Source organism: Pongo pygmaeus, chromosome 12, assembly GCF_028885625.2.
Source record: "Pongo pygmaeus isolate AG05252 chromosome 12, NHGRI_mPonPyg2-v2.0_pri, whole genome shotgun sequence".
Taxonomy (NCBI): domain Eukaryota; kingdom Metazoa; phylum Chordata; class Mammalia; order Primates; family Hominidae; genus Pongo; species Pongo pygmaeus.
Window position 1 is genome coordinate 102499988 of NC_072385.2, and position 144179 is coordinate 102644166.

Here is a 144179-nt window from a genome sequence, read left to right on the forward strand (position 1 = left end):
TCTATTTTTTTGTACCCATTAACCATCTCCACCTCCCCCCACCACACCCCTACCCTTCCCGGCCTCTGGTAACCATCCTTCTACTCTATACATTCATGAATTCAATTGTTTTGATTTTTAGATCCCATGAATAAGTGAGAACATGCGATGTTTGTCTTTCTGTGTCTGGCTTATTTCACTTAATATAATGATCTCGAGTTCCATCCATGTTGTTGCAAATGACAGGTTCTCATTCCTTTTTTATGGCTGAATAGTACTCCATTGTATATGTGTGCCACATTTTATTTATCCATTCATCTGTTGATGGACACTTAGGTTGCTTCCAAATCTTAGCTATCGTAAACAGTGCTGCAACAAACATAGGAGATCAGTATATTTCTTCAATACACTGATTTCCTTTCTTTTGGGTTTATGCCCTGCATGGGATGCTGGATCATATGGTAGCACAATTTTTAGTTTAGAAACCTCCAAACTGTTCTCCATAGTGGTTGTAATAATTTACATTCCAACCAACGGTGTACGAGAGGTCCCTTTTCTTCACTCCTTACCAGCATTTGTTATTGCCTGTCTTTTGGATATCAGGACACTCGCCTCAATCTACCCAGACTCAAAGAGTTCTGGGTGTTTCCTTTTCTCTGCAACCTCACCAACATCTGTTATTTTTTGACTTTTTGACAATAGCCATTCTGACTGGTGTGATAGTGTTGGTGAGAGTTTAGTTCAATCATTGTGGAAAGCAGTATCATGATTCCTCAAAGAGCTAAAAGCAGAACTACCATTTGATCTGGCAATCCCATTAGTAGGAATATAAATCATTCTACCATAGAGACACTTGAAAGTGAATGCTAACTGCAGCACTATTCACAATAACAAAGACATGGAATCAACCTAAATGTTCATCAATGACCAATTGGATAAAGAAAATGTGGTACATATACACCATGGAATACTATGCAGGCATAAAAAAGAATGAGATCATGTCTTTCATGGTAACATGGATGGAGCTGGAGGATATTATCCTTAGCAAACTAATGCAAGAACAGAAAACCAAATACCACATGCTCTCACTTATAAGTGAGAGCTAAATTATGAGAACTCAAAAACACAAAGAAGGGAACAACAGACATTGGGGTATAGTTGTGGGTGGAGGGTGGGAGGAGGAGGGAGACAAGCAGAAAAGAAAACTATTGGGTTCTGGGCTTCATGCATGGGTGATGAAATAACCTGTACAGCAGATCCTGGTGACACGAGTTTGCCTATGTAACACACCTTCATGTGTACCTCCAAACCTAAAATAAAAGTTTAAAAACTAAAAATAAAAAATAAAATAAAATAAAATAAATGAGTAAAGAAGATTTACTTCTTCCAAGAGCTTACATACTACCTTATCGAGGAATGTAGATTGTATAAAACATACTCAAATTCATTAACTCCTTTGTTGCATCCTCAAGGACACTATAAAGTAGATAAGGTAGATTTTAGAGATAGAAGTCTCAGATAAGAAAGACAAAGATTGAATATTTATTAACTAATTCTGTTATTGGATCATATTCCAGGCACCATGAGATATAGTTTGGATATTTGTCCCTGCCCAAATCTCACGTTGAATTGTAATCTCCAATGCAAGAGGTGAGGCTGATGGGAGGTGTTTGGGTTGGGGGGTGGATCCCTCATGACTTGGTGTTGTCTTCACAATAGTGAGTGACTTCCCACAAGATCTGGTCATTTAAAAGTATGTGACAACAACCCTTGCACAATTTCTCTCTCTTGCTCCTGCTTTCACCATATGATACGTCTACTCCCTGTTTACCTTCCACCATGATTGTAAGCTTCCTGAGGCCCCCCAAGAAACTGAGCATATGTTGGCACCATGCTTCCTGTAAAGCCTGCAGGACCATGAGCCAGTTAAACCTCTTTTATTTTAAAAAAAAATACAACTTTTTGTTTTGTTGATCTTTTGTATTCTTTTTTTCATGTTAATTTCATTTATTTATGCTCCAATCTTTATTATTATTGTTCTTTTTCTAATTTTCAGTTTGGTTTGCTCTTGTTTGTCTAGTTTTTTAAGATGCATCATTAGATTATTCATTTGAAGTTTTTCCTCTTTTTTTGATGTAGGCACTTATAGCTATAAACTTCCCTCTTGGTACTGCTTTTGCTATATCTGATAGGCTTTCGTATGTTGTATTTCCATTATCATTTGTTTCGAGAAAATTTTCAATTTCCATCTTAATTTCTCCATTGAACCACTGGTCATTCAGGAGCATATTGTTTAATGTCCATGTGTTTGTATAGTTTCCAAAATTCCTCATTACTAATTTCCGGTTTTATTCCATTGTGGTCAGAGAATGTGCCTGATATTGTTTCAATTTTGTTGAATGTTTTAAGACTTGTTTTTCGACCTAACATGTGTTCTATCCATGTGCTGAGGAAAAGAATGTGTATTCTGCAGCTTTTGGATGAAACGTTCTGTAAATATCTACAGGGCTATTTTATCTGTAGTGCAAATTAAATCTGGTATTTCTTTGTTGATTTTCTGCTTGGAAGCTTTTTCCAATGCTTAAAGTGGGGTGTTGTTGTTTCCAGCTATTATGGTATTAAAAAGGCCTATCTCTCTCTTTAGCTCTAATAATATTTGCTTTATAAATCTGGGTACTCCAGTGTTGGCTGCATATATATTTAAAGTTGTTATATCCTCTTGCTGAATTGACCCTTTTGTTATTATATAGTTGCATACAGTGTTTATATCTCTCATACAGAATACTTTTCTTAACACAGCAACAGTTACGTTGTTCTTTTGCCACACTTTTGTCCCTGGGTTTCTGACAAATTGTTCTTAGAAAAGGAGAAAATTTTAAAAGCTCAGCTATTTCATAAGTGAACAGAACATTAAATGAAACAAAGTGGAATTTCAAAAACACCTATAAGTGGTAACATTCAAAGACAATCAATAAAATAATTGAAGTAGAGTGTAAAACTTCCAGACCAAACATGCCACGAATGGAATATTTTTAAAAATGAGAAAAGAAAAGTCATAGAAAAAAACAAAGTAGAATGATAGAAACAAGCCCAAATATTTTAATAATCAGTAAAATGAAAATGAGTTAAACATGCCAGTTAAAATAGACTTAGACTGGATTTGAAAACAGTAATACAAAATTCTGCCCTGTGCCTTTATAAAAACATGCCTGAAACTTAAAGGCCTGAAAAGGTTAAAAGTAAAAAGGCTAGAAAAAGAGAAAATACCTAAATCCTAAACAAAAAAAGCTGACAACAAGATATTAATCTCAGATAAAATAGACTTTAACACATAAAGCATCTTTAGGTGTAAATAGGTCTCTAAGTAATGCTTACAAAGCTTAAGTACCTAAAAGCTACCTTAACATATTTCAAAAATATAAAGCAAAAATTGATAAGGTACCTAGAATGACCATGAGAAATGAGCAAATTCAGCATCAGAATGGAGGATTTTAATTTTAAAAAGTTAAATTATTGAGAGGTGAAACAGACAAATATTAGGGTGTGGTTAGGATTAACTGACAATGTGTGTCATTTAGCTTTTTAATTTGATAGAATGCCTATTTAGTTCCAGACACTATTCCAGACTTCGGGTCAGAGTGGTGACATACAGATATGGTCCCTGGTCTCATGGGACTGACAGTCCAGGTCCTAGGGCTGATGGAGAAGGATGTTCATGACACCCCCTCACCATGACATGGAATTTGGAGGTATAGCTTAGTGGTTAAGTTTGCACACTTTGAATGGAGATCTTGTTGGGCCTTGTCTCTAGCACACAGGGATTGCATGGTTTGGGATGGTCATTTAATCTCTGTCTACTCATCTATAAAGCGGATGCAATGCCTATCTCCAAGTGCTGGTGAATAATACTATGTAGGGTATTTGAAGCTCTTAGCACAATGCTTGGCATAAACTCTCAGTAATTGGTCACACTTACCATTACCTGTCATTTTGCTAAAAGCTTTGAATCAACAGTTGCTGCTGAACCAGCAACTTTAATAACACCCTGATTGATAAGTAATGGTATTTTGTGGATGAGTATTGAATGAATCAATCTATATTCCCACAAATCCTAATTTTCCAGTTTTTTATTCTTTTTAGCCAACTTCATAGTTTTGCATATTTGGAACTTGTGGTTGGTGAAACTGAATGCTATGGTTGCTTTCTGTTTTTTTGTTTGTTTGTTTGTTTGTTTTTTAGATGGAATCTTACTCTGTTGCCTAGGCTGGAGTGCAATGACACGATCTCGGCTCACTGCAACCTCCGCCTCCCAGGTTCAAGCGATTCCCCTGCCTCAGCCTCCCGAGTAGCTGGGATTACAGGCACCTGCCACCACACCCAGCTAATTGTTTTGTATTTTTAGTAGAGATGGGGTTTCACCATATTGGCCAGGCTGGTTTCGAACTTCAGACCTCAAGTGATCCACACGCCTCGGCCTCCCCAAGTGCTAGGAATACAGGTGTGAGCCACCGCGCCCTGCCTATGGTTGCTTTTGACAGTTCTTTATGTGCTCAAAACCTAAGAATCAGATTATGCATGTGTCTTACTTAGCATCCTGGTCAAAATGGCCACTTCCCACCCCCCTCCACATGACTAGACATTCTAACATTACGTTTGCATAAAACTCAGAATTGGAAACTACTAACTTAAAAAAACATTCTTTTATCAGTGGCTGCCTGGTTATGAGCTCCTACTTCATTTTAAGGGATCAGCACCAAATATGGCCAGGAATCAAAACAGAGACCTTAGTGCATTTCTGCCATGTGTATGTAATTCCTTTAATATACCAATAAATATTTACTAAATGCTTCTGAAATGTCACACTCTATTTTATTTCAGAAATGGTGGAGAATACAACTATGAATAAGTTATGATTCCTGCTCTGGAGAATCTTACTGTTTAGGGGGAGGAAACAGGCAGGTATAAAAAATAATTCTGCTCCCTCTAAGAGCAAGAACAAGGCAAGAATGTCTACTCTCACAACTTCTTCTCAACATTGTTCCAAAAATTCTAACCAGTGTAATATGGTGGACATCACAGAGAAATAGAAGGCATAAATATTGGAAATAAATAGTTAAAACTCTTTATTCTCAGACAAATAAAAACAACTAGGACAAGTGAATTTATCAATGTCATAGGGTATGAGGTCAGTATGCAAAAATCAATTGTATTTCTATATATTAGCAATGAGGCATTGGGAAACAAAATTTTCAAAGCAATACCACTTATAATAACACCAAAAATATAAAGTACTTAGGAATAAATTTAACTGAAGATCTTCAAGTCCTTTACATTGAAGATTACATGGCATTGTGGAGATATTAAAGACCTAAGTAAATGAAGAGATATACCATGTCCATGAATTAGAAGGCTCACTGTTGTTAAGATGTTAGTTCTCCCCAAATTGGTCTATAGAAATATAATATCAAACAAAATCCCAGTTGAAATTTAGAAGCTGATTTTAACACTGACATAAAAATTCAAAAGACCTAGAATATCCAAAACAATCTGGAAAAAGAACAGGGTTGGAGAACCTTTGTTTTCTAACTTCAAGATTTATAAGAAAACAGAATATTTTTGTTATCTTGGAGTAGAAAAAAATTTCTTAAATAGAATAACCATTAACCATAAAATAATTGATAAGTTGTGCTAAAACAAAATTGAAAATTTCTCATCAAGAAACATCATTAAGCAAGTGACTAGGCAAGCAACAGACTGGGAAAATATGCTTTAGATGAATGTATACCTCAAGCAGGTACTTGAATTCAGAATATATACAGAATTATTACAGTTCAATAATGTAAAGACAAAAATCTCAATGTAAAGCAGACACTGTGCAAAAGAAGATATAGAAATGGTTAATAAGCAATGAAAACATGTTCAAAATCAGGGAAGTGATGAAAACCACAAGACACCACTTGACACCTACTCAAATGGTTAAAAGGAGAGATTGATGACAATAAATATTAGACAGGATGTGGAGTAGCTAAAATTCTTATACGTTGCCAGTGAGAGTATAAAATGTTATGTCCACCTTGAAAGACTACCTAGAAGTTTCTTATGAAGTTAAACACACACCTATTCTGTTACCTAGTATAGCAGAAGAGTGAATAAATAAGTTGTGGTGTATTCTTACAATGCAATACTATTCAGCAATAAAAAAAGAATTACTAAATAAATGAATCTCAAAAACATGCTGAGTGAAAGAAGCCAAATACAAAAGAATAAATACTCTATGATTCCATTTATATGAAATTCTATAACAGACAAAAGTAATGCATAGTGATAGAAATAAGAACATAGCTGCTACTGTTGGGGGCAGGGAGTGGGGATTGATTGGAAAAGGGATGAAAGAACTCTCTGGAATGACACAAATTGTGGGGGCAAAATGAATGTACATATTTGCCAAAAATTATTGAACTGTATACTTAAGATTTGTGCATTTAATGGTATATAAATTTAAAAGAAGGAAATAACTCTATTAAAAGGTAGCCATTTATAATTTTACCAATGCTTAAATAGCAAACTCAAATATCCTATTCTCCAATTACATTCTCCTTAGCCTCATGAAGCACTCCACTTCGATGACCTCACACTTTTTCTGTATCTACCACCTTTTTCTGCCTTCACTTCCCTCTTATTCAGGTACGAGTCAATGGACCATTACTATAGGCCGTCCCTTGCAGATACCCTCAATTCTCTCACCTCTTTCCTTCTATTACATGTGCCTGTTACAACTCAATTCTGCATAAACCTATTCACTGCCTTTTCCATGCCTGCCTCCATGCAGTTGAAACTGTGCAAAAGTCCCACAATTGGGTAGATTGATGTGACTTTTCACTTCTGTAATAACAAATACTACTCTAGGCTCATGATTTCCAGCCTCAAATGGGAAACTGGCACTGCCAGTCACCACACAGCTGAGATAAGCCCATTCTTTAACTCTCCTCAAGGAATATTTGTACATTCTCCAGTTTTCCAGCTGTATTCATCTTACCCTGTATTCCTCTCAGCTAACGACCTTGTCTCATATTAATTAAAAACAAAACACACAAACACCACCCCACTCTCACCCCAAATCCCACAGTGTACAATACAGAAACTCTACCTGTTTCTCTCCACTACCAAATTCAAACACCTGGTGGCATCACCACCCAATTTTTCTCCTTCTTTACTGTTTCTGGGAAGAGATTTCATTTCCTCCGCAAAGCCAGACTCCCCATTTGTGCTCTGATCCCTCCCCCTTTTTGCCATATCAGCCGGTTTTGTTCCATCGTTGACATTTCCATCTTTACTCTCTATTGGATTTATTCAATAACTATTCAGACATTTGTACACCACCCTCTTTATCCTAATCATCCCCAGCTATTGCCCCAATGCTCTGTCTCCCTTAACTGCACTTCTTGCAAGAGTTGTCTGCAGTCTCGTCCTCACCTCTCATTTAATCCTCACCGTATTCAATTTTGGTTTCTGCCTCTTCCATTTCACAGAAATGGATTTTGCTAAGGGCACTTTGTGCTGCCAAAGCCAGTGATAGTTTCTCTGTCCTCATTGTACTGGACCTTTCTGCGGTAGTCTAGGCTGTTAAACACTTCTTTCCGGAAACAAGCTTCATCTCTTGGCTTCCGTAACACCAGACCCCCAAGTTTTCTCCCAGCTTTCTGGTCTTCTCAGACTCTTTTGCCAGCAGCGCTCTCTCCCCACTTTCCCATCTGAACTCTAATATTTGAGTTATTTAGGGAGCAAGCAGTCCACAATCCTCTTCTCTTCTTGCTCTAAATTCACATTCCACCCATTCCCATGACTTTGGATTTTACTATATACTGTGATCCTTAAACAAATATTTGTAGCCTGGATCTTTATTCCAGGCCCCAGACTCTCACTTTCAATGACTTATTCTGCATTTCTAACTTAGAGGGCTCACAGAAATCTCAAAATGAACATGTCCCAAGAAAAATTTTGATTCCCTTATTCCCACCCCTTCGTCATTCTTTCTCTTCTGGGTGAATTGGACTTAGGAAGAACCAACTCCATCTTTCTTGCTACCTTTTTCTGACTCATTGCTCCTCCCAACATATTCTAATTCATCGCAAATTGCTATCAATTCTGCCCCTACAACATGTCTTAAAATTATTATGCGCATGTCCATGTCCATCTCCGCAGGTCCGACCCAAGTCACATCATCTTTTGCCTGACTCTTGCCTGAATAACTCCTGCCTCTCTTCAATCCACTCTCCATGCCAGGTAATTAAACAAATGGATATAGGACAATGTCTCATGCTCACACACAAACTCCCCCAGCCACTGAACACTATCAATGTCTTATGTCATGTAAAACACAATCTAAAACTCTTAACATGATCTCAGGCACGCTTTAGCTTTCCTCACCAACTTCCCCTTGAATTGCTTTTCTACTCACTCGCTACAGTAATTTCCCTCCTCTCATTGGTCCCTCAGGTGTACCAAACTCTTTTCATCTCAGCGAGTCTGTACAACCTGTTCGCTCTGCCTGGAACATTCTTTCCACCACTCTTTGCCTGGCTAACTCTGAGTCAGCTCTCAGTTCCAACAATACTTCCTCAAAGTGGCTTCTCTGCTATTCTGTCTCTGAAAGAGTTCTGAGAGCCCAGTCTTTCCTACTGTAACCTGTAGGCCAGTTTGTATTAATAAATATATATTTGTGTGTTGATTACAATAAATATATATTTATTTAATGCTAGCTTTCTCTGGAGATATTTGATCTCCACAAGGCCTGTTTTGTTCACCATTGTATATCAGTGGGTGCACTTCCTGGCCCCTAGTAGATGCTCATAATTATTTGTTGAATGAATATGAGGTAGATAATGATAAGTTCTCCAACCTCAGGCCTGGATCAGTTGTCTGCTTTTCTGTGTAACTGTCCCAAATCCCCTCCAGGCAGGGTGTATGGTTTACTCTGACGAAGTTCTATTCGATAGCCCTCTGTGTTTACATTTACAGTGCTAGGAATGGCAGATGTCACTAATATTCACAAATATCCCATGCCCCTCCACTTTGAGTTACAGATAGGATTATACTTTCTTGCCGTGTTAGATTAAGTTTTGCCCCCAGTATCTGCTGCCTCTGTGTGATAAGATTATTCTACTTCCCTACCTTTGCCATCAGTCTTGGCCACGTGAGAGGTGGTGCCCGTCCACATAGGAGGATTATGCCTGTCTGGTATCAGATATCGACGATGAAACTCATTTTCACAAGTAGAAGTGAAGAATGCCACTCCTGAGCAGAAGCATTAGAGCTATTACATCAGTCCACAGACTTTCTTTTCTATCTATAATGAGAGTGACATTGTCCCACATAGAGGCTGCTCCTTTAGCCTGGAGCCCAGGGCATTAGATGACCACAGGATATATGAGAGAGAAAAAAAAAATCACTATTTCTATAAACGCTTGAGGCTTGGGTGATCATTCCCACAGTTTAACACAATCTAAGCTGACTGATCGACTTACCTCCTTAAAGTTATCTGCAACTGGTTCTGCCAACAAAATAGGAGAAGTCATATGTATCACTTCCAGGCAGGTTTAGTTTGGTTGAATCTCTCCAGGCTTGAGAAGTCGGGGCCTCTGGGCCCAAATGCAGTAAGACAGTAAAGAATCAGGAACCAAACATTAAGGATATTAGATATGTATGTCTTAGTAAAGAGAGAGAATGAGAATAGAGCTGTACTTTGATCCTCTAAACCAAATCCATACTGCTGGCCTTTGGGCCAGTAAGCATTTTTATTGGATAGGACCTGATCTATAAGGGTCCTGAATCCCTGGATATCTCTTTTTTTTTTTTTTTTTTTTTTTGAGATGGAGTCTCGCTCTGTCGCCCAGCCTGGAGTGCAGTGGCGCAATCTCAGCTCACTGCAAGCTCCGACTCCTGGGTTCATGCCATTCTCCTGCCTCAGCCTCCTGAGAAGCTGGGACTACAGGAACCCGCCACCACGCCCAGCTAATTTTTTTGTATTTTTAGTAGAGACTGGGTTTCACTGTGTTAGCCAGGATGGTCTCAATCTCCTGACCTTGTGATCTGCCCGTCTCAGCCTCCCAAAGTGCTGGGATCACAGGCATGAGTCACCGCACCCGGCCAGATCCCTGGATATCTGAGACCACTTAGTCCAATCTCTGAGACCACTTAGTCCACAAGTGATATGAAGGAGTACTTACTTCCACAATTTGACCCAAGACAGGCCTCACAGGAGGAGTTCATGCTCTCTCTCTCTCTCTCTCTGCCTGCTGGTGGTCATTGGTGTATCTCAATGTGGGATTCAGAACCTTTTCCCTAGAAGGTGCTGAAAGAACATCATTACCTAAAGTATAATAATAATAAAATAATAATAATAATAAAAAAAAAGAACATCATTAATTTATTGGTAGGTGCACATGGCCAGGAAGTCTTTGGGAGAGTGGCATAAAATACGTAAATAATACTGCCAAGCTCCAACTTCTGCTTTCAGAAACACTTCTTGATATTTGCTCTAATCCTGGCATTAACAAACATTGTCTTCTTACACCCACCAGGTAAGGAAACTATTACAGTCTCCATTAAATAATGGGGACATAAGGTCAGAGAGTATAAAGATCTTGCCAATGGATGCAGAGCTAGTGAGTTGTGAACCCGAGATCTACAAACATTTGAATTCTTGCTTCTTCTTCTTCTTCTCTCTCTCTCTATCCCTTCCATTCTGTATGTTACTGAAAATGCACAGACCACTATTAATCTCTAATATCGCCTTCTCTAAATCTCATCCCTAGGATCTTTTTCTTTGAAAGTTCTTCCTTCTGGTCTGGTATTGAAGGATAATTTTTAGTCTCCTGAAAATAGTTCCTTTGTGACAAAAATTAGTTCCTACAAGTGTAATGGAAGAGCTCTGAGAGGCAAGATTTTGGAGTCAAAACAGCAGAACCTTCTTTCCCAATTCCTATTGGTTACTCCGGCATAGGTTGTGCCAGCAAAAATAAGCTTCGGCTCACAAAGGAAACCAGGGAGGCATAGGGCTCGATTGGAGCTGCTGGCTCGAGACCTTCCTAGGTGTCACCCAGTGTCCATCTGTGTACCACAGGTGCTGCAGAAGAGAAAAAGCCTGCTGCAGGCCCTTCTCCCCAGAACATGTCCCAGAACTAATTGTAGGTGATGTCTCTTGAGTCAAAGAGCACACCATAATTAGGGGGACACGCTGGGGCGGCCACGGGCACCCACATCTTAGATGGTGCCACCCACTGTGCCTTCTGGCTGCTGCCGTGTCTGTTCTCAAGCTGATCTACTGGCTCTTGACGGTGACTAATTGTCAGCTTGTGGTTCTGCTGGGCATTTCAGGGCCTGTCATAGTTGGGCCTTGAGGAAGCACCTGGTGGAATTTTGAATGGCACATCTGAGTTCTGTTAAGCTTTGGACAGAAGCAGTGTCTTCCCACCCCTTCCTTGCTGTTTCCTCTCTTTTCAGTGGGTGCTGACAGGAAAGGGATGCATCTCCAGGCCCTAATTGAGAGAGAAGGCAGGTTCTGTGCACGTGAAGATGAGTCTTTAATTTAGGTCAGACAAATGACTGATTTTTGCCGTTGATATCTGATTCTCACACCTTATTCTTTAGCTCTGGAAAACTGGCCTTCACAGACACAAGTTGGTATTAATGTAGGTATTCCTTATCTGGTTCTACAAATGCTGATGCAGCGCCACGCTTCCAACACAATGTAAAAGTGAATCACAGCTGCCCCACCACACATCTAAGCAGCAAGGGACTTCAGTGTGAGGCCTTTGCTTCCTGAAGGGGCAAAGAGGAAACCTGGGAAGAGCTTTGAGAGGGGAAAAGCAGCAAGCAGAGGGGCTTCTCCTTTCTCAGCAAGAAGTGAGAGAGAGTGTCTCACTTTCCAGGGCTTTTGGTGGAGTTGGGGAAGACAAGCCCATGGTCTGGCCCATTCTTAGTGACTTCTTGCCAGCACTGACTCACCTGGCTTGTGTAGAATTAAGTTGGCATCACGCCACAGGAAACCACAAGGCCACAGAGGTGGGTGGGAGAGCCTGGCTCACCCTCCGTCTGCTAGAATTGGTTTTTTTGAACTACTTTCTGACTTCCTCCCTCATTTTCACCCAGACCGCTTTTCCCACCTGTCCCTTTCTCAGCCCTTCCTTATAGATTCATTTGTCCATTTCTGGACTGCTTCCTTCCTTTAGCAAGCATTCTTTCCAAATCCCTTCAGAAGTGTTCCTTGTGAGATAGTTTCCAGCAATCATTGCCTAGGACAGAGGTCGAAACCTTGAGTCACTCCCATGTGACCTCCCGTTTTCTGGAAAGTCCTAGTTCACTTAAGCCAGCACATCCAATGATTGGGGTTCATTTAGGTGGAACTCACTTCCCTGTCCCTGGATTTTCATTGTTGATTGTTATGGTTTTGTTTTTTACACATTGGGGATTTCCTTCCTGACTCTTCCTTCTTGGCCCCAATCCACTGCTGATTAAATCTCTGTGTGGGTCCTCCACCAGGCCCTGCATAAGCTGCTCAGTCGTGAGACCCACCTGAGTGCTCAGGTCTGAACCTCAGGGATCTAGTGGAGCAGAAGCAGTGCTGATTCTAGAACTAAAAAGTGGGCTTCAAGTGCAAGTTCTGCTGCTTGGTCACTCTCAGAACCTATTTCTTCAGGAGAAAATGAGATTTACAGTATCACATATATGAAGCTGCCATGAATTGATGTCTATAAATAAACAAGAATACTATATTAAACCATAGTGCATGATCATAACAATGGTGAAGAGGAAGAAAAAGGAGAAGAGTGATGAGGAGAATAAGCACAAGATGACTTTCTCTTCCGAGTGGGAGGGAAGCAACCTTAGGGAGACTGTTTGAGAAGAATCAGTGGCTTTTCTTTATTGAGCAGAAGTCATTGAGCAAGTATTTACTGACCACTACTGCATGTTAGTGTGGATTCAAAAACAAGTAAGATCTGGTTTCTGTGTGATATGGCATAATAGACATAGGTATAAAATAACAATGGACATGAATGAAAGACCAGTGAGTCTCCCTAGGTGTGGTTGGTGGGGAGTCCAAAGTCATAGGCTTTGAAGAGCTGGTTGCATTTAAGCTGAGCGTTACATGATTTTATTAGGGGAAAGGGAGTTCTAGGCTGAGCAAATGACCTGGGCAAAAGCATTGAGGTGTAAAACTGGCAGTAAGTTCATGGAGCAGAGAGTAGTCTATTGTGGCCAAAGATGGTTTGTGTGGGTGAGGTAGTGGGAAAGGAGGCTGGAAGGTGGGCTGGGTCCACATGGGTCCAGATGGCACAAGCTTGTGTGCTGAGGCTGGGGGGGTTGTGCTGGGCTCTGTGAATCCTCAGTGCCCTTGGAGTCCTTCTGTTTGCATTGCTTTGAGTTTTAGGAGGGATTTCCCCCTAAACTGTACATCTTTGCAACTGCTCAACATCTTTCCGTCCTCCTTGATTGTATATATTCAAGCTGTGGGAACACTACCACTTTCCAGGCCCACTCCCACATTTGCAGGGCTCAAGGCAAGGGTACAAATGGAGGCTCATCGGCTAGATGTTTTCATTCTTAACAGTTGTAAACTAACTTTAAAAAATGTTAAATCAGAATTTCTGTGCTCCTCACTTGACAAGTATACTTTCATAATCACCCTGAAGATCAGGTTATAACTGATCGTTTTCAGACTCTCCAGAAAACTGGTTTCCCTGTCCTCACCATACTGTCTCCCCTCCCTAACTTGACTTCTCATCCCTAGCTTTGCCCCATTCTGTGACAATCCTCTCTCAAGCACATGAGTGGATAATACGGTCCACGTATCTAAGCTATGCCCACTGCCCCAGTCGTCACCCCAGGGCGCCTAGAGATATACATCTTGGGATCCAAGTGGTGGACATACCAGGAGCACAGGTCCCCTCTGTGGGGAGAGGCCAAGGAAAATGGCCAGACTGGGCCTTGGGTGTGAGCTGGAGGTCACTGGGCAGGGACCCTGATCCACGGGGCTTGCTGTAAACAGAGGGTGACATAGGCTTTGAATGGTCACATTCCATAGGTGCAATGAACTTCTCACCCAGTGGGGAGAGGCGTAGCCACAGGCGTGCCAGAATAGAGCACTCTAAAGAGCAGACCCAGGGCAGAGCCACCTCTTATCTGGGCCTCCAGGTGGGGCTGTGATGAGCCACTTCTGTCTTTGGTGAGTCCACTTTCAGAGTTACTGGGCTGAGTTGGTGGAAGCATCAGACTTTGTCAGCAGGAAGTGTTCTTATCACCTCCATTTCCCAGTGGATAGAGAATGCACTCTATCCCTTGGTGGACAAGAGTCTTAGGATGACAGTATATTTTGTCATGCTACAAGAATATCAAGAAAATTTCAGAGGCTTATGAAAAGGAGGATTACTCAAGGATATTCTATATTAGGAAATACTGGTTCAAACAGTTACATGAAAACAACAAGCACAGTCTGGGCATGGTGGTCCATGCCTGTAAGCCCAGCGCTTTGGGAGGCTGAGGCATGTGGATCACTTGAGGCCAGGAGTTCGAGACCAGCCTAGCCAACATGGTGAAACCCACGCTCTACCAAAAATACAAAAATTAGCCAGGTGTAGTGATGCATGCCTGTAATCCCAGCTACTCAGGAGGCTGAGGTAGGATAACTGCTTGAACTCAGGAGGTGGAGGTTGCAGTGAGCCAAGATTGCACCGCTGCACCTCAGCCTGGGTGACAGAGCAAGAATCCATCTCAAAAATAAAAAAAAAGAAAAAAGACAAGCACAAAATGGATTGCAGAACTTTCATAATCTGGTATTATACTCTTTTCCTTAGCATTCCAGCTATTCCAATGCTGGACAAGTGGGAATATCCTGTAGCATGGACCCAACTTGCTCAGAAATGGGTGAGGCTCAGATGGTGTGAATAAAAAGGCCACCAGAAAAGAGGATGCAAACACACACACACACACACACACACACACACACACACACACACACACACAGGTATTATATCATAATACCCATAAATGTTAGAGCTGGAAGGGTCCTTGGAGTTTTATAGGTGGGAAAGGGGCTTGCCAAAAGTGACAGAGAGAGAAGCAAATCCTTGGCTTTCACCTGAGTCTCTCTTTTCCTAGACTGGGACTCTTTCCATGGTTTCATCACAGCCTCATGTTTGGTTCCAAAATTCTCTAGACCAGTTAAACGGGGCCTCTGTCTGTTTATAACAAAGGCATGGAGAGGCTGATGAAATTTTTCCTAGGAAAAAGTACTCTCCTTTTCTCATTTGTCCTGAACAAGTTCACAATCTTTGCTCACAGACCCACCATTGAAGCACTCCCACACTCCCATTCAGCCCCGGGCAAGACAATCCGTGTATTTCCTGGGAACTGCTGCTTCACTGGCACCGCAGTCACGGCTATGGGGCCATGGGATGCATTCAAGGGGCAGCCAGCACCCAGATTCTTGTCACCCCAGTTCCTACTTCCACATGGGATTCTCAGAATAATAATGATGATCAGACAGAGATGATGAATAGGGGAAGTTTAATATAGTGACAATACCGATACTGATCAAGACTAGAAAATTATAGTTGCCAGATCACTAGAATTATTGACTATTCTGGTCTGGCCACTTAGCTGCAGATGGAAGACAGCCAAGAATCACAGGGAGCGGAAGCTTGACCAGGAGGCCATGAGCTGATCCCTGAGGTGACTATGGTTGCCATTCTATGTTTACCATTCTTTATGCCCCTCCTCTGCTGCTCCTCCTTTGGGTCTTCTGCCTTCCCTCTCTTCTGCTATCGTGCTAAGTCTATCGATTCCTCTGCTCAGATCCACAGACATGACATATGGAGGGTCAAAACCTTCCCCATCCAGCTCCATGTTCCTTCCACGTTCCAGGGAGCTTCCAAGCCACCAGGGGCCACTGCTTTCCAGAAGTCTCTGGTCCTCCTGAGAGAACGAGGAGCAAATCCAAGCACTAGGCAGACCCTGCAGGAGTGCTGTGCCTTCACCCTTCTCTGCATATCCTGGGCTCAGGGACCCGGGGGGAGTTGGCAGTGGCTAACAAGTTCTGTTCCACCTGCTCCTTCTGGCAGAGTGGACCTGGAACCTGGGGCCCTTCTCTAGGTCCCCCGGAGCCAAACTATCAAATGAATGACAGCTAAGATTCTATCTACTTCCCACCGTCTGGTTCTTTTCTTTCCCTGTGACATTTTTACACTCTACATTTTAGTTTGGGTTTGCAGAATTTCACAAGATTCTTGTTCGATTTCCTTCCTCAAAGCACTTTATTGTGATTGTAACATTAAAAACAGAGAAACAAACCATGTCCGTGTGTTTAAGACAGGCCTGAAAGCCTCGGAGCCTGCTGTGTCACACTACATGCTGTTTCATCTTCTACTCTTCTCACTCTGATTCTTTTAAGGCCAAACTTTCTCACTGCTGCTGCCAACCCTGTGTTAGTGAGACTCAATGAGATGGTTTTTCCTCTGCCCCCCACGCCTATACAGTGTAAAGGGGCCATCCTGGGTGGTGTCCAGCTAGGAAAGCCCAGCCTCTGCTCTCTATTGCTGTCAGAAGATTCTAGAATCACAGGGGCTTGGGTTCGAATCTTGATTATACCTTACCAGCCATGTGACTTTTTGTGACAACTTCTCTGAGTCCAGCCAGCTTCCTTATTTATTAAAAAATGTATCTCTCTCATAGGGATTTTTTGAAAAGTAAATGATATAAATATGGAATGCCTTGCACATATTACACTCTTCATAAACTTTTGTCCTCCTCAAACTGTCTCTTACTATAGAGGTGATTTTGCCTTGGCCAGCAGGCTGGAGGCCTTCTGGGGAAGCATTGAAAGCAAGAACTTGTAGTCTCCTAAAAGAGTTTTAAGCTACTTGCTATATCAATAAAGAGATATGAATGTCTTAATTTACCCAATCCTCATAAAATGCACCAAAATAAAGCTAATGATACAAGAAATCCCCTTAAAATTCTCGACAAGGCTTGCTCAGTGCGCTAAGAGGCAACTGTATTATTGTAGCTCATGAGATAAAATTTATGTTTCAGAAAATGCTGAATATTATGTCATTAACTTTCAGAATTACTCACAAATAGCCAAAATCTCAAATATTAACCCATAAATGCCAAACATCAACTTACTTTCAAAGCTCTGGAGAAAGGGGCAGACATTTTCCAAAAGTGTGAAAAAGGGGTGGAAGGAAAGGTCCCATCAGCAGAAGACAATATTGGCCAGGCATGGATCAAACCACCAGCAAGTGATTCCTGCAGTAGGGAAGACTCTATGAAGAATGTCAGTCCAGTTTCCATTTCCTCTCCTTGAGTGTTGGGAAAACTAAACTTACTCTAGAGAACAGATCTGAGGTTGTCAGCTTGCTCTCTGTCCCTGATTGCTTTGGGGAATAGGCTCCTTTTGGGGGTTATATGCCTAGGGATGCAAACAGTAGTTTAATGAACTTCTTTTTGCAGGAGAAAAGGGGTTCTTTTCTTTTTAAAAGTAAAACAAAGAAAATAACAGCATTAGCAACACTGAGTTCCTGTGCAGAGTTCCAGTACAAGAACAAATTTAGAACAGGAACAGCAGGTGATCTTCCTGTAGCCTTTTGTGCTCTGAATTGACTTCTTAGGGTCCATTGTAATAAAACTAGGAAGTTGGCCCAAGAGATCTGGAGGAAGTGCTCAAGTTTTCATATTATACTTATTTCAAATATATCAATATATCAGCCTGCATTTTGCATCTGTGTTAGGCCATTCTTGCATTGCTGCAAAGAAATACCCGAGACTGGGTAATTGATAAAGAAAAGAGGCTTAATTGTCTCATGTTTCTGCAGGCTGTACAGGAAGCATGGTGACAGCATGTGCTCAGCTTCTAGAGATGCCTCAGGAAGCTTTTAATCATGGCAGAAGGCTAAGGGGAGCAGGCACGACACATGGTGAGAGTGGGGGCAACAGAGAGAGAGGGAGTCTCCACACACTTTTAAAAAGCTGGATCTCATAACTCACTCGCTATCATGAAGACAGCACCAAACTGCGAGAGATCTGCCCCCATGACCTAAACACCTCTCACCAGGCTCCACCTTCAACACCGAAGATTACATTTCAACATGAGATTCGGGTGGGACAATTATCTAAATCATAATAGCATCCTTGCTCTGGGGAGTGGTGAAGTTTAGGAGGGTAAGTAAAGAGCTTGGGTTCAGTTTTTGCAATGTTGGCTCATGGTTAATTTCTAAGATACAGTAAGGATACACTTTAAGCCTCTTTGTCCCTAGAGTTTACTCAATGCCCAGCATAGTGCCTGACATATGACATATGACAGAGCCTTCTTATGGTTGATCAGTAAATGGATGTGTAAATATTGCCTAGTGTAGAAGTTGCTCTGGAATCCATCCTTAAAACATAGTATGGGAATGGGGACACTTAAGATTGAAGACCTGGGGATGAAAAAAGTTCTCCTAAGGACCTAACACCTGTTTGTGGTATGAATGGATGAAAAAGGGAAGTGATCAAATGTATGGTTCCACTCAGGTGTGGATTAGAACCACAAGACAGAAAAGACTCAGATGAACTACCAAATATTTGACGTAGGAAGGACTTTCTAGACAGCATCAAGTTCAACCCTCCAACATCAGGTAGGAGGAAACCCTGAATAGTTAAGTAGCTAGTTCAAAGTCATCCAGCAAGTTAGTGTCAGGATCAAGATTCAAATGAAAGTCTCCAATCTCCTAGTCGGGTGATCTTTCCACTATACTGCCTTTGCAACATGAACAGGATGGCTTGAAAATAAGAAACAGAAATAAAAGAAACACTTTATAAAAAAAAAAAGAAAATAAGTTCTCCTGAGGAGCCTATGAACCCCAGTGATACCATTTGCACACACAGCTTTGCATGAGGGCCAAGCCAGACATTTAAGCTATGCTCCTTTGCCTTTAACTAAAACCTGGTTCTGATAGTTTTCATTCATTCATTTGTTATTCAACAAATACTTCTTGAATATAATAGTATGCCAACCATGTCCAGGCAGAGTTTAGCATTGAATAAAACAGATAATATCTCTGCCTTTGTGGAATTTATTGTATTAGTGAATGTAATACTAGAGGCTATAATAGATAAACCCAGAAATCAAAGTGAGCAAGCACAATAGAAATTTATTTTTTGTTCCTGTAAAGTCAATAAGCAACAAGGGTAGGGGGAAATGTTCAGCTCATTGTATTCATTTAAGCACTTGAGTTCATTGAAAGCTCTGCTGTCTTCAATTTGTGACTTCCAAAGTCACCCTGGTCATTGACATCAGTTGTCAGACAGTAGAAAAGACAGAATGGGAGCCTGGACATTGTACACATCACTTTTACCCATATTACATTCATCAATATTCAATCATGTGGCTTTAGCCATATATAAGGGAGCTGCAAAATGTAGCTCCTAGCTGGATAGTGACTTCCCAGCAGAAACTCTTCATTAGAGAAGGAGAGCATGAATATTTGGTGGGAACATTGACATTCCTGCCACATTCACATTCTGTTGGGTGCAGGAAGACAGAAAATAAACATAGAAGTGAGTGCACTATGTACCATTTCAGATGATAATAGTAAAAATAAATCAGGGGAGGGAATTAAGGGTGCAAATAGTTGTAATAATAATTTTCTCCAATGGCTACTCATTGGTCTATATTGTCTACAGATCACATGTGAGTTGGTCCTTGAATAAGTGAAGAGGTAAGGACTTTCTTTCCTGAATTGTGCAAGAGCAGCTCAGAGTGGAAAGAGAAACTTTACTTTGTGCCCAGCTAGCCACCAAACCCACATGGTTGTTGCCACACACGACTCTGTGGTGACAGACTTTATTGGGTGAAAAATACATTATAAAAAACATAAGGATGATGCAGACAGATTGAAGTGGGTTTACATTTGCTTCTGGGCCTTTTCTATTCCCTGGGCCTTTGTGTATTTGCAGTGAAGACCCAGGCTGAAGTTTACATGCTTTTAGTTTTGACTGTGTCCATTTTTTTTATAATCTCATCTTCCTGATTGTAAGAGGATTCTCCCAGATGTGTATTTGCTTGATTGATTGATTTCCTTGATAGTAATGAAGTGATGTGACCTTTATCTTAAGGAATACTAGCTGGTTAACTAACAAAAGTTTAGTTAGAAAGGAACTGGTAAAGGAAGTTAAATGATGCTAAGAATATATGAAATGATGGAAGGAACTTCTGTGTTTAGTAAAAGGCAGATGCTTAGATATTTGTGAAAGCATAACTCATCCCTTGCATTGTGGACACAATTCAACAAACATTTTTTGATACTTCTATAGATCTGGCTCTATGCTAGGCACCAGTGAAACAGTGGTAAACACTGTTCTGCTCCTAATCTCAGGGGCCCACTATCTAGGCACTAGAGAAAGACACTTTACCAACCAGAAGGCTGGATTTCAGCCAAACTAAGAAGGGCCATAAGTGCTATGCTAACAATCTTGGTTTTACTAGTGAAGAACCATCAAAGAGATAATTTTTCTGCTGGGAAATGGGTGACGGATGTAGAAACTGGCATTTGCTTGTCGCACGACAGTTGGCAAGTCAACCTCTCTGACTCCCACTTGCTTTTGTCTGAAAAAGGAAGATAAAAATAACTTCCTTCCTTACCTCACAGGGCTATTATAAGGATCAAATGAAATCAAGATGTGTGAAAGAAATGTTATTCATAGTCAAGAACTATTATTAGGATTACTTAATAATATGGATGTCTGAGAGAACAAAGGAGTATTGGGTGTTGAGTAGTAATGCTCTGAGAATATGGCAAAAATCTTTCATCCAGAGTGGAGCATATGTAGGAGTGAAACCAGTCTTGGTTAAAAAAATCTGAACAATGGAATATATTGAAAAACATTTTCTTTCTTTTAAAGTAAACTTTGTTGTAAATAAAGAAAATGAACAAGAATGCCCTTAGGTTACAGACAAGAACGTACATCTGGTTGAAAAGAAAAAGGACAGAGCAGACTGGGAAGAAGCTGCTGCAGAGGCAGGATAAAGACCAGCAGTGACTTCTAAAGAGAGCTAGAGACACAGCCAGGACACAGAAGGCCAGGGCATGAATTCAAAAGCACTGAAGTCTCCACAGCTGCTGGTCTAGCTCTGACCAGCCTTTCAGGGAACACTCCATAGTCTTTATTGAATCATCTTCCTCCAGGAAGTACTTGGCCCTGAGGCAGCTCACTCTTCAAAAAATAAGTTATGACTCTTGGCAGCACTTTTACTTTTCTTATCTTTTGTGATTTCCTGAAAGTGTGGCTCCCACTGGGAAGAGGTCTGTGTCCAGAAGTCCTCAGGGCTTATCTGGATTTTCTATGAATCTTAAAACCTCACATGCCAATGCAGTGTATATTAAAAGCCAAGATATCTCTTAGGAGAATAAGGTAAGTTAATGTAATACAATGTACATCACAGTTGGTCTATTACCAGGTGGTAAAATTCCATTACTTCAGCCAAAATTTCAGAATTCATCATAATGTGAAAAGCATATACAGTAGATATTCAGTATGGAAAAAGTTCTGACTTTAGATTTTTTTCCCTTCATTTATACTATTTTGAAAAGTACCAAAGAAGAGACTGATGTCAGCAAGATGGTGGAATAAGATTTTTCAGCATCATCCTTTTGCAGAAACATCAATTTAAACAAATATCTATGCAAAAAAAATGCCTTCACAAGAGCTAAGAATACCAGCTGAGAGATTATAACACCTGGGTACAGCATGGAAATGAGAAAAGATGCATTGAAGAGGGTAGGAAGAATAGTTTTACATTATCTGTGTTACCACTTCCCCAACCCTAGGCAGCACAGTGGAGAGAGATATCCTTTACTTGGATATCTCTCCAAGATCTCCAAGGAGATATCCAGGGACAGGGAAGTGAGCACTAAACTTTGCCTTGGACCCAACACTGGGTCCACTAAAGTAAAACTCAGTGCCAGGCAGGCCCCTGTGGCCCCAGACTCCAATCCACTTGGGGATTAAACCTCCAAGCCCACTCTGGTGCCAAGTGTGATCCCACAGATTCAGGTTCCACTCTAGCACCCTAAGCCAGCCCCTGCACACTCAGGTTCAAAACTTATTCCAGCACCAGGTCAATGCCTACAGACCCAGAAATCAAGCATCAGTGGAAATATACTCCAGGCTTGCCCTCACCGACTCAGGCTCCAGGCCTACTGCCCTTGGATTCAATCAATAGGTCTACCCCAGTGGATCCTGACCCCAGGCCCACTCACCTGCTGACCTAGGCATCAGGCCAGTCTTCCTAAAGACTCCAGCAGAAAGCCCACCTTCAGATTATACCAGACAACCTGCCCCAAATCTCTGGACGGGCTGACTGGTGAAAAACTTTCCCAGACAAAGCCAGTTTGCAAATACTGGAATAAGTCACTACTTCTTTAAATGCTCAGATATCAACAGAAGGCAGAAAGAAACATGAAAAAGCAAGTTGATAGAACACCACCAAAAGAATAATCTCCCAGTAGCTGACCCCAAGGAAATAGAGATATAAAAACTGCTTGACAAGGATTTCAAAATAATTGTTTTAAGGAAGTTCAGCCAACTTCAAGAAAATATAAAGAAATTGAAAGAAATCAGGAAACACAATGGACAACCAAAATGGGAAATTTAACAGTGATATTGAAATTATTTAAAAAGACAGAAATTCTAGAGCTGAAAAATACAATGAATGAAATAAAAATGCAATAGATAGCATCAAAAGCAATATTGATTAAGCAGAAGAAAGAATCTGTGAACTAGAAGACAGGTTATTTGAAAACATACAGCCAAAGGAGAAAAAAAAATGATAAAAAGGAATTTTAAAAAAGCTTATGGGTCTTATGGGACAACCTCCAAAGTACAATTTTGAGTCATAAAAGCTCAAGATGGAGAAGAGAAAGACAATGGGGGTATAAAGCTTATTTAAAGAAATAATAGCAGAAAACTTTACAAATATGGGGAAAGATATAAATACACAGGTAAAGAGAGTCAAATGTCTCCAATAAGTTTCAATTAAACAAAACTACACCAAGACACATTATAATCCAACCATTAAAAACCAAAGAGAGGATCCTGAAAGTAGCAAGAAAAAAGAAGCAAATAACATATCAGAGAGTTCCAATGAGGTTAGCAACAGATTTATCAGCAGAGACTTACAGGCCAGGGATAGTGGGATGATATATTCAGGATGCTGAAGAAAAAACTCTGCCAACCAAAAATATTGGACCTCAAAAGCTGAAATGAAGGAGAAATGAAGGAGTGATGAAGAAGGAGAGATAAAGACTTTTCCAGACAAAAACTGGGAAGGTTGTTTACATCACTAAGCTTGCCTTACAAGAAATGCTAAAGGAAGTTCTTCAAGCTGAAAGACAAGAACACTAATTAGTAATACAAAAACATATGAAAGTGTAAAACTCAGTGGTAAAAGTAAATACACAGTCAAATTCAGAACACTCTAATTCTGTAATGGTGGTGTGTAAATTGCTTATATATTTAGTATGAAGGTTAAGAGAAAAAACTATTAAAAATAATGACTACAATAATTTGTTAAGAGATACACAATATAAAAAGATGTAAATTGCAGCTTCAAAAACATAAAATGTGAGGGAGGATGGAGCAAAAGTTTAGGGTTTTGTATGCAATCAAATTTAGGTTGTTATCAGCTTTAAATGGCCTGTTATAACTGTAAGAGGTTTTATGTAAGCTTCGTGGTAACCATAAGGGAAAAACCTACAGTAGATACACATAAGATAAAAAGTAAGCAATCACAGCATAACACTAGAGAAAATCACTTAATCACAAAGTATGAAAACAAAATAGGCTAACAACAACAAAAGATCTATAAAACAACCAGAAAACAATAAAATGGCAGTAGTAAGTCCTTACCTATCAATAATTACCTTAAAAGTAAATAGATTAAATTTTTTAATCAAAGGACATAGAGTGACTGAATGGAAAAAATAAATAAATAAAAGAAGACTCAACTATAAGCTGCATACAAGAGACTCATCTCTCACGTTTAGGACACACATAGACTGCAAGTGAAGGGATGGGAAAAAATATCCATGAAAATGAAAACCAAAAATGAGCAGGTTGGCTATACGTATATCAGATAAAATAAACTTTAAGTCAAAAACTGTAAAATGAGGCAAAAAATTATTATATAGTGAAAAGGGCCTCAATTTATCAGGAGGATATAACAATTGTAAATATATATGCACCCAACATTGAGACACCTAAATATAGGTGTAATCCCAGCACTTTGGGAGGCCAAGGTGGGCAGATCACCTGAGGTCAGGAGTTCATGACCAACCTGGCCAACATGGTGAAACCCCGTCTCTACTAAAAATACGAAAATTACCTTGGGCTAAATGGGAGTGCTTCAGTGGTGGGTCTGTGAGCAAAGATTGTGAACTTGTTCAGGACAAATGAGAAAAAGAGAGTAATTTTTCTTAGGAAAAATTTCATCAGCCTCTCCATGCCTTTGTTATAAACAGACAGAGGCCCCATTTAACTGGTCTAGAGAATTTTGGAACCAAACTTGAGGGTGGCACATGCCTGTAATCCCAGCTACTCAGGGGGCTGAGGCAGGAGAATTACTTGAACCAGGGAGCTGGAGGTTGCAGTGAGCCGAGATCATGCCACTACATTCTAGCCTGGGCGATAGAGCTAGGCTTGTCAAATAATACAGAATTTCAGCTAGATAGAAGGAATAAATTCAAGAGATCGATTGTACAACATGGTCACTGTAACTTAATAACAATGTATATTTTGAAAATCTCTAAGACAATTTAAGTGTACTCACCAGAAGAAATGATAAATATGTGAGGTAACATGTATGTTAGTCAGCTCAATGGAGCTATTTAACAATGTATACATATTTAAAAACATCATATTATACATGATAAATGTGTATGATTTTAATTTGTAAATTAAAGAAATAAAATAAAGTCACAGAGAAAGAAAGTGGTAGCAAATATTTTGCTAAATAATAATCATACTAATTCAAGTTTTTGTCAAATGTCAGTATTTGGGGTTTCAGCTAGTTACTACAGAGCTGAAAATTCTGCATGACAGCACAAACCCTTATTGAAAATTTATTTCACTTTTATCTTTCAATGCTCCATAGTAATAGAGAAGAATTTCACCTCTAGATAAGAGAGGGTTTGAAGATTTGCTGAGTGGGGAGAAGCACACCAACATTAGTTTCTCCTGTGGACAACAGATTTAATCTATGTTTTATTTCATTCTGCTAAGAGTTGGTCCTTACAAAGCAATTATGGCCACCTCCATTTTGTAAATGAGAATATTGATGCCAAGAGAGAGATTTTTGCCAAAGGCACACAGAAGTGGTGGAGCTAACATTCAAGCCAGCCTATGAAACTCCAAAGCCTGAGATCTTTCCTCAGCCTTCCCTTTAGCTTTTCCTGGAGCATTGGCTGGGGAATGCCTAGGAGGAAGGGGAGGGCTTGTTAAACTGGGTAGATTAGTGCATAGAGGAAAAGTCTCTCAATCAAAGAGGTGTGAGGGTTTGGAAGAATTGACTAATTAAAAAACATGCCCTAGGCTCAGTCCCTCTCTCTCTCCCCAGCTCCTTCCTTCTTTCTTTCAGGGCAGAATTTCTCTAGCTTGGCTCTGCTGACATTCATCGTTGTTCATTTTATTGGGGTGGGACTGTCTTGTGGTTTGTAGGATGTTTAGTGGCATTACTGGCCTCCATCCATTAAATGCCAGTAGCATCTCTGCCCAGTTCTGACAATAAAATATATTGCCAAATGGCTTCTGAGGTAGGGAATCTCTCAGATTTAACAACCGGTTTTGGTTTTGTTTTTGTTTTTGAGATGGAGTCTCACTCTGTCGCCCAGGCTGGAGTGCAGTGGCACCATCTCAGCTCACTGCAACCTCCGCCTCCCAGGTTCAAGTGATTCTCCTGCCTCAGTCTCCAGAGTAGCTGGGATTACAGGTGGCCCACCGCTCCCAGATAATTTTTGTATTTTTAGTAGAGATGGGGTTTCACCATGTTGGCCAGGCTGGTCATGAATTCCTGACCTCAGGTGATCCACCCACCTTGGCCTCTGAAAGTGCTGGGATTATAGGTGTGAGCCGCCATGCCCAGCCAACAACCAGTTTTATAGTGACCAACCATCCCAGTTTGCCCTGGACTGAAGGATTTACTAGGATCTCTGAGGCATTTGTCAGGGATTCAAGGCGAAAACTAGGATAGTCCAGGGCAAACTGGGATATTTGGTCAAGCAACAAGTAAAGTTTCATCTCCTGGTTAAATTAAGGCTGTGGTGGGAGGGGGCATTGTGTTGATTGTGTGGTTGTCCTGGCAGTCTTCAGTTTCTCTAAGCTGTTACTATATCAAGTACATCTGCCTAATACTCCTTTCTTTCCCCTCAGGTAGCCTGCTAGGGTTGTGGGGGAGGTGTCTTACTTAAGGAAGGCTGGCTGAGCCACTGTATGGGTCATTACAGGACAGAAGAAGACCAGAGTGAATGCTGGTCTCTCTCTCTCTCTCTCTCTCTCTCTTTGTGTGTGTGTGTGTGTTGAACTAAAGAACTGGTAGGGGCAGTTGGGAGGGTGCTGGACTGCAGAGAGCCCATTAGTGCTGCTCCAGTGGACGTGCACATCTGTGTTTACACTGAGAGTTAATGGATATCGGATGGGGAAAGGTTTTCAGCTATGTGTTACTGTAGCCTATGACTATGTGGTATGAGCATTTTAATTTCTTTGGTGTTTTGAAATACTTTTATGAGTTACTGTGACAACTTGTCAAGGATATTTTCCTGAGAGAAACAAAAGACAAATCTCAAAAATAGTTTGCTATTAGGATTTTATTTGTTGAGATGTTGAAGATGTCTTTTCAACAGTGATAAATGTTTTAGTTCTTTGCAAATTTACAAGGCACTCCCAAAATGTCATTTGTCCCTCATTCTTCTATTCTTGATATCATTCTATGATCCTGTACAGGATGAAAACAACTGAGTTGTGAAGGTAGTAAGTAACATGCTGAGGTCAAATGCCAGGATTTGAGTCAGGTTCATGGGGCTCCATGTCCTGTGACCTCTCTACTCCACCAGGCTGTGAAAGAATGACTCTTGCATTCATGCAGTCAGTCTGTGTTGCTGTAAACCTGAATGGTAAAATGACAAATGTAGACACAGAGGGTGTGAATCAGCTCTATTAGCAGTGACTCTGACAACGGTCCTTCCCCTCCTCTGTCTTCCCCTTCTCTGTCTTGCAGCAAGTGGGAGGACGAAGCAGGTTTCATGAGAGCAGTGCCCAAGACCCACAGTCACCTAGTGCCAAGTCAACAACCTTGGATGTATTTTCCTGTGCTCTTTGACACAGGTGTGGAGATTGTAATTTGCTGTGTATGACTTTTGCACTTCCTTGATTATGTAAACCAGTGGCTTTTGCCAAGAACTCTTCATGCCCTGAAGCTCTGAGCTGGTTCCATCCCATTGGTGGACCTTATTTCATTTTATTGGGAGGCATAACTTTCAGGTCACAGAGCAGTGATAACTACCTGCCAGTGTCTCTTAGGAGTGAGGTACCTGGAGTTCGGGGACCCCAACCTGTGACAATGACAGCAGACGAATTGGTTTTCTTTGTGAATGGCAGAAAGGTAAGTAGGAGCTGACCTTTGGTTTTGTGTCCCTTCTCCCTGGGAGGGGAAATGTGTCCTCTGGCAGAGTCATATCTTGTTCTCTCTCTTTCGTGTTCCCTCTTACTTGCTCTCCTGTCTTTCTCTCTCTCCCTTTAAAGGTGTTGCTGCATTTTGGTAACATTAGGGAAGAAGACCTTCTCGGGGCTAGAGCACAGACAAGATACTCAGAGGCCAAAGAATGAGGGAGAGAGAGGCAAGCAGAGAGGCATCTGTGAGCGAGCTGCCAACTCTGCAGTAGTGGTGATTGGCACTGAATGAGAAAGGGGAGTTGAGTTCTAGGTGAGATTTGAGGTCATCACCACACTTCTATTTCTGTCTTTAATCAAACATATCCTAAAATTTACGTTGCTCTCTTTACAGAGAGAAGGAACAGGAATATGTTTTCCTGCTTTTATCAGGACATAAGATGTACACAGCCTTTGAATCTAATATATTATATATATAGGTTTAACAGCCAGTCCTTATTCACTGTGTGGTGATGTATACTGACACCTTGTGGCAAACCACAATTTTTTTTTCATAAAGGGCATCTCCCGCATTCCCCCCACTCCCCAACCCCACACACTGAGTTCTACATGTAAGTTGCAAATCTCTTACCTACTTGAATTTACCTTATTGGTACACAGGGACTTAGGGAAGGTGACATGGGTACCAGCCCTTGGACAAGAGTGAGAATCTTTGCAAATTTTAATGTGGTGCAGGGAGAGAGGGGGTAAGCATATTACATGGTCTCTAGCCTCCATTTGCCCTCCTACAACACTGCTGAGATGCTCACACCTGTTCAACTTCCCACTTGGGAATGAAAAGGATAGTAAAAGAGTCCCACAGTTGCACATTGTAACTAACTGTGTGGACTGTGTGTGATGAGCGTGCCCAAAGTGTCCCCCAAAGAAGGGCAATTTTATTTGTCTTTCTATATTGGCACTTTTGCATTGAGTTGAGAAACTTTTGATGTAATTTTGAGTGACTTTTGGTGTAATTTTTAAGAACAATAATGTGCTTCACAGGACTCCTAGGTCTTAAATTTCCAGGATGTGTTTGGGTGACTGTAAAAGAAATTTCATGAACTGTTTCAACATCGGTGCTCCAAAGATTGATGGACTTCTTTTGAGTGGTGCCTTTGGGAAGTGCTGGGGAATGGGGACAGCCACGTTCTTCTGGTTCAGAGTTTCCTCTCTGAGCTGCATCCTTTTCAGGGTTGGCACCTGGTACCAACCCAAGAAGTAGGGCAAAGCTTTCAAGTGTAAGATTTTGCATGCAACATTTCAAACAACTTCTTTCCTTCAGCAATTACATTGTAGAAATCTAGGAAACCATTGTGCAATTGGCTTTCTAGGAGAGCTACTTACACAAAGACATATCTGGAATTTTTATTAGTAATTTTTACATTGGGTAAACAGCTAGATTCAATGACTTCCAAGGTCATGTCTTACTCTAAGGTTTTATTATTTATTAAACCAAACCATGGTTAACGTGTGAAAGTGTAAGTTTCTGCTCTTCTTCAGGGATGGCTTGCTGTTGTGCACTAAATCTAGAAAGAAGAATTTCAAGGTAAATCTGGCTTGGGGAAAATTATTTTCCCTTGCATTTTACTTTCACTTTAGGAGAGTAATTTTAAATTTTTCGATGGTACCATCACACCAAATCCTATTATTTCTAGAAGCTTCTACTACTGCCAGTTTCTGTGATGAATATCCATGTTTGTAATTTATAATGATGTAGCATCTTCAGAAACTGCAAGAAAGGTAGAGGGGCAATGCAGAAAGTAATTATGTGAAAGCAATGCTGTAAAAACAAGACCAAGGAAGGGAATTCCTGGGTAAACAATGGCAGCTGTGAGAAAGTTGTCCTCATTTTTATTCGAAAGATATTCTAGACCTTTTGTTACAGGAATTGTGCAAAGTAGTTAACAAAGAAGCTGTAAGAACTTAGTGACTCTTTTTTTTTTATTATACTTTAAGTTCTAGCGCACTTGTGGACAAGGTGCAGGCTTGTTACATATGTATACATGTGCCATGTTGGTTTGCTGCACCCACTAACTCCTCGTTTACATTAGGTGTATCTCCTAATGCTATCCCTCCCCCCTCCCCCCACCCCATGACAGGCCCTGGTGTGTGATGTTCCCCTTCCTGTGTCCAAGTGTTCTCATTGTTCAATTCCCACCTATGAGTGAGAACATGCGGTGTTTGGTTTTTAAATGTGAGCCTACTCCTCTCCTTGTTTTGTACCACTGTCCAGGACTCTGGCTTCACTAAATGGGGTCCTGCAGAAGGTGTTAGATGCAAAAAGTCAAATACCTCTAGGGCCTTCTGTGGTGGTGATGAGCCTTGATGACTATTGTTTTCATTCACATCTTCTTTTGTTCTAGAGTCAGAGTCAAAGGGAAAGAGCTGTCCAGTATTTTATTTTTATTGTAATGACAGCCTTTTTGCAAGGCAGCATTCTAGCTTTTCTGAGTAGTCACTCTGTCTAGCTGAGACTGTGGCACCTGGAAGAATCTGGGAGGATTTGGCAGGTTGGGTGCAGCCAAAGGTGTCCAGGAGTGATCCCCACAAGAAGTGAGTGTCGGCTACAGAGATCCTCATGGTAACTTTCACTCACTCACTCACTCACTCACTCATCATTCACTTGCTCACTCCCTATATAGTCAACATTTATCAAGCTCCTTCTGAGGCCTCAGACAACAGGATATGCACTGGACGAATAAGATCTCTAAGATCTGGCATTTGCCATTCTGGAGCCCATATACTAGTTAGAGAGATGGATTATAATTAGACAAAGTAATACCTTCTGAAATGTATTTCACAGAAAACTAGCAGCATGAGATGCTCTTCTTGGATATTCTTAAACTGCTTAGCACAATGCATGGTATACAGTAGGTGTCCAACTAGTGTGGATGGAATAAGTGGATGAATTTTTAAAACTTTGAGAAATCCTATAGTAAATAAATTACTTCTCTAACTTTGTATTTTACAATTATTTTATATTTAAAGAAAAATTGCAAGAATACAAGGAAATAATATCCTTTATGTACTTTACCAACTGTTAATGTTTTGCCACATTTGCTTTATTATTCTCTCTTTCTCGCTCTGGACACACACACAGATACACATGTATGTATTATAAGTACACAAATAATTCTATATATTAATGTACATAATTAATATAAATGAATATATAGCATAAGATAGATTTCTGAACCTTTTGACAGTAAGTTTCAGACATCATGTTCCTTTACCTCTTATCCTAAGAATAAATATATATATATATATATTTTTTTGAGACAGTTTCACTCTGTCACCCAGGCTGGAGTGCAGTGGGGCGATCTCGGCTCACTGCAACCTCGCCTCCTGGGTTCAAGAAATTCTTTGCCTCAGGCTCCTGAGTAGCTGGGATTACAGGTGCCCATCACCATGCCTGGCTAAGTTTTTGTATTTTTAGTAGATACAGGGTTTCACCATCTTGGTCAGGCTGATCTTGAACTCCTGACCTTGTGATCCACCCACCTCAGCTTCCCAAAGTGCTGGTATTACAGGCGTGAGCCACCGCGCCTGGCCAGAATAAATATATTCTTACAAAACTGTAGTCCATTTATAGAAATCAAGAAACTTAGCTTTGGTGTAATACTATAAACTTTATGCAAATGTATTCCAATTTTCCCAATACTGGCATTTATAACTCCCCAGCCCCAGCCCGGAATCCAAGATTACGCCTTGCATTTGGTTCCATGTCTTTAGTCTCCTCTAATCTAGAACCGCTCCTCAGCTTTCCTTTCATGACACTGGTGTTTCTGAAAAGAACAGGCTAGTTATTTTTTAGAATGTTCCTTATATTGAATTGTATTATGCTTTCTTATAATTAGATTCAGAGTCTGCATTTGGGGGACAGCAATACCACAGAAGTAATGTGTTTTTCTCACTGCATTCGATCATTAGGTTTGTTTTTTTGACATCAGTTTTTGGGTCTTTTTTGTGATGCGAAATTTGATGACTTGGCTATGGTGTTATGCACCAAGTTTCTTCACTGTAAGATAACTTTTCTTTACCTTTATAATTAATAGAGGCTATGTGAGAAGATACTTTGGAATGATACAAATTCTTGTTCATCAAATTTTCACCCACTAATTTGAGTGCCCACTGATATTCTTTTTTTAAATAATTTTTTATTGTGGTAAAATACATAAAATTTGCCATCTTAAGCATTTTTATGTGTACAGTTCAGTGGTATTGCATACATTCATAATATTGGGCAACCATCATCACCATCCACCTCCATAACTTCTTTCATCTTTTAAGACAAACTCTATAAATTTACTAAATAATAACTCCCTATTCTACCTTTCCCCCAGTCCCTGGAAACCATCATTTTTTCTGTCTGTATGAATTTGACTAAAGTACCTCACTTAAGGGGAATCATACAGTATGTCTTTTTGTGACTGGCTTATTTTATTTAGCATAATGTTCATCTATGTTGTAGCACATGTCAAAAATTCCTTCCTTTCTAAGGTTGAATAATATTCCATGTATGGATGTACCACATTTTGCTTATCCATTCATCTATTGATGGACACTTTGGTTGCTTTCACAGTTTGGCTACTGTGAATAACGTTGTCATGAACTCAGGTGTACAAATAGCTGAGACCCTGATTTCAATTATTTTGGGTATAAATCCAGAAGTGGAATTGCTGGATCATATGCTGGTTCTATTTTTACTTTTTTGTGGAACCATCCTATTATTTTTCCACAGTGGCTGTATCATTTTGCATTCCCACCAACAGTGGACAGGTGTTCCAGTTTCTCCACGTCCTTAAAAACACTTATTTTCTGTTTGTTTGTTTGTTTGTTTGTTGATCATAGCCATCCTAATGGGTATGAGGTGAAATCTCATTACAGTTCTGATTAGTGATGTTCAGCATCTTTTCATTTACTTCTTGGCCATTTGTAGATCTTCTTTGGAGAAATGTCTATTCAAGTCCTTTGCCCATTTTTGAATTGGGTTTTATAGTTGTTGAGTTTTAGGAGTTCTGTATTACACTTTATCTCATAGTCACTGATGGCTCATTGCAACATTTACATAAAAACCAGAAGAAAGGAGAAGAAGGGGAGATGGAAAGACCTTTAATTTTTAATTTTTGGGGGTACATAGTAGATCTACATATTTATGGGGTACATGAGATACTTTGATATAGGCATGCAATGTGTAATAATTACATGATAGAAAATATGGTATTCATCTCCTCAAGCATTTATCCTTTGTGTTACAAATGATCCAATTATACTTTTTTAGTTATTTTTAAATGTACAATTAAATTATTATTGACTGTAGTTACTCTGTTGTGTTATCCAACACTAGGTCTTTTTCATTCTTTCTATTTTTTTGTACCTATTAGCCATCCCTACTTTCCTCCTACCCCCTACTACCCTTCCCAGCCTCTGATACCATCCTTCTACTCTATCTCTGTGGGTTCAATTCTTTTGATTTTTAGCTCCCACAATTAAGTGAGAACATGTGAAGTTTGTCTTTCTGTGCCTGACTTATTTCACTTATCATAATGACCTCCAGCTCCATCCACCCATGTTGTTGCAAATGACAGGATCTCATTCTTTCTTATGGCAAAATAGCACTCCAGTGTGTATATGCACCATATTTTCTTTATCCATTCATCTGTTCATGGACCCTTAGGTTGCTTCCAAATGTTGGCTGTTGTGAATAATGCTGCAAAAAACATAGGAGTGCAGGTATCTGTTTTATATGCTGACTTCCTTTCTTTTGTGTATATACCCAGCAGTGGGATTGCTGGATCATATGGTAGCTCTATTCTTAATTTTTTGGGGAACCTTCAAACTGTTCTCCATAGTGGCTGTACTAATTTCCATTGATGATTCTTAAGTGGATCAATTGTGCTGATTACAAGATGGCCAATCATATTTATTAGATGACATTCTTCTGCCAGGAAGAGCTTTTCCATATCTTCCATTTGTTTGTTTGTTGACTCTATCTATTTGTACTCATAGGTTTTAATTGTATTTAATGTATTATAGCCCATTATGGCTGTTATTTCTTTTGATGCTCGAGTTTTACCAGAGCAATCTGCTTAACCCAACATTTCCTTAACTCACTTCCCTACAAAATGTTTTTCCTTTGGGATACCCATTGGTATCCTGCTGAGAGTGTTCAATGGAGTGCACCGTGGTAATCCTGCTGTCACACCTTGAGAATGGCACAGTCATTCTCTATAGCAATCCACTTGTGGCTGGAGTGATAAGGAAAGCCTTTATGAAGAAATTGTTTGAAGTCTTCTGATAAGTCAAAATGCAGGTGGAAGAGGAATGGCATAGTCAAAGGCACAGGAGTTAGGAGATATAAAATGTATTTTTAGTGCAGTAAGATGACCAGCGTGGCAGGGAAGTAGAAGGGAGAAAGCCTGAAAATGGAGATTGGAAATATAGTGAAAAGGGCCTTAAAAGACAGCCTAAGGAACTTGGATGTTACCTTAAATATGCGGGTGGTCATGAAAGGCATTGAGCAGGGAGCTGATGTGATGTGATAAAAGCAGAACTGCAGTACAGGAGAAATGAACAATGTGGTAGTAAGCTAAGAGGCTCTTACTGTCATCTACAAGAAAGGTGATAAAGATTGCTATTTTGTGCATTTATGATTTCTCCTACGATTTGTAACCAGGATATTGAATAAGCTGGACTCATGGGGTATAATCATATAAGAAAATTAATTTCATCTACTTTCCTTTAAACTTTATTCAAAGGGCAAATTCTGGCAGTTTCATGAACTTTTTATTACTCTTAGTCAATAAAAAATCTTAAGTTGCCAAACAGTCTCAATTCAGGACGGCGTGGTGAGGATAGCAAGAAAGCTCTCCTTTAATTGGTACTGTTGTAAGATGGCTTCCGGCTTTCTGAGCCTTTTCGGTGTTTGGAGCTGACCCTTTCATTCTTCTTGTGGTGGCTTTCAAGGATCTTCAAGGGCCACCACGGGGAATATTTGCATGCATGTCTCATGACACGAGTGATGCACTTTTCTCAGGCCGCTGTTCTCCATCAGCCTCCAGTTTGGGGAAGTCCCCTCCACACAGTCTCTCTTTATTGAAGCCTTTATCCTGTATTTTGGGAAATGATTTAAAGACCTCCAAGCCAGCTCTTTTGATCTCATGAATGGCTTGCATTACATCCATAGGCAACACTCCCACATCCTCTGCTCTACCAAGCTCCGGGAGTGTGTACCAACCCCAGCACAGCCACCTCTCCAACTTAAGTTTAATGAGGAGTTTAAACTTGTCATTGTCGGTATTAATTTCTTGTTAAGCCCGTCTCTTCCCCTATGCTGCAAAGGTGGCATGTTAGATTTTTACGTAGCACAAAGCAAGTCCCCTCACTAAGTTTGAGGTGGGAGGCAAATATTCCTCCCCTTCTCCTTTAGGAAGGTGTGGCTAGTATAGTTCCCTCCAACGAAAACCTTATCATGAATTCTTTCTCTTTATTATCCCAATAATATACACCCTTTTAAGCTTTGGTAATGTGTGAGAAGTACTGAAATGGGTTTTTGTAGATTTCCTTTGACAATTCACAGTGGGAACTGACATCGCACTTTCTAGACCACTTTTTCCACCTTATTGAACCTAGTGATGGATCTTTGGTTTGAGATTTCTCTTTCATTTCTGACATGTATTAGTGTTGACTAATACCCATCACATGCAACACTCTGCTCTGAGCACAGGCCAACAGACTGGCCTTCCAGTCACATGCAGGGTCTGAGAGTGTATACTCAAAGAGGCATAGTCCGAGATCTGCATGCCATGCTCTCAGAGGCCCCTGAAATTCACAGGTGTGATCTAGCAGTTGAAATGAGATGACAGGTTTGATTTGAAGGGGACTTTGCCTTGGTCGAGCCAGTGTGGGAGTTGCAATGCCTGCGTGTTCTGTGGTGGCTCCCAAGGTGAGCACTGAGGTACAATTTTAGAATTTGAGGATTTGAGTATATACATAGTCTGGCTGTAGTTTATAGGTTCATTCTTATGGAACTGCCATAAAAATACCTTAGTTTTCATTATCTATTTAGCACATTGTATTAGGCCATTCATGCATTGCTATAAAGAAACACCTGAGACTGGGTAATTTATAAGAAAAGAGATTTAATTGGCTCACAGTTCTGCAGGCTGTACAAGCATGACACCAGCATGTGCTCGGCTTCTGGGGAGGCCTCCAAGAGTTTTTACTCATGGCAGAAGACAAAGTGGGAGCAGGCACATCACATGGCCAGTGAGAGCAAGAGAGAGAGAGAAGAGGGTGATGCCACACACTTTTAAATATCTTGTGAGAACTAATTCACGACTAAGGGGATGGCACTAAGCCATTCATGAGAAATCTGCCCCCATGATCATATTGCTTCCCACTAGGCCCCACCTTCAACAATGGGGATTATAATTAAACATGAGATTTAGAGGGGCAGAGTCCAAACTATATCAAACTTCCCACTAACTCTACAAATTATTGAGTGAGACACTGAAGGAAGAAATTAATTGCAGAAGGATGACTAAGTATACCTATGATATATTTTTCTTTCATTTCTTTTAATAGGTGGTGGAGAAAAACGCAGATCCAGAGACAACCCTTTTGGCCTACCTGAGAAGAAAGTGTATCCTGACTTTGGAGTGGGAGTGATGGAGAAGGGGGGCAATGGTGACTGATTCTCTAGGCTTTACATTGTTTCCTAGTGACTGGTAGGGTGGCCTTGAGGTGTGGAGGAAAGAGCACTGGATTAGGACTTGGGACACTTGCATTTTAGTTGCACCTGTAATCTGAAATTCTCAGCTACTGAATGAGAGGATTGTTTGTGGTGATCTTCGAGGTGTCTCCCAGCTAAGACTCTAGTAATGCCAAGGTTTAATCCAGGGCCTGTAGGAAGGTCCTCATTAGCCTTGGTGAGCTTCATGGTCATTCCTCTGTGGGAAGAGGGGGGCCTTCCTTAGGTGACATTTGCTTAATACATAAATGGAGTTCCTGGGGAATGTTTCCAGCTCTGCCTAGGTGGAGGGAAGCAAGGGAACATGTGTCTATTGGGAAAAGGATGCGTGAGGTAAGAATCCTATGCAGGTAGCATTCATTGTAGAAACAGCAAACAGGGAGCCCAGGAGGGTGGGGGGACTCCTTAGAGAGACTGGGGTGCTGCTCTTCACTCAGTGTGGGTGGGGCTTCTGGAAAAGCCCCTTTACCTTTAGTTCTGAGTATTGGAAGTATTCTGGGACCCTGGAACTAAAACAATAATAATAATTGGACTTAATATTTAATGAGCACTTCCTATATACAGGCAGGATTCAAAGTGATTTGTGCAGCTCACCTCAATCTCCACAGGAATCCCATGGAAGCGTAACACTCCCTTTTCATAGAGGAGGAACTGAGGCCTTGATATGTGAAGTGACCTGCCTTTTGCTAGTGTGTTCTGGGGAAATAGTGATGGAGAGTGCACCAAAGCCTAGAGCTGTGTTCCCAACCTCTCACCCGCACTGGCAACTCTCCAGGGGGCCTGTGAGCAGGACTGTGTTTATCCTGACCTCTGTCAACAAAACCCTCCTTCTCCCGGGGGGGTGTCTAGTGGGTCTTTCCAGTGACATATTTGGGGACAGCAAGGATTATTTCAACACGCACAGAAGTGAGACTGGAGCCCATGCTTTCACTCTGGTTTGCTCCCCTCCTATCAGACAGTACAGTGGTTGGCTTTGGTGTACTTTGTTCTGGATTTTTTACCATAAGTGGGTGTATCTGGAGGTTCACAGAAGATAAACCTGGTGGTGCTGGGGAGTGAAAGTGTCACTAGATCGGATCAGGTGATTGCATGGAACTCCATTTACAGCCCATCTACGTGGGAGGTCTGGGAAGAGAAGCTCATTCTCAGAGATTATTGAGATCAGTTTTAGCTTTCTAATAATAAAACTAATTTTAATTTTTTAATCATTTCCATTGTAGTTTTGAAGGCCCAGAAGCCTCAGAAATTCCTTATCACAGCAATTGGCTGTGTCACATCTTAAATGAAATGCAAAACTGAAAGTTGGCACATAAGTAGGATGACCTTGCAGCTTATCGCTATCTGTGCTCAGAGTCAATTTATGGGAGTTCCAGATGGGGGAGAAAACTCCAGCCTTGACTTTTACCCTAGCTTCCAGAAAGGTCTCCAGGCTGGAAGAAGACCTTGCTAGACTTTGTACTGCCACCATTCATCTTCAGGTGCCACCATTCATCTTCAGGTGCCCCCAAAGTTGTTTGACCTGCTGATAGCTGCATATATCCTGACTAGGACACAGAAAACCTTCCCAGGTGTGCTGGGAAGGAAGGAGCATGATGAAGGGAGCTCACCCAGTCTGGAGTCCGATGGCTGTGATGGGGCCACACCGGCAGGGCAACGTGAGTTCCTGTGTCATCCTGTGTGGCCCACGTTACCTCTTGGGTCTCAGTTTGTTGTTTTTTTAAATCTGTGAGGAAGTTTCTTTCCTACCTGCTAACCATATCATTCTGGAGGTCAAACAGGTACCTAGGTGAAAGTGCCTTTCAAAAATAAGATGTTATATCGTTGTTTTTACATTTTGTCTTGAAAATGAGAGAAGTGACCAGGCGATAATACCCTCAGTTCCCTCCATCTTCAGTAGGTAGTGGGTGGCTTAGAGGCCTGCAGGTCTGAGGGAGAAGCAACCATGTGACTCAGGGAAAGTGACCTCCACAATAGCTGTTCTCTAGAACAGTTAGGCCTACCAGTTAGGCACTTTTAAAACTCAAAGTAGCAGATGATCTTTCTGCAAGTATATGTAAGAGTGAGGCCCAGTATTGGACCCGGACCTAAAAAAACCACTCTATTTTAATTTCCATTCACGTACCTTTTGGACCAAATATTCAAAAGCCTCTGGTCTAGCCCTAATTTTTATTCTTGGGGATTTATCGGCTCAAAAAGTTCAGAGTGAAAAGCGACGACTCAGAGGTCCCAGAACAGATCAATGTCTCATTCTGGCCCAAGAGGCTTCATGGTGTGCCCAGCTGGGAGTGATGTGAGAACTGCCCCGTATGCTCAGGTGTATGATTTACCTGCTCACACATAGAAGACCTCAACCCAAGAGAAGGCTCTGGGACTGACCAGTCCTAGAACTCATGTCCCAAGAGATGCTACTTGGGTGCTGTCCATGGGGTTCTGATGCCTTTGCTCTTCTGTGCAGTGGAGATGGCCCTGTTCCCTGCCTCCCTGGGGTGCAGTGCAGCCCCTCTGAATAAGGAGGCCAGTGGGCCTGCTGCCTTCCTGGGTTGAGGGGCCTGAGCACGTGTGGGAATGAATGGCTCTGCCCACAGCTCTGCCCAGACATTTCCTAGCAACCCAGCAGACTCCTCTCCCTGAGTTCATTCTCCTTAACTCTTGACCACCCAGTGGGGCTGAGTGGAACCAAGCTCGGCTGTGGAGAGGGTGGCTGCGGGGCTTGCACAGTGATGCTCTCCAAGTATGATCGTCTGCAGAACAAGATCGTGTATCCTTTGCCTGCTGGCTGACTACCCACATGGGGGCTGCGATGCAGGACCAGCTTGTGAGGGAGTGCAGGAGTGTATGTGTGTGCATGTGCACATGTGTGAACCCCTGTTTTTATGGAGAATTTGTGCACAGGAAAACTGTAGAATGATCTCTTAGCAAGTATGTTCTAGGCTTATAATATTGACCAGGCTCCGAACTGCTGATAAAATGACTTTTCTAAAATCCACGTTTATATCACATTCCATAAAACCCGTCAATAGCTCTTCATTGCCCCCAGGACAAAATATCTTTGCTTAGTGGGCAAGGCCCTGCACAGTATGCCCCAGGTTTCTTCTCCAGTTTTCTTTCTCACCATGGGCCCAGCACTCCATTCAAGCAGAGATAATTGTGAAATACCAATGACACAGGCCCACTAATTGCTTGGTCTTTGTTTAAGCTGGGAAGTTCTCTTAGGATTTCTCTATCCGGCTAACTCTTACTAGCTCTTTACAACTGGGCAAAAATATCACCCCCTCCAGGAAGCCATCCTGGATCTCTCAAGACTGGGTTAGGTGCCCCTTGACTGTGTTGGTCCCATAGTGCCCTGTGCACAGCATTCCCAAGGTAAACTGAGGCATGATACAATTTTTACAGTTTATTTGAGAAAACAACAGTTCATGAGTTCAAGCAGCTCCAAATTAGAAGCAGTTCAGGAGCTCCACCAGGGAAATGCAAGCAGGAGGTTTTTGTAGGATGGAGACAGGCAAAAAGCAAAGAAATTATTTGATTGGTTACAATTATACAATTGCCTTACTTGGTCTATCCCATTGGAAAGTCCCTAGTTCTATAGTTATGAGTTTGTTGACTACTTCTGATTGGTTGATCGTCAGGCTTTTTTTTAATATAAAGATATTCATAAGAAGTAGCTCAAGTTAAGACTCTGCTGCAAATTAAGCAGAGTTTAGGTCACTTATGAGGCCTAACTGGTTTTGTCTGCTGAGTCTTCAGGCCTGGTCTCCTTTTTAATTTACTTTAACAAGATTTAAATTGCACCTTCGTATGGGCTTCGGTTTTCTCAGTTGACTGCAGGCTATTGAAGGGCAGAGCTTTCATCTTATTCATCTTTATTTTCCCAGCCCTCAGCAGAGTGCCTGGCTTATGTTTGGCACTCAATAACTGATGCTGAATGTAAGTGAATTAGTGATGAATAACAGAAGAATGCAAGGAAGTTCTAGCTAAGGGCTTGGTGTCTCATGTTGCCTGGGGGTTTCCTCCCCCTTTCCCCACAGAGGAATGAAAGCAATAGAAGTGAGGAAATGCAGGGAAGCAAAGTGATTGGAGGCTAAGGAACAGCCCTGCAGGCAGGAGCATGCTTTAAGGCTGCAGCCTGCCAGAGAAATTTCCTCTTGACTCAGCCTCCTGGGTCAGGCTGAGTAGGAGGCAACTGAAAGTGACCCTGGCGCCCTTGCTCCTGCTCAGAGGCTGAGGATGCTCTGATGCCTGATCCCACAGTACTCTGGAGGGGCTCAGCTTTACCTACAAGGAGAGCTTCCTTTGTTCCTTGCCCAGAGTCTTCAGTGGAGAGGTGAGGACACTGGTAGAAGAGACAAGAACATAAATGGGAGCGGAGAGACGTAACATAAAGCCTCACAAAGTCCTCCAGAGCCCACGGTCAGGCCCATTCTGATGATCTGAGTGGACAATAAATGGAATGACCTTAATCTGGGTTTCTAGCCACTTTTCTGCCAATGCCTGTCTGGCCCCCATCTGCTCCTTGCACCATGTTGCAGTGACAACTGTGGAAGGAATAGGAAGCACCAAGACGAGGCTGCATCCTGTGCAGGTAAACAGAGGAAAGGGAGCTGTGCTCTTGAGATCAGGCTGTTTCCTCTGCAGGAAGGCTCATGCCAAAGTTGCAGACTTGCTTTGGGTTGTTGGGAAGAGTTTCACTGCTTAATCTAAGGAGGCATTGCACCCTGGCCACCTCCCCATCTCCTCTGGGTACCGTGAGGTGAAAAGAAGAAACACCAAAGCCTGAAGCTCCTTCCTGTGGCTGGTTGGTTATAACATTGCATGATCTCAAGGGACCCAAGAGGTCAAATGAATCTGGTGGCTAGGCCAGTCCAGAACTTGGAGGAGGAGATGCAGAGGAGCTTCCTCACTTTGTTCTGGAGTGTGTTTAGGAAACTCCCAGCCTTCCTAGATTTGAATTTTAATTATCTGTGCCACTTGTTTATAAGCCCACCTACTCCCTGCAATGCTGATTTTGCACCTCTTACCTCCCACCCACATATAGTACAAATGTAAACTGCTAGGCCTCCGCCTTCATTAGAATGGAGGTTAGCAAGTGCTAAATAAGATGACAGAGATTTAGTGCCTGAGCAAGGCTTTCTGCTTGATGGTATCAGACCACCTGAAAATGCGTTGAAATCTGAAACACTTCTGGGGTGAGTGGGCAGTAATAATCTGAGATGGGTTTGGAGAGACAATCAGGATGCTCTTAGGCCGAGTGGAAAGAAAGGGGAGTAGGGCCCTGTTGGAAGGAACGGCCATTGTCCCCAAGGCATTTTGTTTGAGGAAACTTGGGGTCTTTGGGAGATCAAGACTATCCTGGCTAACACGGTGAAACCCCATCCTACTAAAAATACAAAAAAATTAGCCGGGCAGAGTGGCGGGCGCCTGTAGTCCCAGATACTCGGGAGGCTGAGAGGCAGAAGAATGGCGTGAACCCGGGAGATGGAGCTTGCAGTGAGCCGAGATCACGCCACTGGACTCCAGCCTGGGCGACAGAGCGAGACTCCATCTCAAAAAAAAAAAAAAAAAAAAAAAAAAAAGTTACCAGAGCTTGGCCCAGGTCTTAATCCTCCTTTGATTATTTGAGGAGACATGTCGTTCAGGCAATGGAGCCAGAGCCTCCTGCGGAGTGGCTGGTTCTGTTCCTTGGAATGGCATCTTGGGCCAGTCATGTGAGGTCAGCCAGGTCGGGATGGTATTGCTTCCCATCTATAGATTTGTTTCTTAGGCAGGAAGAGGGGAAATTACTAAACTTGTCCAACCTGAAGGAGATGTGAGAGGGTTAATTAAGGCTTGTTATTTGCTTTGAAACAAATAGATGAAAGAAAGAATAAACAGTTTAAACATAGGGGTCAAGTATTAGTCTATTCTCACACCGCTAATAAAGACATACCCAAGACTGGGTAATTTATAAAGAAAAAGAGGTTTAATGGATTCAGTTCCACGTGGCTGGGGAGGCCTCACAATCATGGCAGAAGGTGAAAAGCACATCTTACATAGTGGCAGACGAGAGAAATGAGAGCTAAGTGAAAACAGAAACCCATCAGATTTCGTCAGATTTATTCACTACCATGAGAACAGGATGGGGGAACCACTCCCATGATTCAGTTATCTCCCACAGGGTCCCTCTCACAACACATGGGAATTATGGGAGCTACAATTCAAGATGAGATTTGGGTCGGGACATGACAAAACCATATCAGGTTGTATCTGTATAATCAACCTAAAATCCTCCCTATCCAATGGTACAGGTTCTTTTTCCTAATCCACTTATTTTGGCTACAAATAGGCTACAGAGCCAGATTCCACTTCTCGTCCATTTATTTGTTTTCTCTTGGTTTCTGTGACACTGTGATTCTGGCTTTTCCTTCTCTCTCCACACTGGCTTCTCCTCTGCTCAGTCTCTAATTGCTGCAGTGCCCTGAGCCCTGACCTGGTCCCCTCCCCTTCTTCATCCCTACACTCTCCCTACATGAGTTTGATGTTGTCCACATGCTAATGGCACTCTCATTTACAACTTCAGCTTTGACCTCTCCTCAGAAGTTACATTTCCAATTACCTATTTGACATCTCAATATGGATGTCTAATCTCAAACTTAAGAAAACCCTACTCTTCTCCTAATTGCTTCCTTCCCCAGTCTTCTCCCATCTGAGTCAATGGCAAAGCCATCCACCCAATTGCTCAAGACAAAAATCTAGACATCACCTTTGACTGTTTCTGTCATATGCCACACCCAATCCATTCAGAAGCTGCCTTCTGGTTATGATAGTCACTGTTCTTTGAAGGGACCTTCCTAGTCATAGCTAACATTGGCTGACTGCCTGCTATATGCAGGTAGAGTGTTAAGGTTTTACATGAATTATCTCAGTTAATCCTCATCGCAGCTCTAGAGGTAACTACAAGGATGGTCCTCATCAGACAGATGAAGAACCTAGACTCAGAGGGCTCGGAACCTGGCCAAGGTCACAGTTGGTAAATGGTGGCACTGGGGCTTGACTCTGTGCAGTGACTACTACCCCTACTGTCTCTCAACATGGGCTGGCTCCAGTCGAGTCCTTTGGGAAGCCTGGGAGGGTTCTGCCATCCCAGGTGTCTATGTCATCTGTACCTTTTAGGAGAGAATTGCCAAAAGCCACGGCTCCCAGTGTGGGTTCTGCACCCCCGGCATCGTCATGAGTATGTACACACTGCTCCGGAATCAGCCCGAGCCCACCATGGAGGAGATTGAGAATGCCTTCCAAGGTATGGGTCTTCAGGCACAGCCTAGCAGGTGGAATGGCAAACGAGGCCCTGCAGAGGTCAGGGCAAGTGCCAGGGTGAGAAGCATGAGGGACTACCCTTTGGAGGAAGGGCTCAGGCCCCCCAACAAGGTGGTGACTAAGATCTGCTAGAAAGCCAACCCTGTTTTAGTTGGGAGAACTCTTGGTTGGTGTGGAGACCTCCTGGGGTCTCCCGCCTTTGGGTTCATCTTTCTGAGGTGTCTGTCTGCCTTCCACCAGTATTGGAGTGGGGTTGGCAGTCCATGGCTGGTGCAGGAAGACGTCATTTAGAAAACTCCACGGGCACTAGTGATATGGTTTCCTTCCCTCTCAGTTTTCACCAGAACAGGATTCTGCAGGGCCAAGACCACCTATGTGTCTGTTTCTCTGAATTGAATAGAGAAGCCTCCCCATTTCCATCATTTATTCAGTTATTTTGAGTCACATCCTATGCCACAGGGATAAAAGACACAGCCTCTACTCTCAAAAAGTTCATACTCTGAAGAAGAGAGTTTATAATGTAGTCTGATAGGCTAACTGATGAAGCCATGATCAGCCACTGTGGGAGCACTTAGGAGAGGCACCTGACTCAGTCTGGGCATTCTAGGAAGGCTTCCATTCTAGGAAAGACTTCCTGAAGTCATGATAACTGTTCTGAAGTCAGGATAGGAGAAGGCCAAGAGGCCTTCCAGACAGAGGTAACAGAATATGCAGCCTGGTAAAGACAGCACCCAACTTAGCTGCAAGCAAAGTCACAAACTCCTCACCCATCCCAGGGCCCTGTACTGACATTGCAGTTTTTTCCTTGGCCCACAGGAAATCTGTGCCGCTGCACAGGCTACAGACCCATCCTCCAGGGCTTCCGGACCTTCGCCAGGGTAAGTGGGGACCCCAGAACATCAGTGTCTCTGCTCCTAAAATGGCAATGCTCAGAAATCACTGTTGGGAGGGAGACCAAGGGCCTCTGGTCTACAAACAACGATGATAAGATGACCAGTTAGTGAGTCTTCCCTCTGGGGACATCTGGCATGGGGAGTAGAGTCTGCTATTCTTATTCAGGGAAGGGTTCTTATGAATAGCATGGGACTTTCTGCCAGTGATGGTCTGGAGACCGGCTTCCTGGAAGAGGCTCACCGCCTAAGAGCTAGCTTCCTCCAGTGCCTTTGGGCTTGGCAGCTTTCCCTTGGAGATTGGCAGTCTCAGCCCATGGCACAGGTGCTGAATGTAGCATTTAATAACAACGTGGCCTTGCTTAGCACTTGCACCCCTCCTCCTTCCCTCTTCTGGCTGCTTTCTGTGGCTGGCACTCTGTTGGGCTTATGAAACTGGTAATTAGATCTCCAGACAGTTTGTGAACCCCTGCAGTGTTCATATAACTCTGAGTGAGAAGTCACAGCCGGATGCGTGGGCATTGATTATATAAGCACATACACACACCTGCCATCTGGCAAGGAAGGCAGGGAGCTGGCATCTCCTTTCTTGGCTTAATCTCCCCTCAGGTTTTACCTGACTTCTCAATTGGGCCAAGTTAATCCTGACTCCAAATCAAACCATCTCATTTCAATTTGATTCTGGGTCCAGGGGAGTTACAGACTCCTGTGCTTTCCACTCACCTTTAGGGTTGGCGCATCATGAAAAAGAGTGCTGTGTCCGTATAATCCAAGAAGGGGTGGGTAGACATGGAGACAGGACCTTATAAGGATGGAAAACACCACACTCTGATTAATGCTGCTGCTGATGAATTAACAAGTGTGGAATTAAATGGAAATGCCTAAAAGCACAAATTCAGATTCTGCAGACCTGGGTTCAATTTGATGCACTTAATTGATGCACGACCTTGGGCAAGTCTCCTTGTTTCTATTAGGTTGGTGCAAAAGTAACTGTGGTTTTGCCATTAAAAATATGGGAAAAACTGTAATTATTTTTGCACCAACCTAATAAAATGGTGATTTTATTAGGTGATTTCATTAGAATATCTACCTTACTGTGTTTATAAAAATTAAGTACTTCTTGAAAAGCTTTTAGAACAATGCCTGGCACATTTCTGTTATTCAATAAATGGGAACTATAAATTATAATGCTGGTACATTTCTTCCATTAGCCTCTATATAATCTTCCCAAGTTACTCAGTGTTTCCTGAGAACCAGAGATTGTTAATCTTGCCTCTATTTACTTCGTAAGAACCTGCTCAAAGTTATATAATGTAATCAGTCCTCTTAATTTTTCAAAAGAGAAGGATTTTTGAGTATAGCAATTGCCTTCCCTCCTGGAAGTTGAAATGGCTCTTGATTTCACCATGCAGCACTTACCTCCCTCAATTCAGCTACCCTGCAGTGCAGAGCAGAGCAAGGCTGAGAGCTCTGAGCAGCCAAAATGCCAGACACACAAAAGGTGCTCAGTAGCTAATGCATGTTACTCATCGGAGGTCTCCGAGATGTTTCTTCAGAGCCTTTTAATTTTTATTTTACACACAGCTCTAACAAACTCGGTTACTAGTTTTCCTGTCCACAGCACACACTAGAAAGCGTGTGGAGGGTCAGCTAGAGGTGGGCACACTGCTCACGGCAAGAAGTGACCACAGCTATCTGGCGACAAGGAAAGAAATGGAGGAACCATTAAACAGGTACAAGCAAGACTTCCAGTTTCTGGTCTGGCATGTAAGCAGCTTAGGAGCCTTTATTTCATCTAAGCAAGAAGAAAAAAGCTGAACAAACTGAAGAATCAACAATTGTTTTTAGATCCATCAGAGGAATGAGGTCACAGGACAACTCATTGTCCAAAAAATTGGAGAGACAGACAGGCAGACATGGCATATCAGAGCAGAAACCCAGGAGCAGAAACCTCTGCAGGAACCTTTGCCAGGATAGGAAGATTTAAGTACTAACTGATGAATTGCTGGAGTTTATACATGGATATAAACTCCAGGGGGATGCAGTCATGGAGGGGGTGCTCTACACCTTTGTGAGTTTTACCTCCAGGATCTCCACCAGGTCCTCACAGTAAATGTTGGAGAAAAATCTCCTTGTGTTTCTGGTGGGGAGTGGGAAAAATGAACCATTTTGGAATATGCCAGAGCATTCTGTTCTTCTTAAAAAGGCCTGTCCTCAGAAGAAATTATTTTACCACAGCCTAAACTTCTGAGGTTATATTAGATCCTCACCTACCTTGGGGAGGGGAAATACACAACCCCAGGCCCTCTAGTCTTTCACCTGTGGGAAGGGAAATACACAAGCTCAGCCCCCTCCAGCCATCCTGTCCCACCAAATGGAGAAAAAAAACCCTGAGAAGCACTTGTGAAGTTCACAGGTGAGGGGCACAAGCTCACCAAAAAACTGAGACTAATCCTAGGACTATAGGATACTTCTCCTTCATACCTTACATTAACTAAAGACCTATTTATATCAGGTCCTTTTAGCCAGTACATCATGTCCACCTTTCAACCAAAAATTATAAGGCATAGTCAAAGGCAAACACAATTTGAAGAGACTGAACAAACAGCAGAACCAGAGTCAAATAGGGCAGGAATACTGGAATTAACAAATGAGGAATTTTATAAAGCTATGGTCAGTATGCTAAGAGATTTAATGGAAAAAATAGATAACATACAAAAACAGATGGATAATGTAAGCAGAGAATGGAAATTCTAAGACAGAATTAAAAAGAAATGCTAGAGATTGAAAACGCTTATAACAAATTGAAGACTATCTTCGGTGGGCTCATTAGTAGACTGGACATGGCTGAGAAAAGAATCTCTGAGCTTGAGGATATGACAATGCAAACTTTCAAAACCAAAAAACAGAGAAAAGGGAGTGAATGAAAACAAACAGAAACAAATAAGAGCTGTGTGATAACTACAAAAGATGTAACATATGTGTAATGAGAATATCAGAAGAAAAAGAAGAAAAAGAGAAAGGAAAAGAAGCAATATTTGAGACAAAAATGACTGAGAATTTCCCAAAATTAATGTCAGACTTTAAACCACAGTCAGGAAATTCAGAGAACACAAACCAGGGTAAGTACCAAAAAACAAAACCAAAGAAAAACTACACCAAGGCATGTGATATTCAAACTTCAAAAAATCAAAGGTAAAGAAAAATGACTTGAAAGAAGTCAGAGGAAAACACCCCTCACCTATAGAAGAGCAAACATAAAATTATATCTGACTTTTCCCAGAAACCATGCAAGCAAGAAGCATGGAGTGAAATACTTATAGTATTGAAAGAAAAAACCAAAGCACCTAAAATTCTGTAACCTCCATAAGTATCCTTCAAAAGCGAGTGAGAAATATTTTCTCAAACAAAACTTGAGAGAATTTGTCACCAGTAGACCTGTCTCATAAGAAATATTAAAAGAAGTTCTTTAAAGAGAAGGAAAATGATGTAGGCCAGAAACTCAGATCTACATAAAGGAAGAGCATCAGAGAATGAATAAGTAAAGGTAAAATAAAAATTTTTGTTTTTCTTAATCTTAATTGGTCTAACAGATAGCAATTTGTTCAAGATAATCATAGCAACAATGCATTTGTTTATGTGTGCATATGTATATACATGGGTTTGTGTATAAGTAAAACGAATGACAACAATGATAAAATAAACAAGAGGGAAAAATTAGAAATATTTTGTTATTATAAGATACTATCACTACCTGTAAAGCAGCGTAGTGTTATTTAAAAGTGGACTTGGATTAGTTACAAATGTATACTGCAAACTCTAGGGCAACTACCAGAAAAAAAAAAAAAAGAAAAAAGGAAGTATAATTGATATTTTATGAAAGGAAAGGAGATGAAATTATATACAATGCTCAGTTCAAACCACAAAAGTCAGAAAATGAGTGAAAGACAAAACTAGAAACAAAGAATAAGGATGACAAATAGAAAACAATAACAAATATGGTAGATACTAATCCAACTATATCAATGATTACCTTAAATGTCAGTGATCCAAATATACCATTTAAAAGACAGAGATTGTTAGAGTAGATGAAAAATAACAAGACCCAACTATATGTTGCCTACAAGAAACCTACTTTAAATGAAAAGACACAGATAGATTAAAACTAAGTAGATAAAGAAAGGTAGACCATGATATACTAATCAAAAGAAAGTGGAAGTAGCATATTAATTTTGGACAGAGCAAACAGTTATCAGAGAAAAAGAGGAGCATTAAAAATAATAAAGGAATCAATCCTCCAAGAAGATATAACAGTCCTTAATGTGTATGCACCTAACAACAGAGCTTCAAAATAAATGAGGCAAATCTAGTGGAACTGCAGAGACAAATAGATGAATCCATTATTATATGTGAAGACTTCAACACCCTTATATCAGAAATGGACAGCACCAGGCCAAAAATCGGTAAGGACATAGTTGGACTCAACGGCACCATCAATTAATTGGATATAATTGACATTTATAGACTACTTTAGCCAACAACAGCAGAAAAGACATTTTTCTCAAGCTCACGTGGAGCAGTCACCTAGATGGACCACATTCTGTGCTATGAAACACACATTTACAAATTTAAATTGCATGAATAGAGTTCATACAATGTCTGCTTTCAAACCAAAATGAAATTAAACTAGACATCGATAACAGAAAGATAGCTGGAAAACCCCCAAATGCTTGAAGATTAAACAACACAATTCAAAAGAACACAGGGTCAAAAAGAAAATCTCAAGGGAAATTTTAAAATATTTTGAATTAAATGAAATTGAAAATACAGCTTATCAAAATTTGTAAGATGCAGTGAAGACAATGCTTAGAGAGAAATTTATAGTATTGAATGCATATATTAGAAAGGAAGATTAAAAATCAATAATCCACCAGGCACGGTGGCTCATGCCTGTAATCCCAGCACTTTGGGAGGCTGAGGGGGGCAGATCACGAGGTCAGGAGTTTAAGACCAGCCTGACGAACATGGTGAAACTCTGTTTCTACCGAAAATACAAAAATTAGCCAGGCGTGGTGGCACACACCTGTAATCCCAGCTACTCAGGAGGCTGAGGCAGGAGAATCACTTGAACCCGGGAAGTGGAGGTTGCAGTGAGCCAAGATTGCGCCATTGCACTCCAGCCTGGGTGACAGAGTGAGACTCCATTTCAAATAAATAAATAAATAAATAATAAAAATAAAGTACCAATACAATCAGCAATCTGGGCTCCCACTTTAGAAAACTAGAAGAAAAAGGCAAATTAAATTCAAAGTAAGCTGAAGAAAAATAAAATTTGGAGCAAAAATCAATTTCATTGAAAACAGACAATCAATAGAGAAAATCAACATAACTGAAATTTGGTTCCTTAAAAAGATCAATAAAATTAATAAGCCTCTGGCCAGGCTAACTAAGAAAAAAAGAGAAGATACAAATTACTAATATCAAAATAAAAAGCTCTCACTGTAGATCTCATGTACATTAAATGGATAATGAAGGAATATTAAGAACAACTCTATGCTCACACACTTGATAACCTAGATGAAATAAAACAATTCCTTGAAAGATGTAAGCTACCAAAACTCATACAAAAAGTAGAAGATCTGAATAGGCCTATAACTATTGAAGAAATTGAATCATTAATTAATAACCTTTAACACAGAAAGCACCCGGCCCAGATAGATTCACTGGTAAATCCTATCAAACATTTAAAAAAGAAATTATGTCAGTTCTCTACAATCTCTTCTAGAAGATAGAATCAGAGGCAATACAAAAGTTAATCACTTTCCTACGTAACAGCAATGAATAAGTGGAACTTGAAATTCAAAACACATTATTATTTACATTTTACATTAGTACTCTCCAACAAATGTAATACTTAGGTATGAATCTAAAAGGTGTGTACAAGATTTATGTGAGAAAAACTACAAAACTCTGATGAACGAAATCAAAGAACTAAATAAATGGAGAGATATTTCTTTTTCATGAATAAGGAGACTGAACATGTCAAGATGTCAGTTGTTCCCAACTGTAGACTCAATGCAATCCCAATCAAAATCCCAGTAAATTATTTTGTGGCTATCAACGAATTGATCCTAAGGTTTATATGGAGAAGAAAAAGATACAGAATAGCCAACTCAATATTGAAGGAGAATAGAGAACAAAGTCAGATGACTGACACTACCCAATTTCAAGATTTACTACAAAGCTGCAGTTATCAAGACAGTGTAGCATGGACACTGTCCATATACTACAAAAACAATGGACAAAGAGATCAATGGAACAGAATAGAGAGCCCAGAAATAGACCAACATAAATACAGTCAACTGCTGTTTCACAAAGAAGAAAAAGCGATACGATGGAGCAAAGATTGTCTTTTTAACAAATGGTGCTGCAATAATTGGACGTTAACATACAAAAAGAAATGAATCTAAATGCAGACAGACCTTATACACTTCTCAAAATTAACTCAAAATGAATCATAAACCTAAGTGTAAAGCAATAAAACTTCTAGAAGATGACATAGGAGAAAACCTAGATGACCTTGGAATGATGATGACATTTTAGATGCAACACCAAAGGCATGATCCATAAAAGAAATAATTATAAGCTGGACTTCATTAAAATTTAATAACAGATGAGCGAGGAGACAAGCCATACACTGGGAGAAAAATATTGGCAAAAGACACATCTTGTAAAGTACTTTTCCAAATATACAAAGAACTTATAAAACTCGCAATAAGACAATGAACAACTAAATTAAAAAATGGGTAAAAGACCTGCACGGCTACCTCACCGAAGAAGGTATATGGATGGCCAGTAAGCATATAAGTTCAACATCATATGCCATTAGGGAATTGCAAATTGAAAGAACAGTGAAATACCACGACAGGTCTATTAGAATGGTCAAATCCAAAACACTGACAACATCAGATTCTGGTGAGGATGTGGGGCAACAGGAACTCTCATTCATTGCTGGTGAGAATGCAAACTGCACAACCACTATGGAAGACAATTTGGCAGTTTCTTACAAAACTAAACATGTTTTATCATGCACCTCAGTGATCACACACCTTGGAACTGACTCAAATGAATTTAAAACTTATTGCCACATGAAAACCTGCACAGGAATGCTTACAACAGCCTTACTCATAATTGCCAAAACTTAGATGCAACCAAGATGTCCTTCAGTAGGTGAATAAACTGTAGAACATCCAAACAATGGAATGTTAATTCAGTGCCAAAATGAAAGGAGCTATCAAGCTATGAAAAGACATAGACAAACCTTAATTGCTGCTACTAAGTGAAAGAAGTCAATCTTTAAAAGCTACATATTGTATGATATCAATTCTATGAAATTCTAGAAAAGACAAAACTATGGAGGCAGTAAAAAGACTAGTGTTTGCCAGTGATTAGGGGAAAGAGAGGGATGAATAGTCAGGGCACAGAGGTTTTTTAGGGCAGTATAACTCTATTCTGTAAGATATCATAAGGGTGGACACATGTAATCATGCATTTGTCAAAACCAATGGAATGTACAACACCAAGAGTGAACCTTCATGTAAATTAATGGACTTTGGGTGATAATGATGTGTCAATGTGGGTCCATCAATTGTAACAAATATACCACTTTTGAGGATACTGAAGTGAGGAAGGTTGTGCGTGTATGTTGGGATAGGGGATATTTGGGAATTCTCTACATCTTCCACTCAGTTTTTTCTGTGAACTTTAACCACTCTAAAAAAAAAACCTTTTTTTTTAAAGGCACCAGTGCAGAAGTCTTAGCTTATTTAGTAAAGTAGGAATCTCAGGCGGGTGGGGATGAGAAAATGTAGTCTTATCCAACCTCAATAGACCTTGAGGGCAGTGATGCATTACTGTACATCACAGTAATTTATATCATTAACACACCAGTGAATTATCAAGAAAATAGATCTAAGTAATAATGCACTGGCACTTTGTCTGGAAAAGGCGCTTCTGTGAAATATGTCCTTCCTCGGAGGGCCAGGTGAGTGGGGTGCAGGACTTTCACTTCAGGTAGGGCGGGGCATTTCCCTACATCACTCCTTCTCCAAGAAGAAAGGTGAGAAGAGGCACTAAGAAACCTCCCTGTCTTCCTTCCTTTCTTTCTTTCTAAATATAGAGGGGAAGTGCAAGGTGGCTGGCTGCGGGGAGGCTCAGAATGGACAGAGCAGGTCTGGCATCCAGTGCTGGAGCTGTGAATGCAGGAAGAGTCTGCACATGGAGCAGTGTGTCCAGGTGGTGGGGTGGGTGGGGTGTTTCTCTCCTGATGCCACTGCCTGCCTGCTTACAACTTCTCCAAGGTCACACCTCCAGCATCCCATGAGTGCTTTCTTGGGGAAGACAATGAGTTGTGAAACAGCCTCTCGGAAATGCCAGCACGGCATGGTGTCTCCTGTGGCTGACTTGCAGAAGGACTGCTCACAGCCTGCTCTTTCAGGAATTGACTACCCCATAAAAGTGCCTGAGGCAGAACCTATGAGTTTCCCCTACTTTTTCATCTCAGCATAACTCCAGGACTCTGTCTTCTGAAGCCCTGAGCTGCAGATCAGTCAGCTAAGCGCGCCCCTCTGACACCCTGCAATGCCTCGGTGCTGGGTGGTAGTGATTCTAGACTCTGTGTGTGCTCTGCCACTGGTATCCTAAGAGGTCCTGAGCAAGTCTTTTCCCAGAGACGCTGGGTGGTCTGACCTGCATACTTCTCCAGAACAGGCCCACAGTGAGGAGTGAAGAGTGTTTACCTTTCTGGGAAGAAGTACCTAATAAGCAGTAGAGAGGCCATTGGGCACACTGGCTGAACACAGTGCTGGACCCAGCACCCGTCTTGGACATCCTTTGGCAGGGTCCCGCAGAGAGCCCAGCCTGGGAGACACCAGCCACGCCCCTAGAACCTTGCTGATCTGGAAGTCGAGCCTCTTGAGTCTTGAGAGAGCCAATGGGAATATCCCTCATAGACGCTTCCTGAGGAAGCAGCACTGAAGAAGAGAAATGGGCATAAGGGATAGGTTTTGATAAAGTAGGACCTAGCTTTTATGGAGGAAAGTTCCTGAAATTCAGTGACCTTGTTGCTCCTATTTGTTTATCCATGAGTTGTTTAATCTACGTTAGCCAAGCAAGAGGGAATGTAGCTGAGGCCTCCACTCTGCACGACAGGCAGGCAGGATGCCCCTGCTTTTGATGCTGGGACAGGCATCAGAGCTGGAGTGTTCTGGATATTAATAATCTAGATTCCTTAGCTTCTGCAAATACTCTTTGTAAATACCCTCGTGCAGATGTTCATCATCTCTCTAGGACGGTGGATGCTGTGGAGGAGATGGGAACAATCCAAACTGCTGCATGAACCAGAAGAAAGACCACTCAGTAAGTGAGTTCTTCTCCCCCTGGAAGCCTGGGGGTAATCTGAGACTTGGAGTCAGTGCACAAGCTCCATGTCCCTGGCAGTGGGGGCTGGAAAAGGAACCTATGGTGAGTTGGTGATGGCAGACTGTGGGGATGGTGATGGTGCACGTTAGCCCTGGGTCCTGTAACTGAGACTCTCTCATTCCTGCCTCCCAGGGATTACCTGCTCCTCTTGCAGCCTGCAGGGGGCTGGGAAAGAGCATGCTGGAAGGAAAAGCTGAATTGGTCCTCTTGGATGTTTGAAAGGAGGAGATACTGCATCAACTACCTGTTCTCTTTCCCCATAGGTCAGCCTCTCACCATCTTTATTCAAACCAGAGGAGTTCACGCCCCTGGATCCCACCCAAGAGCCCATTTTTCCCCCAGAGTTGCTGGTAGGTGATGCCTCAGGGACAGATCCAGCTGGGTCTGTACTGTGAGTCCCTGGAGACCTGCTTTATTTTCATACCCACTGGGTACTTTGTGTCTTTCTTGTCCTTTATGTTTCAGCTTTAATTTCCCTTCCGTTTTCTGACACTCCCCTAGGTTGAGTCTCTGCTACGTGTGCCCACAGCCCCTGCACTTCAGTTCATGTGTGGCACAGTTACAGTTATTAATTTGATGTCTGTGTTCCTTGCTAAATGACAAGCCCCATGAGGATAGGGACTGGCTCTCTAGGCACACTGTGTAGCGTAGCAGGTGCACTATAACCATTTGTTGATCTGCCTATATCTAATACATAAGCACTCCAAGAAACCTATTCCCTCTATAAGCAATCCATTTATTTAAAACAAAACAAAACAAAACAAAACAAAACAAAAATGAGAGCTCTCTTCAAAGGACATGATCTGCAGCTCACAGCTCAGTCTTAAGGAAACCCCCTCACACCCGCTTTATCACCATCACTCTAATATTTACAGCAATGAAAGAATCAAGCCACTCGGAGTTTTTGAAGTGCACACTTCTCAGGGTTTTGAGCTCATGAAAACTGCCTTGTAGCTTCAACAGGCCAGAGAGAATGGCTTTGCAGCAGGCCACCAGCAGATCTTTCTCTGGACTGTGAAACTTTGAAAATACTGGCAGTTTGATTTGAGGGCTTCGTTCTCAGCCTGCAAGCTGAGTCACCCTGCAAGCACTAAAGCCAGCCTTCCTAGGCATCCCCTTATAACAAACCCCTCCCTCCCTCCCTCCCTCCCTTCCTTCCTTCCTTCCTTCCTCCTTTCCTTCCTTCCTTACTTCTTTCCTTCCTTCCTTCCCTCCCTCCCTTCTCATGCCTTGTCCATGGTGCTCCCTGGAGATAGTATGGGGCGCTGCAAGGAATCTGGGCTTTCAGCCAGGTCTCTTGGGGACCCCTCATGGCAAGTGACCTTCAGCAGGACCCATAACCTCCTTGACCCTCAGGATCTTCTTTCACTGGTGAAAATGAGGCTCATAATGCCTCCTTCATGGAGGTCTTGTAAAGACTAGTCCCAATGGAGTTCCTGCCTCTGAACATATTACTTCCCCTTGCTTCTTCCTCATAGATATTTTCATTCTGAATGTCAGTAAAACATCCCATTGAGGACTTAAAGCAATTTATAAGAGGAATGACAGTAGGAAGAGGGAGACAGTGTAGTAAGAAAACTGCATTTCCCAGAGGCTGAAAGACACTCCTCGGAAGCAGCTGCGATTTGAAGGGGAGCGTGTGACGTGGATACAGGCCTCAACCCTCAAGGAGCTGCTGGACCTCAAGGCTCAGCACCCTGACGCCAAGCTGGTGGTGGGGAACACGGAGATTGGTAAGGGCCAGGGAGGCTGCCCTGGGGCTGCCAGGGGGTCTGGGGGTGTTTCTAGGTCCTCCTGCCCATCCTCACCTCCCCCTGACTTTACTTGCCTCTGCACCCTATCCCTCTGCCCCACTGACTACCTGGAGCCCACTGGAAATCCCTGGACACTCCAGTTCCTGCAAAGGCCCCTGGCTGTGGAGTCCCACAGGCCTGGCTCAGCCCCTTGCTGGATGTGTGACCTCAGAAAACTTGCTTGCCCTCATCTACCCTCATTTTCTGTTTTTTATATGGGCGTACTAACAACTCCTTGAAGGATTGTTTTGGGTGTGAAATGAGATCCTTGCATGTAGTGGACTCCTCTCCATAAACATTTACAGAGCGCCAAGCATGAGCCAGGTACTCTGGAAGGGGCTTGGGATACAAAGATCAATTGGACATGGTTCCTTGCCCTCAGGGGCCTTCTAGTCTAAGGGAGAAGGAACTAATTTAAGCAAAGTGTCTAGGCCAGTGTCTGATGGACACTAGAGGTTCCATAAATGTCCCTTTTGACCCCACCACCCTGCTTTTTCTGGGGGAGGATGTGATAAGGTAAAGAAGAGGAGAGCTCCAGGTGTGACTGTGTTTGTGTTGCCTATGACCGTGGCCACCTGCCCTGTCCGTGCCACCACCTAGGATGTGAGGCCTGGAATAGTTGAACAGGCTGGGAGACTCAGAATATGCAGCCCTCAGCCCCAGTGCTGTAAGAGATGGGGAGAGGTTCCCAGGTCCCTGCTAATCTCTGTCGATTTCTAAGCCTGGCATGGCCTATTTCTACTTTGCTGGATCCCAAGCCTAGTGAGGATCTAAGGAGGAGACCGTGGCACAGCTGAGGACCTCTGCTGTGGAGGGGCATGCCATCCTTCTAAGCAGTCAGGTCCTGGCTCTGGTTCCTGAAGGAGCTGCCAAGCCCTGAGCTCTGGTTGGCTCCTCAGCCACAGAGAGGAGAGCCTGGCTTGAGTCAGGGCTGTTGGAGTCAGAATGGGCGCCTCTCTTGTGCGCACATATACATAAGATAGAGTCCCCAGCTGTGGTTTTGTGACACACTGAGGCAGCAGGGTGGGCTGAGACACACCTCAAGAAATGTGATCTTGATGGCCATGGCTCAACAGGACTCATGGCTCACGTAGCTCAGGTGTAGCTTGATCTAAAGTGGCTGGGGGAATCTTAGGAGGTCCTTCTTTTTTTTCCTCAAAGACAGGGCCTCACTCTGTTGCCCAGGCTGAAATACAGTGGTGCAATGCCACCATAGCTCACCTCAAACTCATGGGCTCACGTGGTGCCCCACCCCAGCCTGAAGGGGATCATTTCACACTTGCACGCTCCCTGCCATGAGCCATCCAATGTCCTGGGCCCAGTTGGATTCCAAGAGAAATGAATAACAAAGATTACCTAAGTTCCACAATTAGAAATGATTTCTCAACACCACTTCTGTCTGTGCCACTCCCTACTCTCTTACACATACCCCAATAGCATAGCCACCTCCAGTCAACGCAGGGTGTTGGGGGAAGGCAGACAAAGAGAAAACCTTAGTAACCTAGAACTTACTGCTTCAATCTGTGTTCTTTGTCCTGGAAGCTGATATTCAAAAGGGGCTGGTATTCAGATGCTGTTTAGGATTTCTGAAGGGAGCTTTGAAGATTCTGGAATCTGGGGGGCCACAAAGCCTAGGGCCCCCTTCAGAAATCCTAAACAGCACCTGAGGGGAAGGAGGGGCAAAGTGGTCACAAGTATTTCTTTTTTAATCTTTTCCATCTATACACTGTTTCCATCTATACACTGTTGGGAGAGGTGCTGAGCCAACTGGGTCTAAGGAATAGAGGCACACTTGTTTAACAGAGGCTTCTGATTCTTTTAGTCAGGAAGGCCAGAAACCACACACAGATGTGTGGCCCCGTAAAGCCAGACAACTTGAAGAACTCAGGCAGATAGTGGGAACTGGAGGACAGATTTGAAGTTTTCCCTCCCATTTTCCTTTTTTGTTTTAATGTTAAACTTTCATGTTTTTATTACGATTATACCTCAACACGAATAATCATTCCAGTACTGAAATCTGGTTATATTTAGCTGGGTGATTTGGGCAAGAAACTTAACCTTTCTGTGCCTCCCCTTCTTCATCTACAAACAAAAAATCACAGTACCTCATAGGGTTGTTGTGAGCATTAATTAAGTTAAAATAGGGAAAGTGCTTAGAAGGGTTCCTGACATACCTTAATTTCCTGTGTTTTCTAATGTACACACACACACACACACACACACACACTAGAGTGAATTCAAACTCATTTCATTTGAATTCAGGTAGGTTTTCTGAGAGGGAAAGAAAGACCTAGTTTTGGGCCGACAGTCCAAAGACTGCATCTAATCCCACCCCTGGTCTACTGAGTTTCCTATTCCCAGACACCTACAGTCACCAGGGAGCATATTATGATTGTGGATATGTCATATATCCTGTGTGTTATGGTGAGAAAAGCTGCTAAGGCCTGCACTGGTGATACAACAATGGGCCTACAACTTCAGCTTCTTGTTTCTCTCTAGGCATTGAGATGAAGTTCAAGAATATGCTCTTTCCTATGATTGTCTGCCCAGCCTGGATCTCTGAGCTGAATTCGGTAGAACATGGACCCGATGGTAAGGGGAGGTTCACTCCAAGCTTATGGAGGGGCTGTGAGGCTGGGGATAGGTTACAAGGTGGGTGTCAGGTGTCAGAGTGGTCTCCCCACTGGCTCTGGCTGCCCCCTGCTTCTCCTGGGGCCCACCTTGCACAGGGAAAGGCAGGAGGAGACCCCATTCATTGCCCAAACATCCACGGTAGGGTGCCAGTGGGCAAGAGGCTGCAGGATCTTCAATCATTTTTCTCAATTCTGGCTACACATTAGAATCACTCATGCAGAGGTGGGGATTGTGCTTGAGTGCTTTTGAAAAGAATGCTAGGACTTCACCTTCAGAGATTCTGATTTTAATGAGTTGAGAACTACTGGTTTAGAGGAAAGAGCATTGGTTGTAGGATCAAGAGGCCCAAGCTTGAGTACTGGCTCTTTTTTTAGCTGTGTGGCATTGGTTAAGCCACTCAACCACTCTGGGCCCTAATTTCCTCATCCATGGAAAGCTGTGAGTCCTGATTCAGCCTTGCTCCAGTTGCTGGAAAGCTTCAGAGGAGCTGTGCATGAAAGCCTCTTCTGAACTGTGGGAAGAATTGCTGTGATTCTGAATGTATGTTCCCAGGTATCTCCTTTGGAGCTGCTTGCCCCCTGAGCATTGTAGAAAAAACCCTGGTGGATGCTGTTGCTAAGCTTCCTGCCCAAAAGACAGAGGTGTTCAGAGGGGTCCTGGAGCAGCTGCGCTGGTTTGCTGGGAAGCAAGTCAAGTCTGTGGCGGTGAGTCGCTGTCAGAAGCAAGCGAGGCCCGTAGGATGGAGCTTTCATCTGAAAGCAGGGCAGCCAGACTCTCACTGCGTCAGCGCAGTGGGCCTCAAACTTTAGTGCTTAGAGTTGCCTGGGAGGAGCAGTGCTTGTTAAAGTGCAGATTCCTGGGCCCCACCCTCAGAGATTCTGATACATGGGTCTGGGATATAGCCCAGCTCTTCAGGTGCTTCTGATGAAGGTGGTCTGTGGGGCACCCTGGGAAATGCACTCCATGACTCATAGGCTTCATTCTGTGGTTGCAGAGATGAAGCTTCCTGCCTCCCTCCCCCTTCCTGAGCTTGGCTGAGCCAAACAGTAGGTGAATAAGAGATATGCTAGGAAGAAGTCAGAATTGAGAGGGGAATTTCCTTTCAGAGCTATAGGGAGAACCAGAGACAGAGGTCTCCAACAGAGGGAGGAATCCACCTGTTGATTATTCAGTCTTCAGACAAGTCCCCACGTTCCCAGTTTGCAAATGGTGGCATTCAAACACCCTATGCCAATGGAAGCTCTTCACAACAGTTTATGGTGTTGTTTTAATTTTGTTAAATTAAAACAAAACAGCCTACTCCTATTCCTGCCAGCCCCCACCCCAAGTTCCTGTCACTTCTGATTATAGATAAGGAAACATAAACTATAGATAAGGAAACATAAACTCTAGATAAGGAAACATAAACTCAAAAACTCTGCCGAGTTCCCTAGTTCTGCTAAAATCTATTTCCAGGAAGAATTTTATTTTCATCGTACAACTGATTTTCTTCCTGTTTTCTAATAACGAGGACCCTGTATCTGATTCTTCTTACATTTTTTTGCCAAGTTATCAGGAAGTTCAGATCCAAATAGAGCAAATTGTTCAACCTTAAGTCTTCCTTCTCTCTTTCCTTGATCTTTATCTTCTATTTTACTAAGTCTATATGGCCTCTGTGATAAATCACCTCAATCCTTTCGGGAAAAGGTTGGGTGAAATCATCAATCAAACAAACACACTTAAAGGGGCTTGCCTGCTAAAATTTTAGAGTGGGGATCCAATCTCAAGTGTTCTGATTTCAAATTTTGCACATTTTTCAGAATGCCGAAGTTCTCACTATGCTGGTATTGTGACTACAGTAGGCACAGGTCCTCAGGGGTCTGCCTGCAGCAGGTGTCACTCGGCTGCCCTGTGTTCAGGAGCCTGCTACGTGAGCAGGGGTTTCCTGGGGTGGGCTCTCACTGCATGCTCTTTGCTTGTTTTAGTCCGTTGGAGGGAACATCATCACTGCCAGCCCCATCTCCGACCTCAACCCCGTGTTCATGGCCAGTGGGGCCAAGCTGACACTTGTGTCCAGAGGTGAGCTGCCTGAAGCAGAGGTCCAGGAAGAAGGACTTGGGGGAGAAAAGTCTCACCAGATAGGTCATTTTCTGGAGAAACAGAGCTCAAAGTTCAGTGACCCAGCTTTCCCTGAGATTTGGATCCAGGGAAGCAAGGAGAATGTACCTGGTTTGGGGGACAGGAAAGCTGGACATTTTCTCTGTAGAGAATTCACAGCAGGAACTGCTACTGCTTACCTTACCTAGTGGGGTACGGGGGCTGGGATGCACTGGCTCACCACAGCCTGCTGTTGGATCTTCAGGAATTCTGTGAGCCATTTGTGAAACACAGTTATTAATAAAAATCAGGCCAAGTGCGGTGGCTTATACCTGTAATCCCAGCACTTTGAGAGGCTGAGGCAGGAGGATTACTTGAGGTCAGGAGTTCAAGACCAGCCTGGCCAACATGGTGAAACCCCATGTCTACTAAAAACACCAAAATTAGCCAGGTGTGGTGGTGTGCGCCTTTAGTCCCAGCTCCTTGAGAGGCTGAGTCAAGAGAATCACTGGAACCTGGGAAGCTGAGGTTGCACTGAGCCGAGATCTCACCACTGCACTCCAGCCTGGGTGACAGAGTGAGACACTGTCTCAAAAAATAAAAATAAAAATAAAATTGTATAAAATCACAATGAAATAAATTATATTCAAAACACAAGGAATAAATACTCAAAATTCATCACTTCCTAAGTACTTCATTTTGCTGTTATCAGTGCTCCTGGAGTTATTTGCATCTGTTCTGCCTGTACGGTGGAAATGCTCTACAATTATGTGCTCCTGTGCATCTCTGCCTTGTCAGAGGGTCCCCAAGACCACCTTGGCTCTGATATTCACTGAGAGGATTCAGCATGCCGTCATATTCCCGGCTATGACTTATTATAGCAGGAGGATGCAAAATCAGCAAAGGGAAAAGATACATGGGAGCAAAGTCTGGAGGAACCAGGTCCAACCTTCCAGAGACTTCTCCCAGTGGAGCCACACAGTGCATGCTTAATTCCTCCAGCAATAAGTTGTGACAACACAAGTGATGCCTTGCCTACCAGGAAAGCTTGTTAGAGGCTCAGCGACTGAGGTTTTCTTGGGAGCTCGTCACATAGGCAGCCTCTACTAGCATGTGCCTAAAGTCTGGACTCCCAGAAGGAAAGCAGGGGTTCAGCATAAACTGTTGTTAGTACAGATAATTTAGGCACAGTGAGCTGCTCCATCATGGAGCACTGGGAACCCTTCTGAAGTACAAGTTCCCAAGGGCCAGCCTTGTAAGCAACCCCTACAGAGGAGAGCAGTCCGGGTTGCTGTGCTCTTTCCTGCCTTCTTCCCAGCCTCACATTCAGTGATGCAACTTTGATGGCCTGAAATTGGCTATTGGAAGTATTTACACCACAGAAATTGGCAAATGCTATAAACCAGGGCTTTTCCCCCTACATGGAACTGGTTGTTAAAGATTCACCAGCACACCATTGCTTAAGGATGCTTAAGGATTTCAGATGGAGGATTTGGCCCCAATTGTGCCAGTCATTCCCTCTGACTATGGGCATTGGAGGCCAGCATGAAGAATCCCACTGATGGTTATCCTTTCTCCCCATGGGGGGTTCCCAGCCTTTCCCTCACGTTGGCTCCTCTTCATCTTGCTTCTGTACAGGCACCAGTAGAACTGTCCGGATGGACCACACCTTCTTCCCTGGCTACAGAAAGACCCTGCTGAGCCCGGAGGAGATACTGCTCTCCATAGAGATCCCCTACAGCAGGGAGGTGAGATGTTGGCAGTGGTTCCAGGCTCTGCTCAAATGAGTCCTATTGCCAGGCTCTAGACAAAGAGATCAGAATCTGCCTCAGGGACCAACTTGAGCATCTCTCAACCTTTACACTGATGATTTTTCTCCCCGAACTTTGCCTCTATTGAACCAACCATATTCCTTTCTGGACAAGGAGAAGTTGCAGGATAGGAGTCCACATGGCATGGACTGTGGAACCAGATAGCTAGAAACTTGGTCTTGAGTGAGTCATTTCACCTTTCTGAGCCCCAATTTCCTCATCCGTAAAATGGGCACCATGTCACTTACTATATGGGTTATTGTGAGGACTGAAAATAAACAATTCATAAGGTTCCTGGTGATGCCTAGAAGCCAGTGGAGATGACCAGCAGCTAACAACAGAATTCCAAGAACACATCTAGCTGTCGAGGATTCCTGCCCATGTCGAGGAAATTTGCTTTCCCGTGGTAAAGAATGTGGGGTTCAGGTGCTGCATGAAGAAACTGCCTGTGGCTCAGACCCTCATACGCTGACCTTAGGCTTGATGAGGTGTTGCTTCACCGACCTCGCTGTGGATTGGTGCGGATGGATTCCTGCTTCATGAGTGGCTCTTCTGGCCTGTTGGGGCAGGTCTGGGCACCATTGGCTGCCTTACTCTTTGTTCCCTGGGCCCTGTGATGTCTTGACCTGTGTGGGTCTTTCCTCTTGTAGCAGCTACCAGCTCAGAACACATCCAAAAGCGCCTGTCAGAAAAGGCATCTGGGAGAGGCTTGGGGAACCGCTGTCAGAGAGAGTGTGAAGTTTTCCCACAGCCAGCGCTTTAGCGAGTGTTCTAAGGCATGTTTTGCCCTTGGTAATTTTGCCTTCTTAATGAGAATGCTAATTAAATTAGAGCATTTATATCCCTGAGATGGTTTCTTAATGGTTTTCTAGCTTGTCTGTGTAGACCATTTTGAGCAGTGATTCCCAGAGTTTTGAATTTCACAGTTCAGTTAACTATTTTTTTTTTTTAATCATGAGTGATGAAAAGGGGGAGGAAACAGGTGTAGCTCTATTCAGTTTTTATTTGCCAGGTATGGTCATTAACAAAACACATCCTTCCATAAAAGAAAGGAGATTTTAATACCCAGAATTAGGAAACTCTCAAGAAAGGATGTTGTCAACCTGACACCGACAGTTCACTGTACCCCAGCGAGAAGGTCCCCGTGGACGGGCACAGTCCTGGGAGTGAGCACCTGGGACCTCTGTTCCAGAACAAAGGTCAAACTCTGGGCTCAGTGCCCCAGAGCCACACATGACATGCAAGCTGAGCTAGCTTTATCATCAGGAGGGGGCTCCATGGCTTCTTCAGGGAAAAGCCTGTGGCCATTTGGGGGCCTCAACTGTGGGCCTCATTGTGCTTTTTCCAATAGATCTCCTCTCCCTAAACCTGCTAATTTTGGTGTTCATCAGAATTTGTGGTGCCAGAGTGAGTACAGACCTCAAAAGGAACCTGACACAGAAAGGGCTTAAAGTCAGGTGGCTCTTTCCTGGAAAGTAGCTCATACTCTCCTCCTATCCTTAAAGAAAGATCCTGGCTCGAACCCAGGAAGGAAAATGTGTTTAAAGCACAAGGGCAGTGATTGTTTCATAGTGTGATAGTGATATTTTCTTTCTTTCTTTCTTTCTTTTTCTTTCTTTCTTTTTCTTTCATTCATTCATTCTTTCTTTCTCTTTCTTGCTTTCTTGCTTTTCTTTCTTTCTTTCTTTCTCTCTCTCTCTCTCTCTTTCTTTCTTCTCTTTTTTTTGAGACAGAATCTCACTCTGCCTGCTGGCCCAGGCTGGAGTGTAGTGGCATGATCACGGCTCACTGCGGCCTCAATGTCCCAGGCTCAAGTGATCCTCCCACTTCACCCTCCCAAGTAGCTGAGACCACAGGTGTGCACCACCACACCTGGCTAATTTTTTTTTTTTTTTTTTTGTAGAGATAGGGCCTCACTATGTTGCCTAGGCTGGTCTTGAACATTTGGCTTCAAGTACTCCTCCTGCCTAGGCCTCTGGGATTACAGACATGAGCCACTGTGCCCGGATTCTTTCACCAAGATTTCTGAACGATGCCAACAGACTGGTGGGAGAGGCAGGTTAGAGAGGGTACTGTGGAGGCCACAAGCAGAGGATGCCAAAGGCCAAACAGCCTCAGTCCCCAGAGAGGCTGGGTGGGCACTGATAGTGGGCACCAGGGTGGGGAAGGTAAGGGGGATGAGGGATCTCTGAGGAGCCTTTGTGAAAGCAGCCTTCCTCCCCTGCGGCTGTTGTTCAATGGAGACCACCCAGTTCTACTTTGTCCCTGACCCTCAGCTTTTCTGACTAGCGGGAGAAATCCTGTTTTTTTTTTCAGCTTCTGGAAATGTTATCTGGAACCTCTCCTAAACAGGTGGTAATCAGTTACCTTTGATCTTTGATTCCTGGGGCCAGCTCACCCACTGATGTGTGATGGTGTTATCCCCTCACCTCACCTCATAGCCCTGTGGTTTGGGTCTGCCATTTGCAGCCACTGCAGAGCAAGGTGGAAAACAGGCACCTTCCTGTTCTCTTTTAGGGGGAGTATTTCTCAGCATTCAAGCAGGCCTCCCGGAGAGAAGATGACATTGCCAAGGTAACCAGTGGCATGAGAGTTTTATTCAAGCCAGGAACCACAGAGGTACAGGAGCTGGCCCTTTGCTACGGTGGAATGGCCAACAGAACCATCTCAGCCCTCAAGACCACTCAGAGGCAGCTTTCCAAGTAAGAGCTAACAGCAGAATGAAACTGCTGCTAGTGTTGCTGCTACTAATAGTATCATTGTTACTGCTGCTGCTACTATGACTACCAGTAGTATTACTATTGCTGCTGCTACTACCATAACTACTGCTACTGCTGCTACTATTGCTACCACTTCTACTTCTACTATAACCACAGTTGCTACTACTACTATTACCAATACTACTACTAGTATTACTACTAGGAGTATTGCCACTGCTATGCTATTACCATTGCTGCTACTATTATTACTATTGTTACTATTATTGCAACTATAATTAATATTATGATTGCTACTACTCCAGCTGCTTCTACTACTAGGATTACTACTGTTACTCATTATTGCTATTACTATGACTACTGTTGCTACTACTATCACTGCAGCTATGATCACTGCTGCAATTCCTACTGTCACTATTATGATTAGTATTATTGCTGTTATTACTATTACTATTGCTGCTACTACTATTGCTGCCTCTTCTACTACTTATTCTATTAGTACTACTACTACTATTACTGCTGTTATGCTAGTATTTTACTAATAACATTACTGCTTCTAATATTATTGCTACTGAAATTACTACTACTCCGACTGTTACTGCTACTACTACTATTACTATTGCTACTAGTATTGCTGCTGCTACTATTACTACTAACAGTAGTATTACTGCTGTTATTGATGCTGCTGGTGCTACAACTGCTACTTTTTGGCATTGCTTCTGTTACTACTATTATTACTACTGTTGCTGTTGATTCTATTACAACTGCTTCTGTGACTATTACTACTTCTACTACTACTCTCTATATTGTTACCACTACTGCAACTATTATTGCTGTTGCTAGTATTATTACTAGTAGCATTGATGCTGATGCTACTACTACTGCTCTGTTATTACTACTATTGCTCCACTCTGACTGTGATTAGTACTACTGCTACTACTATTTCTGTTTCTATGGTTATTATATAACAGAAATTGCACCAAACGCTTCACTAGCATTATCCTAGGAAATCCTTACAGCACCCACATAGGATCAATAAAGCTTAACTTGGAGTTTGCTTCCTTGGTTGCGAAATTCCTGGCTTTGTCATTTACCAAGTAGGCAACATAAGTCAAGTTACTTAACCTCCCTGTGCCTCAGTTTTCTCGTTGGTAAATGGGTGTAGGAATTTTCCTTACTACATTTTAAAATTTAAATTAAAAGTGAGAATTCATATAAAACACTTAAGATGTTGCCTGGCACATTGTGAGGACTTGATAGATTTTAACTGTTATTATTTTGGTGGTCTTTTAAAATTGTAACTATTTTTAAAGATGAGGAAACAGAGGCTCAATGAGGTTAATTTAAGTTGCCTAAAGTCACCCAACTCTAAGTATCCAAGCCAAATTTTGAACCAAGCTTTGTACAGCTCTGAAGCCCTGGGCACACAGCTCTACACAAAGGGGTCTGGAGGGCTGGGCAGGAGCGCTGTCCCACGCCCTGCTCTCTGGCAGGCTCTGGAAGGAGGAGCTGCTGCAGGACGTGTGTGCAGGACTGGCGGAGGAGCTGCATCTGCCTCCCGATGCCCCTGGTGGCATGGTGGACTTCCGGCACATCCTCACCCTCAGCTTCTTCTTCAAGTTCTACCTGACAGTCCTTCAGAAGCTAGGCCAAGAGAACCTGGAAGACGTGAGTGGGGCCTGGCCAGGCACAGGCTCTCTGTAGCATGTTTGGGGATATAAGAAGTTGGTCTGGGTAGTAAACTTGCTCCTCTCCTCTGGACACCTGAGGGCAGAATAGCAGGGACCAGGGTCACAGCACAACAGTCATGGAAATGGGAGTGACCAGCTGGCTTAGAGGCAGAGTGCTGGGCTGGGCTTTGGGGACACAGGTTCTTGCCCTATAATCTCAGCTACTTGGGAAGCTGAGGCAGGAGAATCACTTGAACTCGGGAGGTGGAGGTTGCAGTGAGCCGAGATCATGCCATTGCACTCCAGACTGGGCTACAAGAGCGAAACTCTGTCTCAAAAAAAAAAAAGAAAGAAAGAAAGAAAGAGAAAAAAAGAAAGGGAATGCAGAGTGTGATGAGTACGTAGGGTGGAATGGGAGTGTCAGGTGCGGCTGCAATAGCCAGGAGGCCGTGGAATGCATAGGATGTGCCCTCAAGACAGAGTGCAGGCTGAGGTGGGGCCCAGCTCCTGAGATTTGTTCACCAAGAATTTATTTTGCACCTATACTATGCCAGGTTGCACGAGGTGCTAGGGGGCAGCTCAGTGTCGGGGAGAACATGGACAATAAAGGCCACACTTGGGAGACAACTGTGGAGATGGAATGTGGAGGGAGCCCAAAGCGGAGAGGATGTCACTGATGCAGGGACAGCAGAGATAAATCCCTCTTTTAAAAAAAACTTTAAAAATACAGGATAGGATAAAGAAAACCTAAAATTACTCTTACTCTCAAATCCCAGAGAAAACCAATGCTAAGTATTTTGGTTATTTCCTCTGATCTTTTTTCCTGCATTTATCTGTCCATCTATCTGTCATACTGTTTGTCTGCACCATCTCTCTCTCTTTCTGTTTCTATCTGTCCTTCCATCCATCTATCAATATCTGTCATCTTCCTATCTTTTGATGTGGATATATTATTTTCTAAATAGACTTGGGACCACACTGCATATAGCGCTTTAAATCCCCCTTTGCTTCCATTGGGATTATATTGTGAACATTTTCCATATCATTAAATGCTTCCCATGGAATTGAGGAGGGCAAGGAAGGCTTTTCCAGAAGGCTGGAGGAGAAGGATATTCCCAACAGAGACAGCAGCAGGCATAAATGCAAGAAGGAGGGAAAGAGTTTGGGGTGTTGGAGAAAGTACAGACCATTCAGTCTACAGGGTACACTGGGGGGCTAGCAGTGAAGCTGAGGCTGCTCTTAAATTCTGAGCTCTCAGAGCCCATGTTTGGATGCTGAGAGATCCAGCCAGCAGTCAAAGGGGTATGAAGTGAAGAGACAAGGGGATCAGTTATCAGTTTGGCCATTTTTATGGACAAGCAAGGAAGAGATCAGTGATTGAAATATAATCCTGGTCACCTCTGTTATCTTGTCTCCACAGAAGTGTGGTAAACTGGACCCCACTTTCGCCAGTGCAACTTTACTCTTTCAGAAAGACCCCCCAGCCAATGTCCAGCTCTTCCAAGTGAGTACAGTCAGTGTATGGCTAATATCAGGGGACTTTGCAGGCCACATGAGTTGGCTAGTGGCTGACCATTGGCTAATGACTAACTTGAATTGTATACAGGTGCATAAAGCTCCTTACTCTTGTGTGTAAATATCCAGTGAAGAAAATGGGAATCGTATAGATGTTGATGTCACTATTTCTCCCTTGTTTGCCTAAATTTCTCTCTTTGGGATTAAACTCTTAGCTGCACCTCTTCCTTACAGATTTTTTTTTTTTTTACATGATGGATAATGTGCAAAGCCAGAAGTCTTCTTGAGCATGCTAAAACAAATAAACAAACAAACCATCCGTCTACTCCAGCTTTTTGAGAGGTGATACGTAAAGGGTCAGCAAACTTTTCCTGAAAACATTTTAGATTTTGTGGGCCAGATGGTTTCTATTGCAACTTCTCAACTCTGTCATTGTAGCACAAAAGCAGCCACGGAAAAACAGGAATGAATGAGTGTGTTGCCTTCCAATAAAACTTTATTTACAAAAACAGGTGGTGGGCATGTGTTGGCCACCATGCCACAATTTACTGCCCCCTGCACACTAGAGTGTAGTTGTCCCAGGCATGAACTCTGGAATCTGACTGCCTGAATTTGTATCCACACTCTGCCATTTCATAATTGTGCAACCTTGAACAACTTATTTATTCTCTTGTGTGCCTCTTAAGCAAGTTAATTATACCCACCTGCAAATGTGGATAATCACATACCTGTTTCATAAGATGGTTTTGAGGATTAAATGTGTTAATAAAAGTAAATTGCTTAGATGATCCCTGGGATATGGTGAAACACTCAATAAACATTAGCCATTGTTATGATTACTCTGTAAAACAAAAACAGAACTTTATTATAAAATCAATAATTTAAAACATTTTAGAAAATACAGAAAAGCATAAAGAAGAAAATAAAAATTACCAAAAATTCCACCTCCAAGAGCAAATTATTATTATATTTTTGTTTAATTCTTTTCATTATTTCCTATGTGTATATGGACATGTATATACTATATTTATAGCATATGTTATCTTTTCCTACATAATTTGAATTATTGTCAAACACAAACACAAATGTTCTGTGTCTTGTTTTTATGCTTGCATGAACAATCCTTCTAATTAAAGTTCTTCAAAAGTATGTTTTAATGGTTGCATACTATTGTGTTATATGGGGCTGCATAATTTATTTACCCAATCCCCAATTAGTGGAAATGTAGGTTCTTCTTTTTCTTGTTGTTCTTTTATATAACAACTCTAGGACCACCCTGGCCATCACTTATGCACCTTCCTGTTCCCTTTGCCCCACGCCCCTCTGAATTCTTTATTCTTACCCCTTGGTGTGCTTTGCCGTGTAGCCTGAAGCTCACCAGTGTCCCCTGGGCCTGTAGAGGGGCAGTGTCCTTGGCAGCTCAGCCTGATTGATGACCCTGTCATTCCAGGAGGTGCCCAAGGGTCAGTCTGAGGAGGACATGGTGGGCCGGCCCCTGCCTCACCTGGCAGCGAACATGCAGGCCTCTGGTGAGGCTGTGTACTGTGACGACATTCCTCGCTATGAGAATGAGCTGTCTCTCCGGCTGGTCACCAGCACCCGGGCCCACGCCAAGATCAAGTGAGTGTCACCGCCAGGAGGAGCTGGTGGAATGCTGTGAGGGGGCCACTGGGAGTACCCAGGAGACTTCTGTCACCCTGCTAGGCCATGGAGATGCAAAGATAATGAGGCGCCTCCAGGACCTCCCAGGCTAGAGAGAGGGGAAAACCTTATAGGCAGGTCCTATTATTATCTCTCTGTTCCAGATGAGGAAACTAAGGCACAAGCAGGGTATGTTACTTGCCCCAGCCACACGGTTGGTAAGTGGAAGAGTTGGAATTTGAAGCCAAGCAACGTGAGCAACTGTGTTGTGCTGCCTCAGGATGTTCAAGCCAGGGAGTGTGAACTTCACTTCCTGGTGGGCGTTAGACACATAGCCTGCTGAGCAGATCAGCTAGGAAAAGCCCTTCCTTGGGCCCACTGTGTGGACTAGGAATCAGGTTTCCTTGTCATTGGTCTTTTCTCTGCTGCTGCTCCTAGTTTGGAGATGGGCTCCCTCCAGGAATGGTGAACCAGACACAGCTGAAATCTAACAGATAAATAAACTTGTCCAGGTCCCTGAAAACAAAAAAAAGTGTTTAAGTTCCTATGGTTGGCAGCTATAGGATACATTCTTTCCCTTTTGTACCTTGTCGTGAGCCCATATCGACAATACCATAACCCACATTGTCTACACTCAAACCACCTCCATCCAAGCAATGTGTGAATGGATGGAAGAGGATGAGGGGGTTGACATTGTCGTAACTGCAACAATTTGGGCCTTCCCAGGCTGCACACACCTGGAAGTGGGTGTGGCAGGACAGAGCTTAACCCTCCTAACTTAACCTCAGTTCCAATAATCCCAGTCACGCTGCTTTCTGGCTTAGTGACTTTGGACAAACTACCTAACTTCCTTGAGTCTGAGTTTCCCCAAACATAAAATGGGAATTAAGATAAGTACTTTCAGGGTTTCTTGTGAGGATTAAGCATTGGAAGATGGTTAGTACTTCAGGGCAGTTTCCATACCTTTCCTGAAATGTGTTGCCCTATTTCCCCAAGGGGGCATGTGCCAGTGTGATGAGTACATAGTTGAGAGTGTTATCCTTGATCACATAGTCAGGCATTCTCCCTTTGAGGTTCATGTTGCCTAATTATGGTAGGATGCCTTGTCATGCTGGGTTAGCACAATGAATGTGGGGAGACAAATCCAGCTTTATGAAGCTGTTCAGGGCCATTGGATCAGTGGCACAGCCGGGCTCCATGTGCTGATTTTGGAAGGGAGTTAGGTGTGATGTGTGCATGAGCCAGAGTGCTCCAGAGTAAGTGCTGTTCATTCTGATATGGCTTGCTTGTACTTGGAGACCAGACAGGGCATCATGTAACGTCCAAAGAGGCCTGGCCTGCCTTATTCACTTTATTTATTTTTAAATGGAGACAGGATCTTGCTATGTTGCCCAGGCTGGTCTTAAACTCCTGGGCTCAAGTGATCCTCCCACCTTGACCTGCCAAGGTGCTGGGATTACAGGCATGAGCAACTGTGCCTGGCTGGCTTATTCACTTTATATCCCCAGCAGCATTCAGCATAGTGGCCCGAACATGGTGAGGATTTAATCAACATTTGCAGAATAGAATATAATTGAATTAGAATCTAATAGAAAAGAAGCAGAGAATCGAGGAATTGGGATGGAGCCAAGCCAATCAAAATAAGAACAACAGGGTTGTCCAACCAGGTGATGGGTCCCCTGCTCCAGCTTGCTGACCTGGCCCCTCACACCACTCATTCTTGCAGGTCCATAGATACATCAGAAGCTAAGAAGGTGCCAGGGTTTGTTTGTTTCATTTCCGCTGATGATGTTCCTGGGAGTAACGTAACTGGAATTTGTAATGATGAGACAGTCTTTGCGAAGGATAAGGTAAGTCTTGGATTTTTTTATATGAAGTAAATTGAATAAGTATTGAAGTTTTAATTTGTGTACATTGCTCCAAACTCCTGATCTGGAAAGGTTATACATTTGCATGGGTTGTGGCCATCATCCAGTTGGCCCATATTCAGGACAATCCAAAAAGGTAGAATATGTTACTTGTTTATTTAATTGATGGCTGCTGTTTGGTAGCCATGGTAGGATGTCTCTATGCCAAAGTGGCAGTAAAACAATGCTGGTGATTGCATTTGAACTAACAATTGGGTTCTTAAGGGACAACAGTAAGCTCCTTCATTAAAATAAAATAAGAATACATTTAATACACTAACTAGAAATCACAATACCACCACTACGTGAACTGGTAATTCACTTACATGAAAGTTTATCTATTGATTTCAACTATATGGAATTCTGCAACAACAAACACAATTTTTCAAATGTTTAAGACAGCTGCTACAAAAGTCCTTATATTTTACTCATAGGATAGTTCTCGACAGTCATTTTGTAATTCCAATAGACATCAAATGTTGCAAATTAGACATGAGTTGGTACTTCTGAGAGTGAATTCATCTTATTATTGATGTAAAAGTGAAGGAGAGAACAAAAAACTAAAAATATGAGAACAAAGGCTCCATGAGGAGAGCATTTCATAGAAGAACAAATTGCTTTACATACTTTAAGAGCTTCTCAGAGCAGTGCTAGCATTATGGCTAGTGAAAGTCAGCCAGATTTAACCACCATTGCACTAACCATCAGCCAGATTTAACCACCATTGCGCTAACCAACTAAGTCAATAGCTTATTTGGGCCACAAGAGATAATTATCAGAGACATGCATGCTAATTGTTGGTTCCTATTGTCAGAAACCTCGTCTTCTAAAGTGATGTGTTGGACAAAAATTTTTTGTTGTTTACTTTTTCGGGGATGTTGGATGAAAATTACCTCTGAAGGAGATCCATTAAGCTTTTATGAAACTGAATTATTAAACAAAATAAAACAACAATCATTATCATATAAATTTTTAAAAATCTTTTTATGGGTCATCAAGTCTAAGAACCAGTATTTGAGAGCTACTGCTTTTGGGTATTAGATGAAGTATAAGACATGATACTTAAAGTATCATGTCTTGTAAGTATATGTCTTACAGGCCTTATATTGATGCTTACAGCCTTTACAGCCTTTGAGAAGCTTTTGGTATAAATCTGGGAAATAGAACATAAAAGAGAATGGTGTGGTGAAAAGAAAATAAAACTGGGGGTCAGGGCCTAAGGTTAGTCGTGATCTGTCAATAGTAACTAGCCAAATGTGGCCTTGCCTTCTGAGTCTCCATAGGAAGACTAATGGTGTTGGAGTGAATCCGAATTGACAAATGCACTTCCTGGTGCCATATCCCCCTTTCTGCTCATGGCAAACAAGGAATCAATTGCCACATTCTATCTGGTTCAGCTTCTCAATAGTCTGCCAGTACTAAATACTCAGAATTGGCCCTTGAGATGAAATGTGTTTGCCATCTTGATCCTAGTGATCCTCAATCAGTAGGATAAGGAAATTAAGAGGCCCCAGGGCATTCCTAAAGTGTGCTTTGATTGTGAGGACAGGGACTTCTTTTGGCTTTTGGAACAATCCAAAAATAAGTTGTTTCACCAGGAGCCTGGTTGCGTTCTTTAACAGTCTGACTCTGCTACTAGGTTACTTGTGTCGGGCATATCATTGGTGCTGTGGTTGCTGACACCCCGGAACACACACAGAGAGCTGCCCAAGGGGTGAAAATCACCTATGAAGAACTACCAGCCATTATCACAATTGAGGTAACGGAGAATGGGCTGCCTGTATAGAGGAGTGAGCTCCCCGTCCCTGGATGTGCATGTATTAGGATCCCCTAGAGGGGATTTGAGCAGCAGGTAGGGATTTGACTAGATGGGTTTTTAAATCCCTTTCAACCCTGGGATTTGGGGTCCCACGAAACCTTCCCCTTTATGATCTTATGCCCAGTCCACTGACAACAGCCAAACTGAGTTCCTCCTTCCCAAAATTTTACCTCCATCTGGTCTTTGTGGTATTCTTTGCTTTTCCTCAAGGTCCAGGGTTGTCCACCTACAGCTGAGGAAATGGAGGAATATGATTCTCTGGGATGCAATAGAGCTTACTTCAAGTCTGTATGTGAAGCATATAGAGATTCATTTATGGAAAGAGAGAGTCAACAATTCAGAGAGCTTCTCTTTCCCTAATCAGAACCTATCTTTCCCTCCCTGCTAAAAGCCACATTTCTGAAACTTCTTTGTGATCCTCAGGATGCTATAAAGAACAACTCCTTTTATGGACCTGAGCTGAAGATCGAGAAAGGGGACCTAAAGAAGGGGTTTTCCGAAGCAGATAATGTTGTGTCAGGTAGAGCTGCTCCATGCCGCAGTGGGAATGGGGTGGCCCTGGTTTGCAAATTAAATTCAAGAGATATGCATTGAACCCTGAAGCAGGGAAGTGATTTCCAGACATTTCCTAACAGAAGATTCCCTCTTACGTTTGTAGCAAAAAAATAGTAGACAGTTGGCTGGGAAAGAGCTTCAGTTATCTTAATCTCTACTCTGCTGTCTCTAGGCTGGGCCTAATGATTCTAGAGAGATTCTAGAGTATTCTGATCTGGAAGACCATCTAGAGATGATAACAGCCACATATGCCTGACAGCCTTAGGTCTGCCAGGCCTCTAACCGCATAAATTCTCATCCTCCCCCTACTGAAGGCAGTCCTTACCCATCTTCAACTAGCATCCTCCCTCCTCTTCCCTTTGCCCTGCTCTCCCTCCACCTCTGTCTCTGACACTGTGAAATCAAATCCATAGCTCCCACCCCCGGACAATACAGCTGACTACCTCTTTTGGAACTGTTTTTTTTTACATTGGCTGTTGTGCTTTCCAAAGTCACCATGAAGCCAACCCTCCACCAAGCCTGGTATGAAGCCAACTCTCCACCAGGCCTGGTAGCTTAGGTTCTGGAACATGCTCTGGTTTTCAGTGTTTCAATCACATCTATTAATCCGTGCTTTACTTTTTCCAAAATTTTACAATGACAGTTTTTGAAATCCTTGATTTCCATAAGCTGCAGTGAGAAGAGAACTTTGGACTGGATGCATTTCAGTGTCGTTCTTTCTTTGTTGTGGGGGTGGGGATGAGGCTGGAGCACTCAGCTCCCAGATAGCTAAGACTTTGGGATCCTTTTCCACCCCAAGTGGGAAACCTTGAGGTTACCCCTCAGGTAGCCCTGTGATCAGTTGCTTCCTGCCCAGGCCACTTGGCAGAGTATACTCTCTCCTTAGGCAAGCTGGCCCCTTCTGCAGCATTGGGCTCACTGTGAGGGATCTCACTGCTTCCCCCAGGGGAGATATACATCGGTGGCCAAGAGCACTTCTACCTGGAGACTCACTGCACCATTGCTGTTCCAAAAGGCGAGGCAGGGGAGATGGAGCTCTTTGTGTCTACACAGAACACCATGAAGACCCAGGTAGATGCCTTTTGGGTCAGCTCAAGGGGCTGTCAGGGTAGCGGGGAGCTCCTAGCAGACTAGGAGGGCCATGTGGGAAATGGGAAGAGGGAGATGTGGGCTGGTCCAGAGGGTACTTGAGTGTCATAGTCCGGGAGCCAGACTCTGTCACCAACAAGCTGGTATCACTGACCTTGTTCCATAACCTTTCTCAGCCTCAGTTTTCTCATTTATAAAATGGGGCCTGGGTGGGTTGTCATAATTATTAGATGAGTTTTAATATTTAGACTAGAGTTTGGTACATGTTGGCTGTTATCATTTCAGTGCCTATGGCCTCGGTCAAGTCATATCCTGCCTCAGTTTCCTCATATGTAAAATGAAGGTGTTGGATTAAGTCATAGCCACAGGGACCACTAAATTATCTACAGAAGCTCAAATATTCTTTGTTTCTCTACTGCTTGTAATGTGACAGTGGTTGCCAGTGTTTTCGGCAGCTGGTCCTACTCTCATGATCTACCAGTTGCTGGTCACCTGGTCAGACAGAATAAGTTTCTAAAAGTATTCTGTGACCGACTGCTTGACCTCTGGTTAAAAACCGATGCTGAATTCAGTCTGGCAGGCCCCAGCATCACTAACCACAAAGCTGCATGGGATTTTGAATCAAGGAATTTCAGAATTCACAGCAGTAATTAGGTCCATGCGTATTGGACAGGCTCTGCCTCAGGCCTGAAATAAGTTCAGGTAATGCATTCAGTGCGATTGTTCTGTCTTTCACCCATAGAGCTTTGTTGCAAAAATGTTGGGGATTCCAGCAAACCGGATTGTAGTTCGAGTGAAGAGAATAGGAGGAGGCTTTGGAGGCAAGGAGACCCGGAGCACTGTGGTGTCCACAGCGGTGGCCCTGGCTGCATATAAGTGAGTTCCAAAGCCTGTTTCTCCCATCTGGCTTTGGGAAGAAGAATAAGGCTGCCTGTACCAGGAAGGTTTTCGGGACTTCCGCCTGTTAGAATTAGTTTCCCCCTGCTTTGAATTCTCACAGCCCTCTGTTTTTAGAACCCTTGGCCATAGTGGGAGGGTAACATCACCTGTTCCGTTGTGGTCTGGCACAGGTGTCCATATCTGATCTCCCCTACTGGCTGTGAGCTCTCTGAAGGAAAGCACATACCTCGCTTCCTTATATTCTCCATCTTGTCTAGCACAGTGCCTAGATGGCAAAGCAGCCCCGTACAGGTCTGCTCAGTGTGCAGGTAGAAAAGATAGCTTCCCGGCTGTTTTTATTCTGAGACTTGCAGGGCTGAGCTGCTGTTGAAGGCTCACAGGCTTCTAACACTGTCGGTAACCCCCAGGACCGGCCGCCCTGTGCGCTGCATGCTGGACCGTGATGAGGACATGCTGATAACTGGTGGCAGACATCCCTTCCTGGCCAGATACAAGGTTCTAGATGTTGGGGCTATGCTGGGGCGGGATGTGCCATTTTGTGAGGAAACCTGGGACTGAATGTTCAGGCGTCCTGAGCTGCACTCTTACTTTTTGCCTATCTGTAGAAGTTCAAATAAGATATAGCAAGAAGAGAAATGCAAATAGGCTAACGGCAACACAGAAAGGTAGTGCTGAGGGAGGCTGGCACCCCATCTCCCAAGGGTGGCATTCGTGACTTCTGTGGATTTGCTGTGTTCTGAATCTGGTCAGGCTCAGAAACATGATTCACCAGCAGACTCAGGGTAAACTCATCGCGCTTGGTAGCCCAACATTAATATGATCACAGGCCTGATGTAAAAATTGGAATGACAGCTTAGTAATTTACTGTGAGAAACAAAACTTCCCAGGGGCCTGGACAGTCCCAAGATGTTAGGATGGGTATGTACTTTTCCAGACCATGGTTGGACACTGTCCACACTTCTTTCTGGGACAGTCCCTTTTCTGGGTTTCTGTGGATGACCAATGTACCCTTTCCCTGTAAACATCAGTGAAGCCTTATGGTGCTCCGCCTAGCTCTAGAAAGCTGGGAGCCCTCTCTCCATGAATTGGCCTTGAACATGACCTTTGACCTATTGTGAGTTTGTTTCATGATTTAACTCCCAGCAAGGGATTATATTTCTCTTAGCCCCAAATTCTTGTGGGCCTAAAGAGAGTTCCTTGATCTTTTGGGGTCCCAGTTTCCATGTGTGTAAAACAGCCTGTAAAGAGTATTTTAACAGTGTACTTAAGGTCAAGGATTTGCATGCTCCTGTGAAATGCAACTTTTTTTGTCTTCTGACCAAAATCTGTGAGGAGACAGTCCGGTATCTTTCCTAGTTTCTCTTCCCTGCGCTTCCCTCCCTGCCCTATCGTGACCAACCTTCTCTTTCCAACCTCCTTACTCCCCTCCTAGACCAGAAGCCAGGTGCCGGTAGCAGGAAGAAGGGGTGTGGGGACAAGGGCTTCCAGGGGTGGGGAGCCAAGTGTGTGCCACTGGGGAGAGGTCAGTTCCTCTCTTCTTCATTTGTTACTTTCTGGTGACTTCTGAAGGTCACCTTTTTTTTCATGGGATGATGTGGTGTTCTGTTTATTTCCTCCAGGTGGCATAAGTGGGAGGGAGGATCTGAGAGAGACAGAGAGGTGGGGGAAACGCGGCTTATGATAAATCACTCTCCTTTCTTCTTTTATCAGGTTGGCTTCATGAAGACTGGGACGGTTGTGGCTCTTGAGGTGGATCACTTCAGCAATGTGGGGAACACCCAGGATCTCTCTCAGAGTGTGAGTAGGACCTGCAGCCGCCCCTGCACCCAGAGATGACTTCGAGGTCAGCCTGTTCCCACACAGGCACAGGCCTCCCCAGTCCCTGCTTGCTACTGTTGCAGTAGTCTCCTAATGGGAGACATTCAAGTTTCCCATCCTCAATTAATCTCTATAGCACAATGATGATCATATTATTTCTCTGGTTAAAAACCCATCCTTCCTGTTCAAGATAATTTGCCAAGCTAGCAAAGTTAGTTACAATGTTTTATGTATAGTGTGCTGGCACTGTGTGTGTGTATATATGCATGGAATAGTAATATATATATATGTACACTAACATATAAACTAATACTAATATATATTACTATATATAACATGCATGGAAAAGTGTCTGAAGGAACATATACCAAACTGTTAGTAGTGATGATCAAATTATTAACAATGATTGGAATGGTATTGAGAGGGGTACACACTGTCATTTTCTGTGTTACACATTTCTGTGATGTTTTAATTTTAAATAAGTCGAATTGCTTTTTAAAAAATGGCTTCATTGAAGTATAATTTACATACCATAAAGTTAATCCATTTGAAGTATATAATTTAATGGTTGTTAGTAAATTTCAAGAGTTGTTAGACCACTGTCACAATCCAGTGTTTGAACTCCCATCACCCCAGAATGATCTCTTGCATCATTTGTAGTCATTCCTATTACCATTCCATAGGCCCAGGTCATCATTAATCTACTTTCCATCTTGTAGTCAAGTAATTTTATAGAACCATACACCATGTAGTTTTTCCTGTTTGGTGTCTTTCTCTCAGAATAATGTTTTGTAGGTTCATCTATGTTTTTATTATTATTCTTTCTTTTGAGACAGAGTCTCGCTCTGTCACCAGGCTGGAGTGCAGTGGCACGATCTTGGATCTTGGCTCACTGCAACCTCTGCCTCCAGGTTCAAGCGATTCTCCTGCCTCAGCCTCCCAAGTAGCTGGGATTACAGGCACGCACCCCTATGCCTGGCTAATTTTTGTATTTTTAGTAGAGACAGGGTTTCACCATGTTGACCAGGCTGGTCTCAAACTCCTGACTTCAAGTGATCAGCCCTCCTCAGCCTCCCAAAGTGCTGGGATTACAGGCATGAACCACCGCATCTGGCCCATCTATATTATAGCATGTATCACTATGTCACTCCTGTTCACTGATGAATAATATTCCATCATAGGGATATACCATATGTTGTTTCCCATTCACCACTTGATGGACATTTGTGTTGTTTCCAGTTTTTTGCTTTTATGCATAATACTGCTCTGAACACTCTCATACTAGTCTTATGTAGACATGTATTTTTATTCCTCTTGAGTAAATTCCCAGGAATAGAATTGCTGAACCTGTGGTGAGCTTAATATTTTTAGAAATGATCGCATTTTCATGGGCGGAGGCAGCCCGGCAGGCACTGGGAGAGCTGGGCTTTATTATTACTAATATTCTACAATTTTTTAAATAAAAGGAACTTTATAATGAAACAGTTTGGAATACTGGCTCAAGAACCTATGTCAAGATGAGCTGAATTTTAGTAAATTATTTTAGGAATTACGAAGAGCTAATTGAATTAGGCTTGTGACAATGAGAGGAATTTACATGACAGGTAAAACTTACTCATATTAAAAATGTTTAGATATTTGCTTCTATAGATGTCACTTTAATAAAATACCAATTTAGTTTTACTTGTGGCTTATCTAGTTAGTAAGAACTTTAACAGGCTTTATTGGGACAAGCTTACTGCTCTTGTAGGAGCTCCTCTCACAAGTAGTTGTAATGCCATCGTATGATACTCAGGATCAGTAGCTTGAGATGTTATTGTTTTTCTCTTCATCTATGACTTGCAGAGAGCCTCCTCTTTTTGGATCCAGACATCTTTTCTGACTCCTGGTTCCACTAGCACACCTGCTCCCCTATGATCCCAAATCATAGTCAATGGTGCCTCGAACATAGCACCTTCAGTTAAAGGCTGCCTAGTGCTCTGAGGAAAGCTTGCTGATTATCTTCCTGCTCTACTCACCCCAAAAGGCAGAAAAGCAACATAGTCAGTCCTGTGCTCATTTGTAATTGTAAAGATCAGTTATATATGTATATATTTGTAATGACAGCAAGTATATACTCATTATAGGATAAATTTAAGAAGTTTAAAATATCCAAAAGTAGAATTTCTATATCTAGTCTTTTGTCTCTTTCATGAATATTTGCAAGCAATTACCATTAAATTCACACATGAAAGATTAATCTGAAAGATCAGAGAGACCATATTATTCCTGACCATGATAGAACTGCTTCTGCGGTCTGGGACAAGTAACAAAGCATCTGCTTGAGTTTTGTTTGTAAAATACACTATTAATATTTGACCTACCTCAAAACATATTGAGGATCTGTGAAATGCTAAGTGCCCAAAAAAAATTGCTGATTATCTTTTTATTGAAAGTAAATTTCCTCATTAAGCCAACCTGCCTTCTGTAAGTCACAGTGCTTAAATCTCAGGATTTTTCATTAGGAGAGACCTGTCATTAAGGATTTGTAGGTATAATTGCTTAGCCTCCATTATTGGTGCCTGTGATAGAGAGGTTTTAGATTTTTCTGTTTTTTGTTCTGCCTCAAAGCTCAGTTTATTGAAGACATTTGTAAGCTATTGGATCATCACTTGAATCAAGATTTTGACTAGTGAGCTTAATTGTCTCTTTCTTATGATTTCAAAGTTACAGTCTGAGAAATGGCTGATTTTAACCACTGTCTTTTCATAAATTAATGTTGGAATAAACTGACGCTGGAGAGAAATACTTCATGAAAACTGGCTAAAGTCTGAAATAAATTACCTGTTTTATGTCCAATAGCTACTACATTTGACAGAACAGTTTTGAGAAACATTTCATTCTTGAAGGCAACATCTGACATGGTTCTCAGCAAGTCGGAATAGTAAAGATTGTTGGGTTGTTATGATGAGTGGAAGGAGCGTGTTTGCAGCATACAAGTTATTCAACAATCCTGTGCTGTTGACCTAAAAATATGTCTTAACTCTTCATCAAGGCAAGCCTGGTGAAGCCTTTCCTTGTTACTACTTCACAGTTGGAATTAGTTGCTCTTTTTACTTGATGAAACAAAACTATACTTCTGAATATTTATGGATACTTTTTACTAAATCAGGCTTGTGTTCTTAATCCAAATCAGTAAATTTTATGGAAGCTGAAATGTAATACAGTAATCTCCCCTTATCTGCAAGAGGTACATTCCAAGACTCCCAGTGGATGCCTGAAACCTCAGATAGTACTGAACCCCTTGTTATACAGTCATCTCTCCTTATCTGCAGAAGATACATTCCAAGAACCTTAGTGGACACCTGAAACCTCAGATAGTACTGAACCCCTTGTTATACAGTCATCTCCCCTTATCGGCAGGAGGAGATACATTCCAAGAACCCTAATGGATGCCTGAAACCTCAGATTGTACTGAACCCTTTATAGACTATGATTTTCAATCTGACAACCAAGGGGGCTACTAAGCGACTAAGGGGCAGGTAGTACACAGTGTGGATAAGCAGGACAAAGGGATGATTCACATCCCGGGCAGGACAGAGCAGGAGATCATCAGATTTCATCACTCAGGACAGCTTGTGATTTATTTTATTTTATTTTATTTATTTTTTGTTTTGAGATGGAGTCTCACTCTGTCACCCAGGCTGGAGTGCAGTGGTGCAATCTTGGCTCACTGCAACCTCCGCCTCCTGGGTTCAAGCAATTCTCCTGCCTCAGCCTCCCAAGTAGCTGGGATTACAGGTGCCCCGCCCCACCACTCCAAGCTAATTTTTGTATTTTTAGTAGAGACGGGGTTTCACCAGGTTGGCCAGGCTGGTCTCAAACTTCTGACCTCAGGTGATCCACCTGCCTTATCCTCCCAAAGTGCTGGGATTATAGGCATGAGCCACCATGCCCGGCCGACTTGTGATTTAAAACATGAATTGTTTATTTCTGGAATTTTCCACATAATATGTTTGGACCAAGGCTTCCTTGGTTAACAAACTACGGAAAGTGAAATTGCAGATAAAGGGGGTTACTGCTCCTGTGCTCTAAAACTGGTGTTTGGGTGATCAGGAGCAGGTAGCCAATGGGAAGAGCACATCTGAGTGATAACTAAAGGAGTTTCTCTGGTGGCCTTTTCACATTCTCCAATGCTCAAGCATATTTTCCACTTACCATTTTCTCTTTCACCTCATTTTGCCTCACCATCCCCCATCCGTGCTTATTTCTTAAGCCCATTGATGGCACTCATTAAATTGTGTTTAGGGCTAATGAATCATTGTTCCTTAATATCCTTTTCAATACGCCACAATTTAGAACACATTTAAAATTTTCTAAAACAATATCCTAATCTGAATATTGATTAATTTGACCCACATTCCCAACTCTAACTCAGGGCAAACTGCCAGTCTTCCCCAATATCTCCTCTCAATTCCCCACCACACCTTATAAAATTGGAATCAAAGAAATCGCATTCTGTCATTGTTAATCTAAGAATAAAAACACTGATTTTAATACTGCTTTACTAGTTTCAGCCTTCTAAGTACGTAGGCCTCTAGGTATTCTGCAGATCACTGGTGGTCTTGATAGCCATTAATATATGTTTGTATTATGTTATTTTTCAACTAAATCACAGTTGGAAAAAAAATCTTTGATATTATGCCCTTGGATCTGTTACTGCATCACTAGCACTTGTGATGCAATAGGACACTTCGCCTGTACTAAAAGGGCCAAGAGTAAATGCCTTGTTTTTTTTTTTTGGTTTTTGTTTTGTTTTGTTAAACATGTCTGTAGAGTTGGCAGTTAATGCTGAATTTGTCAAATAGCCCTTCCAAAATTATTCTTGTATTTAAAGAATAAATGGATCTACCTAATTTCTATTGATTTTTTTAAAAAAAGAAATGATCAAATTATATTCCAGAGTGACTACACCATTTTATATTCCAATCAACAATCTTTAGGGGTTCCACATCCTCAGTAACACTTGGTATTGTCTGTCTTTACCCACTAGAATTAGTGGGTGTGAAGTGATAGCTCATTGTGATTTCAGTTTGTGTTTCTTATATCCTGTGACCTTGCAGAACTCATTTATTAGTTCTAGGATTTCTTCTGTAGATTCGTTGGAATTTTCTCTGCAGACAATTATTATCATCTGCAAATAGGGATGGTTTTTTTCTTCCTTTCCAATCTGCATGTTTTCATCTCCTTTTCTTTACATACTGTGATGGCTAGCCAGAGCTTGCAGAACTATAGGTCATATATCCTTCCCTTGTTTTTATTCTTAAGGGGAAGGCATCCAGTCTTTCACCATTAAATATGTTATTGGTAGGGTTTTGTTTGTTTGTTTGTTTGTTTTTTGTAGATACTCATGATCAGATTAAGGAAGTTTTCTTCCATTAGTGTTTTCTGAGCATCTTTATAATGAATGGGTGTTGAATTTTGTCAAATGCTTTTTCTGCATTGACTGATATGATCATGTGATTTTTTCTTCTTTAGCTTGTTAATATCGTGGATTGTATTCATTGACTTTTTTAAAAACTGAACCAACCACTGTCCTTGGAATAAATCAAGCTTGGTCATGGTATAATTAATATATTGCCAAATTTTATTTGCTAAAATTTGTTAAGGATTTTTGGATCCATATTCATGAGAAATATTGCTCTGTAGTTTTTTCTTTTAAAATTATACCATCTTGGTCAGGGCTTGGTGTCAGGATAACACTAGCTTCATAAAATGAGTTAGAATTCCTCTTCTAATTCTAGAACAGATTGTGTAGAATTGGTGTTAATTCTTCTTTAAATGTTTGGCAAAATTTTCCAGTGAAATCGTTTGGACCTGGAGACTTCTTTTCTGATAGCCTTAAAACTATTGATTAAATTGCACTGTGGTCTGAGAGACAGTTTGTTATAATTTCTGTTCTTTTACATTTGCTGAGGAGTGCTTTACTTCCAACTATGTGGTCAGTTTTGGAATAAGTGTGATGTGGTGCTGAGAAGAATGTATATTCTGTTGCTTTGGGGTGGAGAGTTCTGTAGATGTCTATCAGGTCCGCTTGGTGCAGAGCTGAGTTCAATTCCTGGATATCCTTGTTAACTTTCTGTCTCGTTGATCTGTCCTAGAACTTAAAGTATAATACTAAAAAAAAAAGAAAAAAAAAACTATTGATTAAATTTCTTTAATAGTTCTAGGACTATTCAAATTATCTATCTCATACTGAAGTGTTAGTTTTGCATTTTGAGACATTTCATTCAAAAATGTTTTGTTTTTAATTATTATGGGTACATAGCAGTTATATATAATATATATTTATAGGATACATATGATGTTTTGATACAGGTATACAGTGTATCAGGAAAAACAAATCAGGGTAAAGTAAGTATCCATCACCTCAAGAATTTATCACTTTTCTGTGTTAGGGAACATTTCAATTCTACTCTTATTTATTTTTAAATATACAATAAATTATTATATATTTAAAAATATTATAGTCACCATATTGTGCTACTGTATACTAGATATTACTCATTGTAACTATATTTTTATATGCATTAACCATCCCCACTTTATCCCCTGTCCCCCTACCCTCCCCAGCCTCTGGTAAACATCATTCTACTCTTTATCTCCATGAATTCAATTTAATTTTGTCTAAGTTATTAAAAAATTTATGTGTGTAGAATCATTCATAGTGTGTTCTTATTTCTCTTTTGATGTCTTCAGGGTCTGTAGTGATAGCCCCTATTTCAATCCTGATATGGGTAATTTGTGGCTTCACTTTGTTTTTCTGTCTTGCAAGAGGTTTGTCAATTTTATTGCTCTTTTTAAAGACCCAGGTTTTTGTTTCATTGATTTTCTCTATTGTGTTTGTTTTCAATTTCACTGATTTCTGCTCTTATCCTTATTATTTCCTTCACTCTGTTTGCTTTGGATTTATTTTGCTTCTCTTTTTGTAGGTTCTTGAGTTGAAAGCTTAAATTAACTATCTGAGAATGTTTTCCTTTTTTTTAAGGTATTCAATTTAGTGCTATAAAGTTTCCCCTCAGCACTACTTTAGACAGGTCCCATAAGTTTTGGTATGTTGTATTTTGTTTTTTTCTTGTATTTTTGGTCTGCTTGTTTATTTCCCTGACACTTTCTCTTTGATCCCTAATTATTTAGAAGCATGCTGTTTGGTTTTCAAGTGTTTATAGATATTCCTGTTATTTTTGTATCCTGAGGCTTTCTATTGATTTCTAGTTTCATTCCATTATAGTTGAAGAACACATTCTATAGGATTTCAGTTCTTTGAAGTACGTTGAGGTTCATATCATGGCCCAGGACATGGTCTGTTTTGATACAAGTTCCACGGGCACCTAAACAGAATGTGTATTTTGCTGTTGATGGGCTGTGTATTAGTTTTCTGTGGCCGTTATAATAAATCACCACAAATTGGGTGGCTTAAAATAATCAACATTTATTTTCTCACAGTTCTGAGGCCAGAAGTCTGAAATCAAGGTGTTGGCAGGACTGCACATCCTCTGGAAGCTCTAGGGAAGGATCCATTCCTGACCTTTTATAGTTTCTGGTGGCTGGTGGCACTCCTTGACTTGTGGTTGCGTCACTCCAATCTCTGTCTTTGTCTTCCCATCACCTTCTCCTGTGTGTCTCTTCTTGTCTACCTATACATACTTCTCTCTTACAGAGACATGTGATTGCATTTAGGGTCCACTCCAATAGTTCAGGATAAGCTACTTCTCTCTAGATCCTTAACTTTATCACATATTTTGCCATATAAGGTAGTATTTACAGGTTCCATGATTAGAAAGTGAATATATCTTTGGGGAGGCATTTCTTTTTCCTACCACAGGTATAATGTGCTATAAATATCCTCTAGATCCTGATGGTGGTGTTGAGTTCTTCTATACCCGTCCTGATTTTCTGTCTATTTTTTGCTACCAATTTTGAGAGTGGAGCATTGAAATCTCCAACTGTAATTGTGGAGTTTTCTATTTCTCCTTTTAGTTCTACCAGTCTTTACTTCATATCTTTTTCAGCTCTGTTATTTGGGGCAGACACAATTAGTATTGCTGTCTTTTGGGAGAATTGACACTTTTATCATTGTATAATCTCCTTCTCTCTGTCTCTGGTAATTGTATTTGCTCTGAAGTCTATTTTATCTCATATTAATAAAGCCACTCTTGCTTTCTTTTGATTAATGTTTGCATGGTATATCTTTTTCCATTCTTTTACTTTCAACTTGCCTACATTATTATATTTGAAGTGATTTTCTTGAAGATAGTATGTAATTGGGTCATGTTTTTAAATCCATTCTGCTAATCTCTTTTAATTGTATTTATACTATTTATATGTATTATAATTATTGATGTTTTCAGGCATAAGTCTGCCACTTTATTTTTTGTTTTCTGTTTGTTCTATCAGCTTTTCATTTCTCTGTATTCTTTTGTGTGCCTTGCTGTGGGTGGGTTACTTGGACATTTTTTTTTAGAATTCCATTTTGATTAAAAGTGTCTCTTACATAGCTTTTTTAGTCATTGTTCAAGGTATTATGTTATACATACACAACTTATCACAGCCTACTGAAGTTCTCATTTTACTAGTTTTGGTGAAGTATAGAAAACTTACCTCCCTTTATGACTCTGCCCTTTCCAATTTATATTATTTTTATTTTAAATATTTTCTTTACATTCATTTAGAACCACATCAAGACAGTGTTTTAATTTTTGTTTCAACTATCAGATAATTTTAAAAACTGAGAAGAAAAGCTTACTGCTTGTACCTATGATTTTGCTTATAGTGTTTTTCCTTCCTTCTAATTTTCCAAGCTTCCTTCTTTTATCCCTTTCTTTCTGTTTAGAACTTCCTTTAGTCATTATTTTATTGTGGGTCTGCTGGGGACACATTTTCTTAGTTTTCCATCTGAGAATGTCTGATTTTTTTCCTTGTTCCTGAAGGATCACTTTACTGGGCATTAAACCTTGAGTTAACAGTTCATTTCTTTCAGCACCTGAAAAACTGCCACTTCGTTCTGGTCTCTATGGCTTCTTTTTTTTATTATTTTATTATTATTATACTTTAGGTTTTAGGATACATGTGCACAATGTGCAGGTTAGTTACATATGTATACATGTGCCATGCTGGTGTGCTGCACCCATTAACTCGTCATTTAGCATTAGGTATATCTCCTAAAGCTATCCCTCCCCCCTCCCCCCACCCCACTTCAGTCCCCAGAGTGTGATGTTCCCCTTCCTGTGTCCATGTGTTCTCATTGTTCAATTCCCACCTATGAGTGAGAATATGCAGTGTTTGGTTTTTTGTTCTTGCGATAGTTTACTGAGAATGACGATTTCCAATTTCATCCATGTCCCTACAAAGGACATGAACTCATCATTTTTTATGGCTGCATAGTATTCCATGGTGTATATGTGCCACATTTTCTTAATCCAGTCTATCATTGTTGGACATTTGGATTGGTTCCAAGTCTTTGCTATTGTGAATAGTGCCGCAATAAACATACGTGTGCATGTGTCTTTATAGCAGCATAATTTATAGTCCTTTGGGTATATGCCCAGTAATGGGATGGCTGGGTCAAATGGTATTTCTAGTTCTAGATCCCTGAGGAATCGCCACACTGACTTCCACAAGGGTTGAACTAGTTTACAGTCCCACCAACAGTGTAAAAGTGTTCCTATTTCTCCACATCCTCTCCAGCACCTGTTGTTTCCTGACTTTTTAATGATTGCCATTCTAACTGGTGTGAGATGGTATCTCATTGTGGTTTTGATTTGCATTTCTCTGATGGCCAGTGATGGTGAGCATTTTTTCATGTGTTTTTTGGCTGCACAAATGTCTTCTTTTGAGAAGTGTCTGTTCATGTCCTTCGCCTACTTTTTGATGGGGTTGTTTGTTTTTTTCTTGTAAATTTGTTTGTGTTCATTGTAGATTCTGGATATTAGCCCTTTGTCAGATGAGTAGGTTGAGAAAATTTTCTCCCATTTTGTAGGTTGCCTGTTCACTCTGATGGTAGTTTCTTTTGCTGTGCAGAAGCTCTTTAGTTGAATTAGATCCCATTTGTCAATTTTGGCTTTTGTTGCCATTGCTTTTGGAGTTTTAGACATGAAGTCCTTGCCCATGCCTATGTCCTGAATGGTAATGCCTAGGTTTTCTTCTAGGGTTTTGATGGTTTTAGGTCTAACGTTTAAGTCTTTAATCCATCTTGAATTAATTTTTGTATAAGGTGCAAGGAAGGGATCCAGTTTCAGCTTTTTCCATATGGCTAGCCAGTTTTCCCAGCACCATTTATTAAATAGGGAATCCTTTCCCCATTGCTTGTTTTTCTCAGGTTTGTCAAAGATCAGATAGTTGTAGATATGCGGCATTATTTCTGAGGGCTCTGTTCTGTTCCATTGATCTATATCTCTGTTTTGGTACCAGTACCATGCTGTTTTGGTTACTGTAGCCTTGTAGTATAGTTTGAAGTCAGGTAGCATGATGCCTCCAGCTTTGTTCTTTTGGCTTAGGATTGACTTGGCGATGCGGGCTCTTTTTTGGTTCCATATGAACTTTAAAGTAGTTTTTTCCAATTCTGTGAAGAAAGTCATTGGTAGCTTGATGGGGATGGCATTGAATCTGTAAATTACCTTGGGCAGTATGGCCATTTCATGATATTGATTCTTCCTACCCATGAGCATGGAATGTTCTTCCATTTGTTTGTATCCTCTTTTATTTCATTGAGCACTGGTTTGTAGTTCTCCTTGAAGAGGTCTTTCACATCCCTTGTAAGTTGGATTCTTAGGTATTTTATTCTCTTGGAAGCAATTGTGAATGGGAGTTCACTCATGACTTGGCTCTCTGTTTGTCTGTTATTGGTGTATAAGAATGCTTGTGATTTTTGTACATTGATTTTGTATCCTGAGACTTTGCTGAAGTTGCTTATCAGCTTAAGGAGATTTTGGGCTGGGACAATGGGGTTTTCTAGATATACAATCATGTCATCTGCAAACAGGGACAATTTGACTTCCTCTTTTCCTAATTGAATACCCTTTATTTCCTTCTCCTGCCTAATTGCCCTAGCCAGAACTTCCAACACTATGTTGAATAGGAGTGGTGAGAGAGGGCATCCCTGTCTTGTGCCAGTTTTCAAAGGGAATGCTTCCAGTTTTTGCCCATTCAGTATGATATTGGCTGTGGGTTTGTCATAAATAGCTCTTATTATTTTGAGATATGTCCCATCAATACCTAATTTATTGAGAGTTTTTAGCATGAAGGGTTGTTGAATTTTGTCAAAGGCCTTTTCTGCATCTCTTGAGATAATCATGTGGTTTTTGTCTTTGGTTCTGTTTATATGCTGGATTACATTTATTGATTTGCATATATTGAACCAGCCTTGCATCCCAGGGATGAAGCCCACTTGATCCCTGGATAAGCTTTTTGATGTGCTGCTGGATTCAGTTTGCCAGTATTTTATTGAGGATTTTTGCATCAATGTTCATCAAGGATATTGGTCTAAAATTCTCTTTTTTGGTTGTGTCTCTGCCAGGCTTTGGTATCAGGATGATGCTGGTCTCATAAAATGAGTTAGAGAGGATTCCCTCTTTTTCTATTGATTGGAATAGTTTCAGAAGGACTGGTAGCAGTTCCTCCTTGCACCTCTGGTAGAATTCGGCTGTGAATCCGTCTGGTCCTGGACTCTTTTTGGTTGGTAAACTATTGATTATTGCCACAATTTCAGAGCCTATTATTGATCTATTCAGAGAGTCAACTTCTTCCTGGTTTAGTCTTGGGAGGGTGTATGTGTTGAGGAATTTATCCATTTCTTCTAGATTTTCTAGTTTATTTGCATAGAGGTGTTTGTAGTATTCTCTGATGGTAGTTTGTATTTCTGTGGGATCGGTGGTGATATCCCCTTTATCATTTTTTATTGCATCTATTTGATTCTTCTCTTTTTTCCTCTTTATTAGTCTTGCTAGTGGTCTATCAATGTTGTTGATCCTTTCAAAAAACCAGCTCCTGGATTCATTACTTTTTTGAAGGGTTTTTGGGTCTCTGTTTCCTTCAGTTCTGCTCTGATTTTAGTTATTTCTTGCCTTCTGCTATCTTTTGAATGTGTTTGCTCTTGCTTTTCTAGTTCTTTTAATTGTGATGTTAGGGTGTCAATTTTGGATCTTTCCTGCTTTCTCTTGTGGGCATTTAGTGCTATAAATTTCCCTCTACACACTGCTTTAAATGTGTCCCAGAGATTCTGGTATGTTGTGTCTTTGTTCTCGTTGGTTTCAAAGAACATCTTTATTTCTGCCTTCATTTTGTTATGTACCCAGTAGTCATTCAGGAGCACGTTGTTCAGTTTCCATGTAGTTGAGTGGTTTTGAGTGAGTTTCTTAATCCTGAGTTCTAGTTTGATTGCACTGTGGTCTGAGAGACAGTTTGTTATAATTTCTGTTCTTTTACATTTACTGAGGAGAGCTTTACTTCCAACTATGTGTTCAATTTTGGAATAGGTGTGGTGTGGTGCTGAAAAGAATGTATATTGTGTTGATTTGGGGTGGAGAGTTCTGTAGATGTCTATTAGGTCCGCTTGGTGCAGAGCTGAGTTCAATTCCTGGGTATCCTTCTTAACTTTCTGTCTCGTCGATCTGTCTAATGTTGACAGTGGGGTGTTAAAGTCTCCCATTATTATTGTGTGGGAGTCTAAGTCTCTTTGTAGGTCTCTAAGGACTTGCTTTATGAATCTGGGTGCTCCTGTATTGGGTGCATATATATTTAGGATAGTTAGCTCTTCTTGTTGAATTGATCCCTTTACCATTATGTAATGGCCTTCTTTGTCTCTTTTGATCTTTGTTGGTTTAAAGTCTGTTTTATCAGAGACTAGGATTGCAACCCCTGTCTTTTTTTGTTTTCCATTTGCTTGGTAGATCTTCCTCCATCCTTTTATTTTGAGCCTATGTGTGTCTCTGCACGTGAGATGGGTTTCCTGAATACAGCACACTGATGGGTCTTGAGTCTTTATCCAATTTACCAGTCTGTGTCTTTTAATTGGAGCATTTAGTCCATTTACATTTAAAGTTAATATTGTTATGTGTGAATTTGATCCTGTCATTATGATGTTAGCTGGTTATTTTGCTCCTTAGTCGATGCAGTTTCTTCCTAGTCTCGATGGTCTTTACATTTTGGCATGATTTTGCAGCAGCTGGTACCGGTTGTGCCTTTCCATGTTTAGTGCTTCCTTCAGGAGCTCTTTTAGGGCAGGCCTGGTGGTGACAAAATCTCTCAGCATTTGCTTGTCTGTAAAGGATTTGATTTCTCCTTCACTTATGAAGCTTAGTTTGGCTGGATATGAAATTCTGTGTTGAAAATTGTTTTCTTTAAGAATGTTGAATATTGGCCCCCACTCTCTTCTGGCTTGTAGAGTTTCTGCCGAGACATCCGCTGTTAGTCTGATGGGCTTCCCTTTGTGGGTAACCCGACTTTTCTCTCTGGCTGCCCTTAACATTTTTTCCTTCATTTCAACTTTGGTGAATCTGATAATTATGTGTCTTGGAGTTGCTCTTCTCGAGGAATATCTTTGTGGCGTTCTCTGTATTTCCTGAATCTGAATGTTGGCCTGCCTTGCTAGATTGGGGAAGTTCTCCCGGATAATATCCTGCAGAATGTTTTCCAACTTGGTTCCATTCTCCCCGTCACTTTCAGGTACACCAATCAGACGCAGATTTGGTCTTTTCACATAGTCCCATATTTCTTGGAGGCTTTGTTCGTTTCTTTTTATTCTTTTTTCTCTAAACTTCCCTTCTCACTTCATTTCATTCATTTCATCTTCCATCACTGATACCCTTTCTTCCAGTTGATCGCATCGGCTCCTGAGGCTTCTGCATTCTTCACGTAGTTCTCGAGCCTTGGCTTTCAGCTCCATCAGCTCCTTTAAGCACTTGTCTATATTGGTTATTCTAGTTATACATTCGTCTAAATTTTTTTCAGAGTTTTCAACTTCTTTGCCTTTGGTTTGAATTTCCTCCTGTAGCTCGGAGTAGTTTGATTGTCTGAAGCCTTCTTCTCTCAACTCGTCAAAGTCATTCTCCATCCAGCTTTGTTCTGTTGCTGGTGAGGAACTGCGTTCCATTGGAGGAGGAGAGGCACTCTGCTTTTTAGATTTTCCAGTTTTTCTGCTCTGTTTTTTCCCCATCTTTGTGGTTTTATCTACTTTTGGTCTTTGATGATGGTGATGTACAGATGGGTTTTTGGTGTGGATGTCCTTTCTGTTTGTTAGTTTTCCTTCTAACAGATAGGACCCTCAGCTGCAGGTCTGTTGGAGTTTGCTAGAGGTCCATTCCAGACCCTGTTTGCCTGGGTATCAGCAGCGGTGTCTGCAGAACAGTGGATTTTTGTGAACCGCAAATGCTGCTGTCTGATCGTTCCTCTGGAAGTTTTGTCTCAGAGGAGTACCTGGCCGTGTGAGGTGTCAGTCTGCCCCTACTGGGGGGTGCCTTCCAGTTAGGCTGCTCAGGGGTCAGGGGTCAGGGACCCACTTGAGGAGGCAGTCTGCCCGTTCTCAGATCTCCAGCTGCATGCTGGGAGAACCACTGCTCTCTTCAAAGCTGTCAGACAGGGACATTTAAGTCTGCAGAGGTTACTGCAGTCTTTTTGTTTGTCTGTGCCCTGCCCTCAGAGGTGAAGCCTACAGAGGCAGGCAGGCCTCCTTGAGCTGTGGTGGGCTCCACCCAGTTCGAGCTTCCTGGCTGCTTTGTTTACCTAAGCAAACCTGGGCAATGGCGGGTGCCCATCCCCCAGCCTCGCTGCCGCCTTGCAGTTTGATCTCAGACTGCTGTGCTAGCAATCAGTGAGACTCCATGGTCGTAGGACCCTCCAGGCCAGGTGCGGGATATAATCTCCTGGTGTGCTGTTTCCTAAGCCTGTTGGAAAAGCACAGTATTCGGGTGGGAGTGACCCGATTTTCCAGGTGCCGTCTGTCACCCCTTTCCTTGACCAGGAAAGGGAACTCCCTGACCCCTTGCACTTCCCAAGTGAGGGAATGTCTCACCCTGCTTCAGCTCACGCATGGTGCGCTGCACCCACTGTCCTGCACCCACTGTCTGGCACTCCCTAGTGAGATGAACTCGGTACCTCAGATGGAAATGTAGAAATCACCCGTCTTCTGCGTCGCTTACGCTGGGAGCTGTAGACTGGAGTTGTTCCTATTCAGCCATCTTGGCTCCTGGCGTCTATGGCTTCTGATGAGAAATCCTTGGTCATTCTAATTAGGCTCCCCTTGTAGGTAAGTTGTCGTATTCTCTGGGTGCTTTCAAGATTTTTCCTTTGTCTTTAGTTTTCAGAAGTTTAATTATGATAGGACTTATCATGGATTTCTTCAGGCTTATCCTGTTTCAAGATCACTAAGCATCTTGAATCTGTAGGTTTACATATCTTGAAACCTTGGAAACTTTTCAGTTATTATTGCTTTGAGTACTTTTATGCTCTTCTCTTTTTCTCCTTTTTTTCCAGATCTCCAATGGCATGAGTGTTAGGTCTTTTGTTATAGTCCCAAAGGTCCTTGCAACTGTTATTATTTTTTTCATTCCATATTCTCAGTATAGTTCAGACTGGATAATATATCTTACTCTATTCTTCAGTTCACTGATTCTCTTCTATGTCCCCTCTCTTCTGCTGTTGAATCCACCCAATAAGCTATTTATTTTGGTTGTTGCCTTTTCAATTCTAAAAGGCCCATTAGGTTCTTCTTTGTACCTTCTATGTCTTTGCTGAGACTATCTGTTTATTTCCGGAAGCTTTTTATTTGTGTCAAGTGTGTTCACAATTGATCTTGGAGGCATTTTTTTTTTCAGGGCTGCATTGAAACTATTGTCAGATAATTTTAACATCTTTGTCACCTCAGTGATGGCATCTCTTGGTTATCTTTTATTATTCAGGAAGTTTGAGATCTTCCTATCACTTGGTGTGACTAGTGATTTTTCACTGAAACTTGGAGAAACCCGTCATTAATGTACAGATGATGGTGGTGATGATGATGGTGATGATGATGTTCTGAGAGCTTGGATCTTATTTAAGCCTTCTATTTTAATTGGCTCTTTCTGACCTTGCTCTAGCAGTGTGGATGCCACCTCATCACTGCTAGGTAGAGGTAGAAATCTTGATCTTCCACTTGGCCTTTGTTGGTACCCAGGGTAGGAACAACTCCTTCTTACTTCTGGGCAGAGGTGGGAGATCTACATTCCACATGTTGTCCATGGACATCATGGTGTGGGTGGCCTCTTTACAACTGGCTTGTGCTAAAAGCCTTGACTCTTCACTAGACTTTTTCTGACACCACCAGAAAGGAAGGGAAGAGTGGCGTGTCTTTGTTATGTGGGTGGGGAAGTCAATGTGTTCTCCAGTGACTCCACCATAAGGGGTAGGTACAGCCTTATGACTGGCCATCAGCAATGAAAGTCTCGACTCCCTACCTGGTCTCCTCTGGCACCATCCCAGCAGGAATGTTGGGGTATCTCATAACAGCCTCATGAATGTGAAAGTCTAGGCTCCTACTGAGCTTTTGCAGGTGTGAGTAGGAATGAGACTACATTTTTTTTTTCTGTGATGTTTGGCTGGGGTACTTATTGTCTAAAAGTGTTTAGTTTTGCTAGACTGCCCTTTTCCTGGTCTTTTGGCTAGAGATAAAAGGATTTGGAATATAGAGTGAGCTTTTTGGTCTCTGTCATCATTGGCATTTCTGGATTGCCAGCTCCTGCCCCAAGTTTGGGATATATAGATGAGGCAAAAAGAAACCCCTGGAACTCACCATCATGTCATTCCTTGGGTTGCAAAGTCCCTACTGGGACTGCCTTTTTTTTTCCTCCACTTTTCAGAGTATTCTTACATTGTTGTTATGGTTGATTTTAAATAAATATATAGAATTCCAGAGTTTTTGGTGGTACTTAATGGAAGTATGGAAGTGAAAGTCTCCATATATACTTCAATGTTGAGTTTCTCACAAGATAGAATCCTGAGTAATGCATCAGTAATTATCATGTGCTTTTATATTTAGTCTGAGCTGATGCTCCTCCAGTCACATTATAAATGACCAGGGTAAGACCAGAAGTGGGAGCTACGTACTCCTCATTATTGTGGTCACAGCTTTGGCAGATGAACTTGGAATATTGAGTTGTTTAGAAAAATAACTAGAGGGCTTGGATGAAATAAAGTCAATTGTGAGAATTAACAAATTTATTTTGGTGGTACCACTTTTTACAGTTTTTTAAATCTTAATTTTATAACCATAGTAGTTACGTATGTATAGATTCTTGTTTGGAAAAAAAAAAAAAAAAAAAAGAGGTGGCTGGGTGCGGTGGCTCATGCTTATAATCCCAGGACTTTGGGAGGCTGAGATAGACAGATCACTTGAGGTCAGGAGTTCAAGACCAGCCTGGCCAACATGGCAAAAGCCTGTCTCTTTAAAAAAAAAAAAAAAGGTTAAAGTTTTCAGGAAAAGCCGACATTCCCCTTGACCTTTTTGGATCCCACTCCTCTCTGCTAGGGGCTGCCTAATTGGCTCAGTTAGGAAACTTCACACTTCAGATCTAGGGTTAAAATTGTTCAAAAAAAGAACTAATTTCTTGTTCTCTTCACGTATAAAACATGCTTTTTGGTATGGGAAAAAATCACATTGAAAAACATGCAGTCTTTGTCCCTAGACATCTTACAAGATTTTCAATGCAATCCAGCAAATATTTATTAAGTGCCTAGGGTGGCTACATAAGGAAGGCTATGACATTGTTTCTGCCCTCAAGAAATTCACAATATGGCAGGGGAAGTAGATGATAAAAGAAACAGAAATACAAGTTGATAAAGTACTAGGGAAAGCAAAAGTAAAATTAATTGAGACTTAGAAAAATCATTTAGGATGAGTAAGACTGAAATTATCAAAGACACATAAAGCAACTTGTGGGAGAGAGAGAGTACCCATAGGGAAATAAACTAAAACCAAAATAAAACAAACAACAAAAAAAGAAAGCTGCCATTGATCTTTCCAGAGAGATGAGATATTACAACTTAAAGAAGGAACGGAATGTTACTAAAATGGAGCAAAGAATAAAAATGAGCTCTCATGAATTGACACTATGAAAGCAGAGGGGTTGAAAGAAACTTGACAAATCTCCCAAAAATGGAAAACAATGTGAAAAAATAGAGAAAATACAAAAAAAATTTGAGGATCAGTTCAAGAGGTCCAAATCATAGACATTTCAGAAAGAAAGAATGGAAAAAACAGAGAGGAGGAAGCTATCAATAATTCAAAAAATTTTCCAAAACTGATGGGCATACACTTTGGGATTAAAACAGCCCATACGATAACCAGCACGATGAAAGAAAATAGACCTATGTCAAGTTATAACATTATGAAATTTAGAAACCTGAGGACAAAGAGAAGATTTCACAATTTTCAGGAAGAAAAAACAGAACTCTCCAAGAATTAGAAAGGCATTGATTGGACTTCTCAATAGCAGGAAGCTAGAATGTACTAGTAAAATGCCTTCACATTGCTGAGAAAAACTGGAAAGGCTACTTCCAAATTAGGATTCTATATACAGCTGAATCATTAATTAAAGGTGAAAGTAGAATAAAGACATTTCAGACATGCAAGGTGTCAAAGATGTTCCTCTTTGTGTACCCTTTCTTATGAAGATATTAAAGGATGTACTCCAACAAAATGAGGGAGTAAAATTTACAAAGGGAAAGGCAAGGAATCTAGGAACAGGAGGTTCAATATGGAGAGAGGTGAAGGGAATCCCTGGGATTAATCCCTTTACCCCTTTGGATCCCACTGGGGGATTTAAGATTTAAATCCTTAGGTAACAGCTGAATAGCAGATCTAGTGGGCAGCCAATTTAACTTGGAGTAGGCCAGATGGCTGTAGGATAGAAAATCTGATGTGCTTGAACATGTTGGAAGCAGGGCTCAGGAGGGAAAACAGAAAATATATTAGCAGCAGATTTTTAGAATTGGGGAAAACTTTAAGTTGGCTTAGTAATAAGTACATACAAAATGAAGCAGATGAAAAAATAAAGACAATTATTAACTCCAGGGTGAAAAAAATATTATCAAGAGAGAAGAAATTGTAATGTAACTACATGGTTCAGCTGTAAGTAATGTTTACAGAGTTATAATATTAAATTGACTATTGATCTGATCAAAATACAACTATACTGGGAAATAGGAAGCTGGTAGGGGTGAGGGCTGGAGGGAGGGGGCTAAGCCAAAACTAAATTCTCCTTTTCCATAAAAGAAAGACAACCTAAAATCTAAAACTGAAAAAGTCAAGACATAGCAATGTAGCCACATTATCTAGAGATGTATAAGTTTATCTAAATAGCTGATAAATGATAAGCTATGAGAATTGTAAGTAGTTGCTTCTGGAGACTAGAAGGAAGGAAAGTGTAAGAGGCTACTGTTTTTCATACCATGACTTACAGAAGTATGGGACACTTCAAACTATTTGCAGTACAACTTTCATGGTTGTTTCATAGTTTTCATTAACTAATTTACAATGAATTTTTAAAAGTTAACTGTTTTCAAAAAGAGGCAAGTGATTAGTTCCAACTAGAAACTCTGGAAAGGGCTTCTCCACAGAGGAGCTGAATGAGGGGACTAGTAGGTGGATAAGGTGCGGTAAAGATGCTGCTGCGGGCTGGGCTCATGCCTGTAATCCCAGCACTTTGGGAGGCCAAGGTGGGCGGATCACAAGGTCAGGAGATCGAGACCTTCCAGGCCAACATGGTGAAACCCCATCTCTACTAAAAATACAAAAATTAGCTAGGCGTGTGGTGCGTGCCTGTAATCCCAGCTACTCAGGAGGCTGAGGCAGGAGAATTGCTTGAACCAGGGAGTAGGAATTTGCAGTGAGCCAAGATCGCTCCACTGCACTCCAGCCTGGTGACAGAGCGAGACTCCGTCTCAAAAAAAAAAAAAAAAAAAAAAAAAAAGATGCTGCTGCAATATCCTGGGGGAGAAATAACTTGGGTGCAGAGGGGAAAGGCAGGCAAAGGATACGGCCCTCAAAGTTCCTACTTTAAGGAACCAATGAAATCAGTACACTGTTCTCTCCCATTTTTGTTTCCTCTGCTTCAGATTATGGAACGAGCTCTATTCCACATGGACAACTGCTATAAAATCCCCAATATCCGGGGCACTGGGCGGCTGTGCAAAACCAATCTTCCTTCCAACACGGCCTTCCGGGGCTTTGGGGGGCCCCAAGGGATGCTGATTGCGGAGTGCTGGATGAGTGAAGTTGCAGTGACCTGTGGGATGCCTGCAGAGGAGGTAAGCTGAGAATTTGGTAGCACAAGTCAGAGTGGTTTAGAGTACTTCGGGGAACAGCGGCTTTGTATCTTGGGCATCTCCCATGGGGGGCAGATGATAGGCAGGGGCTGCTGAGGGGGTTGGAAGCATAACTTTAGGTTGTGCCCTGCCCCCACAGTCACTTGCCACCAACAAGGCCTCTGTGTCTCTCTCCTTGGGAAGGTGCGGAGGAAAAACCTGTACAAAGAAGGGGACCTGACACACTTCAACCAGAAGCTTGAGGGTTTCACCTTGCCCAGATGCTGGGAAGAATGCCTAGCAAGCTCTCAGTATCATACTCGGAAGAGTGAGGTTGACAAGTTCAACAAGTAAGCACTAGGAGTAGAGGTCCGGTTGCTCTTCTGGGTTTCATATCCTACAGCCTTTCTGCTGACCCCGAAATAGGAAGCTAATAATTCAATGGATAACTTATGAAACTGCTGAGTTTGCCAACTCATTCACAGCCATCTCTTTAAGATCTTATAATGATCTTCAGCCCAGGGCAGGTGGGCTCATAGCCTGCAATCGGTGTCATAGCCTGTCAGTTTTGGGTCATCTTTAGGTGTTTGTAAACCTTTTGGGCACACCATATTATAAAGAACACTGGCCCAGGACTAACACATCACAGTTATGCACCTACCTCTGACACTGATCTATAAATATGAATTTGGGAGTCCCTGGGCCTCAGTTTCATCATCTGAAAAGTGGGCATAATTGGGCTGGCTCTGTCTTTCTCACAGAGTTACTCAGATAATTAAATATAAAGCACAGAGAAGGCTTTATTATTGTCAGTGAGGCACAGTGCCTCCTGGAGATGATGACAGCCCAAGACTACCAGGGCACTCTGACCCAGTACGAGTTGCACTCAGGGAAGAAGAGTGTTGACAAGACCCCCTGGTGTGGGCTGTGCACCAGCTGACTGTTCTCATCTTTGTCTACATTATTGGGGCATAGTTTTCCATTATTGCAAGACTATATGGGCAACCCCAAGGATGTCCTGTTTTGATTTGAACATCCAAAGATGTTCATGTCCTCAATATGGTAGAGAAGGTTCTATAAGAATGTTCCTTTTTCTCTAGGGAGAATTGTTGGAAAAAGAGAGGATTGTGCATAATTCCCACCAAGTTTGGAATAAGCTTCACACTTCCTTTTCTGAATCAGGTAATTGCTTTATAGAATTGTGTCCATCTCCGCTGGACTGGGACCCCATTTCCCCCTTGTTTACAGTATTGCAAGGGAAATTTCGTTGTCACTGGTAACAGGGCTTACTGGAGGAACTCTTTGCTGTTTAAATGAAAGTTGAACTTGCACAGTCCTATTTGTCCAGTAGGTCATGGGCAGTGAGACTCAGAGATCTGGGATCAATCTCTACTTCTTACCTTTCCTTACTATCGGACTGGAGAGAGCTACTCTATGTTTCTTGTTCTGTTTCTTCACTTACAGAGTGAGGACAGGTATTTGACCTATTTCCCTTTGAGAACAAGAGAAACAGAAACATATGAAAACCTTCTGCAAACTACTGAAGTGCTATATAATTAAATCATGAGATTCATACTGCCATAATTTTTGTCTGAGATTTACATCCAAAATGCTGCTGGTTCTCTTGTTCCTGGGCTCCATACCTTTGGTCCCAAACCTTACTGAGTTGGGATTTACTGAATTTTGTGTCTGGCATCCTTCTCTTTCCCTAGGCAGGAGCACTGCTTCATGTGTACACAGATGGCTCTGTGCTGCTGACCCACGGGGGGACTGAGATGGGCCAAGGCCTTCACACCAAAATGGTCCAGGTGAGCAGCCCTCTCTGGCAGCGTGGTCTCTGTTGTTAGGGGAAATGGCATAAGAAATTGAGCAGTGGGACCTACCAGAGCAAAAGCAGGCCGGGGGTCTGGCCCTGGCCCTGTCGCTTATGTACGTGTAGCCTCGGGCACGTCTTTTCCCCCACTTGAACTCAGTTTCTTCATCTATGCAAAGGAGTTGGCCAGGTGACCTCTGAGGACATTGCTATTACCAACATTCTCAGTGTGTGAGGTGGGCATGCTCTGTGTGTAAAGGTCGTGAGTTTCCCACGTTCCAAGACTCCTCAGAGTGGAGTGAGGACAATGAGCTGGATTAGAGTCAGCACGTCTGCTTGGCGCATGGAGACTGGCCAGATTGGATCTTGTGAAAAGTAAAAGGCACTGTTTGTCAGTTTATGAATTTTTTATCCAACCGAACTCCATCAAGTGCTCCTTCAAATTCAGCCAGATGTAAGGACATCCCAGACAATGAGATTAGAGCTTACAAAATTGTTTTCTTGCCTGTAACAGTGAATGTGAATCCTGTCTTGGGGAGAAGGCAGCCAAGCCCCATGATAACCCCTTCCCTAGAGGGCAATGTCTTCTCTTTTCGCAGGTGGCCAGCAGAGCTCTGAAAATCCCCACCTCTAAGATTTATATCAGCGAGACAAGCACTAACACTGTGCCCAACACCTCTCCCACGGCTGCCTCTGTCAGCGCTGACCTCAATGGACAGGCCGTCTACGTAAGGAGCCCATGGGAGCCTGCAGAGCAGAGGGCCAGCCCAGAGCTGTGGGCCTGGAGAGTCTCCCTGGGTGGGAGCTAGAAGGGTTCCTTGCAGGCTCTTTGGCTCTGGCCAGGCCTCTGGCTCCCTTATCCAGGAGGATGCTGTTTCTCCAAACCTCAAGCTAAAAGAGAGGCCCAAGAATCATAATCACTGCCCTCAAAGCTGGGAAGGATGAGTGCAGGATGGGGAGGTGAGGATACCGAGGGAAAGCAGAGGATTCTGGAAATACTCCCTGGTGCTGGAGCTAGCAATAGGACAATGGGCTGAAGCTGAAATTTGATTATAGGGTCAGGTTGGCCACACTTGCTCCTCTGCCATATGGGGGATATAATCAAACAAGGAGTTTGAGGGAAGAAGACACCTCTCTGGGGATCCCTCAAACATTTCACCCTCTGTCAGCCTAAGAATTGAGTCAGGAAGCACTCTCCAAGCATGGACTAGTGGTGGCCCTATTGGCCAGGTCCTGTGGATTCTACCCTGGGCCTCGATCATTCTGGAGTGGGTGGCAAGGCTGTTTGAGTGGCATCCTGGGCACAGCATTGCTTGGAGGTAGCCTTGCTGGGGCCCTCGGGTTTTGCCTGGGTACAGAATGCAGAGGACTGATGTGTCTCGGGTGTGGGGGGTGTCTACTTTAGGCGGCTTGTCAGACCATCTTGAAAAGGCTGGAACCCTACAAGAAGAAGAATCCCAGTGGCTCCTGGGAAGACTGGGTAAGTCTGAGCTGATCCAAGTCACTTTTGCAAAGGAGAGGGAAATTGACAGCAGGGCCTCCGTTCCGAACCCTAACAAGTAATAGGAGACAATATTCTAGTCAGAACAGCAGAGAGAAGTTGAGGTGGTTTGTGTGATTTTACAGGATGAATAAATGCTCATCCTGGCTGGGTCCCTTTCTCTATAGCTTTCATCGTTGAGGGAGGTCATTTGAGGGAAGTTTTTGATCCAGGATCTTGACAGCCTTGTGGGAATCAGGGTTTTCTTTGCCTGAGCCTGAGAGGATGGGTGCCTGCTGAACATGCCTCATCGGATTGTCTTGACTCAGTGGGTCTGCCCCACACCCCGCTTGTCCCAAATGAGCCTGGTTTTCCTCAAATCTCCATCTCTTGAGTCTGCGTCTACTGAGATTCCCTCTGTGACAGCGTGGGGAGAAAACATCACCCAAGGACTTCTATCACTCCTGTGATTTGGGGAATGACAGAACAAGCACTTATAATAAGAATGAGCCCAATTCTCTGACATCTAGAGCAGTGGCCTGAATGTCAGAAATCTCAGAGGGAAGCTGCAAGGGAGTCTCTCGCAGGCGGGAGGCTGTGGCTCCTCCAGTAGGCGGAAATATCAATGGCAGCTCTGCATCCTTTCCCAATATTGGAGTGGTAGAACTGGGCAGAAGAGTAACACGTCAAATGTGACTGCACATAAACCAGCTCACTGCAAATCTTCCTCAATAGATTTAAAGAAAACATGCCATTTTTCTCAGACCCACTCATCTTACTATGCCTTTTATGACCTCTCCATACCACGTGTACCAATAGCACATGAAAGTAGCTTGATTTTGGTAGTTGGGTTTTAGCATGGATTTATCAGGCAGTTTAAAGGTTTTTAACAGCAGTCCTGACAACAATGGTCTATCATCTGACCTGTGGATCTGAGCTTTGTCTTCAACCACCAGCCAAGTAGACCAGTGTGCCTTGTAAACAGATAACCCCAATAAATGAACCACAGTCACCAACACATACATACACCTGTGCACGCGCATGCACACACAAACACACACAAGCATGCGTGCACACACACACATGCACACACACATTATGTTAAATGACTAGTGCAGGTTTTAGGCCCAAGTCTCTCTCTAAGTCTTAGTTTTCTCATCTGTAAAATGAGGCTAATAATAGTATAGGTTTTCTAGGGTTGTGAATATAAGTAAGATAATGTATGCAAAGTGCTAAATAGTGTGTGTGACACAGTAAATCGTTTGGTGGCTGCTAATGATGAGGACACAAATTATATCAAGTACAACTTAAATCTGAGTCTGTGCTAGTGTTTGGGGATACCAAAAAAGCACATTATATAGTCCAAGGGGTAGGATGGAGGGGTAGTTTGATCAACAGGAAAGCATATGTAAAAGCACAAGGTGAACATGTGAAGTACCACATGAGCACTATAGCGTGTTGCCTTTATAATGGCCAGTTAGGGAGAGTTCACCAAGGAGGGGAGAATGGAGGGCAAGTTTGAGTAGTTGTTGAGGGAAGAAAAGGATTTGCACATATATAGAAGAGGAACCACATAAATAAAGGTGCAGAGGTGTGGGCGATGGAAGAATTGAGAGAGATTTAGCTCTTGAGTGTGGCTGGGGTGGCCATGGTGTGCTGCAAAATGCCAGAGAGACTGTGGTCCTTAACATCAGGCATTTGCTTTATAGGCAATAGGGCACCATGGAAAGCTCTGGAGTAGGGTAGTGACATGCACAGTGTGGTATGTTAAGATGGCCACTCTGGCTGCGCTGGGGAGACAACTCAAGTGAGGAAGACCAATTAAGAGGTGACTACAGTGTTCCAGGCTTCAGATAATGAGGACCTGGTGCAGGTGGTGCCAGTGAGAATGTGAGGTAAGGTATGGAAATGGGAGTCACTAGTAAAATGAGTTGATTGGCTTCCAGAGGAGGTGAGCTCCTGAAAGCTTAGTGGCAGGTCAGGGTTCCTGAAAACCTCACTTCCCCTGCCTGATGGCCATCTCCTCTCCTCAGGTCACAGCTGCCTACATGGACACAGTAAGCTTGTCCGCCACTGGGTTTTATAGGTAAGTATGGTGCTGTCCTTGCCCAGCTCATAGTGTGATGTCATCCTAACCTCACTGGTCTGCTCCAGCACTGAATCCTGCCAGGCTGTGGTCAGGAGAGAGCAGCTCCACTTATCTCTTCAACAGACTTCCACTAATTTCAGTCTAAAGATGCTCTAAAATATGTGGAATGGCCACACTGTGTGTCAGAAGACCCGACTTCTAGTTCTGGTCTCAGGGTGCACCATTTCGCCTGAGGAAGTCAGTGGTCCTGCTGAACCTGTTCCCCTGTTTCCTCATTGATGACATATTGGGGCCAGTCACCTAACCATTCCTCCCTCAGTGTTCTCCTGCACAGACCAGGTGTGTAGTGTTATGAGTTAGGCATTGCTGTTAGCTATGCATGCTTCTTTGTACTGTGTGTGGGACTTTTTTATAGAATGAGAGGAGGATTTAGAGCACGTGGTCTTGTTACAAAATGCAGAATACAGTGGAACCTTATTAATACAGGGAGATTTTCAAAAGACTGTATGTCTTCTGCAACTTTAAATTTAGTAGCAGCATGAATAGCTAGAGACCCTGCCCATCTGACTTAGCAGCTGTAAAAAGATACGATCATATTTACTGTCAGTCATCATGTTTTAGCCGTCTCTGGGAAGTTTAACTAAGACCTTTTCTTTCACAGATATTTGGAATATTTTCTTTCAATATATTTGGAAAATAATTCAATGTTTCTTTAAAATATCATGTCTGAATGTATGAATATATAGATGCATAAATATATATATAAACATTTCTTTGTATGAAACATTTATTTTCCATATGTATATGAATATATATACGAACATATATATGTTAGGCATATATATGTTTATACATATAAGGCATAAACATATATACACACAAAAAACATTTGTATGCCCTATATATGAACATATATATGGCTAATATATGTGTATAGGTATTACACTGAATATATATGCCTTATACATATATGTATAAGGCATATATATGCATATGTATTATACATATATTTATACGGCATATATGTGTATACACATATATACACACAAAAACATTTCTATGCCATATATATGAACATATATGTGGCTCATATATATGTGTACAGATATTACATTGAATATGTATAAGGCATATATATGTATAAATGTGCATATATATATATATATATATATAGTGAAGAAATGTTTTGCCAATGCTTTCCAGGTTATTCATATCTGACCTACACATACATAAACACATTTTCTCATAAATTCCTATTATATTTCTGGAGTTCATGAAACTAAGATTTTATAAAGGTGAAACCAGATGAACATGGTGAAAGCAGAGGTCAAAGGAATTGGTGGTGGTTTTTCCTGGGAGAAGGCTTTTCCCTCAGCCCCATGTTGGTTTTGTTTTTGTGCAAATCTGGTCATATCAGCTCATGTTATTCCTGTGTAGTGTATAGAATAACATAGAGTCAGTGTACTGTAAACTCTAGGTGTGTGAATACACATGCACAAATGCATAGATATACACATATATTTATATGACTTAGGCAAAAGTGGAATTGTATAAGGTACTCCAGATTGAAAGTTTTAAAAATGTATAAGGGAGCATTTGTTTCTATTAGTATCATTTCCCTTAAATCATTTGTTGAACTTTCAAAGGGACCAGCAGGTGGGGAGTGGCTGCTTGAAGATGCACCCAGGTTAGCATGAGATACTGATCTTATTAACTTTCACCTTGAGAAGGTAAGCAGGTGAACTTGTGTGAACAGTATAAGAGCCACCATAGGCAGAACCTTCTGTCCTGAAGACCTTGGATTCTAATTCAGTACATCCTTTGGAGTGCGACTTTCATGTCCTTCGTGAGCCCAGACAGATCTGTTACCTCTGTTTCTACTGTGTAGAAGCCAGCATGGTACTAAACACTGCTAGGCTGTACAGAATGAGTACAGAAGGGCTACTGGCAAAATAGAGGAGAGCCCAGAGACAAAATGTTCTGGAATACCTGGGTTTCATTAGCAGGTTCAAATTGTTCAAAACACATGGACTTTTTTGGAGAACAGCTGAATGCAAAAACCTGTGGGGTTTAAAGATGTTGTGGGTCAAGCCGTGCGTGCATAGGGAAGGAGGTGTGTTCATGTTAATACATGTGCGGTATCTTCTCTTTCCTTTCCCAGAACACCCAATCTGGGCTACAGCTTTGAGACTAACTCAGGGAACCCCTTCCACTACTTCACCTATGGGGTGGCTTGCTCTGAAGTAGAAATTGACTGCTTGACAGGAGATCATAAGGTAAGAAGTTTGCAAAACTTTAGTACTTAGTGGGAAAGAGAGAGAAACAACTGAGTTGTAATACCAAGAGCTGATAGAGACAAACTTTCTGGTTGGAAAAATAATGCCTCCCATTAAGGATAGGCAAACATCCTACAAAGGGCCACAGAGTAAGTGTTTTAGGCTTTCTGGGCCATACAGTCTCTGCCTCAGCTACTGAACTCTACCATTGAAGTGTGACAGCAGTCATAGACAGTTTGTAAACAGATAAGTGTGACTCTGTTCCAATAAAATATGATTTATAGACACTGAAATTTGAATTTGAGTTGAATATCATACAATTTTTAATTGTCACAAAATATTCTTCTTTTTATTTTTCCAGTTATTTAATAATGTAATTATTAGCCTACAGGCCCCACAAAAACAGGGGTGAGTTGGATTCAGCCCATGGAATGTAGTATATTGACTCTTTTGTACATGATCTACCCAGACTCAGATTCAAAGCCCCAGGTTTCCAGGACCCTAACTGACTACTCATGTATGAATGTGTGTTATTCCCAGTTACTGAGAGATCATTGCTGCTCCCCATCCCCTACCCAGCTGCTACAAACTCAGACTCCAGCAAGGATGGTGGCAGCAGAGATTTGGTGGGAACATCAACACTTCTGCCTAAGCTCACCCAGGGCTTTCTGCTTCGGAATGTACTCTTTGGTTGGCACTTGTAGTCTGAGGGTCACCATGAGTCATCTGTCATATTCCAAACATCCTTTTATCCTCTAACTTCTTGTAATTTTGCTGTCTACTCTAGAACCTCCGCACAGATATTGTCATGGATGTTGGCTCCAGTCTAAACCCTGCCATTGATATTGGACAGGTGAGGCTCAGTGGGACCAGGGTGGTGACAGACTTGGCCACCGATGCACCCCATTCCCCTCCTGGGGCCACCAGCCACAGCATGTTGTTCAAGGTTGTCTTCAAACAGGCTGAAACATGGAACCTAGGGAGTTTCCCCCCAAAGTAGAATTTAGATTGGTGATAGTCCAACCAACTCTCAAGGCAGAAAGCAAATTAATATGGGTCAACTTGGGAAGGGCACTCACAACTCAAAGAACAAGATGAGAAATGGGGAAACATGGCGTGCATATGTGAACGTGCGCACACACCCAATTTGAGTGTGAGCACAATGTAGAATGGAGATTGAGTTTTGGATCAATGCCCAGACAGTGGGGTCTGAGGTCAGAAGAGTGTTCTGTCTTCTCATTCCTCCTCCACCCAGGAAAGCTTTTGTATCCCAGGAAGTAGATGCTGCCAAACATGGGGTGGCGGACGGCCCTGGGAGCAAAACGCAAAGGCTTAAGCAGAAGTAGTAAAGGGAGGTCCCAGAGAAAATCGCTTTAGGAGAATATGGGATTATTGGGAAGAATAGGTGAAATAGGGCTGGGCCCTATGGCTCACACCTGTAATCCCAGCACTCTGGGAGGCTGAGGCAGGCAGATCACCTGAGGTCAGGAGTTCGAGATCAGCTTGGACAACATGGCGGAACTCTGTCTCTACTAAAAATCCAAAAATTAGCTGGGTGTGGTGGCATGCACCTGTAATCCCAGCTACTCGGGAGGCTGAGGTAGGAGAATTGCTTGAACCTGGGAGGCAGAGTGTGCAGTAAGCCAAGATCGCGCCATTGTACTCCAGCCTGGGCGATAGAGCAAGACTCAGTCTCAAAAAAATAAAATAAAATAAAGAATAGGTGAAACAGGAGAAAACAGAGGAGGAATCAAGAATTCAAGACTGAGCATCTGGTAGAGAATACAAATTGTACTTCTCAAAAATGGACAACTACTGAGTATACGAAAATCTGGCCATTAGTCAATCTGTTCATTAATTAATTGAACGACCATTTATCGTCCCCTTCTGTGGCCAGGCACCAAGCCAGGCACTGCAGACCCAAAGGTGAGTGCCAGCCGGTCTCTTTTCTGAATGCTCATTGAGGTACGGTAGTGCCCCATGTCACGCTTCTGAGCAGGGGGCTGAGAGAGCAGATGTGTGGGCCTGTCTAGCATGGCAGTTACCCTAGGAGAGACCTGTAAGCTGAACTGCAGTGGGGGCACTTTCTCCCAGAGGACAGGCAGGGGTGGGCGTTCAAAAAGGTTGGAGGTAAGTCTCAAAGAATCTACTATCGAATAAATCCTCCTGTGAGCTTGCTTCTTAGCTTTGGCTCACCATTTCCCCAGTAGCAACATAGAAGGAACATCTCCATCTGCACTGCAGCAGGTTGTAGTGGGAAACACGCCCACCAGCGTGACCTTCCTAGAATCACTGACCTTCCATGTTAATGTCTTTGCTCTGCCTGAGCCAAAGCCTGGCAGAAGTCCGGATAGGTTATCCTAGGGCTGGGGCAGGAGCCAGGTAAGCAATAGAGGGTGGTTTTAGCTACATTCCAGGCTGCGCTGCAGGTGGCGCTTTGTGTCCATTGTGGCAAGTGGTATCTGTCCTCATGGAAGAGGGAGGCAGGCTAACTGTGCTCTCCATCCATCCTGCAGGTGGAAGGGGCATTTGTCCAGGGCCTTGGCCTCTTCACCCTAGAGGAGCTACACTATTCCCCCGAGGGGAGCCTGCATACCCGTGGCCCTAGCACCTACAAGATCCCCGCATTTGGCAGCATCCCTATTGAGTTCAGGGTGTCCCTGCTCCGCGACTGCCCCAACAAGAAGGCCATCTATGCATCGAAGGTACCATTGCTCTGGCTCTGTGCTATCTCTTCTGATCTGCCCTGGGAGAGGCCCCAGCGGGTGATGAGAGGCCTCAGTGACCCACCTGGTGGGTCTTCAGAGGGCATATCTTGAGGAGGGAAGATGGTTTGACACTGACCTTGGTAGAGGCAGTGGGAAAGTTGGGCAATCCTGCTTGAGAACCAGTTGAATTGGGTTGAGGACAGCACCTTAGTATGGTCTGAAGCCCACTTCTTTGGGTGAATTTAGAGGGATTCCTTCATCAAATCTTGTCATTCAAATCCTGGCCCATACCCATATCTCAGGCATACGTCACTGGTGCTTGATCCTAAGAGATGATTTTACAGGTACAGCATTGCTATGGTCCAATGACAATCAGCACATTCACTGCCAATGGGATAGCACCTTTGTACACACCCTTTTACCTCCTTCAGTTGCCAATACTCAACCTTAAGACTTGATCAGGCTGGGTGCGGTGGCTCATGCCTCTAATCCTAACACTTTGGGAGGCCAAGGCGGGTGGATTGCCTGAGCTCAGGAGTTTGAGACCAGCCTGGGCAACATGGCAAAACCCCATCTCTACTAAAAATAAAAAAATTTAGCTGGGCATGGTGGGACACGCCTGTAATCCCAGCTACTCAGGAGGCTTAGGGACGAGAGTCTTTTGAACCTGGGAGGCAGAGGCTGCAGTGAGCTGAGATTGGACCATTGCACCCCAGCCTGGGCGACAGAGCGAGACTGTCTCAAAAAAAAAAAAAAAAAGACTTGGTCAGATGCCTGGAGGATTGTGAATAACTGTCTTCTATTTCTTCCTTATCTCCAGTAAGTATGAAAAACTGGTTGAAAATTGATTTAGCTGATGCATATAGTCCTAGTTTGAAGAAGGAGGGCAACTAATCCTCGGTAACCAAAGAAACATCCATTTGCTCATCTTGTGGTTTACTTTACTGTAGTGGGTGGGGGAAGCTGAGACATATTGTGACCCTTGCCATTGACTGTCATACTTTACCATGCTTGGGAATTACTGGGGCCCATGATAAAAATGCACCTTTCTGGGGCCCACACCTAGAAATTTTGCTCCAATTGGTGTGGCTTAGGGCCCTGGAACATGCATTTTCAGTAAGTATCTTTAGTGATTCTCATATAGGTGGTCTCTGATCTATACTTTGTGGGAGAGAAGAACCAACCTATGCTAGAAAGTATTTTAAATCTTGTTTGTTCTTATGCCCATAATTCCTGCGGATGCTGTAATATGACTATGGTGCCTGTAAATGTTGGTGTCAGAGTTGCAGGTAGACTCTTCCCCTGGGCTAGTGACTGAGGAAAAGGTTAAAACTCACGTCAGATTTTGTGGTCTGTAAAATACAATTACCGAGTATAACTTTAAATGGTACATTATATTTGCATGATGTCATCGGAGAAAATTACATAATGAGTGTTCAAAGAAATATGTCCATGAGGTCCAGTCATGTACTAGCTTGATTGTTCTTAGCCCCTGATCAATTCTGACTGTGCCTTCCTGCTGTATTTGGTGTGGCTCCCATCAGTGCTTTCCTGGCGCCACCAGCCCTCCTCGTGCAGAGTTTGCTGCCTGGCCTCCTAGGTCCACTTGATGATGTGGAGGCAGGACCACCTGCCTGAGCCCCTGCCCTGTGCCCTGTCTGTGTTCAGGCTGTTGGAGAGCCGCCCCTCTTCCTGGCTGCTTCTATCTTCTTTGCCATCAAAGATGCCATCCGTGCAGCTCGAGCTCAGCACACGGGTAATAATGTGAAGGAACTCTTCCGGCTAGACAGCCCTGCCACCCCGGAGAAGATCCGCAATGCCTGCGTGGACAAGTTCACCACTCTGGTATGATGCCCCTCAAACATTCACTCTGTCCAGAGGAGGCCAGGGATAGGCTGGCAAACTGCAGGGAAGGTTCTGCACAGAGGAGAGGTGTTGGGCTCTCTCTTAACCGGGCAGCCTTGCATCAATGGCCACCCTTCATTGTGCGTGGTGTGAAGCACACACTCGAACTTGCAAGAGAATAATGAGAAACCTCCTTAAAGCTGTAGCTTGTAGCTGGGCCTCCTTAGAGATGGAAGGAATGCGTGGTGCACAGTCATAACTCACAGATTTTATTATTTTCCATCTAGATAAGGATGATGGATGAAACTCCAGAGAGCCTAATCTTTAGTATGAGTCAGTCACTAGCATTTTTTTTTTAATTTATGTTAAGGACACTGTATGAATATTGGGGGGATGGAGGGAAAAAGAGGAAATAATTAATTAGATCAACCACATTTGTCCTGTGATTATCATGTGCCATTCTGATACTGGGGACACATAGGTGTCCTTGAGGACTTTGCAACCTTGGGAAACCAGATGATTCCATTATAGGGTGATTGATTACTGCCTTGGAGGTGTATGCGGCAGAAAGTAGTAGAAGAATTCCGTAGTCATTGGAATCACTTTAAGAAGCACCTATGTGATACTTGTAGTTGGCAATGCCTAACAAAAGAAGACTTTGCTAGGATGGTTGCTTCCACTTTGGTGATCTCAGAACCAGCCCAGCCTCTGAGTGGTGCTGAAGTGGGCTCTGTACCGTGGCTTTAATTGCCTTTGCAACTGCAACCTGTGTGGAGTTAGCAGGACTGGGTTCTTCCTGATACTCAGGTGGGGCTTCCTCTTTTTAAAATTCGATAAGCTTTTTGAATTTATAGGTAAAGTGGGTACATGTGGTCCCAAGTGGGGAGGGCACAGGAGAGCCCCAGGGGCAGACAAATCCACCATCCCCAGACCTCAACACAGCGGGTGAAGGAGGCGTGTGTGTCCCCATTCAGGTCTTCCTTGGGTCTACCAAGAGCTTTAGCTATGGAGTGAGAACTACACAGACCGTGTGGCACTCCCAGGCAGTAAAGATGCCCACATCTGTGCAGCAACCTACCCACAGCCCAGAACCTTCCCACTATGGCTCCCAATGCTGACAATCACCCAAACCCATTTCCTTGAGAGGAGTGGGCAGCATGGCTCCCAATAAGCTCCCACAGGTTGCAAGGCGAGCTCTTTGCCAACAGTCTGATGCAGAACTCAGTCATTTTCGTAAGCTCTCTGTGGCCCCAGACCTGAAACAAAGATCCGTTTCTATGTTACAACATACCAGCGATTTAAAAATTCTTGCCATGGATTTGCATGAGCAGCTGATTCTATGAACTTTTTAAGGACTGTGAGTTTCAAAAGGGATCGCATCTGTATTGTTTATCACCATATCTCCAAAACCTAATGGAACACCTGCCACATGGAAAGTGCTCAATGAAAATAAATGAATGGCTTAGGAAATTAAGGAGTCCTGCCCTGAGGCATTCTCAACAGCTGGGCCTGCAGAGTGGTGCTTGGCCTTGGAACGGTGGTTGGCAGTGGTGGGAGGTGAGGTATGCAAGAGGGCGGGAGGAGCATGATCAGCAGACCCTGGCAATGAGAACACTATCATTCCTTCCTAGTGTGTCACTGGTGTACCAGAAAACTGCAAACCCTGGTCTGTGAGGGTCTAAAGAGAGAGTCCTCAGCAGAGTCTTCTTGTGCTGCCTTTGGGCTTCCATGGAGCAGCAGGAACATACCACAGAACATGGATCTATTAAAGTCACAGAATGACAGAGCTGTGATTTGTCAAGATGGGATTTGGAAGACAAGTCAATGCAATGGAAGATTTTGATCAAAAATGTAATTTGTAAACACAATGATAAGCAAATTCAAAACTGTTAGGCCTAAATGGTGAATATGCAATTAGGATCATTTTCTGTCTGTTTTAATCATGTATTTGGAATAGGGTCGGGAAGGGTTTGTGCTATTCCCCACTTACTGGACTGCCTGTGTAACCTCAAGTTCTGATGGTGTCTGTCCTTCGAAGAGGATTCCCACAAACCTCTAGAAGCTTAAACCGAAGTTACTTTAAATCGTGTGCCTTCGTCTGAAAGCCTTGCCTTCAAACCAATGAACAGCAAAGCATAACCTTGAATCTGTACTCAAATTTTGCAATGAGGCAGTGGGGTAAGGTTAAATCCTCTAACCATCTTTGAATCATTGGAAAGAATAAAGAATGAAACAAATTCAACGTTAATTGGATCTAATTTTGTTAAGCTGCATAAAGCAAGATTACTCTGTAATACAAAAATCCAACCAACTCAATTATTGAGCACCTACAATGTTCTAGATTTCTTTCCCTTCCTCTTTGAGTATTTACAAAAAAAGATTATGTTTAATCTTTACATTTGAAGCCAAAGTAATTTCCACCTAGAAATGATGCTATCAGGCCTGGCATGGTGGCTCACCCTTGTAATCCCAGCACTTTGGGAGGCTGAGGCAGGAGAATTGCTTGAGCCCAGCAGTTTGAGACCAGCCTGGGCAACATAGAGAGCTCCTGTCTTTAAAAAAATTTTTTTAATTAGTTGGTCTTGATAGTGCATGCCTGTAGTCCCAACTACTTGAAAGGCTGAGGTGGAGAGATCATTTGACCTCAGGAGGTTGAGGCTGCAGTGAGCTATGATTGCGCCACTGCACTCCTGCCTGAGTGACTGAGCAAGATCTTGTCTCTGAAAAAAAAAAAAGAAATAAAAATGCTGCTATCAAAATCAAGCTCAACCAGAGGTAGAAGAGCCAAGAAGCCTGGGTTCTTATCCCAGCTCTGTCTCTTCTGTCTCTATCTTTGTGATCTTGAACTGTCAATTCCCCTCCTGTGATCCATTTTACTGCAAACATAAGGGTTGCAGTAAAGGGTTGTCTCACGTCTTCTGCTTTAAAAGCCTATAAATATATGACCTGAAAACTCCAGTTACATAAGGGATCTGCAGCTATCTAAGGCTTGGTTTTCTTACTGTCATATGATACCTGGGTCTAATGAACTCTGCTGAGATCACCTCAAGTTTCTGCGGTTGGTAAAAAGAATAAGGGAAGAAGAAACATCCCTTTTATTGCTCTAACAGGTGATTTAATCCCTACATGGTGCTGGGTGGACAATGTGTCACTGTCTCATGCCTTCACTGTATAAATCCAACCTTCTGCCTGACAGAATCTGTGGTTCTGGCCATGGAGGGAGGATAGTGGAAATGATATAGTTGGACTGGTGCTTGATGTCACTAATAAATGAAACTGTCAGCTGGTTGGCGTGTGAAAAATGCTTATTAATTATCATCACACCAAATGCTAGTATCTTCAGTATCTTGGCCAGCCTTCATTTCTTGAAAACGCACAGACACACAGACACACAGAGACACACACACACACACACACACACACACACACACTTTCTTACAAAATTCCCTCTCCAGAGTATCCTAGATATGCTGGCTGTTTTACAGCATAGTCAAGGTAGAAGAGCTTTAAAAACTAAACAAGTGTTTACACTGAGATCCAGGTCCATTTCAGATGATTTCCTGGGATGTTCTGGGACAGGGCCTGAGACCTGTCACTTGTTATTAGTGAAGCTGTTGGGGTGAAGCAATGACACAGAATTCCCTTGTGTGCTTAGGTAACAAGGTGAGAGTAGAGTGGTCATGAAAATCCAACAGGCAAGTGCTTTGTGAACTAGAAATCACTGTGCTATTCAGAGGCATTGTCTGTCTCAGACACCTGGCCTTGCCCTGTTGTCTTAAAGTGTCTCCAGTCTATACAGTGAGATGTCTTGTCTTTTTGGTGTTGCACAACGAATGCAGTCAACACTGCCTGCAGTATCGCCTGGAACCTGCAGAGGGCAGTAGAAGATTGAACAAGGGGTAATATTGTCCAGATGGCCCAGCAGGATCGCATTTGTTAACCATTAGGTACTGATTTAGGATCTCTGCGTAGACCAGATGTCCTTGGAGGCTTCCCCAAGAGCTGAATTCAAAGCTGACTAAGGTTTTTAGATTGACTAAAGTCTCAAAGGGGCTCTCCAAAGACATGGGTCAGCTGTGGGAGTCTGAGCTCCAGGTGAATGGCTAGCAAGGGGAAGGCAATTCTTATTTTCAGAGTATCTGCAACTTGCCAAGTGACAAGGTGAATGCTTTACCTACAGGGTCTCATTTAATCCTCCCAGTGGTTTTACGAGGTAGGTCCTTTAACCCCTATAACCACATGAAGGAGAAGCCCTACCCTTGACCATGCTGAGGGCTTACTCAGAGACATTTACTCCTAAGTGCCCACCACAACCAGCGGGCAGCTCCCTTACAGGCCAGGAAACCTGGTGTGTATTGGGAGTTGTCTGCCTGTCAGGGTGGACAGTTGCTAGCCAGGCTCACGGAGGCGGATGGAGGCACCAGGATGCCCACCGTTTCATTTATAGGCAGGCTGAGGATTCTCCTGCTGGCACGGCCAAGCTACTGAGCTGTCATCAGGGCAGCTGATGAGACTCCCCTTACTCCAGAACTAGGTGGCTGGGAGGCTGGGACAGGAGGGCAGGACAGAGGTTGTAGGAGGAACTCTGGGCAAGGGATAAGGACAGAAATAGTCTTAGCTGATTGATTTATGACTGAGAACATCCCCGAACCCATGGTGTTTTTATCTTTTGCGGAGGGGGAGCCTGGAAACCTGTCCATTTGCTGCCTATTTTGGATCATGGGACAAGATGATTCCTGACATACAGCTTCCTTAAACTGGTGAAGCATGAGGTCACCCTGGTGCCCCCCAGGCCCAGGAGCCAGCCCTTTTGTTTTGTTTCTATCCTGAACTGGGGGAGTATGTGTTCCTAAGGCAGGAGATAGATCCTGTGACAATCTTGTCACCTGAAACAAATCAATCCATTCATGGAAGTGGAAATGTCAGGCACTGCCCAAAGGGATTCTGGCGTCATCTCTGTCCTTGAACTGTCCTGCTCTGGCTTGCGCAACCCCCCAGGCCAACTCAGCATCCCAGAGCTGAAAAGACCATCAAGCTCAGTCTCTGTATTTTAGAGAGGAGAAACATAAGCCCACAGAGAGAAACTGACTCGCTCAGGGTCCTACGGCCCTTTAGTGGCACAGTCAGACTGACAGCAAGACTGCCTGGTTCCTGGTCCAGGCTTTTTAAAACTTAACCATACACAATTAGTCAGCTGAGCCTTCTATTAGGAAACCTGTGGGTCAGGGAGCTGGGGTATATGACAGAAATCTAGTTACACTGAATGGGAAGAAGACAGAGAGAGCAAGCTTGAGGCCCAAGATAAACACTGGTAAGGAGGGTAATATTCCTGTATGCCTATATATGCCTATCTGCCTGTGCTCCTGTGACAGGATGCTAAAATGGGATTCTTTCCTCAGCCCCACAGATGGGAAACAAAACAATGAGTGCAAAAACATCCCCTCATTTCAAAGAGAGATGCTGAATCTAAATCATCTATGCAAGACTTGCGGAGAGATGGCTGGAAACTAATTTTGCCACCATTAACTCATCATCTACCTCAAGAGTTTAAAAGATTGAAGTACAGAATTTGAGAGATTGGGAAGAGAGGTTTTCTTTGGAGGTAGCAAACCATGCATTCTCCCTGCCAAACAGGAGAGAGTGTGTGTGTGCGTGTGTGTGTGAGAAAAGGGGGGGGTCTCATGGTAAATGAGATCTGCTTGGGAAGCTGGGTTTGGATTAAACTGAGGCATTAAGGCAGTGAGAGGAAGAAGATGAGAGCCACAGGGCAAGGATACCAGTGTGGCCACACTGGAGGGAGCCACCACCCAAGAGGACTTCCTGAAGGGTGTCATGGAACCCCAACAAACAACGGGACCATCTGATGCCCCAGGATCAAAATAGCCTCAGGCTGGCTTGTTCCAGTGTGGCCCATGAGGAGTGCCCACACATCCTTGCCCTGGATCCTTTGTTCCAGTTTAAATTTGCCCCTCTCCCCACACCTTTCAGTAGGGAAGAAGGTGGGCACCCAAGAGTGAGACCCTTTTCTTTGAGCCCTGAGTGTTAGGGGGAGGGAGCTTAGGAATGGATACACAGGCTGCAAACATTGTACTGATGTGCCCATGCATCAGCCCTGGGAGCATAGAGTCTCAGTGGCATGTCATTTGCTCCCCTCCTCCTATCTTTCCATCTCCATCACATCCTAGCAGATCCCATCCGCTGTTCAGCCAATTGCCCTTATCTGTGGGCCGACAACAAATGTCATTGTGGTCCATCCATGTGCTCTCTGTTCTTCCTCTCACTAGATGGAGTATTCCTGGGGGTCCTTGTGGTGGCTGACATTCTTGTGGGGCACTCACTACCTTTCCTTGCTTCCCACCAAGGCTAGATTGAGCACCTGCCCCAGGGTGGTGACACACAGCATGCCTCTGCCCACTCTTGGGTGTTAGGAGCTGAGCATAAAAGCACACATGGAGTGCTCAAGCTCCTCTGCTTCTCTTCTGCTTCCCTCTTCTCTCTTGGGCAGGTTGCTTAGCTCCTCTTACCTCAATCTTTTCATCTGTAAAATAGGTGTGGATAATCATATCCACCTCACTGAGCTGTTGTGAAGATTGAAAGAATCAGTGGGGTTAAAAAGCACTTTGTGGAGTACAGAGTTGTTGTCATTTGCAGGCCTTTGACCATGCCTTAAAAGGGGAAGAGCACCGGGAAATCATGAGTAAGCTTTCCAAAACTTGGATGGAAGGGAAGATGCAGGAATGCATCTCGACCATAATGAGGTGTAGGGTGATGGGTACATGGATTAGCTGTGATCTTAGGCCAGGTAAGAGAAGCTCACCTGCTCCTTTTGGCACAAATGATTGATTAGCATGTCTCAGCTTCTCACGTGAATGTGATTTTCCCAGCACGCTGGGCTGGGTAGGAGGGCCGGCTCTCAGCTCCCTATAGCTGACTAAGTGGCACAGGTGAGATGGAATGAAGAACTCGTCAGCCTCACCTGGCTATCTTCACAAGCCTTTATCAGAAGTGCAGGAGAAGTCACTCTCTTCTGTTATTCATGCTATTTAGTTTTGTCTGACAATGACAACAACTGGCATTTGTATAGCAATTTGAAAGGCACTCCCCCTTGCAATGCTTTCTGTAACTCTTGCGATAAACCTATGAGGTGTGTATTACAATCATACCCACTTTACAAACAAAGAAACTGAGGCTCGGGGAGAAGATGATGGTGCAGACAAGAGCACTAGCTGTGAAATCAGCTGATGTGTTTCAGTCTTTGTCTCCCACTTAGCTGCTGTGTGATCGCGGGCAAATTCCTGAAATCTTTATATTTCTACTTCCTTGTCTGTGAATGAGATAATGGTGGTATTTTCATGGGGTTGTGGAGAGGATGGCATCCAAAAATGCAGGGAAAGCACAAAACCTAGTGCCTGGCAAGGCAGCTTCTACTCTTATACAGCGAGTGTACACCTGAGGAGTGTTAACTAATCAGAAAACCAACACTACACAGCAGCAAACAAAAGAGAAGGTGTTTTAATTGGGGTCTTGGGAATTGCAATGAGCAAGCAGCTAAATCGTGTCCCATCCAGGTGAGGTTGGGTAGGGGCTTATAAAGGTTTACTGTAAGTTTACCTATCTGGAAGGTTTTATCAGAGTCTTTAATTGGTGATGGCTGGTCACAGCTTAGGATGTTTCTGATGATCAATCCAGTTTGGCATAGCTGTTTCTCCAGGAGGTTAATTATCAGGTCCAATATAAACAGCTGAGATCAAACGCAGCTGGTTTTACAATTTGGCCCAGTTTAATAGGTCAGATTCCATCTGGGCGTGTACGTGACTGGGGTCCAACTCCTCATGCCTTCCTGGCTTTTTCGATACTTCTGACATAACCATCTCCATTTGGATTTTCTTTCTGACAGCAATGACTTTAACCTAAGACTCCAGATGCCAAAGCTTGAGCTCTTTCAATGGGGTGGTGCTGGCTCTTAATTTTTTGCATTATGCACTTCAGTTGGCTTCTAGCCCTGGAGAAAACACACACACACACACACACTCACACACCCATCACACCCATCTCTCTACCTGTTCACTCTCTTCCATCCCTCCATCTCGGTCTCGGAATCCACGGGAAAGGACATGCCTGGCTCATTGTCAGTAGAAAAGCACCTGCCTTAGGAATCAGACTCCCTGCTTCTCTTTCCAAACCCAGAACAGCCACTTCAGAGTGGGAGGCAGCTCCAGAAGGTGAGGGGGTTGGGAGGCATTGTTGATAATGGCCCAAAGGTCATTTCCTCCACACCCCAGGGAGTCCTGATTGTTGCTTAATGATAAGCCTTTCCCAGGGTACAGAATGTATGGCAGAATATATGGGGTCTTGGACCCTTTCTCCATCCTCCTGAGAGCCATCAGTCTTGGGAAAAATCAAGTGAAAGTACTCTTTGTCTTCTTGCAGTGGGCCAAGGCCTTCCTGCCAGGACCCTATGTACTTTATAGGCCCTTGTGGATTGGTGACAATGGTCCCGTGGTGGTTCTGGAGTAGCGTGGAGCTCTGGGATCTCCTATGCACTACTTTAATCTGGAAACACCCCCCATTCTCCATCCCCACCCCTGGGGGCCAGGAGTGCTGCCCCTCTGGGAGATGTGGCTATAGTAAAGTTGTTGGTAATTTGTGGCCTTCAGCTGATGAGGAGATTGGCTTGCAAGGCACTTGGTATGCATGTTCCTAAGTCCCAAAATCAGGTTTTCTCCTTCCTCAACTATATATGCCATGTGCTCCTTTTAAAAGGCCAGATGCTGGGCTAAGCTAGGGGCTCAAGTGTAAAGAGCAAGGACTGCCAGCAAACGCTCTACTCAGCTCCAGTATTTTAATAAGTTCTCTTTTCTTGGGAACGTTACTCACCCTCTGAGCCTCAGTTTCCTCATTTATAAGTGGAGGAGAATAAGACCTGTTGTCAGTGTGGTGAAGTTAAATGAGGCAGTCAATGAAAGACACCCAGCACAGCCTGGGCAACATAGTGAGACCTGGTCTCTAAAACAATTTTTTAATTAGCCATGTTCGTTGGTGTGCACCTGTAGTCCTAGCTACTTTGAAGGCTGAGGCAGGAGGATTTCTTGAGCCCAGGTGTTTAAGGCTGCAGTGCACCTCAAATTTGACCGCTGCACTTCAGCCTGGGTAACAGAGAGAGACTGTCTCAAAAGGAAGAAAGAAAAGAAAACAAAGACACTCAGCACAGCATCTGACACCTGTTGTTAGGTTCTCAATAAATGTCAATCCCTTGCTGTTCCAAGATTCTCCAAGCCTATGTACAACAGTTTTGTAGTGTCCAAACATGTTTATACTGTACACTTGTAGTAGACACTGTTGCAAATCCTTTTCCTTGGCTGGGAGTTACTAGTTCCTCTAAATGTTGGCAGCTGACAGTACATATCTGTCTATTATCTTGAGAATTGCCCTCAGCTAAAACAGAAGTCCCCTCATCTGGGAGTTTATACCACCTTTTAAGGCTTTGCTTCTTGGGAACCACCCTATGACAGGATATATACCATTTTCTACTTGCATAACTTACTAACAAATCACATTCTTCCCTCCCTACTCTCTGGGTATTGTATGGCTGGGAATCCTCACTCTGCTGTAATGTAATATGTGGCTGGGAATTCCCAATCTATTGGGAGCTGAGACCCAGTGTAGTGAGGTCAAGCGTGTGTGCTTGGTTGATCTTGACAATACCTTCAATTTCTCCGGAGCCTCAATCATTTTCCATAGCCACTTGCCCCATTCTCACAACAGATAACATCCCCTGGTCAAAGCATTATCAGTTTCCATTATTGCTCCATCAAATGCTCCTCTTTTCTTGAGATAGCAATTGAGTAGCCACACACATGACCTGAGCTGTCTGCCTGGCCATTGTTTGCTCTTCATACTTTGTTCACCTAAGCTCTGAAAAAACTATGTATATTGCTCAAAGGATCGCATAACATTTTAGAGCTGGAAGGGACAATCCCAAGGGTGAATAGCCCAGTGGTCCTCAACTGGGGGTGATTTTGCCTTTAGGGAACATTAGGTAATGTCTGGAAATCTCTTTGGTTGCTGCAACTCAGGGAGGGGTGGTGGTTCCTGGAATCAGGCAGGTAGAGCGCAGGGATGCTGCTAAACATCTTATATTGCACAGGGCAGCCCACTGCAACAAAGAATTATTCAGCCCAAAATGTCGGTAGAACCGAGGTGGAGAAAGCTGAGTCTGGTCTACCACCTGGATGGTGGGGAGGAGGCAACTGAGGATTCTGGAGGTGGCTGTGGCAGAATTAAAAGCCAAGTCTCCTTAGCTATTCTTTCTACTGATTTTGTTGTTTCATTACAATAACATCGGTCCTTTGTAGTAAGTGTGCGATAGCAATCTCTCTACAAAATAGAAATTTTCTAGTGTAAGAACATACCAAGAAATTCTAATTTCTAAATGGACACTCATACGGTATCCACTCCAGCATAGTGAATTACCCTCCCTGCAAAAGAATCATAAATGATGATACTTAACTTTGATATTTGCTTCTAATCCCTTATCAGATCACATAATTATGTGTTTTGTTTGAACTATAGTTCCTTAAAATCTTTCTGTGTATTGGGAAAATTATACCCAGGAATGGACTATCTGGTTTGTTAGTCATGTTTCAAATGTGTTTACAACCAGGTACACTTGTGAATTTGCTTCTTTCTTGTGGAGGGTCTGTTTTTGTCTTTAAAAACATTTTTCTTAAATAAAAAGAAAATTACAGTATGAACCAAACATAAGTAATATAGAGAAAGATAAAATACACATATATACTTCCCACCTGGTTCTAAAAAAATGTTTGTTTGCCCCCATTTGTTTCCCATGGTAAAAGATTAATGTTACAAGTACAGTTGAAGCTTCCCATTTTATCCCCCAACTCTGAGATTTTGCCCTCTGCCTTGAGGTAATTACCATCCTAAGGTTGATGTAAAACATTCCCATCCATGTTTTTATATTTTAATGCATGTGTACATATCCATAAGCAGTGCACAGCATATATGTTTTAAAATTCACACCCATTAACCACCACAATGACCAACATTGAAAAGACTAAAAATATCAAGTGTGAATAAGATGTGAAGGAACTGGAACTCTCACACACTGCTAAGGTAGTAAAATGGTACACCCAATTTGGAGAACTGTTTATGAGTCTCTACTAAAGCTGAAAGTGTACATACCCTCTGACCCAGCAACAGCTGAGCATATACCCAAGCAAATTGCTTGCACATGTGAACCAGAAGAAAAGTCCAAGATTGATCATAGAAGCACTGCTTGTAATAGCCCCCCAAAATTCACATATGTAGATCACCAACAGAGTTCATAAATTAATTGCAGCATATCCATACAATAGAATACCAGCATACCAAAGAAAATAAATAAAATCCAGCTTCTTACTTCCATTAGGATGCATCTCACAAACATAATATGGAATTAAAGAAGCCAGACACAGCTGGACATGGTGGCTTGCACCTGCAGTCCCAGCACTTTGGGAGGCTGAGGCAAGAGGATTGCTTAAGCCCAGGAGTTTGAGACCCACCTGGGTAATAGAGCGAGACCCCATTTCTAGAAATAGAATTATTTTTATATTTTTATTATTATTATTATTTTTGAGAGAGGGTCTCCCTCTATTGCCCAGGCTGGAGTGCAATGGCACGATCTCAGCTAACTGCAACCTCTACCTCCTGGGTTCAAGCGATTCTCATGCCTCAGCCTCCCCAGTAGCTGGAATTACAACCATGTGCCACCAAGCCTGGCTAATTATTGTATTTTTAGTAGAGACAGAGTTTCGCCATGTTACCAGGCTGGTCTTGAACTCCTGGCCTTGGCCTCCTAAGGTGCTGGGATTACAGGCATGAGCCACCACGCCCAGCTGAAAAAAAAAATTTGTTTTAATTAGCCAGGCATGGTGTCACCCACTTGTGGTCACAATTACTTGGGAGGCTGAAGTGGGGGGATTGCTTGAGCCCGGGACATAGAGGCTGCAGTGAGCCATGGTCATGCCACTTCACTCCAGCCTGCGCCTGGGTGACAGAGGGAGATCCATCTCAAAACAAAAACAAAAACCCTGATGCAAAGAGTTCACACTGTATGATCACATATATATACATTTCAAAAACAGGCAAAACCAACCTCCAGGGTTAGAAGTTTGGTAGTGGTTACCTTTGGAGGTATGTAGTACTGGGGGAGAGCCTCTGGGAGGGCTTGGTCATGTTCTATTTATGTGAGTGCAGGTTACCAGGCCATGTCACTTTTCAATAATTCATTGAACTGTTCATGATGATTTGTACATTTTATGTATGTATGTATGTATATCATTCTTCAATAAAAAGTTTCCTTTGGAAAAAATCTACATTCATAATATCATGTTGTGATAGCCTTCTGCAATTCCTTGTTTCTACTCAATGTTATGCTTCTAATATTTATTCATCTGGACCCATTTGATCTGGTTTAGCCATTTATCCATTACATGGGGCTTTATTACATGCCAACATTAATTTTTTTATCCCCATACCATTGGATTTTTATGCTGTTTCTCATCTTCCCTTTTCATGAACAACACGGTAGCAAACAATTTTGAACATGCCTGCTTCTGCAATGCATGAGAGCTTTCCTCTAAGGCACATAGCCCACACTGGAATTTTGGAGCATATCTTCCCCATTTCTTTATTTTCAACAGTTCGTGTCATGTTTTATTGAGTCTCTAATAAATAATACACATAGTTTGTGTGTGGTTTGGCCTCTTATGAATAGCATGCATGATGGACGTGTGTGTTTAAATGCAATCTAAGGATATTTCTCTTTTAACTGGCAAAACAATGTGTTTACATTAATTGTGATTAATAGTATATTTTGACATTTCTATCATCTCATTTGGTGTTTCACTACTGACCATATTCTTTCTCTTTTTCTCATTGTCTGCTATTGGCTTAATCAAGCATCCCCGTCCCCTGACGCTTCCCCTTCTCCACCATTCTCCCCACCTCATTCTTTATACAATTTTGGTGATTCTACATCCTATTTCTATTCTTTTAGAAGTCATCTCTGTATTTTTAGCATGCACACTTGATTCAGCAAAGCCTATGTTTAATTAATATTTCTATGTTGTCACCAAACAGTATGAGAAGCTTAGAATGCATTAATTGATTTTCCCCTCTCTTCCTCCGTGTGACTATAATCAAGTGTTTCAGTTTCACTTTGTTTTAACACTCTGATTAGTCATTGTTGTTATTCTTGTACAGGCAAATATTTAGTTTTACTCATACGCTTACCTTTGTTTTTCTCGTTATTGCTTTTTTATTCCACTCCCTCCTTCTGGCTTCAGTTCCCTTCTTTTAGAAACACGTCCTTTCATAGTTTTTCAGCCAGAGTTTGTGAATGGCAAGCTCTGTCTCTTTTTGCAAAAAAAAAAAAAAGGCTTTATTTTGCCCTCATTCATAAATGATGATTTTGCTGAATCAGCTGGTATTGATTTAGCTGAGTAGTTATATTTCCCAAACCCTTGGAATGTATTTTTCTGATGCCAGCTTAATTGTCTTTCTTTTGCAGGCACTATCTCTTCTCTGGCTGTTTTTCTTCTGTTAAAGTATTCAATTTTAAGGTGTTCTATTGTCTAGGCATGGATTAACTTTTTACCTATTATTCTTGGAATTCACCATGCTTCTTTATTCTGAGAACTTGTTTTCAAGTCTGGAAAATTCTAAGCCCTTATTTATTGCAACATTATTTCTCCTCCATTCTCTCTATCCTTTCTTTTTTTAACTTCTAAATAGATTTGTACTGAAACTTCTAATTCTATCCTCCATGTATCTTTAGGCCTCATATTTCTCATCTCTATCTCTGTGGTGCTTTCTGGGTAATTTCCTAGGTCTACATTTCAATTCTTTAATGATCTCTTCAACTCTGTCTATTTTCATGTTTAAGTAAATTGAGTTTTTATTCTTAGTTCCTTTACTTTTATTTTCATACTTTCTGATTTTTTTTCCAATTCACTTGAGTTAGTATAGACTAGGTTATGCTATAGAAAGAAAATAATCCCAAATTTCTCAATCTCCATGATTGAATACAGCAATAGTTTATTTCTCACTCCTTTGTACCCAGTGGATTTTGGTGGGGTCTGTTCTAACACAGTCACTCAGAGACCAAGGATGACAGAGGCTCCATCATCTAGCAGTTGCACTAACTGGAATATGAGGCTTACTGGGTGTCTGCAACAGGGAAAAGGACATCTGGAGGATGTCACATTAGCTCTCGTATGGCCAAGCTTGGAATTAACACGCAGCACCACCTGCCACAGACCACTGGCCAAAACAAGTCATGTGGCTCTGCCAAGTGCCAGTGCATGGGGAATTTTGGTAGTGTTTGGTATGTGATGATCAACACCATTTCCTTTTCCATTTATTGTATTTTATCATTGTGTTCTACTCCTTCTTTCATCTCTTTAAAACAAGTAAAATGCTTAGAACATTGCTTGCCATGTAGCAAGAACTTCACAAAAGTGTTTTCTAACATTTTAAGCACAATTTATTTATTTTTTTATTATTATTATACTTTAAGTTTCAGGGTACATGTGCACAACGTGCAGGTTAGTTACATATGTATACATGTGCCATGCTGGTGTGCTGCACCCATTAACTCGTCATTTAGCATTAGGTATATCTCCTAATGCTATCCCCACAATTTATTTTTAACAGATTTTACAAGTTCTCATAGTCTAATTCTTTCCTTCAGTGTGGAATGTTTATTCACATAGATCATTTTTTTTTCATTATAAGCTTATTCTCAATGAGTGTTCTGTTTCCTGTGGTGAACTTGTGCTCCGTGGGTTGGGGAACGATTCCCTATAGAGCACATGTGTCTTCTGTACTTTTATTGCCTTTTTATCAGTTCAAAGGTGAGCTTCTACCATGTGTGCTGGGTAAATATGGACCCCACACCTGGAGTTGATTTTTCATATAAACTTTTTGTTTTCTTTTCTTCCCAAGAACTCTGAGTCGGTACAATGCTTTCTTGCTGCTTCCATGGGCTAACGAATAGTTTTTTCTCTGCCCTCTTCATGGGTACTCTACATAGGGTACTTTCCAACACTACAACTGATTCTCTGATTCTCTGGACACCAGAGTGTCCAACAATTCAGATCAATTCTGACACTAACTACCTGGAGTTATCACAGACCTCACAGCCTAATGGCTCAGTCTCATAAGACTGTCCCTGCTTCAGTGCCAGGCCTCCTGTACTTCTGGCCAACTGGCTATAAATAGGGGTTCCCATGCCTCTCTCTTCATGTTTGATAGTTTTCCAGGACAGCTCACAGAACTCAGGAATGCACTTTACTTACATTTACCAGCTTATTATAAAGGATGCAAATGAACAACCAGATGAAGGCATATAGGGAACATAGGGAAAGGTCTGAAGGGTCCTAAGTGCAGGAGCTTCTGTTCTATGGAGTTGAGGTGCCCCCATCTCCTGGCACATGGAAGTGTTCAGCCCGGAAGCTCCCTGAACTCCATCGTTTGGAGGTTTTTTATGGAGGTTGGATCACATAGGCACACTCTATTATTAACTCAGTCTCCAGCCCCTCTTCCCTCCTGGGGAGGATGGGGTGGTGTGGGAGGGTAGAGTGATGCTAAAAATTCTAGGCTTCTTATCAAGGCTTGGTCCTTTTGGTAACCAGCCGCCATTCTGAAGCTGTCTAGAAGCCCACCAAGAGTAACCTCATTGGAACAAAAGATACTTCTGTCACCTAGCAAGTTCCAAGTAATTTAGGAACTCTCTATCAGGAACCAGGGATGAAGACCAAGTAGGAGTTTCTTAATATGCCATAGGTACTATTTTGTATAGAAGTTCAGCTTTCTACCTCCATCAGCCTAAGAACATCTCATCTTCACCTGTGGATGTTAAATCCCTAAGCCAAGCCATGAGGACCAATGTCCTGTTCCAAGGCCCACTGGACTGCTCAGCCATTGCTCTTGACAGTCTGACTTGGAGTTTTCTCTTCTCTGGAATCTGAGCATTTCCTTTTCTTTATTTTGAGCTCAGCTGGATATTAAAAAATTATATTACAGTTTCTACAACATTTCTATCTATTTGAAGCAGGAGAGGAACATTCATTTCCTTAAACTTCCATGTTGCTAGAAGTTGAATCTTTTAAGAGGTTATATTTTAGAATCCTACTTGTAATCCTATTTATTTTTTGTATTAATGTACATCTTAGGACCAACTGCCAAAGCAGTCAGATTCCAAGCATCAAAAATATTTAGATATCCTACTTTTGCACATTCTAGTTTTTCTTATGCTGTCAGTATCCACCACTGGCTATTCTTTTCTATATTTGCAAATATTTCTGGGGTCCATATTTTAATTCCTAATTGCCATAGAGATTCATTTTATTAAACAATAAACATCCATCTACTGGTAGGAAGACATCCTTCCAACAAAAATTTAGCTCTGGCTACATATGAAGAGTTCTGCAATGCCCTAAAAGGAAAATAAAGATGAATCAGCCTCAGGTACTGCCCCAAGTAGCTCGCAATCTATCTAGCAGGAGAAATACAACATGTGCACAAATAACCCTAAGACCAGGTGGACCACGGTCGTGGCTGAAGAGACCTGGGGAAGAGTGTTTGGAGAATTCAGAGAAGGGAACACTCATGTGTATGGAGGTAGGAATTGGAGGAGGTTTCACAGAAGTGGCATTTGCATTGATCCTGAAGGATAGTGTATTGTTTTCTATTGCTGCCATAACAGATGACCACAAATTTAATGGATTAAAATCACATCTATTTTTATTATTGCACAGTTCTGTAGGTTAGAAATGTGGGTACATGTGGCTCTACTCAGTCCTCTGCTTAGAGTTTCACAAGGTCAAAATCAAGGTTTTCGCAGGGCCGGGTTCCTTTTGGGAGGTTCTGGGGATGAATCTGCTTCTAAGCTCATTGACTTTGTTGGCCGGATTCAGTTCCTTACAGTTGTAGGACTAAGGTCTTCACTTCCTTGCTGGCTGTTAGCTGGGGGCTGCCCACCTTCTCCTCATGCTTTCCATGTAGCCTTCAGCAATGGGGGTCAAGTCCTTCTCATGCTTCCAATCTTTCTGTTGAGTTCTGACACTTCTCTTCTGACTCCAGCAGGAGAAAGTTCTGTGCTTTAAGTGCTCATGTGATTAGATTGGGTGCACCTGGATGATCTGGGCTACTCTGGCCTTTTTTTTTTTGACAGAGTCTTGCTCTGTCACCCAGGCTGGAGTGCAGTGACACAATCTCGGCTCACTGCAACCTCCCCGCCTCCTGGGTTCAAGCAATTCTCGTGCCTCAGCCTCCCTGTAGCTGGGATTATAGGCATGCACCATCATGCCTGGCTAATTTTTGTATTTTCAGTAGAGACAGGGTTTTGCCATGTTGTCCAGGCTGGTCTCTAACTCCTGGCCTCAAGTGATCCACCTGCCTCGGCCTCCCAAAGTGCTAGGATTACAGGCGTGAGCCACCGTGCCCAGCTGTACTCTGGCTATTTTAAATTCTGTAACCTTAATTACATCTGCCAAGCCCCTTTTGCAATGCAACATGATATATTTACAAGACGCAGGGACTGGGGCATCTTTGAGGGGCCATTATCCTGCCTCAGGATGGATAGACTTTACATCTGCTGAGCCATGCCAGAGGGCTCTTCAGCAAGAGGGAGTGGGAAGAACAAAACCACAGAGGCAGTAAACCACATGGAAGGGGCAGTGAGAACAGCCAGCTTTGCCTGGGGTGCTAACCAGTTAGTTTCCTCCAAATGATGAGATATGTGTGCAAGCTCTTGCACAGAGTAAGACCTTCTGAACCAGAGAAAGCCAGCCACAGATTCCTGTCCTAGGGCATGTAGGCGTTCCCCGCTGCTCATCTCAGTTCTGTCAGGAAGATTGCTGTTGTAGCGTTTCTACTCTTCCTGTGTACACCCTGTTCCTCCAGATGTAACAATGTAGAGCCAAGCACCTTCAACAAATAAAATTTATTTACTATTACATTTGTTGCACAAAGTACTGGCAAATCAGAGGAAGAATATAATAATTGCCCATAATCTGGACACTCAGAACAACTGTTAACACTGGTGTTTTATGAGGTGCCTTTAACAGGCAGCTTTCCATGTCTATTAATATTCTTTCTCAATGGTATTTTCTATTGTACGAATGGCACTGTAGTTTATTTAATGGACATTTGGCTTGCTCCCAAGTGGTTTTGCTCTCATAAACATGGCTGAGATAGCATAACAAGAGTTGTTTTGACAGTCATGTTAAACAGGATGTCAGCAGGCCCTCAGTGGGAATGCGAAGGGGAACTTGGGGTGGTACAGCTATGAGGGTGAGTGGCTCCTTTCCTAGTTTCTTCATCCTGGCCTCTTAGCTAAACCCCTGTGTACTGCTTTGTTGTTAACTTGGTCCAGCTGCACCCGAGAGCTCACTGAATGGTTCACTTAAGAGCTACGCATTTCACTATGTGTAAATAATCCTCAATATTTTTAAAAATTAAGTATGTCCTAGTTCCAAACCAGCAAGATCTTGCTGTTTTTCTGCACAGTCACATAAATGGGATTGGATGGAATAAAAACCAAAAAAAAAAAAAAAGGCACAGAGAGGAGCTGGCTGGGTGCTGGCCTCCAGCATGGGACGGTAAAGGGAGTAGTTACTGGGAACAGGCTCAGTTTGGTGAGGGGTGGCCACCACACTGCTTTGACCCTCAGCCGCCTCATTTGCATGAAGCCCCACCTTGCTAGCTTGTGCTGTGGTGGGGGGTTAAGACCCCATATATAAAAGTCCAGCATGGCACCTGAGATGAGACAGGGAGTCAACATAGAGGAGCCATTCTTGAACCTCCAGGAACTTTTCCAGGGAGGTGCAGCCGGCGCTGGACTGCTATGCTCTGTGGTTTCCCCTGTGGGTTGGTGGTGAGTCAAGGGCCCCCTGCGAAGAGAAGAAAGAAGACAGGTGCTGGGGATGCTGCTAACTGCTTATTTCTGAGGGTCAGAAAAACCTCAACTCAGTACAGCTGGGCTGTGCCCCTCCAGGGTGGAGCCTGAGGGTGGAGTTAAGTAGAGAGAACTCTGGAAGGGGGTGAGGCAGGGGCCAGAGGAACTGAAGGAGGTGGGCCTAGGGTGCCAGGGGAAGATGTCTTTTTCTTCCCAAAGCAAAAAAGAAAAAAGGAAAAATGACAAGAGCTCTGCTCAGAGCCTGGCTCAGGGCTGCTTAAATGTCTCTGCTGGCACCACTATCCTACCCACTGCCTTTACAATTTCATGTGGGAAATGAACATGCTTACTATGATGAAATATCAATCTCATGCAGATTTTGAAGGGATTACATATACACACATCTGCTTTGGCTTTGAGGTTATTTATATTTGAACAGCAAGCTGTGTGCCTTAAGTTCTAGTTATTAGGAATGTTTAGGCCACGGTTTATACTGATGCCAACCTGCTTGCCTACATACTGTAGGGTGAACCATATCACCCATAGAAAACAAATTGATAGTGATGAACCAAATACAAATTATCATTAAAGACCAAAAAGAGCAGCAATTTTAAATCACGACCCATTCAAGACAACAGTGATGGTCCTTAGATTACACTGTGTCCTTCTAAATGACTACCAATGGGGACTTCCAGAGACTTTTGTGGACACTCGCCCCATGGAAGGCTGCAGGATGGCTTGCTACTACAGGTACCTCTGGGCAGAAGAGCGGGTTGGCGTCCCCTTTAAGCCCGACAAAATTCCTCATGTGAGTTTATGACTTCCAAATAATAGTAATAAACTCAATAACTCACTAGGTAGGTGTTTGGTAAATGATCTTTTGATGTAAAAATGAAATTGTATAAACATTAAAGGAGGATCAGTGAGTGGCTTATCGGAAGCATCCTCCCAGTATTCCATGGGGTTAAATGTTATACCCTGAGAAGTCTTGACAAGAGCTCTGAATCATCTGAGCTGGTTATTGAAAATGCAGGTTCAGGGCCCCCCTTGCAGAGATTCTGGTTGAATAAATCTAGAGTGAGACCCAAGAATCTGAATTTTAAACAAGCCCTGGAGGTGATTCTGATGCATGTGGTCTGCAGATACAAATTGATGGAAAATGCCCAAAGAGAATGGGGCTACTCTCTGCCAGGTGTTAAGAGCACCTGCTATTCTGAGAGCATTTCCAGGCTGGAGTCTGCCTTTATGAGCTCTGGGTGGGAAGGTAGGTCAGGCTGGTTTATACAGCCATATAAAGGGAAGACAGTGAAGAATGCCCAAACATAGGGGGTGCTCTATGCTGGAGAAATGTTTAGTTTAATCCTTGAGTTGTGACAAGTTGGCAGGAACTAAAGATCTCTTAGAGAGGGATGGGCCTGAGGCATGAGTGATTCAGAGGCCAGGTCCAGAGATGCAGCGTGGAAGGGAGGGGACCATGGAGAAGGATAGAAGGACATGGCAGAGGGGATAAAGAGAAAAAAATGCATGTACACATGACACCTATTATAATTATATGTTGAGGACTTTGCCTGTGTCAGCCCATTCACTCCACAGCACAGCACTCTAAGATGGCAATAACATTCGTTTTTTACATGTGAGGAGACAGTGGCTCCCAAAGGTTAGAATAAGAATGGAAGTCAGAATTTTATTTCAGGACCATGTGGTCCCTCAGCTCTCACTCTTGATTTTGTGTTTCTTTAGGCAAGTAAATGATGTTTAGCCACTATTCCCATCTATATACGTATTCATTATTTCATTCATTCACTCAACATGAGTGAGCTCCTGCTAAGTGCCAGGCACTGAGACAGGGGCTGAGGATTGACAGGTGGACAAAAGAGACCCTGCCTTAGATCTTAATAGGAAACATGAATATTAAACAGTCAGACACGTAACTATAACTTTGCAAAGAGATGGAAGAACTGAAAAGGAAAATTGCAGGTTCTGTGAGAAATAAAGCGGGGACCCTTAATTTAGACTGGAGGGTCAGAAAAGGCCTCTATGGAATGTTGGACTTGAAGGATGAGTAGGAATTAGCTAAGCTCAAGTGTGGGGAAAAATGTCCCAGAACTGTGCTGTCCAAAAGAACTGTTGTGCTGTCCAATATGGTAACCATCAGCCACATGTGACCAGCAAGCACTTAAAGCGTGTCTAGCGTGACTGAGAAATAAATCTTAAATTTTATTTAATTTTAATTAATGAAAAAATACATATTTCTTAAAAACCACATGTGGCTAGTGGCAACTGTATTGGACAGCACAGCTCTAGAACAAATGGGAAGTTTAAGCAAAGGACCTGAACTGAAAAAGGGTTTGATGGCTTCCAGAAGCCTAATGTGTGGTGGGTACAGCGGGGAGACTGAGACAGGGTGAGGCCTGAAGGGAACAGGGCTCAGAGTGTGCAGACACTTGAGGGAACAGGGCTCAGACTGTGCAGACACTCAAGGGAGCAGGGCTCAGAGCGTGCAGGCACTTGCAGGCCTCATGAGGGGTTTTCAATTTTACTGCAGTGGGGAAGTTGTTGAAGGATTTTGAGGAGAAGAGTAACTTGGTCAATTTTTGTTTTAAGATCACTTTTCACTGTAGCAAACGGATCAGAGGGAGCTAAAGTTAGAGAAAGGAAACCAAGGAGTAAATATTGTCATTTCCTAAGAAAGAGATGTTGGTGGCTCAGCTTAAGGTGGATACGGTGGAAATGAAGAGACACGGGTGGATGTGGTATGATTTTTAGATAGAATAGATGGAACACACAGTTTTAAACATACAGAATCCAGTAGCCCAGGCCTGTGTTGTCTAATATGGTAGCCATTAGCCCCTTGTGGCTCCTTAAATTTAAATTAATTAAAATTAAATGAAATAAGTATTTCTGCACTGTACCATTCACATTTCAAGTGCTCAAAGGCAACACGTGACCAGTGACTGCCATTATTGGACAGGGTAGCCTTTAGTGAACATTCCTATCATTGTAGAAACCTCTACTGGATAGTGCTAAAGTCACTTGGAGAAATGTTTAAAAATGGATCTAGAAGAGGTCATCAGGTCCAACACCCTCACTGTGGAGGTGACATGCTGGGGGATGCTCAGCTGATTGCTGAGTGTTGCTGGAGTGGTGCCTAAACCAGGCTCTCGGGTGGCAACCTTTTCCACCCAACGCATCAGAAGCATCATGGGCAGAAATGCCTGCTTCCCCAAGGGCTTTGTATCGTGACAGAAAGGCCCTGCTCCAAGAGCACAGGGCAAAGCAGTTCTCACTTCTCCCCAAGCTTTTATCCAAGAGAGGGGAATGGGAGCAGAGGGGAAGGGCACATGGGTGGAGTAATGAGACCTGCTTGTCACAAGGCTAAACTAAAGCGTTACTAGTGGTGTTTGTCTAAGGAAAGGCTTCTGGAAGGCTCAGGCCTGATTCTAACTCAAACCATTTAATAATTCCATGGCAGCCTGAAAAAGAAAGGCTGAGATAGAAACAACAGAAATACAACCACCATTATTGTTTCCAGCTAACATGGCCTATCACTGGAGGCTCAGAGAATGTGTCTTTAGTTACTTCTGCAGAAAACAATGCATTGCTTTCTGAAAGCCACACACCACCCAGGCCATTCAGTGCATCCCCTCACTCAAGAAACACCACAGAAATGGATTCCAGAGAAATCCCATCAGCATACCCTTGCCACACAAGGCTGGACCCCAAGTGACCCTTGTTGTCTCCAGAAAGCATAAGGAAGAAGAAGAAAAAAAAATCCAAGGTACCAAAGCCTCCTGGTGACCTAGTAATTCTGAGAACAATTAAGCGAGTTCACAGGAAGTAAGTGAAGCGAGGAAAAAACTTTGTTTTCATCACCTCTGAGTTTCTAGTTAGGGACAGGGCTTGGCTCAGATGAGTCAAAAGGAGGGGAGTGGGGAGTTGCTGGAGGAGCAGGCTTGGGGAGGAGAGGAATGCACAGCGGGAGGATACCTTGGTTTGCTAAAGCTGGGACAAACTTCACTGTGGGACAATGGGTTTATCTCCACCTCCCCTACCCTGGCAGCTCAGGACCGCAGGACTCAGGATCACAGGCCCTAGGAGATGACCAGATCCCACCTCAATGGCAGCAGTGGTGCCCTGACTGTTTTCTAGTATTTCTTGTTGCCCTGTGCCCTCTTGGAGTGTGGACAGATGACGCATGACTATGACACCTCCATATGTCATATCCCTCGGTCAATACTTGAATTTCCATCTCTCACATTTGTATTGTCATTACTGTTGAATAGGATAACAAGGATGGACTATCATTAGTTGAGTATTGCCTATGTGCTGGGTACATTGCTAAGGGCTTCATGTGCATTATCTCAATTAAACTTCACAATCACCCTATGGGACTATTGTTAGCTCCACTTTACCAGTGAAGAAAATGAGGCTTAGAAAAGTGAATATGATATAGCAATCATTCTCCTGGGTATTTGCCCAATTGAGTTGAAGACTTAGATCCACACAAAAACCTGCACATGGATGTTTACAGCAGTTTTATTTGTAATTGCCAAAACTTGGAAGCAACCAAGATTTCCTTCAGTAGGCGAATGGATAAATAAACTGGTACATCCAGAGAATGGAGTATTATTCATTACTAAAAGAAAATGAGCTATCAAACCGTGAAAAGGCATGGAGGAAGCTTAAATGCATGTCACTAAGTGAAACAGCCAATCTGAAAAGGCTGCATATTATATAATTCCAGCTACACAGCATTATGAAAAAGGCAAAACTATGAAGACAGTAGAAGGATCGGTGGTTATCAGGGGTCTGGGGGCAACAAAGGATGAACAGCTGAAGAACAGAGAATTTTTAGGGCAGTGGAATTACTCAGCATGATGTTGTAATGGTGGATGCATGTCATTACACATTTGTCCAAACCCGTAGAATGTACACCAAGAGTGAACACTAATGCAAAGTATGAACTTTGGGTGATAATGATGGGTCTGTGTAGGTTCATCAATTGTAACTAATGCACCACTTCAGCGTGGGATCTTGACAGTGGAGGAAGCTGGGGTTGGGGGTAATATATGGGAAATCTCTGTACTTCCAACTCAATTTTTTTGTGAACCTAATACTGCTCTAAAAATTAAAGTCTAGCTGGGCACAGTGGCTCATGCCTGTAACCCCAGCACTTTGGGAGGCTGAGGCGGGAGGATTGCTTGAGCCCAGGAGTTTGAGACTGGCCTGGGCAACATAGCAAGACCCTGTCTCTACAAAACTGAAAGATTAGCTGGGCACAGTGGCATGTGCCTGTGTTCCCAGCTACTCAGGAGGCTGAGGTAGGAGGACTACTTGAGTTCAGGAGGTCTAGGCTGCAGTGAGTCATGTTCATGCCACTGCACTCCAGCCTGGGTGATATAAGGAGACCCTGTCTGAAAAATAAAAAGTCTACATTAAAAATAAAAGCATCAGCATCTGCTCAAGGTCCCCGCACTAGTGACCAGTGTAGCTGGAACCCAAGTGCAGGGCTCTTCAACTTCAGATACTATGTTCTTCGCCTTTATTGTGTCCCATATCACTGCAGGCTTTCATACCTCACAAATGCTTTTGTTTTCAATTAACCACTTTAGTTCACAGTGATCCTATCATGTCAGCATTAATTCTATTTTCCAGATAAGGAAATAGGCTCAGAGAAGTTAACTAATTCACTCAAGTCATGTATTGGGTGGGTGAGTAGCTGAGTCAGAGCTTGAATCTAGGCTAAACTATTCAAATCTCTGTGCTCTTCTCAAATAACACACATCATCCAGACACTTATCTGACTAAGCACACACATACAGTGCTGTCTGAGCTGATTACTGTACCTGCAGTAATCGCCAGGGATAGCAATATGACTCTATCCATATGATCTATCCATATGACTTCTGCTGGACCTTAAGTCGTTCCACCAGCTGCTGGCAGTAGATGGAGCCTATGTAGATGTGGGCCACATCTCCACCAAAGCAAGGTGCATGAAAAATGCTTTGTCAGTCGTTCACACCTAGAAAACAGGGGTGTGTGACAAGTGGAGAGAGACGGAAAGAGGGAGGTAACTGGGTTAGGGTGCTGAAAAACTGAGATGCAAGGCCAGCACCTCACTTCTCACCAGAGAAGTCTCAGCTCTTCTACCCACTGAGCCTTGGGATTTGAGGCCATGGGTAGCCAGACCTCCTGGTTATTAGGGAAAGCTTACAGCAGCAATGGTCATGGAGAAGGCCCTTTGGAAACACTGAAGAACATTTAAAACTCCCTTCTCTCAGCTGGGCATGGTGGCTCACGCCTGTAATCCCAGCACTTTGGGAGGCCAAGGCAGGCAGATCACAAGGTCAAGAGAATGAGACCATCCTGGCCAACATGGTGAAACCCCGTCTCTACTAAAAATAAAAAAAATTAACTGGGCGTGGTGGCACGTGCCTGTAGTCCCAGCTACTCGGGAGGCTGAGGCAGGAGAATTGCTTGAATCTGGGAGGCGGAGGTTGCAGTGAGCTGAGATAGTGCCACTGCACTCCAGCCTGGAGAAAGAGTGAGACTCCGTCTCAAAAAACAAACAAACAAACAACAACAACAACAACAACAAACTCCCTCCTGTCTCTGTCCTTTCTCTAAAGGCAATTTGACAATGTCATTCTTTCCCTTGTAAGTGGAGAACTTGCCTGATTTTAATCCTGGGCACATGCTGGTCTCCTCTCTCCTTCTGGCCCTCTTTCTTCCCCTTGCTTCTAGGCCACATGCCTTTCCTTATTCTCTCCTAGGAAAGGAGGAGATGGAGGGAGCTGCCCATGTTTTCCTTGAGTTTTGGCAAGAGTGTAGGGTTTTAAACCTCAGTGTTAACCAACCACTCCAGAACTACTGCAGAAATAAACCAGGAAAGCCAAGAGAACCCACAGACCCTCTGAAGAAAGTGGATTGCCCCTGCAAAACCCTGGAGACAGCCCAAAGATTGAGAGTGCCCAAGCTGTGGAGGTGGGAAAGGGGAATCATCTGCCCCCAAACACATACCCTCACTGGGGAACCTGAAGGTCTAGATTATGGGAGAAGATTCTGACCTTACCTGGAGCTAAGTCAATTTAGAGAGCTGAGCAAAATACAGTGGTAGAGGAAGCAGCGGCAAAAGCCCTGTGGGCTCTCTGAGTCCCCTGGGAAGCTATTTCAGATTTGTCTCACAGGGGTCCTTGGGGAGGAGAGGAACTAAGAAAAGACCACAGGGAGAAGGAAACCTCCGGCTGAATTTTGTAAAAATTCCAACCAAACGCAAAGTTTCCTGGCCAGAACTCAGGGGAGGGCATGAATCTGTTGTGCAGAATCCACAAGTGGGGAAGCACAAAAGCCCTACTTGCTTTTGCAGCTGGGAGGCTTGTAGCCTGGGGCAAGTTCTCAGCCCTATTCACCTGCTGCCTGGAAACAGACTGTTGCTGTTGATGGGGCTGGGTGGGGCATGGTGGGAGTGAGACCCACCTTTTGGGTCATGTGGAAGCTGGTTAAGGAGTGTGACTTCTGGATGTCTCCCACTTCCTTGATGACATGCATGACACAGCAGAGGCAGCCATAATCCTCCTGAGAACACAACTCCAATGAACTGGGAACCACACCCCCAACCCCTACAGCAGCTGCAGCTAGATGCACCCAAGGAGAATCTGAGCTTAGACATGTCGAGCCCTGCCCCCACCTGATGGTCCTTCCCTCCACCCTGGTAGCTGAAGACAAAGGGCTTATACTCTTAGGTGTTCTAGGACCCCCCACTCACCATCTGATCCTCCCTATACTACCACAGCTAATGCTGTCTTGAAAGTACCACCTCCTGGCAGGAGGCCAACCAGCACAAAAACAGTGCATTAAACAACCCAAATTATGGACCCTCACAGAGTCCAATTCACCCCCCTGCCACCTCCACTGGAGCAGGTGCTGGTACCCACAGCTGAGAGACCCAAAGACAGTTCACATCACAGGACTCAGTGCAGACAACCTGTAGTACCAGCCTGAAGCCTGGTGGACTTGCTGGGTGGCTAGATCCAGAAGAGAGATAACAATCGCTACAGCTCGGCTCCCAGAAAGCCATCTCCCTAGGAAAAGGGGGAGAGTACTACATCAAGGGAACACCCTGTGGGACAAAATAATCTGAACAGTGGCCTTGAGCCCTGAATCTTCCCTCTGACATAGCATACCCAAATGAGAAGGAACCAGAAAAACAATTCTGGTAATATGACAAAACAAGGTTCTTTAACAGCCACCCCCATCCGCCCCCGCCAAAATCACACTAGCTCACCAGCAATGGATCCAAACCAAGAAAAAAATCCCTGATTTACCTGAAAGAGAATTTAGAAGTTCAGTCTTAAGCTAATCAAAAATGCACCAGAGAAAGGTGAAGTCCAATTTAAGGAAATAAAAAAAAATGATACAAGAAATAAGGGGAGAAATCTTCAGTGAAATAACTAGCATAAATAAAAAACAATCACAACTTCAGGAAATAAAGGACCCACTTAGTGAAATGCAAAATGTCCTGAAAAGCCTCAGCAATGGAATGAAACAAGAAGAAGGAACTTCAGAGCTTGAAGACAGTGTTTTCAAATTAACCGAATGCAACACAGACAAAGAAAAAAGAATAAGAAAAAATGAACAAACCCTCTAAGAAGTTTGGGATTATGTTAAGCAACCAAACCTAAGAATAACTGAGATTCATGAGGAAGAAGAGAAATCTAAAAGTTTGGAAAACATATTTGGGGAAATAATTGAGAAAAATTTATTTGGCCTTGCTGGAGACATAGATATCCAAATACAAGAAGCTCATGTAACACCTGGGAAACTCATTACAACAAGATTATCACCTAGGGACACTGTCATCACATTACCTAAAGTCAAGACAAAAGGAAAGAATCTTAAAAGCTGTGAGGCAAAAGCACCAGGTAACCTATAAAGGAAAACCTGTCAGATCAACATCAGATTTCTCACGAGAAACCCTACAAGCTAGAAGGGATTAGGGCCCTGTCTTCAGCCTCCTTAAATAAAACAATTAGCAGCCAAGAATTTTCTATCCAGCAAAACTAAGCTTCATAGATGAAGGAAAGATACAATCTTTTTCAGACAAACAAATGCTGAAGAATTCGCCACTACCAAGCCAGGACTACAAAAACTGTTAAAAGGAGTTACAAATCTTGAAACAAATCCTGGAAACACATCAAAACAGAACCTCTTTAAAGCATAAATCACTCAGGACCTATAAAACAAAAATACAAAAAAAAAGAACAATTAAAAAAACAAGGTATACAGGCAACAAATAGCATGATGAATGGAATACTACCTCGCATCTCAATTCTAACACTGACTGTAAACGCTCCACTTAAAAGATACAGAATTGCAGAATGGATAAGAATTCCCAACCAACTCTCTGCTGCCTTCAAGAGACTCACCTAACACATATGGACTCACATAAACTTAAGATAAAGGGATGGAAAGAGACATCCCATGCAAATGGACACCAAAAGTGAGCAGGAATAGCTATTCTTATATCAGACAAAACAAACTTTAAAGGAACAGTAGTTAAAAAAGACAAAGTAGGACATTATATGATGATAAAAGGCCTTGTCCAACAGGAAAATATCCCAAACCTAAATATATATGCACCTAACACTGGAGCATCCAGATTTATGAAATTACTACTAGATCTAAGAGATGAGATAGACAGCAACATAATAATAGTGAGGGACTGCAATACTCCACTGACAGCACTAGACAGGTCATCAAGACAGAAAGTCAACAAAGAAACAATGGATTTAAACTATACTGTGGAACAAATGGACTTAACAGATATTTACAGAATATTTTACTGAACCACCACTGATTATACATTCTATTCACTAGCTCATGGAACTTTCTCCAAGACAGACCATATGATAGGCCACAAAACAAGTCTCAATAAGTTTAAGAAAACAGAAATTATATCAAGTACTCTCTTAGACCACAGTGGAATAAACCTGGAAATCAACTCTAAAGGAACATTCAAAACCATGCAAATACATGGAAATTAACCTGCTCCTGAATGATCATTGGATCAACAATGAAATCAAGACGGAAATTTTAAAATTCTTCAAACTGAACAATAATAGTGACACAACTTATCAAAACCTCTGGGATACAGCAAAGGCAGTGCTAAGAGAAAAGTTCATAGCCCTAAATGCCTACCTCAAAAAGTCTGAAAGAGCACAAATAGGCAATCTGAGGTCACACCTCAAGGAACTAGAGAAACAAGAACAAACCAAACTCAAACCCAAAAGAAGAAAGGAAATAACCAAGGTCAGAGCAAAACTAAATGAAATTGAAACAAACAAACAAAAAACAATACAAAAGATAAATGGAACAAAAAGCTGATTCTTTGAAAGATAAATAAAATTGACATACCATTAGCAAGATTAACCAAGAAAAGAAGAGAGAAAATCCAAATAAGCTCAAAAGGGGAGCTATTATAACTGATACCACAGAAATACAAAAGATCATTCCAGGCTACTATGAACACCTTTATGTGCACAAACTAGAAAACCTAGATGAGATGGATAAATTCCTGGAAAGATACAAACTTCCTAGCTTAAATCAGTAAGAATTAGATATCCTGAACAGACCAATAAAAAGCAGCAAGACTGAAATGGTAATAAAAAAATTACCAACAAAAAAGTCTAGGACCAGACTGATTCTCAGTTGAATTCTACCAGAGATTCAAAGAAGAACTGGTACAAATCCTATTGACGCTATTCCACAAGATAAAGAGGGAATCCTCCCTAAATCATTCTATGAAGCATGTATCACCCTAATACCAAAACCAGGAAAGGACATAACAAAAAAAGAAAACTACAGACCAATATCCCTGAGGAACATAGATGCAAAAATCCTTAACAAAATATTAGCTAACTGAATCCAACAACATATCAAAAAGATAATCCACCATGATCAAGTGGGTTTCATACCAGGGATACAGGGATGCTTTAACATACACAAGTCAATAAATGTGATACATCACATAAACAGAATTAAAAACAAAAATCTCATGATTATCTCAACAGCCACATAAAAAGCATTTGACAAAATCTAGCATTGCTTTATGATTGAAACTCTCAGCAAAATTGGCATACAAGGGACATACCTTAATGTAATAAAAGCCATATATGACAAACCCACAACCAACATAATACTAAATGGGTAAAAGTTGAAAGCATTCCCTCTGAGAACTGGAACATGACAAGGATGCCCATTCTCACCACTTCTATTGAACATAATACTGGAAGTCCTAGCCAGAGCAATCAGACAAGAGAAAGAAATAAAAGGTATCCAAATCAGGAAGGAGGAAGTCAAACTGTTGCTGTTTGCTGATAATATGATTGTATACCTAGAAAACCCTAAAGACCCCTCCAAGGAGCTCCTAGAACTGATAAGTGAATTCAGCAAAGTTTCAGGATAAAAAATTAATGTACCCGAATCAGTAGCTCTTCCATACACCAACAGAAACCAAGCTGAGAATCAACTCAAGAACTGAACCTCTTTTACAATAGCTTCAAAAAAAAAAAAGAAAAAGAATAGGAATATACCTAACCAAGGATGTGAAAGACCTCTATAAGGAAAACTACAAAACACTGCTGAAAGAAATCATGGATGACACAAACAAATGGAAACACATCCAATGCTCATGAATGGGTAGAATCAATATTGTGAAAATGACCCTACTGCCAAAAGCAATCTACAAATTCAATGCAATTCCCAACAAAGTACCACCATCATTCTTCACAGAACTAGAAAGAACAATCCTAAAATTCATATGAAACCAAAAAAGAGTGTGCATAGCCACAGCAAGACTAAGCAAAAAGAACACATCTGGAAGCATCACATTACCTGATTTCAAAGTATACTATAAGGCTATAGTCACCAAAACAGCAAAGTACTGGTATGAAAATAGGCACATAGACCAATGGAACGGAATTGAGAACACAGAAATAAACCCAAACACTTACAGCAAACTGATCTTCAACAAAGCAAACAAAAAACTTAAGGTGGGGAAAGGGCACCCTATTCAATAAATGGTGCTGGAATAATTGGCTAGCCACATGTAGGAGAATGAAACTAGATCCTCATCTCTCACTTTATACAAAAATCAACTCAAGATGGAATGAGGCTTAAATCTAAGATCTGAAACTTTATAGTTTTATAAATTCTAGAAGATAACATTGGAAAAACCCTTCTAGACATTGGCTTAGGCAAGGATTTCATGACCAAGAGTCCAAAAGCAAATGCAATAAAAACAAAGATAAATAGGCAGAATTTAATTAAACTAAAGAGCTTTTGCACGGCAAAAGGAACAGTCAGCAGAGTAAACAGACAACCCACAGAGTGGGAGAAAATCTTCACAATCTATACATCTGACAAAGGACTAATATCCAGAATCTACAATGAACTCAACAAATTAGCAAGAAAACAAACAAAAAATCCAATCAAAAAGTGGGCTAAGGACATGAATGGACAATTCTCAAAAGAAGATATGCAAATGGTCAACAAGCATAAGAAAAAATACTCAACATCACTAATGATCAGGGAAATGCAAATCAAAACCACAATGTGATACCACCTCGCTCCTGCAAGAATGGCCATAATCAAAAAATCAAAAAATAATAGATTTTTGGGTGGATGTGGTGTAAAGGGAACACTTCTACACTGCTGGTGGGAATGTAAACTAGTACAAACACTATGGAAAACAGTGGAGATTCCTTAAAGAACTAAAAGTAGAACTACCATTTGATCCAGCACTCCCACTACTGGGTATCTACCCAGAGGAAAAGAAGTCATTATATGAAAAAGATATTTGCACAAGCATGTTTATAGCAGCACAATTCACAATTGCAAAAATGTGGAACCCAAATTCCCATCAATCGATGAGTGGTTAAAGAAACTGTGGTATATATGTATCACATCAATCAATGAGTGGATAAAGAAACTGTGGTGTATATATATATATATGTACACACCACAGTATACATATATATATATATACACACACACACACACATACACACACACACACATATATACATATATGTATACATATATGTGTATGTATGTGATGGAAAACTACTCAGCGATAAAAAGGAATGAAATAATGGCATGTGCAGCAACCTAGATGGGATTGGAGAATATTGTTCTAAGTGAAGTAACTCAGGAATGGAAAACCGAACATCATATGTTTTCACTCATAGTGGTGGGAGCTAAGCTATGAGGATGTGAAGGCATAAGAATGACACAATGGACTTTGGGGACTCAGGGGGAAAAGGTAGAAAGGGGGTGAGGGATAAAAGACTACAAATTGGTTTCAATATATACTGCTTGGGTGATGGGTGCACCAAAATCTCACAAATTACTACTAAAGAACTTACTCATGTAACCAAATACCACCTGTCTCCAAAAACCTATGGAAATAAAATTAAAAACAACAACAAGAGGGCTATCAGTTGGCAGCACTTGCAGTAGCTGGGGGATAAGTCCTTCAGTCCTGAAGGAGCATCTGGGCAGCTCATCAAAGAATCTACAATAGTCCATCTTTTGTGCCACTCAAATCCACTTCTTATAGGTTCTGGAAGCAGCTCCTTCCCATGACTGCTTCATTTTCCATTTACTGTCAAAATTGGCTAAATGGGTACCAAGGGACACCCAAGTGAATTACCTGGTGCCAAAGGTACTCCTCCCTGCCCCTGACTGACAGCAGCCCTACCTCCTCCCTGCTGATTAGGGTCACTTACCCCTGCCAGGGTAGTGAGCCACTTCTTGATTTCTGGCCCCTTGGCATAAAAAACCCGAAGTGCCCTGGTGGCAGCTGCAGCTTAGAATTCAGTGGGACTCCCTGTGATCTCTGGGAGGACTTCCCCTTTAGAGAACTAGGACTTCTAAACACACAGAGCTCAGTGCTTCAGAAATGGAAGCAAGAACTCCCCAAGAAGGTCACAGAGTGACGGTATGTGGAGCTTTCTAGACCCATGTATTCTACCCACGGGGGATGCAACCCCTTCAAAGGGGAACCTGGGATGCACAGATGAGATTCTGCACACACAACTCAAGACTGGAGCAGCAATAGTTTAATTAATGTCATTTAATGTGTATCACAACATTTTTGGGAAAGGTTCCTCTGGGAGCACAATACACTGTCCTAAGTAGGACTCTGAAGTCATCTTGTATTCTGAAAAGGTGCAGGTGTGCTCCCTGCTCAGGTGACACTGAGCTGCAAGCTTCTCCATGGTTTATACCTTTTTCTACATACTTCTATGGCTTCCTATTGTACACACTCACTCCCTCTCTCTCTTTCACACACACACACATGCACACGCACACGCTCACGCACACACACTAGCAATGGAGTAGAATTTGACCCCAGCCTGCTACCTAGGGTTGAGACTTCCGTTTGAGCCCCAGCCCCTCTCCAGGGGTTGCTTTACCCTGAGCAAACCCAGGCCATTCGTTAGGGTGTCGAGAAAGCAAGGAAGGGGCTGGCTGTTACAGTCTTGAGAAAGCCATTGGAGAAGAAAACACAACTTTCCCACTTGGTGACAAGATTTTCTGCTTTCTATTTTATTAGATG

At 42.4% G+C, this 144179-nt stretch overlaps 1 protein-coding gene across 2 annotated transcripts; it reads left to right on the forward strand.

Annotated features, from left to right (window-relative positions):
* Nucleotides 1-27541: 27541 nt before the first annotated feature.
* XDH (xanthine dehydrogenase) lies at nucleotides 27542-112835 on the forward strand. Of its 2 annotated transcripts, none has more exons than XM_054476517.2 (36): nucleotides 27542-27667; nucleotides 36301-36358; nucleotides 39128-39224; nucleotides 40940-41048; nucleotides 43616-43742; nucleotides 44576-44637; nucleotides 53998-54066; nucleotides 54393-54479; nucleotides 55721-55862; nucleotides 58422-58514; nucleotides 59109-59260; nucleotides 60521-60614; nucleotides 62271-62380; nucleotides 64961-65145; nucleotides 66654-66828; nucleotides 68251-68334; nucleotides 69796-69965; nucleotides 71713-71836; nucleotides 73533-73652; nucleotides 74136-74232; nucleotides 75214-75338; nucleotides 76099-76232; nucleotides 76664-76751; nucleotides 77967-78053; nucleotides 98199-98390; nucleotides 98592-98737; nucleotides 99488-99569; nucleotides 100100-100195; nucleotides 100800-100928; nucleotides 101606-101680; nucleotides 103714-103766; nucleotides 105931-106045; nucleotides 106833-106898; nucleotides 108562-108750; nucleotides 110422-110598; nucleotides 112230-112835. In XM_054476517.2, the coding sequence occupies exons 1-36, from the start codon at nucleotides 27626-27628 to the stop codon at nucleotides 112278-112280; spliced, it is 4002 nt and encodes a 1333-aa protein (XP_054332492.1). In that variant the 5' UTR covers nucleotides 27542-27625; the 3' UTR covers nucleotides 112281-112835. The 2 variants fall into 2 exon arrangements, with proteins under 2 accessions (XP_054332492.1, XP_054332494.1); XM_054476519.2 differs by having other exon boundaries at nucleotides 68254-68334.
* Nucleotides 112836-144179: the final 31344 nt, after the last annotated feature.

Bases quoted from the DNA above. Each gene is read 5' to 3' on its own strand.
- XDH (XM_054476517.2), top strand. From the start codon at position 27,626: ATGACAGCAGACGAATTGGTTTTCTTTGTGAATGGCAGAAAG. The intron at 75,339-76,098 runs GTAGATGCCTTT...TTTCACCCATAG, and splicing joins AGAACACCATGAAGACCCAG to AGCTTTGTTGCAAAAATGTT. The intron at 99,570-100,099 runs GTAATTGCTTTA...CTCTTTCCCTAG, and splicing joins CACTTCCTTTTCTGAATCAG to GCAGGAGCACTGCTTCATGT.